The following is a 120232-nucleotide window of genomic DNA, read 5'->3' on the forward strand; positions in this document are numbered from 1 at the left end:
AAAAAAAAAAAAAAAAAAAAAAGGCTCTATTTTATGGTAAAATAAATATTCCTTATTTATGAAGACTATGTACATGTTATTCTCAACTGAGCCACTTAGTACATGTGATTTTACTTTCTTTTTTGAACAACTTTTGTTTTTGTTGAACTTAATTTGCTAAAGTTTTCATTTGCTCAGTTTTTCCATGTACCTATCACATAGTAGCCTTCCAACTCTGGTTATCTCTTTTCAGTATCTTCTAACACATTAGTAAGCTTATGTCTTATTATTTTTTTTAATAGAAGCATCCCCCCGGAGCTCTCCTTTCTCTTGTTTAAAATTTAAACTCGTTGTTCTCCAGACCTGCTATGCAGCTAGCATCCTGAGACAGCCCCTCATCGTCACCCTGGGTGTTCCTTTATTTTCTTTCCTGCACTGGATTCTCTGCTTTCCATCTTTTGCTTCCTCATTTTGGTCAAGCACATTCTCCAGGGCCTTTTTCAGGCATATTGGAGGTAAAAGGGTAATTGTTTACATATCTGATAGTTTAGAAAATTTTGTTTGGGCTTTTAGGCAAACAAAAGCCATTTTAAGGCATATTTATACCAGTTGGATATATGTGGAGGTTTGAATATCTCCATGCATAGTGTTTACCGTTACCTGGCTACAGAGTGCTTAGTAAATATTTGTAAATATGAGAACAAATGTCTAAACAGTTCATTGGTGGAAATCCAACTTGTTCCTCATTAACTCAGTTCCTTGAAAGTCAAACTCAGGACTTTGGTTCTTTGGCAACTAGTACTTTTTCAGAATTATCCTAGGTCAGAAGGTTTAATGAGGAAGTCTTTATAGGCACTGCAATTCCTTCTCCTGATAAGCCTCACTACACTTGCCACACCTTGCTCTGATCTCTTCTACATTCTATCTTAAGGGTGGGGAGAAGTAGGCACTGATTAATGTTGGCAATAATTAGTCAACATCTTATTAATAAGTGGTTAGTTCCTTAGTGTTCATTAAGTACCCACTCTGTTTCCAGCCTTATCTCAGGCAGTATAAGAGATAAAGAAGTAAGTAAAAGAATTTGGACCCTTCCTTGATAGGATTTACAATCTAGCCAGATATGTTAATAATTAAGGAGTTTATAAGTTCTATCCATTTTCCTCCTCCCTCCTCATTTCCAGTTTACTCTGACTCTCCCATTTGCCTCCCTGACTGCTTTCCCTTCCCTGTCACCCATGATTCATCATCTCTTCAGGCTTGCTTAGCAGTGTGGCCCATTCTCAGTGTGGAGGATAGAAAAGGTTTTGCAGATGAAGAATGTTTTTATCACTTGTTAAAATTGTGACCTTGGGGAAAATCATTCAAAGTCTAGAACACTCAGTTTCTTTATCCTTAAAACTGAGATAATTATGCCCACCTTATGTGTTTATTACAAGGATTAGTAATAATTTATACAAGGTATATCAAATGTTGTGTGCATGGTGGATGTTTAATAATTTGAACTAGAGATACAACTGCTGCCAATGTTAAATGCCATTGTTAGTAGAAAACTGCTCAAATTCCAGGAAATACTTTGAAATGTTATTAGGGCAACAGGACATTTGTGTCTGGTCATAAGATTTAAGTTACTTGCATCCATACCAATATTTTTATTTAATTTAAATAGTTAATTTATTTAGAGTCAGGGTCTCACTCTGTTGTCCAGGCTGGAGTGCAGTGGCACAATCATTGTGTACTGCAGCCTCGACCTCCCCAGGCTTAGTTGATCCTTTCACCTCAGCCTCCCAAATAGCTGAGACTACAGGTGTGCACCACCACACCCAGCTAATTTTTAATTTTTATTTTGGTAAAGATGGAGTTTCGTTATGTTTCCCAGGCTGATCTCGAACTCCTAGGCTCAAGCAATTCTCCCATCTCCACCTTCCAAAGTGTTGGGGTTACAGGTGTGAGCCCACCATGCCCTGCGGCCCTATACCATTATATTTATTAACTAAAAATATTACTTGTAGCCATTGCTACCTCCATCTCCCATTTCTTGCACCAAAAGGAGAAGAATTAAAAAATAGCAGGACTCTGCTCAGAAGAAATACCTATCAGTTCTCTCTTAGTAGCCCTGAAAGTATGAATTTATTCATTGATTCAACAAATACTTAGGAGTCCAGTCCTCGAGGCTGAACATGAAAGAGAGCAGGACATGGAGGCATTTAAAGGTGCTTGGTGTGGCAGAATTGGGAGTAGAAGGTGATGAGCAATAAGGTTGAAGAGTTAGGCAGGATCCTAAACATCTGGGGCTTTCTAGGTCATGTTCTGCCTTTGGACTGTATGATAGAAGCAGAATGGGAGAGAAGATTGAACTCTTCTGATTATTCTGGCTGCAAGTGGAAAAAGGATTTGAGAAGGCAAGATTTTGGACAACAGAAGCAGTTGGGGTGCTGCCGCTGCAATCCAGGCAAGAGATACTAGTTGCCTTCTCTAAGGAGATGGATAAAATTGGAAGACCTTGAGAGCTAGTTAGGATATAGGACGTACAAGTCCATAACCTCCAGGACTTGCTGAGATGGAATGTTTTGGGGTTTAGAAATCTTTTTGATATTCCTAGAGAGGCAATATGATGTATATAAAGTATATTATATCACAACCTCAGGGAGGGCTGGGCAGTAATCAAGACATCAATATTTGCACAGTAAAAGTCACATATTCACAATAAGTTAGATCTATCAAGACTGTTAGTAATTGTCAATCACTTCAGAGAGGTTTTGCTGCCAAGCCAGCAGCTTGTTTTGGAATTGTGGGTAACTGTTGATGATTGTAAAAGGCAAACGGAATAAACAAAATGGTGACTTCAGGCTGATACTTGGGTATTTTTTTGGGAGAAAGCTAGCTGGATGATGGCACCATTCCGAGAGAGGGGGACAAAGCAGAAAATGCACATTTGAAGCCATAAAGATGTGTTCAGTTTGGAGTTTGCACTAGCAGTATTTATGGGACATTTATGTAGATATCAAGTAGCAGCATTTCAACAGCAAGGGAATGGTCATCAGTGTCAAAAGCTGGAGACAGAACAAAAAAGATGAGTGCTTATGTGTTCCTTGGATTTAGCAACCAAAGAACTGTTGGTGCCCTTGGAAAGAATGGCAGTGGTGTGGCAGCAAAAGAAAACCCAAATGTAGTAACTTAGGGAGTCCGCAAAAGGTAAGAAAATAGAGTGAGTACATGTAGATATATCTTTTAAGTTTACCACATATTTATTTGTTTTGCTGGCCAAAATAAAGTCCATCTTGCATGTCAATGAGCATAGAGATGCTAAATAGTTATAAAAGTGTAAAAGATAAATAAGCCATATTCCTTGCTTTTAAGAATCTGGTGCAGAAGATAAACCAAGAAAAAAGGTATCATGATTAAGTCAAAAGAAGTGTTTACTGTTGTTGTTTTTTTTGTTTGTTTGTTTTTTTTTTGTTTTTTACAAACAAGGAGTACACATCTAAATTCCTATGGAATTTTTTGAAACACACCCAGGTTCTGTATCCTTGAATATTTTGATTAATTAAGTCTCAGGTGGAGCCAGCCAGCGTTTTGCATATTAAGTAAATTCCAAGGTGATTATGATGAGATGAATTAGGACTAGGAATGTACATTTAGGAAACAGCCTTAAAGAGGTGAGAATTTAAGTTGTCAGAGAGAGTTAGAACTTGGAGATGAGACTGAGAAAAACTGAGAGCAGAACCTATATTTGTCCTATTTTACTTAGAAGGGGAGCTGAGAAGGGGAGATGAAATAAATACAATAAATAAATAAATAAATAAATAGGCTGTGGGAACTGCCCAGTGCCATGCAAATATAAAGGGGTGTTATGGAGAAGGGCTTTAAAAAATGCTGAACTATAGGAAGATAATTTAAAAAAATAACCCTCGATGCATGACAAGAAAGCCCCAAAATTGGGGTTTAGCACAGGAGGGTTCTTGGCTCCACCCAGGAAAGAATTCAAGGGTGAGCCGGTGGCCTAAAACAACTTTTATTGAAGCGTCAGTGCACAGCAGCCACAGAGGTAGTGCTCCTTGTAGAGCAGGGCTACTCCATAGGCAGTGTGCCCAGAGCACAGGTCAGAGGCAGTTCTGCAGTCATATTTACTTCTATACAAATTAAGGGATGGTTTATGCAGAAATTTCTAGGAAAAAGGTGGTAACTTTCAGGTTGTCAGGTCATTGCCATGGAAAGGGACAGTAATTTCTGGGTGTTGCCATGCCATGGCAATGGTAAATTCACATGGCACACCGGTGGGCCTGTGTTATTGAGAGGTACTTCTGCCTGGGGTACTGTTTTAGCTAGTCCTCAATTTGGTCTCGTGTCTGAGCCCTGTCTCTGGAGTCGAGTCCCACCTCCTACCTCACTTCCACTATTTTAGTTTCTAATTACAAAAATGTTACAGAAAAGTACAATGAAGAAAACAAAAATCCTTTGTGGTCTCACATCCAATGATATCCACTGTTTATTTTTTAATGGGTATCTTTCCTGTCTTTTGGCAAACACTTTTAAGAACTTTGATGGAAAGAGTAGCCATTTATGGGAGTTGACATTAGTTTCAGGCCAAAAAGATACTTTGCAAAAAACTTTAAATTGGATTGATTGTTTTTGAATATTAACATGAAGAAAGATGACTTTGTAACATTTTTGGTATAGCTATAGCTACTCTGAGAAGGTTTCGTAGAAAGCATAGACCAAGGGTTAGCACACTAGAGCCCTTGGGCTAAATCCAGCCCACTGCTTGTGTTCTAAGTAAAGTTGTACTGGAATACACAGCTACACCCATTTGTTTATGTAATGTCTATGGCTGTTTTCCTGCCACAACTTCAGATTTGAGTAATTGTGACAGTGATTATCTGGCTCTAAAGCCTAAAATATTCATGATATGCCTCTTTACATAAAAAGTTTGCTTATGCCTTATATAGACTAATGTTTTCCAAATTATGTTCCATGATACACTGGTTTCCTGTGAAGTGTTAATAAACTTTCTTGAACAACAGCCTTGTATTCAAACAAGTTTGGAAAATGCTGAATTGAAGTTAACCAGGGTTTCTTTCCAGTAGGACATCTGATAACATTTACTATGCTAATTGATAACCTACAAGAGCACGATATATTATATATAGCATGCTCCCAAATTATCTGGTCATAGAATTTTTTTTTCCCAGCAACATCTATTAATGTCATATAGTTTGGAAAATCTTAAGTTAATCTGTTTGGAAGGCTGTGCCAGGATCATAAAATGGCATAAACTTGAGGCCGTGGAGTTTTAGTTCTAGGAGATCTGTGTAGAAAGCCTGCTTGGTTCCAGAGATCAGAAAACCATTATCTGCTGGTGAGCTATCATTGTCCCCTGACCTCTGTGAAGGAAATTTTAGTGTGAAGTATAATTCCCAAGAGTTCTATTCAGAAATGGAGATAGGTGGTAGATTTATAAGGCCTCTAAGTTGGTAACTGGAGTAAATGATATGTTCAGCTTTCTGAGACTGTTTCTGAAAATTTAGCTTTCTCAATGTTTTAGGGTAAAATTTTGGAGGTAGATATTTGGAGTATTGTTTTCAGAGCTACAATACGACTTTCATGGGCACCAGGCACTTTTCCCTTTGTGGGACTCCTTTTCCATAAAAAAAAATTAGTGACAGTTATATTTTATGACTGTATTGGTATAAAGACAAATATAATCTAGGCTGAATATATCCATTTTTTTCTTCTGATTTGAAGAGATATTAATATTAAAACCTTTCATAGCCCCTAAAAATATTGTAGGCCTTAGACACTGTTCCTACTGGGTGAGTCGGCCTTGAGAATTGTAAAGGCATAATCTATTTTCTGCAAGACCAAAACCTTCTTGAGAGTTACATACTTTGTACTCTCCTTCTCCCTTACTCGCTTAAAATCAATTGTATATAGTATTGGTTCAGTAATGTCTGTTGAATGAATGAATACATGATTAATTTCAAGATTCTCAAATACCTTGTTCGAGGACAAACATGAATAGCTGCACTAAAAGACATTTAGTTTTCTTCCAAAGATCTAACCAAATTAATACAAATTATTGAAATAAGTCAAAATACCAGAATAGGATAGAAAGAACTCTTTATGTTAGGTCTCTTGCCAGTAAGTAGCAGTGAAGCCAGTCATTTCGTAACTTTGGGCCTCAATTTCTAAATTAGTAAGAAAAATGTTGATTAAAATGATGGGATTCTATACATACTTCTAATCAGAAGCCAGAGAAAATAGCTAAAATGTTTATAATTTTATAAGGTTGTGAAATACTTAACTGGTTTTCAAAACAGTCTCAGTGGTAAGTCTCCCAAGTTCATTTAAAAGTTAAACTCTCTCAAAAATGTTAATCATGGCAGATATGGTTACAGACTACATAATATGCTTTCAAAGGACAGTACATGGGCCCCTTCTAAGAGCAAAACAAATCAGAAAGTTCTTAAAATTCAATAAGAATCCTAATAAGCCACCTAACTCAATTTTCTTCCAACATAATCCTCTTCTTGGATAATATTATTACCTGCTTTTTGTCATATCCTACTTGAAAGCTTTAATACCCTAACCACAATGTTTTCTTTTACCAGGAATTTTGTCTAACCCAATGCACAATTAGTAGAAAAGACATGATGCAATTAATATATCACATGGTCAGTGATATCCACATAAGACTGTATCAGTGTAAATATTTAAAAAATAACTTACAAAACAAATATGCAGGCTACTATCCATTTGCTATTAAATCAGGGATAAGAGCTACTATTTTACCTGGTACTACTTCCAATTGAATAAAAAAACCCCATCACCATAAAAAAGGTAGGTTGGGCCAGTCACTTTTAAATTATACAAATATCTATCATTTTTTTAATGGAATAATACACAACTCAGGAAAAGGCCAGGCAGCACGTTTCTGAAATATAAAACTGGCTCAATATGCTATGATTTTCATCTCAAGAGTGAGTAGATGTGGAAAAACTGAAATTAGTTTGTCCACAAGTCTTTCTCCTTTCTTTGCAGTTTGTGATGTTCTTTCCTGGGAAGAGAAGAGTTGTGTAGGCTGACAATGCTGGTTCCCAGTACCCCTACCCCTCTCTACCATTTCCCTCATCTTGGATAAAAGGAGAAGGCAGATTTATCAGTAGAAACTGAGTGTGGCTGTGGAGAGCATTTTACCATTTGTCCCCTAAATGTCATTTCATAGAGGATTCTTCTCTGGCATGGACATCTTATGTTTTGGATATTCCAGGAAAGTGTGAATTTCACATATTCTATTCCTCTGTCAGGCATGGGTACTGGTTTTGGGTTAGGGATAGAATATCCACTTACTCCTGTCAGGTCTCTAAGCACCATAGTACATTTTTGGGTGCTAACCAAGACCCAGCCATGAAAGATCTGGGGAAGATGTAGCATTCATCAGGGGGCCAGTACGTGTTAAGAAGAAATTTCTCATACATATGACTCTAAACTGCACATTCTTAGAGAGGTTTACCATCTCAATTTTCAATGGACTTTATTGACTTAGTCCATTGCATGAAGGCTCAAAGTGATTTTGCTTTGAAACACTCAAAGAGAGCATTATTGAATTACGTTCTTGATGTTGAAAATGACGCTGGACAAGAATAGCTGTCCTAAATGGATCTTTGACCCCTTAATGTAATCAAGATTATCAGGGACTATTTTCTCCTCTTGAGCCAACAGTTTTGTCATGGAAAAAAATGAGTGAGAACAATTAAAATGTTTTCTAGATTCGATACTAGGTATTGGAATGCAGAAGATGTCTGTTCTGGCAGACTGATTATTTTTCCGATACCAGGTACAGCACAAAGTTTCTGGTTTACAATCCCCGTCTTCCGTGGCACCAGGTTGCTTTGCCTGAAAACTCCCATCCCAGGAACCAGAAACATCATTCAATACAGCTACAGTATACAGGGCAAAGCTCCATTTCAAAGGTCAATGTATAATGAGATAAGAAGAATCAATTCTAGAAGGGTATGAAGTCCATATTTGAATGGTCCTCAAACTTATATTCTGAAGGGAAACCTACTACTTTTGTTTCTTTTCCTGAATTTGGTCTTCCCAGAGGTTAAGGGTCCTGGTGTCAAATTGGAACCCAGCCTACTTGACATTGAAGTCTCCAGAATATAGTTTGGCTTCAGGGAATGTAACCGCCTTGTGGGGTATCTGGAAGAGGCTTCATTGATTGTGACTTTTACTGTGTGCCCAGTTCTGATGGTCTGGTGTATTTTCAGAAGAATGTTGAACGTAAGGCTAATCAGGGAGATTTTAATTCATTGGGCACTGTAGACATGAAACTTTTTAAAAGCTGATGAAATAATTTAAAACCTGGAAAAAATTATAGGCTACAAAATAAGGGAAATACACTGCAAAATGAAAGTTTCAGAAACGAAATTATAAAATCCTTTTGCAGTTTAAAGAAAATGTTGGATTTAGGATGAGATTGGGTATGTATGTATTAACATATTTGATGTGATGTGGGACGGAACTCCAGAGCAGGAAGGGCTCAGCCTATGAACCTCTTACTATGGCCCTGCGGCTGGGCATATTGAGAGACAGCGATGGATACTTGTGGGTTTAAATAAACACTTTTTCTTTCCTGGATAAAAGTTTATTGTTTCTGGTTTGCCTCTTAACAAGAGATGCTAGTAATACCAGCTTCGATCTAAAAACTTCAATTTCCTATGACAGCAACTGAACAATGTCTTGAAATTCCGTCATTGTTAGATTGGGTGGGAAAATTCTAGCTGAACCTACTTCTTTTATTAAGAGGATTGGCCTTTGTGACCTCAGAGAAGAATTTTGGCAGGACAGATATGCTGATTCTAGTCCTGGTAGCAATTGCTGGGCTCTCAGCAACTCTTCATGTGGGCTCTTCCCTTCTCCCTTTCAAAACTTGCAATTAACCCTGGGTAAGAGCCTTTTTTTAATTGAAATTCAGTTGAGGGACCCGTAATTTAACTGTACATTGGGAAACAAGAGAGACAGAAACTAGGAGTTTTGCCAGACACCTGGGAACAGCTTTATATTACCACGGAATCCTCAAGTTGGAAGGGGCTTTCAGAATCTTCCTGCTCAACCCCCACACTCCACAGATGAAGGCAGGCAGGAAGGCCAAGATGAGAAGCTACTTACACCAGGTCTTAGAGGTGATTTGTGATTTGTGGCAGAGAAAGGATTAGCAAAAAGGCCCCTGACCTTCTCTCTTACTCCATGCTGACTGAGAGTGGAAGAAAAAATAAAGTCCACTTTGGTGTGGAAATGCTTTCTAAGATTAGAGGAGAATGAATCACTAGAATTTTTTTTTTTTTTTTTTTTGAGCAAAGATTCAGAGCAAACTGCGTAGAGTATGCAAGATACAGGGAAACACTGAATCCTGGGGCTGACAGTTTACATCCTGGCTATTTACCAAGTGTGTATAGACATGGAGCCTTTTGATTCTGCTTGTTGAATAATTATATTTGATCTTAAAATCTCATCAGCTCTACTGTGATAGGTTGTGTGCCTTACAGTCTATGAAGTCTCCAGTTATTAGTGTGGGTAAAATCTTGTTGTATATAGAGAAGAGATGGTAATTTTTTTGCTCTGAGAATCTCCAAGGTGAAATCTACTCATTTACTAATTGCTAACAGGAATAATGATAGATTCTGCATTTTTCTCATTAAGTGTTGGAATTGATTTGGATGCAGCAGTTCTGCAATTCCCTAAAATACATCTTTGTGTTTCTCTAATGGGGAAAGCTCAGAAATTCTCTACAGAGATATCCTCTCACTTTTAAGCCCCACCTGCTATTTAGGCAAGGCAAATATTTCACTGGTGGAAGATGTAACTTCAGGCTAACAATCTGCTTTTCAGAAATGTTATTTCTAAGATATTGACAGAATGACTTCAAACTCCCGAGCAAAGCACAGGGAGATGGATTTCCTAAGAGGTGGAGTGTTTTCTTTAAAAAGCTCCGCAACAAGCCCAAGTTATCTTTTACAGTCTGGAAGATAGTAGTTTAACCAAGATAAAAAGCTGTAAATGGTTGTTAATCTACAACAGCCATTACTTTTGCACTGGGACATATTTTTCCACTGAGCCCAAGCCTGTTCCAGGTTGGATTTCTGACTTCTTTCCACTGAATGAAAGGACAGGGCTGTTTTTATCAATATAATGACACTTCCTTTTCAACAAACAACAGAGCAAAGGCCCTTGTTTTTGTACTCTTGTCTCTATGTAACTTTGCTTTTGTGCTGCAATGAATGGCACAGTTGTCCTCTTCTTTGTGTTTTTAAAAAATCATACTTTTGCTTAGTTGCTAGGAACTATATACATTTTAGTTTACTTCATAAACAACTGAAATAATAAAATTCCTATTTTTTTCTGTTCTTGAGGGACTAAGGACCCTTTTAAAAAGCACTTGCTATGTGTCTCTCTGTGATTTTAATTTTAATTTTCTCATTCAAAAATGACAATAACAATATTACTTCAAAGTTTATTCGGAGGGGTAAATGAAATCATATGTGTCTGACAGAGTATATGTTAGTTGTCCCTTTTGTACAAATGAATGAAATGATTTACTCATTTGAAATCCATGTTGGCCGAACTTCAACTCTGGATTATACACTAATACTTAACTTTTTTTTTCTTTTTATAGGTCCATCTTGAAAATTTTACTGTGATTTATGAATATAAATATTCAATATCTTTCACTCTATCTATGCCCACTATTGAGCAGGTCTATATTTTCAGTCCTGTTCTATATACTATTTACAATGATCATCAAACACACTTAAGCAATTCCTTTTTATTCCTCATGCAATGGGAAGTAAGCAAACATTCCATGAGGTTCAATTTATGAAGCAATAAAAGAAAGTTAGTCATCAAATAAAATAAAATGGTAAAATAAAGGGACTTCCTTATTCAGACTGTTTACAATCTTTCAAGTAAAATAAAATGATTTTATAGAACACAGATATTGAAGTAATACAACCTTTAAGCTTCCACTTGCATCCCCAGATTGGACCCCACCTAGAAGAAATTTGGAATAGAGTGAATTGAATTTACTCGTTGACTCATAATCTGGGCAAGAGACTTTTAGTCTTTCCCTTCCTGTAGTTTGCTGATTTCCCTAGAACATTTACTGCCCTTCAGAACAAGCAGGCTTCTATGGTAACCAGTGAAGTAAATGGACCCCGTTGCCAGGAAAGGTACATGAAACAAAACCAAAACAAGGCAGACAGGAAGACAGGGGCTTCCCTAGTGGTTGAATTAAGAGTCGTCAGGGGAAACATAAAAATACAATTATGAAACAGCTCAGTGGGATGTGTTAATATTGATTGTGATAATGATAGTAGTAGCATATGGATTAATATGTGGTAAAAGCGGCATCCTTTTTCTTTCCTTTTAGTACATTGCCTTTGATTACATATGCACAGATTTCTATGACACTGTTCAATAACTAACATCTGTTGAGAACCAACTATTTGCCAAAATTTTACATTTATTTTTAAAAATCATTATAGCCACCTTAAAAGTATATTGTGATACTAATTTTACAGATTCCTCCAAACTCAGTTTATCCGCCATCCCTGATAAGCCACTTAGTTCTGTCAGTGAAATGGCCCAGTGGAATCCTGTGGAGCTCTTAGAACATTTGTAATTATGCAATTAATGATCATAATACTTAAAGTTTAATGTTCACATTCTCTGCCAGCTTGTAGACTGAGACAAGCACAATGCCTTGTTCACTGGCCCATCTCTAGAGCCTGGCATGGTAGCTGGCACACAGTGAAAGCTCAATAGACACTTTTGGCTGAGATATAAAAAGACCAAGTCTCAGGGAAGTGACTTTTGCTCAGTTGTACACAAGTATTGAAACCTCAGCCAGGGGCTTTTCACTAAACACTCTACCTGGGATGTTGTTTTGTCATAAGAACTCAGAGTACATAGACATTCTATCCTCTTGGGTATTAATCACATTTCAATAATCTAAAAAAGAGAAAGAATATTTTTCCCTCTACTTTGAAGATGCAAACAAAAGTTCAGTGTCTTGCCTAAAGTCACACATGCTCTATAATAATAAATAGGTTGATGATGGTAACAATGGTAATGACTTACAAAAACATGGCAGGACTGGACTCCTAGCTTCTAGCTGCACACTGTTTAGACAAAGATTTCCCAAACTTTTCCTTACCATATTTGGCTCATTTAAAAAATAGATACATAAACTTCTACCATAATTGTTTTTACATTTGTCAATGTTTATTTCTTTTTTTTCTTCTTTTGCCCTCTCTTTGAGGGCAACAACTTTATTTTTTCTCTATTTTCCCATGTTAGATTCTTTCACTTACATGCCAATTGAGTAAATGTATGCTAAAGGAATCCTGTTGCCGACGTCCTTGTGATTGCACGTGCTGGTTAGTATCTTTCTTCTTTTACTTGTATCAGTGCAGGTTATACTGCGATAACAACTCTAAAATTTCAGGTTATTTCTCATTCATGGTGTCAGGGAGAGCTTTGTTTATCACTGTCACATAGAGAGTAAGGCTGAAGGAGACTCTGTCGTTTTATGACACTGTCATCTATTGACCCCAAGCTTCAAGGTTCTCCCCAGCAGGGGATGAGAAAGAGCTGGCAAGTCAAGCACAAGCCATGGAAGCCTTAGTCCAGAGTGTCGTTCACATGCCTTTGGGCAAATGAGTCACATGACGGCATCTAACTTCAAGGAAACATGGAAATGTAATCTCCTATCTAACCAAAAGTAAATAATTAGAAATTGGTAGACTTTAACAATGCCTACCATACAACCATCATCTATGAAGTCAGGCTTTGTGAAAGAAAGAAGGTAGATGCAGATAGGAAGCCAAAGGGAAACAAAAAAAGGAGAGAAGATCTGGGAGGGTGAAAGATAGCTAGGGAGAAGAGAGATGAATAGCTCAACTGCTATTCTGATAAGATTAGCTCCATTTCCAAGGGAGAACTAAGCCCTTAAATAAACCAGTCTTATCTTACCTGTGCCTCCGGACAGATCATACACATGACTCATTAGTGAGGTGACTATATTTTACCATTGTTGTTCATATTTTGTTGATGTTCTTATACCATTGTGGGTCATAGTTCATTGAGACAGACAATTTTTAAGGTTTCCTGGTATGGAACTATGAAGATTCTTGCCTTCAACTTGAGGTAGGTGTGACAAATAAATAAAACTAAGAAGTAGATTTGTGTTTGCCATTGGAATGCATCATTACTCTCTTCCTCATCTTTCTCTCACTACTTAAAGTCTCTAACTATACTCCTTCATTGCCGGGGTTGAATACCACAAAGGAAAGAGTTGTGAATATCTTAGTTATCGTATTCTGAGTCTACAAGTACCAGGCAAACAGGTAGTGCTCAGTAGATAATTGTTCATTGGTGGCTTGAAAGGGGCAGCTTAGGGGGCCCAGCTATAGCACTTGTAATTAAAGGTTTATTTCCCAAAGTGGGCCTTTTGGGGAACTGCAGAACTACTGAAGTTACCTTTCATCTGATGAGTTGTGCTGTAGGCAAGTTAAGTAGGGAGGCAGTTTTTAATCTTTGAGTTGGCCCTTGGCAAGATTTGCTCAGTTGTTTTCTCTCCAGTTGGTAGTTTGGAAGTCCCAGCAGTACAGCTTATGGCTGACAGTCAATTAGTTGTGAATTTATTTTTCATCTTCAGCAAATGTCCCTTGTGAACAAACAAAGGGTGCATGATAATTACCATCGACTACTATCTCTTCAGCTCTCCTGTGTGCCTGGCAAAAAATACTGTGCAAAACAGACAAAATATAGTTCTAGTATAAGGGATCTGACAGAGCAAATAAGGATCGTTAACTTTGCCATAGTTTTTAAAAATAATTATTTTATGTGGGAGAGTGATTTTCTTATTATCTGATAAAGTGCTTCACGGAGGGCTAGAGATTGAAAGGAGGTTATAAAAGAAAGAGGACCAAAGATAGAGCATATACATATCCAAAGGGGTCCTTTGATTACTGTACAAGTTTAATAATTAGAAAATAGTATGATTACCAGGTGATGATGGTAGTTTATGGAGGAGTTGATAAGAGGAACATTTTTGGTAACATTCTGGTACTTTTGTATGCTCATTTAACTGTCCGACTGCTATAGAATAAATGTCAGAATATATTTGATAGCCAAAGTATAATTCTGCGACTGTTTCATTCATTAAAAAATAAAGAAAAGGAATAACATGATGTTTGTTATGTACAGAAACCCTTCCCTCATCCTTCAATCAGGGACAAACATCTACTCAATTGTAAATAAACCTTTGAAAGTATATCTTTATCTGATTGAAAATAAAATTTTGGTGATAACTTCTATTTGTGAATAGAAACTTTTTCCAATTAAAATGTTCAAAGATATTCATATACTTCAGAACAAATGGGTATTTGGTTTTAATTTCTAATTTTGAATCCAGGATTATTTTGCATTGTTAGGGGCACCTGTTTGATTGCTTTGGGTGTAGGTAACAAATAATTTACCAGCTGATGAGAATGATGAATTCTGGATATTTTTATGATATTATATCTGCATTTAAAGCCTAAAAAATATTTCGGGAACAAAAATATCTTGGAAACATTCATCACCAGTAAAAAGCAAGTTGCTTTAAAAAAAATACCTCACTAACAAGGGACTAAATCATTACCATTTCTTTCCTTTCCCCTTCATCCCACTGAAAATGAGTCCAGTTTTGCCAAATGTATCCTATGAAGGATAGATAATCCTGAGGTTGGCTCCATGGACAATTTGAAATTCCACAAAAGCCGTGAACTTAAAAGAGGACAGGGTTACTACCAAGCCCTAGGAGAAGAAGAAGGAAATGAATAAACTGTTTCTCCCCACTCAAGGGCATAATAAAGAAATATTTAATTTTATTATAATCTTGCATTTATATATTTTAAATAAGAAACTTTGAGGTACACTTTTTAATGTGCAGCTGTGATGAGATTTGATACAGAACACAGTGTTCTGTTATTCCAGAAATGTGACTAAGAGAAAAAAGATCTGTTTAGAACAAAATAAAGAACACAGCCCAAAGCCACACACAGGCAAATGTGTGTGAATGTGAACACATTTTAACATTTTTCTTAAAATTAGACTTTCATGGCAGTTGCTCTGCTTTATGGGACAGTGTCCTTGCTCTGGGATGTGACTGTGAGGTCACCTTATCCAATTCGTAAATGTGGGAATCTTTTTAACAGTCTCCAGTTTTCTTCACCCTTAAGGAGACAGCCTAACACTCTGAGGAAGGGGTCTGGGGCAGTGGAAAGACCAAGAGTTCTGGAATCTGTCAGCCATGATGGGCTGACTCTTTACTGTTTCATTACATGACGTTGGGTCAGTCTCATAGGCCCTCTGAGACCTACTTTCCTTTTCTGTAATATAGAAATAATAATAGTGTCTTCCTTGTAGGAGTTTTCGTGAGGATTAAATTAGACAATAAGTAAACTATTTCTAGTATTATAGAATGACTGAACATCATGTCTTGGTGCAATTCGTATGTGATCAGTTGTGAGCTCTATTTGCTCTTTTTTTATTTAATTATTTACTCATTTGGAAAATATGAATTGAGCCCCTGCTATGTGCTAGATTCTGAGTCTACAAGTCTGTGTTAGGTAGACTTGGTCCCTATCCTTATTGAAGTACAGAATCATGGAGGCAAATGTCAGACATGCAAACATTAATTACAATACAGTGAGATGCACTAGTTTCCAAATAACTTGTAAGCATTATGGTACTAAAGCCTGAGAAAAATTTATTTTTAAATTTAAATAATGTATTGAAGGTAATAGTATAATTTTACTTTCATTTATTTATAGTCCACAATGCTTTTTTCACCTGCAAAGAAGTGGAAGTGGAAACACTGTGGAAGAATATATCTCCCTGGAAACAATATATGTTGGCTTAGCATGTAGTTAGTGCTAAGTGAATAGTAATTAAGATGATAATGATAATGGTGATGATGACAATGATGAGAAAAGTGCCTTGGAATAATGCTACTGGCAATGCAACCCTGGCAGTGTTTTATTGAGATGTTTTGCCATAAAAATCACATACAGAATAAGTCAAATATTCTATGTATTTTTCTGGTCCGTAACTCAAATACAGAAAACACAGAATTTTATTTCCCTTCTAGAATATCATTGAACTGTAAATGAAACTATGGAAACAGAATCAGTATTAAGAAAATATGCCTATAAAAGAGATTTTCCTTGTACAAATGCTTTATATATATGGACACATGTTTTAGAGACCTTTGGGAAGTGTTTCTGGGCCCTCAGCATCTCCCTTGCTGATAGGAGCAGACTAGGTGACTCTGCTGAGCTTCCTGCCTGTGGCTCTCTCTCAGGGCATTTTGCATTACCTTCCCCCAGTTCTTGGCACACAGGCAGCAGGGACACCATGAAGCTTCCTGAGAGTACCCATCTGGCCTGGCACAAACACCACCCACTGCCCTTAAGTTCTTCTCACTCAGATGTCATGGAAACCTTTCTGATGCCAGTTCCATTGTTGAAGCAGTCTCCTCAGTTGCAGAGACTGAATTGCCATAGTTTTCCCAAGGAAGGTTAAGGTCATGGAAGCTCTAGGGTAAAAGGTGCAGAAACATAATCCACATCCTTTAAGAGGATACAGGTGGGAACGGCCCATTATATACATTCTGGAATTATTTGCTAAATTATCTTTCCAGGACAGATTGCCCCCCGAAAAGATGAGGTGAGTTTATCTGGCACAGCTATTGATGTATAAAACCACTTTTTTTTTTTCTCCTGAAGTTCAGAGACTAACTATAGAAACATTGCTTTGTATGGTTCTTTTTCTTTTAAACTGATAATATCACACAATTTGGCAGAGATTTCTGTGTTTTTCGCAAGGGTGAATAATATCGTGATAAATAATTTTATACTGTATTATATTTTCAGGTATTTGTAGGACCTGGAACTTGGAACATGTATACCTAGATAATATATGTCAAGGTGTACCTCATTTTAAAATAAAACCTTTCGTTGTGAAAATTTTAAGTTATGCAAAAGTTGGTAGAATCGTATAATTGATTGCCATTACTTATCACCTGGGGTCAACAATTATCCACGCATAGACAATAAATTTTCATCTAAGTCCCTATCTGCTTCACCTCCCATGTTATTTTGAAACAAGTCCTGGACATGGTATGATTTTATTCATAAAGTATTAAGTATGTATCTTTAAAAGATAAAGGTTTTTTGTTGTTATTATAATCACAATACCATCATCAAAGCCAGAAATTAAAATAATTCCTTAATGTCATAAAATATTCGTATCCAGTAAGTGTTCAAGTTTTCAATTATATTATCAATGCCATAATTATTTTGTGATTCTTTTTTTAAAAATTAAAATCCAAGCCAAAGCCACACAGTGTGATTGGTTGATATGTCTTTTAAATGTTTTCTAAATCGTAGATTCTCTCTTCATCCTTTTTACCCCTTCTGGTTTCTTTGTAGAACAAACTGAATTATTTGTCTTGCAATGTTTCCCACAGTCTTGACTGTGCTGATTGCATGCCTGCAGGGCCTATTAACAAGTTTCTACATCTTTCATATTTCTTGCAAGTTGGTAGTTGTATATATGAGCTTGATTAAATTCAGGTTAGATACTTTTTTTTGATATGACTACTTCATAATGATGCTATGAACTTCCTCTCCTCTCCTCTCTTCCTTCCCTTTCCATTTCCCTTTTCTTTTATTTCTTCTTTCCAAAACACGGTCTCTTTCTTTTGCGTAGACTGGAATGCAATGGTGCAATCATAGCTCACTGTAGCCTTGAACTCCTGAACTCAAGGGATCCTCTTGCCCCTGTCTCCTGAGTAACTGGAACTACAGGTACTCACCACCTCTCTAAGCTAATTTTTAATTTTTTAGTATAAACACGATCTTGCTATGTTGTCCAGGCTGGTCTTGAACTCCTGGCCTCATGTGATCCTCTGCCACTGCCTCCCAAAGTGCTGGGATTACTGGCATGAACCACTGCACCTGGCCTGATTCTGTGCTTTTCTATCATGAGGCATGAGATGTTTAGTTGGCTCTCTTTTGGTGATCTCAGCAGCTACTGATATTCAATTAATGAACCATTAATTCACTACGATTTGCAAAATTGTGATATTCTAATTCTATGATTTCTTCTTCACTTATTACCTGAAACACTTTTATAAGTGAAATTTTCCTTATTGATTATATAGCAATTCAATTCACATATGGAATCCTGGATAAAGGCTTGATTTTTTTTTTTTTTGCCTTTTTTTAAACCAGTGGTCACCAAGTATATGTTTTTGTAAGTATAATTATGCCCCATGAATTCAAACGTATTTTTTATTAAACTTTTGCCTTTTGTAAAATTATTAATGCTCAAATTGTCCCAGTTTTGTGAAATGGAACAGGAGTTTCTTCAAATTGACTCTTGCATCCTGCTGATACAAACCTTGTAGTCTATGATAGTTTCCTTGCTGTCTGGTTTGACAAGATGCTGCAGACTCATCTTGTATATTTTCTATCCCAGTCCTTTTAGTCTTTTGAGAATGGTATTAGAAATTATAATGCCGACCTAGGAATGCTAATGGATATATGTATATCATGTATGTATGTATGTGTGTGCATTTATGTGTATATACATATATACATAATATACATATTTTAAGAAATATGTCTTTTAAAAAGATAAGCTATATTACTGATACTTCCAGTTCAAATTTAGGAACACAAGTTTTTAAAATTTAACTTCTTCTACCTTACACTTACGTCTTTTTTTCTGTGCTGAGAATCCTGGTTCCCAAGGTTGTCAGAAACAATTTAATTAAAGTGTTGCACATATTACACAATTTTCTCTGCTCTGCCTTTTTCACTGAAGAATGTGTCTTTCTCTAGGTGGTTCATTTTATTTGTTTCTTGTATTTTAAAGTACATATTTTGGTATTAATAAAGTCTTGCTCTTTTGTTTTAATTTTTATACTAACTTTAAAAAAATTACCCATTACTGTTCTGACCCTGCCTTTGTTGTCTGTTGAGTCCATTCTATAAGATATATTGATATTAGCTAGTATTCTGCATCAATTTAATCAGTATTAAAATAATTGGATTTAATTTCTTTTAGTAACTGTAAGATAATCATCAAGATTATTCTACTTTTCTGATAGTGTCCCCATTCTGCCATTTTTATAGTTGTAATATAGATATATTGTCACAGCAAATATAATTATATACTATATATATTTTTTTCTTACAGACTTCATTTTGTCATAAGATTGCAAATATATATGATGTTTTGTCTTTTCCTGTTTGGATTGTGGAATTCAGAGGACATCTTGTCATTTGATTTTGTTATATATGTTTTGGTAGCTTAATTGGTTCTTGTTTTGAAGAAAGATTTATTTAGGGGGCTTCAAAAACTATACTATTACCACCACCTTCTCAGAACTCTCAAAATTGCATGAGTGTTGAGTGGTTTTCTGTTAACTCTTTATTTTATATAAGCTGCATTATTTTTAGTGCGTGTTTTGCAGAATGTATTCTGGGGAATGTATATGTGGTATTTTATCAGAAATACCTATTGTGGGAGCATCTTATGAACAGACTTAAACAGAGCATTTTGAAAGAGACATCATTATAAAGCACGTTAAGCACTTATGATTGAATAAGTATTATTTCTGTGTTGTTTCAGTTTGAATCCCCAGAGAATGATATACTCCTTGGGTATATAAACATAAATATGTAATTAGAAATAAGAAGAAAGAGGAGGAAGAAGAGAAGGGGGAGGAGAAAGAGAAAATATAATATTATACCAATAACTTGTGCTTTACTCATAACTTTAAACTTTGTTCTGATAATTTATCAGTTCTTGGTAGAACAATAAAGTACTGGGTTTAGTATCATTAGTAGTAATAATGAGATTTCTTGCTTTAAGCAAATCCCTTATTTTAGAAGAAAAGTAAAACGTTAACTCTTAGGAATTATTATGCAATAACAAAGAGAGCAGTAAAATTTTATAGTGGTTGGACCGACTCCAGTGGCTTTCTGGTTTGTGAAAAGTTCAGTAAAAATTGAATAAATGGCTCACATAATGGGAAGTTTAAGTAATAAAATGGAGGGTAGGGTGGGGAGATGAGGCTTTTCCCCTTCCCTGCTGTGTACCTAGTAGAGTTGCTGGTGATTTTTGCCTTTTATTATAGTACTGTGCTCATTATAGGCATAGACAGATTATCATAATTGTAAGAGTGCACATTTGGTGTAAAAAAAAAAAAACATGATGGTGGAGCCTCTGGGCTTAAAAAAAAAAACCTTGGGAGATCTTATTATATGTATTGTTTTCCAATTAGTCTCATCTTTGCTCCCTTGGTGCTTAGAAAGAAAACTCCAAGTAGAATAATGATAACTACCATGTGTTGGTTCTTATCATAAAGCTAAGAGCTAAACAGTCTACATGTAGGTGTCTCATTTGGTCTTCCCAATAGCACGATGAGAGACACATGCGAGGAAAGTAATGTACAGAGATGTTAGATGACTTGTTTAAGGTTACAGAGATGGTGAATTGTGGAGCCTGGGTTTGAATCTAGGTTAGTCTGACTCCTGAACTGCACTCTTTACCAGTGTATGAAAGCGTCTTCAGAAAACCACATAGTTTAATGTGAGAAAGTGAAGCTTTAAAAGAGATTCTAGTCCTGTCCAAGCTAAGTTTAATTTAGGGAGGCAGGGAGTGTGTACACTGTGCAGAAAATACAGTTCTTGCCTGAGGATATCACAGTCCCCATTCAGTTGACATTCAGCAGAAGATCAACTCAGTTGTTTGGCTATCTCAGTTCAGCAAGCTCTTCTAAGCCAGACGTTGGGACATAAAAATGACTGAGACATCTCTCTGCCCTTGTGTCCAATGGAGGGGCAGGTTACATAAATAGATGTTTGTGAAAATCAAAGTAGAAGCTCAATCCTAGAGAACTCTGAGGATAGCCTGTGAGCTGCAAGTCTGAGGAAGGCGAAAGGAGAATGGTGAGTAATGGGAGTTTCCTTAGGGGTGACCAACTTGTCTGGTTTGCCTGGGACTTTCCCAGTTTGAGTACTGAAAGTCCCACATCCTAGGTGATCCCTTAGTCCCTGGCAAACTGAAATGGTTGACCACATGGGTTTCTGCTGGTTTGGAGAATTGCCAATTTCCCATTAGGGAACTGGGACATTCCTAGTCAGTCCTTGTAGAGAAATTAATATTCATGATCATCACCCTAAAAATGATAACCTAATCTTCTATGAGAAAGATTTTAGTTAGCTTTATTTAGCTAAATCAAGATTTAGTAAGCTTGATTTGCTACCTTTTTCAATTGGGAGTTCAATACATTTGCTTTGTTTGCTTGTATGGTAGGAATCCGTGTTGTCATCAGGGACATTGCAAACTCAAGTGTGAAGACAGAGGCAATCCTACCTGAGTCCCATCAAGATAATGGGCACACAAACTGCTTGTTGAGGGAACAGACTGTTTAATGAATAAGGAATTAGGTTACACAGGCACCATGTTCAAAAGTCAGCTGGCAGGGTTTCAACAACAGCGTCATCAGTAGAACAGTCCTGGGTGTGCAATCCTATACTGCCTAGGCAGGGTGACCAGATTTAATGTACCCTTTTACAGCTCATGGGGTATGGGGCTTATCACATGCTTCAGCAAGAGCACCTTTTATTATTTTGAAACTTACAGTGTCACCTTAGCATTTTATGACAAGTGTTGTCCATCATATTACCACTATAAAAATGCCAATAACTTAGAGAGTTGCTTTTTTAAACATTTTATCACACAATTAAAATTTTATTCTTCTTTTCACCTTTCCTTTTTTCCTCCCTTAAGAGCCCTTCTGTATTTTCTTGTTTTCTTTCTCTTCTCTTCTTTTCCTACCTCTCTGTCCTCCTTTCTCTTTTCTTTCCCTTTCTCCCTCCATCTCTCTTCTCCTCTTTCTTTTATCCCTTTTTCCTTTTTGAAGAAGAGGGGACTTTGCTTTGATTCTCTTCAGATGCAACTCTCCTTTCCTGTCACATGCATCTTATCAAAAACTTAAGCTAGGAGGGTGACTTGCTGAGACTTTACCTAGAGTTTTGTTTTCATTTCTGTACCAAGAAGTCTCCCTGAGTATCTTGCGTCATAGGAGGTAGATGAAAAGGGAGTTATTGGCCAGAAAGAAATGGCATGCATGCCTTCTTGCTCTTCTGAAGAATGTACAGGTCTTTGATGTTCTATGGCCTGGGCTGGGTACATCCTGAGGGGCTCTTAAGTTCTAATATTGGTGACAAGAAATAGCATGATCTCTTTTGTGTTGGAATGAAAGAGAGGAGCTGGATTCTGAGGAGAATTGAAAGTTTTTGTCAATTTTTTGTTGTTGTTATTGAAAGGGGGGTGGGGTTGGGGAGAGAAGGGAAAGAAGGGAAGAGCTCGGGTAGTGGGACACTTCTAATACTTGAGTCCCATCCCTAAGTTAATTCTGATACTGTCAATAGTTTCAGAGGTTCCAGGATCACTGACTCCAGAAGAAGGCTGCATTGTAGGTCCTCTTATGAATGCCTAGAGCAACTTGATTAGAAAATACAACTTTATACCCCTTCTTGGAGACCTATTAGTAGTTCTGGCTGTCCCAACATAAGGGCAGAATCCTACTCTGATCTGTTTCGGGAAGCCCTCTGTGAGCCATCATACCCTGGATGACAAACTCCAGTAGCACCCTGGAGAGAGCACTTAATGACAGGTAGACCCCCGAAGGACTGTAGAAGGTGCTTGGTTATCTGAAATAGGGGTGGGGTGGGGGGAAATGGGGCACTTTTGTGCATCTTGAGAGATCTGTGGCCAGAAGAGACAGGCTACCTCTGTTACACACTAAGAACTCACAAGAATGAGACAATAAAACACACTCTGTTACACACTAAAAACTCACAAGAATGAAACTTTACACATATTGGATTAGCAGTATATGGGAGATTGGAAACTACTAATGGAAAGGAAGAGTGGAAATTCTAGCTCTATTGTCTTCCAGTAGTCATTTACCTGCGCTGTAAAGGTGGCTCTCAACTCAAGACTCAAGAGTCTCTGTTCTTGAGGTTCTTTATGTTTGTTTGTTTTTGTATTTAAATTTGTGATGTGATCTCTTTGAGTCTCTTAGTGTGATTCTTCTGTTTTGTAATTTAGGAAGCTGCTATACTTCTGGGGATGAGAAATATTATTTAAATTAAAAATTACATTCAATTTTAAACCGACTTTTTAGAAAATTTCCATTTAAACCTCCCACCTCATATATAAGGATAGTTCTAACACTTGGGAACTGAACTTCTTCCAATTGAATTCAGATGACTGAATGTATCCTGCAAATAATGCACAGAGCTTATGAGAAAAAGTCCAAACTCTCTCTGCCATGGGTGTGAACTACTGAACCATGATACCTCCTTACCTTCACACTCTGGTTACCGTTGGAAAAATTAGACTGCCTAACCAGTTCAACCAGACAGGCCTCCAGGAAGTGACCCTTTCTCCTCCCCTCTTGCCCACTTAAAACCACAGATTCTTGACTAATTTTAAAGAAAGAAAATCAGTTCCTTGCCAAAGGATTTTATGACTATGTTAACTAGTCAATAAACGAAGTGACTATGAAAAAGAACTGTTCCACCCCTCTACTAGGAGAAAAATGGAATCACCAGTCATTATACAATCATAATTTTACACTCACAATTTCAATTCTGCCAACAGTGGAGAATTTCTCCTTTGCCGTAGGAACGTGATTAAATTTTACCTAATTTCTCTGTAGGATGCCTGAGAAAAATACCACCTCGAATGAAGGACCATTTAAAATAAGCACGTTGAATAAATAAAATGTCTTTTTATAGGATCAAATGTGTCCCATTTTCGAAAATAGCTAGGCACAAAATACTGGGCAGCTCTATCATTGAAATTTTGGTTTAGGAATGGGGGGGAAAAAAAACATAGACAGTAGGGAAAAAGAAAAAAATTCCTCCCCCCATGCTGAAAATTTTACTGTGGGCAAAACTCCCATGATTTTGATGGTAGTAAGAGCCCAGTCTTGGGGCTTGGCTTGAAAAGTATGAAAAATAACAATGATAAAATAAAATATATTAGAATTAGAAATAATGGGAACATAGTGACTATGATTTTAGTCTTAAGTCCAAGTTTTGGGCCAAGAATATTTACTTTTCTGAGCTGTGGTATAAGAAATACTAGCTCCCCCGCTCCCCTGCCAAAAAAAGAAAAAAAAGCATTATATTGATTTCCTTCAACTGATTTCTAGGATGCTCTCTTGAGTATTGTGCATGTACCCAAATTTGTATCAGGTAGTAAAGTAGAAACTAATGCCATCTCACATATGGGAGAGGAAATGAATAAAACATAGAAATTCCTCCCTTTCTTTCTACCTATAGAGACATTTTCTTCTGGGGGTAATGTAATATCCAACTAAAACAGAGGCACAAACCAAAACCTAGGCCTGGGTCTGAGATACTAAGAAAGCAGTGTGGTAACATAAGCTTCTCACTGATAGTCTGAATACAAATATTTTAAAATTGAAGTGGATAGTCAGGTTTTGTATCTATAAGCACAACATATGTTAAACATACAAGCATGCTATTAAAAATCACTGTACAAAAATATCAAATATTCGTTCTTCTTATTTTAAAACACTAATAGCATTATTTATTGACATACTGGTTCTATGTTGCACAAAGGGCAGGGATTATACTAAGGAAGAATAAATAATAATAAAAATTTTATAAATGTTAAAGGATCTGATCAAAATCAGTTTTTACAAGGCTATAAATTTAAAAAAAATTGGCAGAAGGAGTAGGTAAATTACAGTGTTCAGGAATTTTATTCTTCCTCCCTTGTTTTTCAGCACTGAGAAGCACAATGACCCTCAACCCTGCAGGGAGATGGAATGCAATTATTTTCTAGGCTTGAAAACTTTTAAAAATACTTTCAGTGCTATAATTTCTGTTTATAGATATATGCCAAGAATAAAAATTAAATAAATTTAATGGCATCTCATCATATTGCAATGTATACAAACTATCTCGCAAAATATTCAAAGGTGGTTTATGATGGGGAAGAGAAACCTTTATGGTGTTAATATATAGATGAGCAGAAGTAATTCAGAAAAAGCAAGTTAGACCAGACACAAAAAACATCTTGGATTTGCTGACTATAAAAGTCATTATACTATACACTCTTAGAAGAAACTAAAAAGCCAGTAGTGGCTTTAATGAAGGGAATAGGGCATAAAAGTGAGAAAGGTGTAACATGGCTTGTCTTCCTTCTTGTCATTTTTCCTTTATTTATTTATTTATTTATTTATTTATTTACTTAATTTATTTTTTTTGAGACAGAGTCTCTCTCTGTTGCCCAGACTAGAGTGCAGTGGCGCAATCTTGGCTCACTGCAACCTCCGCCTCCTGGTCTCAAGCGATTCTCTTGCCTCAACCTCCCCGGTAACTGGGACTACAAGCACGTGCCACCACGCCTGGCTAATTTTTTATATTTGTAGTAGAGATGGGGTTTCACCATGTTAGTCAGGATGGTCTCGATCTCCTGACCTTGTGATCCACCCACCTCGGCCTCCCAAAGTGCTGGAATTACAGGTGTGAGCCACCGCACCTGGCCTCCTTCATTTATTTTTCAGCAAACATTTCTCAAGCATCTGTGATTGTGTTAGGTCTTCTGTGGATGAGGATGGCTGGACAATAGAATATATCCAAAGGCAGAGGAGAAGCATCTGAAAGATAGTCTTAGTTTAGACTGCCGACAATACTGAATGTCAGACTAAATTATGATAATAACTTATATTCATTCATTTAGTGCTTGGCTTTTCTAAATGATTTTTGTATACTGACTGAATTCTTTCAACTACCTTAGAGGTAAGTGCTATTATTACTTCCATATTATAGGTAAGGAAACGAAGGCACCAAGAGATTCAATAACTTGCCCAGTGTCACACAGAAGTACCTGGCAGAGTTAGAATTTGAATTCCAGGGAATGTGGCTTTACAGTGTATTTTTGACCATGATGCTACACTGTGAAATGATTTCAGCTTTATTCTGTAGGCCATTAGGAGCCATTTGGGCTCAGTTTTTCTTTTCTTTTCTTTGTCAGTTCCCTCACCTGTAAAGTAAGAGTAATGATACAATACCTACCTCACAGAGTTATAGTGAGGATCAGATAAGATAATACATAGGAAATTGTTTTGAAAATTTACTTCAAATTGCTTTGAAATGTGCTACATGGCATTATGAGTATTATGTTCAAGTAGTAAATATGAAACAAGTGTTCAAATAAGGCAAAGCTTGAGTTGTTACTGTTTACCAATGGGCACAGCCTTTGCAACATTAGTAGCTATATGTCAGCCTTGAATGAATTAATGAAGACATATTGGTAAAGGAAGGACACATTTGAGTGAGAGGAGATAATGGCAGTCATAATGGTGATTCTACTGTGGATACTCCTATCTGTGAAACACATATTGTTGAGTGCCTATTCTGTAATAGACATCTGACCAGATTCTATATGTGGTCTCTGTCCTCATGTGCTTGCAGTCCAGGAGCGTTATGATTTGTACCACATTTCATGGCTCATGAAAGGCTCTAAAAACCTTTATCACATGTGGTGCTATCATCCCTTGAGAAACCTGCATGGGAGGTCAAATTATTCTTGTTTTTCAAATTAAGAGTTTGAGGCTCAGAGCTTGAGTGACTTGTCCAATATCACATAGTGTGCAGAAGCATCAGGACTCAAACCCAAATCTCTTGCTCTGCAGAACACCATTCTTTCTGCAACACCCGGCTGCCTCAATCACCATCATTATCATGATAATAATAGCTGAGCACTTCATGCCAGACATTGTTCTGAGTGCTTACATGAATTAGCTCATTCAACCTTTACAACAAACTCCTGCAAGGTATATCCTATATTGCTTCTGTGAAGTACTAGGCTGTGTGTTGAAGTAGAGTGATGTTCTTTGACACACATTGGCAGACTTTTCTTAGCTTGATATTACCTTCTCTGAGGACATTCAATTTTATAATTAATGAATCTATACACTGGAGGTAAGAGGTGGGGGCTTGGAACAGGAAAGTCTTTCCAACCTGGTGTGATATTAACAGTGGGAAGGAACATTCCTTCTTCCGAAGGGAGAAGAAAGATTAGCAGTCTCTATAGTTGAAATCTCCTCCTCAAAAACACAGCTCTGTGTTGCTTCTATAGCAGTAGTGGCCTGGCTAGATCACTGCAGAATGAATCTCACAGCTAAGTCTGCCTCTTTTACATTCAAGACGTGAAAAAACTGAGATGACCCCTTCCTTGACATACTAGCCTGGATCAAGGTAGAACATAAATAGCAGAAAACGGAACAAGTGAGTGACAGCTCTCAGCCAGAAACCTGAAACCTGGCATCCTTTGACCTTATCAGTAAAAGTTCCTTTTAAGAAACAGAAGGATTGTTCAAGGGAACAATGAGAACTGATAATTGATGACAATTAAACAGTTATAGGGAGAATGAAAGTTAAAAAATAAACTCTAGGACATTTATCGAGGCCTTTATGGGGGTGAATGAAGGTCACAGCCTATATTAAACAGCAAATTTCCAAAGACATTTAATAGAAAAGAGAAACTCTTGAGATATTTGATCTCCTCTTCATTCTAACTCCTCAACCCTGTAACCCTGGTACCTCAGCCATGGAATACACATGTGTCAAATCAGGTAACTGAGACTGTCCTGATGTTGCATGCCTCTTCTGCCAAGGAAGAACTGAGAATTGCATACTCATTTGCTCAGTAAAACATTATAAAAGTCTAATTTGGAGAACGAAAACCTTGTTTTTTTCTAATGGTATATTCTCTTCTCAATTCTAGAAGGGTATGTGTGTGTGTGTGTGTGTGTGTGCATATTTGGTGGTGGAGGTAAAGGAGGGTGTGGGTTGGGGTAGGGAAAGGCTAGTTCTCCATGTTATGGGTACATTTTATTGTTTTGATTCTATCATTTAATTCACTTAATTTCTTTAAAAGTATAGTTTTTCTTCTCACTAGTAGTATTCCTGAGAAATCAAAGCAACTGATTAATCATATTTTTTAAATATCAATGTATTGACAATAGAGGAGAGACAGTTCCAAAAAACATGAGACACTTTCTAGTGAACAAAAAACTTCTTTTTGAAGTTTTTGAAAAAGTGCTTCCAATGAATAAGCTGTAACAGCTGGGTTGGACATTGAGACGTTTGTTTAAAAGATTAAGATGGGTGACTTAGGTACTTGACATAATTAATAAAGAGATAACCCTGTAGCCACAGTGATGTTGAACACTCAAAAGTCAATTTTAGTTGTTTTTTTTTTTTTTTTTTTTTTTTTTGAAAGAAACACTTCACACATTCTGTGTCTTAGTATGCTCTGGCTGCTATAACAAAATACCATGGAACTGATCACTTAAGGCCGGGCGTGGTGGCTCCCAGCTGCAATCCCAGCACTTTGGGAGGCCGAGGCAAGTGGATCACAAGGTCAGGAGTTTGAGACCAGCCTGACCAACATGGAGAAACCCCATCTCTACTAAAAATACAAAAATTAGCTAGGCTTGGCGGCACGTACCTGTAGTCCCAGCTACTCGGGAGGCTGAGATAGGAGAGTCGCTTGAACCTGGGAGGCAGAGGTTGTGGTGAGCTGCGATGGAGCCGCTGCACTCCAGCCTGGGCAACAGAGAGAGACTCTGTCTCTCAAAAAAAAAAAAAAAAAATTGATCACTTAAATGACAGGGCGCAGATCCCATCTTGGTCCCCACCCCCATGACCTCATCTAAACCTAATTACCTCCCCAGAACTCTACCTCTGAATATTATCACCTTAGAGGACTAGAGGGCAGAGCTTTAACCTGTAAATTGGTTGGAGGGAAGATACAAACATTCACTCTGCGAATGTATTTTATTGTAAGGAAGAAATACTAAATGAATTAATCAAGTAAAATAACATAAATGCAGTTCATTTTTCTCCATAATAACCATTAATAAACTGTTAAAACACAATAATTTTCCGTGGGTTCTGTGTGTGCTCAAGATTCACCACCCTTTTCTCTTATGACTTAATTACGACAGTGTAGCACGTGGATGTTGCCTTTGACTTCCCAGCATCTTTTCTACCCTCTCCCAGTATGTGACTTTAGTGTAGTTTGACCTCAGCTTCCAGGTGAACTTTGATTTGCTGTATCCAATCATAGAATCCTACTCCCCTTGCTGGCACCCGCTTGAGAACCCAGAACGAAGCCAATTATTTCATGACTTTCCTCTGGAGCCAGTTAATGGCTCAGGGTTGAATACGTGAGCCCTTTTGGCCAAATCAGATTGAGGAAGGACTTTTGTTCCATGGTTGGGGAAGAGGCACACTTTATTTCCCTTTAGATGTGAGAAAGGAGAACGAACATGCAGCCTGGCTTATTACTGGCAATTATCTTGCAATCACAAAACTGGAGAGAAGAAAAGAATATAGGTCCTCAGTCATATTATTGACTTGCTTGAGAAGCTGTTACGTTTGTTCTTCACTGTACATTCATTTATTTGATCCAATAAATTTCCTTATTGGCTTTTTAATTACTTGTTTCAAAAAATGTGATGACATACACAAATAGTACAAGTCTTGGTGATGAACATAGTGGATCTAAAGAGAAACTTAAAATTCATGAAACATTTGCATCACTTTCGTAAAAAACAAGTAAATACAGATTAACATTTTATTTCACTTGAAAATTTAAATTTGTACACAATAGATTCACTCTCAACACCAGAGGGTGGGGACAATGTCTAGGTATACTTTGTGTTCCCAGTACCTGCTATGGAAATTGAATAATTTGTTTCTACAAAATATAGTTTAATTAATATAATATTTGTTATTATGTATTTAGATTGCTTGTATTAACTCGGTTTGAAATATCTTTGGAATTATGACATTCTGTTGCTCAATTTGGATTACTTAGAACTCTTAATGAGCTCACAGCTTAGTTGGGGAGACAGATATAAATAAACATCTGTGATATAAAGTGATAGACACAAAAATAAAATGCTTCCAAGGCCTGGAGGAAGAAGTACCTGGCTCTGACTGCAGTGTGGTCTTGTTGAGGAAATATTTCCTGATAATTGCATTCTTTAAAGTTGTGTAATAGTTTACCTGGCAGGCATAAGGGTTGAGGAGGTGAAGAGAGGGCCTTCTAGGCAAAGGGAATGGCGCATGCAATAACACAAGTTAAGTAGAAAATAAATCATGGCATGATCAAGAAAATCTAAACAGTGTAACGTTTCTGGAGAGGAAGAGAAAGGAACCAACATTTGTTGAACAACTAATTTGTGTTAGGAGCTGAGCTAGATTAATTTAATTATTTAATTCCCCCCAAAAATCATAGATTAAGAATATGAGGTTCAAATGGAATGGAAAATTTGGCTGTTTGGGCACAGCAAGTAAAGAGTGGAGCTAGGATTTGAATCTGGGTTAGTTTGAGCTAATATTCAGGCGTTCTCACTAAAACATAATTCCTATCTGAATCTTCGGTTACATGTAGGCCATGGCAGGAGATAAGGCTTCAAATTTAGGTAGTGCCAGATAGTAGGATCCCTCTGTGCAGTGGACAGTTGGAAACACAAGGCCAATTTAGAGATGGTTTGGCTGGTAATAAACAATTTGATGGTTATCATCCTACTGGTTGTATTCATCACATATTCGTAGTCACAGTCATCCAATGATAACATTCAGGGTGAGAAGGGAGAAGGTTAAAACAAAACTTGAAGAACACCAATAATTAAGGAATATTTATGGAAAAGAAACCAGAGAAAGAGATTGAGGAAGAGTGACCAGAGAGTTAGGAAAGAGTAGGAGATGGAAGCCAAAGAGTTTAGAATTTCAACCTAAAGGTGGCAGTTAAAATGCTTCAGGAGAAGGTAATTAAGCTTCAGTAATGTAAGTTCTCCCATTTCCATTCCAGTAAGTGATGGGTGGATATTATTAAAGGCAATTATTACCACTCAATTAAAAAACAAATTCTTGCAAGTAGACTGGCCACCCAATGGGAACACGATATTTCAGGGAACACTGATTTCAGGAATTCTCCTGGAATCTTGAAGTTGGAAGATATCTTACCAGTCACCTTTATGTGGTGGATTAACTAGTTGTATACTTATGCCCATACTTGCCCATCCAAGTATACAAGAAATCTATTCCTGATATCACTCAGGTTAGAGACCTAGAAGACACCTGTCTTTTCTTGTTTACAGTGACCATTTGCTCTTTAGAATATATTAGTAATAACAAAACAATAAAAATTTCCAAATTTATATCACTTTTGTTGTATCTTGTAGGTTTCAGTGCTCTTTCATACATATTTGTGGTTTGATTCTCTCCTCGAGCTTGTGAATGACACACAGAAATAAACAGCTCCACTTTACCGATGAGCAAACAAAGGTTCATTGAGATTAATATAAATTAACTTCAGGTCTCTTAAAAGTTAATTAATCAGGGCAGAAGGAAAAAATCAGCTCTGATAACTAGCTTTCTCTTAATCACAGTACCATTAGATAGATGATTATATAATCTTGTGTACTGGTCTTTCCCTTTTCCTCACTTTGTTTTATGTAAAGCTGGCTTCTTCAATTCTGCAGTAATCCTCAAAGAATGCATTCAAGATTTATATCTCTTCTGGTGGAATCTGACAGTAAAGATGGGCCATGCCCAAGAGTCCTTCACATGTCAGTTACCTGTAATTTGGACCACATTCCCTGGCTTGCAGTAGAGATTAAGAAATAAGCGTTGCTTATTTAAGTGAGTGAGCTCGCCTTTGAAGCTGGATAAAATGGTGACAGAGTTCTGTTTTTATAGCATTTAGGAGAGAGATTAAAGAGTCTTCTGGGTAATTTAACCACTCTTTTATAGCATTTAGGAGAGAGATTGAAGAGTCTTCTGGGTAATTTAACCACTATGGAAAGTCAGTCAGAATATGTCAGCCTGTTAAGTAGGCTTTCCTTTGGCTTGAATTCTCCATACAATTCTCTGTCCTGGTCAAACTGATGAGCCATCTGCTGAGCTTGCCCTTCACAGCGCTCCAGAGAGAAGGTGCTGCAGAACATGGACATCCCATGCCCTACAAACCAAACAATTCGTAAAGAAAAAAAGCACACCCAAAGATAGACATGACTTTTATTTTCTGACTCTTTTTTTCTTTCTGTAATCTAAGAGCAGTGTTGGAGTTAGATTTTAAGTTTTGACATTTAGATTTTAGAGATACATAGAATTCATAACTTAAAAAAGAAAAGCTGTTCAAAAATGTAACTTCTATGGATAGAAATCTTCAAATGAACCTGTCTCAGGGGCTGTGGGCTTATGATTTACAAATTGGTTTTGACTGTTTTCACTGTGGGTCCTCTGATCTTGCCCCTGGCTATTCTTTTCCTCTTCACAGGCATTTCTCAAAGGAAAGAGGAATATATCTGTGACCAGATTATGATATATCCATCTCATACATAAAGAGACTTGATTTTGCTCTCAAGGTCATGGTACCATGCCCTTATCCAACTGATCCAACACACACACACACACACACACACACACACACACACACACACACACACAAGAGAGAGAGAGAGAGAGAGAGAGAGAGAGAGGGAGACTCATTGTCTTTTCCTTGTCCTTTTATGAATGTACATGGAGAAAATTACAGCCTTTATATAGGAACAAAATGCTTTTCTCCCATTCTGTTTTATCTTGCATTAACTTATTGTCCTTTCCTTGACTCCACCTCCTCCTTCTCAAACGTGATCTGCTTGCCATCCCCATTCAAGCTGGCCTTTTTTTGTGCCTACCCACAATTTGCTGAGTAGGTAATCTGGATGAGGAAATATCTGCAAGGCCACTTGGCAAGACATGAGATTTTCCATTCTTTGTGAAAATGAATGAAAAGACAATTATTGCCACACACTGTTCTGAGTATTCCATAAAGAACCTCTTCTCTACTCCCTGAACAGAATTCTCAGCTACTGCCTTTTATCTTCAGCCACTCCCTGACTTCTTGTCCTGATGTTATCTGACCAACACTGAGGCAAGCATGTCTTTGGGTCTTGGGAAGTGGCTGTGTTTCTTTCTTGGGAATAACCATTGTACAAGGGGGAAAACATTTTTCGAATGCTCAATATGTGCCAGGAACTGAAGGATATAGAAGTAAATGAGATGGTCTCTGCTCTTCGCAAAGATTTCCCTATACAGTAGGTGGGACCATCATGTCAATAAATATTGCAATTTCAGGCTGGGTGTGGTGGCTCATACCTGTAATCCCTGCACTTTGGGAGAATGAGGCAGGTAGATCACTTGAGTTCAGGATTTCAGGATCAGCCTGCCCAACATGATGAAACCTCGTCTTCACTAAAAAAATTAAAATAAACAAATAAAAACAGTGGGTATGGTGGCAGGCACCTGTAATCCCAGCTACTCAGGAGGTGGAGGCAGGAGAATCACTTGAACCCTGGAGGTGGAGGTTGCAGTGAACCAAGATCACGCCTCTGCACTCCAGCCTGGGCAACACGACGAGACTCCGTATCAAAAATAAATAATAAAACCCAAAAAACAAAACAAATATTGCAATTTCAATTTGTGAGACTCTCAAATCAAAAGAAGCTTACACTAAGTTTAGGATAGAGAAAAAGAGTCTGTAACTAGCTTTGTGGGTGGTGGGTAGGGAAGAATTTCTGGAAGAGTTGAGCTCTGTGAGCTAGATCTTGAAAGATGAGCAGGGCGCGGTGGCTCACGCCTGTAATCCCAGCACTTTGGGAGGCCGAGGCGGGTGGATCACAAGGTCGGGAGATTGAGACCGTCCTGACTAACATGGTGAAACTCCGTCTCTACTAAAAATACAAAAAAATAGCTGAATGTGGTGGTGGGCACCTGTTAAGCCTAGCTACTTGGGAGGCTGAGGCAGGAGGCTCACTTGAATCCGGGAGGTGGAGTTTACAGTGAGCTGAGATCACGTCCCTGCACTCCAGCCTGGGCAACAGAGAGAGACTCTGTCTCAAACAAAAACAACAACAACAAAAACCAAAAATACAAAGATGAGTAGGCATTTGTCAGATGGATAACAGGGAAAATGGAGGTGGGATGGTGGGGGAGGGAAAGGAAGGAAATGAGATTTGTAACAAAGGCAAAGGTCAGTTCCTATGGGTCGTTGGGGAACATGATCAGATTTGCACTTAGAAACATCACTTTGACTTAGCCTAGATGATGAATTCGAATGCCAGTGCTGGGACCAATTAGGTATCTATTTAAATTAGGGCTTGATAAGCTACTGCCAGGGCCAAATCTGGTCCACAACTACCTGTTTTTGTAAATAAAATTTTATTGGAACACAGCAACACACATTTGTTTATGTGTTTTCTGTGGCTGCTTTTATACTACCAGGAAAGAATTGAGTACAGTTGGTTCCAAGACCCACAGGAATACCAAAATCTGCAGATGCTCAAGTCTCTTGTATAAAATGGCATAGTATTTGCACATCCTTCTGTATACTTTAAATTATCTCTAGATTACTTATAATATCTAACAGAATGTAAATACTGTGTAAATAATTTTTATGCTGTCATGTATTACTTAACAATACGAATATATTCTGAGACAAGCTATTTTATTCTTGTGTGAACATCACAAATTGTATTCACAAAAACCTAGATGGCACAGCTTACTACACACCTAAGCTATGTGATGTAGCCTGTTGCTCATAGGCTGCAAACCTGCACATACACATGTGACTGTACTGAATACTAGAGCAATTTAACACAATAAGTATTTGTGTATCTAAATATATCTAAACATAGAAAAGGTACAGTAAAAATACAGTATAAAAAGTAAAAAATGTTAAAGTACAAATGGAGTTTGCAGGACTGGAAGTTTCTCTGGGTGAGTCAGTGAGTGAGTGGAGAGAATCTGAAGGCCTAGGACATCACTGTATACTACTGTAGACTTTATAAACACTGTATATCTAGGCTATGTTAAATTTATAAAAAATTTTCTTTCTTCAATAATAATTTAACCTTAGCTTACTATAACTGTTTAACTTTACACATTTAAAATTTTTTTTAAAATTTTTTGACTCTTGTAATAACACTTAGCTTTGGATACACATTGGATAGCTGTACAAAATATTTTTTCCTTTTATCCTTACTCTGTAAGGTTTTCTATTTTATTTATTTATTTTACTTTTGGAAGTTTTTTGATCAAAATACAAACACACATAGTATCATAGGCCGATACAGGGTCAGGATCATCAGTACCACTGTCTTCTACTTTCATGTCTTGTCCCACCAGAAAGTCTTTAGGGGCAGTAACACACATGGAGCTGCCACCTCCTATGATAACAATGCCTTCTTCTGTAATACTTCTGAAGCACCTTCCTGAGACTGTTTTTACAGTTAACTTAAAAAAAAATAAGTAGAAGCTACACACTCTAAAATAAAGATTAAAATTATAGTGAATACATAAACCAGTAACATAGTTGTTTAATATCATTATCAAGTATTATGTACCATACATGAGTGTATGTGCTCTACTTTTATATGGCAGTGCAGGAGGTTTGTTTCCACTAGCATCACCACAAACACCTGAGGAATGTGTTGCACCATGATGTTAGCATGGCTATGATGTTACCAGGTGATAGGAAATTTTCAGTTCCATTATAATCTTATGGAACTACAATTGTATATGCGGTCTATTTTTGACCAAAACATTATGTGGCACATGACTGTACTGTATTTTTTTCTTTGAATAATTTCTTCTTTTTTTATTTTTTATTTTTTAGAATATTTTCTATCCCCGGTTTGTTGGATCCACAAATACAGAACCTGTGGATATGGAGGGCTGACTGTAGTTGTAACACAGGCCTGCAAAGCCAAAAATATTTACCATCTGACCTTTTGCAGTAAAAGTTTCTCTATTTAAATAGTGCATGAGTCGAAGTAATAGAATATAATGGCTTGACCTAATGCTGGGGCAGGAAGTACTGAGGAGGAAGAGAGAATAGAATTTGGTGAATGATTGGGTTGGAGGAAAGGGCAGAGCTGTGGGAGACAAAAGGATCTTGTAGGTTTTCCCAGTTTCTGGATCTCCATTTAAAATAGTTTCAGCATTGTGTCTTGCACAAAGATGTGAAAGAAACTGTCTTTGTCCTCAAGGAGCTTCACATCCAGTAGAACAGATAACATGTGAACATAAAAATATTTAATACTAGTTTGAATACGAGGTCATGAAGTTTCAGGGGAGAGAGAGAGGATGATGTTTTGTTGAAAGTTGAATGAAAGCTTACAGGAAGAGGAATCATTTGAGTTTGAAGGATCAGGAGGACTTGAGCACAAAGGGTTGATGAGAGGGTGCAGAAGCAAAGACAGATATCTGGAGACCAGCTGGAGAGAAGACAGGAAAGCCAACTTTCGGAGCTTAGACAATATATTGAATAGGCATTGGAAACCTGAGGGGTTTGAGCAGGAGCTGTACTTTGGTTACTCTGGCAGTAAGATCAGAGTCAGTTGAATGAGGAAGAGACCAAAAGACAAAAGGAAACTAACATTTGCTTTTCAAAGCTCAGCTTTGCTGACTCAGCAAATATTCATCCTTCCTTCATGCTCCCATCACACCCCAGGACTCCTTGAATTAGAGCACTTATTACCTGTCAATAGAACATGAGAGGTCAGAAACTGTGACATTCTTACAGGAAATATGGTGCAGTGGTTAAGATTTGTCTGGGTTTAATAATCAGTTTGTTTAAAATTTTTAAAAAGTTTTTTTTTCCTTATTTATTTTAATTGACAGAATTTTATAAATTTATCATATACAGCATGATATTTTGCAAGATGTATATATTGTGGAATGGGTAAGTTGAGGCACTTAATGTATGCATTACCTCACATACTTTTGTTTTGTTTTGTTTTGTGGTGAGAACACTTAAAACTGTTAACTCTAGTCATCACCACTGACCCCTTTTTGATCTTACCCTCTTGATGTCTTGGTTTCAAGATGCCTGGGCCTAATAATTGTAACTCCTTCTACAATTAGTAATAATTGTAACCATTTGTTGTGGTTATTAAATGATTTAATGTGTGAAAAGCACTTAGTGGCTGGCAAGTAGTGAAGGCCCATAAATGTTATTATTATTTCTAGTGCCTAGCTAAGTGTGTGGAAACTAATAAGATTTGTGTTGAATGACTGAATTTAAGGGCCGCTAATGAGCCAGGCACTTGGAATTGGCTCTTTGGGGTTATCCTCGTAACTCCCATGTGAGGAAGGTATTATTTCTAATTTTAGTGAATTTGCAGGGACTCTGAGAGTAAATGGCAGAGCAAGATAGAGACTTCCAAGCTCTGTTTCCTGGGGAGCAGGTGGGAGAGGGAGAATGTAAAGAGATGAGGGTAATGAATGGAGTGAAGCCCTGGAGGAGAGGGGAGAGGAACTGGAACAACAGCACAAGGGAAGGTCTTTGACTGCTGTCCTGCAACAACACAGACAACAGAGGGTAAATGTGAGGGGAGAGGAGGGAAACAAAAGCATTAGCTGAGCAGGAGGTAAGCAGGGTTAGGAAATCTGTTAAAGGAGAATTCAAAGAAGACTCCAAGTTCTTGAGCTTAGATGACTTAGAGGAATGATGATGCCATTTATAGAAATAAAAGTGGGCAGATTTGCTTTTTGGGGTGTGAATTTGCAGATTTAGTTTTAAATATAAAGATTCTGATACTCCCCAAACCTTGAGCAATGAGCTGGAAATGTGACCCTGGAGCTCGGGCTAGAGATGGGCACTGGAGATAAACATATGGAAATCATCTGCCTAGAGGTGAAGGTTGAAGTCAAAGGTGTGGCATTTAGGAACCAATACAGGGTTAGTCAGACCCACAGGCTGGTTCTCAACTCAGCTTGAGAAAGGACTGGCCAACGGGAGACTGCAGTCCATGCCTGATATGTATTTGTTGGCTGATTTGTGACACTAGACTTCTTCATTGCTCTGTAAAGTTTTGGCAAGTGACTGGTGTGCAAAGAGTCAACTCTCAGGATCTTTTTGTGTGAATAAAAGTCGGTGGATGGAGACAGATAAATCTCTCTAAAACAGGAAAAAGGGAGATGGAGTCAGAGTGGCCTTAAAGTGTCAGCTCCTTCTTAGTTTGTGGTGCTGGCTGCAGAGCCAAACCTCCTTTGCCTATACTAGGCACAGAGCTTTGGAAATTAATTGAATCTGCTTAAAACTAGTTCCCCCTGCCCTGCCTCAGATAATTCAGTGCAAGCGAACATATTTGCCCAGAGAGGGTCATAAACACATCATAAAATCTGACCTTTCCAAGAGGGGATTATCTATAAATAACTGCGGTTATCCTGTGGGTGCTAGGCATAAGCTTGGCGGAGGGGCGGAGAGGAGACCTATTTCCTCTGCAACCTAGGCATCTCCCCGGAGGTGAGCAGCAGAGGACTTGCAGAGGCTCAAGTATAAGCCCTTGCAGTCATATCCCCAATTTCCACTGACAGGGCCGCTGCTGCTTCCACGGGGCTTCCTTCACTTTGCTGAGCAATGGAATGTGGCTACCGGGAAAAGAATAAGATTTCTGTTTCTAAATATGTCACTGGTGAAGCTCCTTTTTAAAATATTAATTGTGGCAACGTTGGAAACACATAAAAGAACTGACAGTCATGCTTCTTCAGACCACAGAAGGTTTAATTTCAAAATGTGGTTTTGAATTGCTATTTTTTTTCTTCTGCCTGTAAGCAGTGGATTCATCAAAATCTTTTCTTCTGAATTAAAGAAGAGCCCCTAATGGTACCCATTCTGTGTCATTAATGTGGAGGAGGTGAGCGATACAAGAGCAGTCTTTATTATTTATGATGAGCTGAGTCATGAGCCAAATGAATTTCAATAAGGTCTTCTAGCTGATAGTGATGATATAAAAGATACAGAGAGGAGGCAGTGAAAACCCATTGGAGTGGCTGCTAACAGATCCATTCCCTTGGCTTTCCATGATAAGTAAGAATCTACCTTATTTTTAAAGGCTCCAAATTCAGAGGTCACTACATGATTACTCAGTAACTGTGCTGACGAAACCTCTTCTTGTTTACTGAATAGGTAGCTCATTTTCTCTTTGTAATTCATGTTAAGTAATCCTAAATATATCTAGAATTGGAACTATGGGATCCTGTGGCTGGGTGTTTTGTAAGCCTGATGATGTGATTGAGGGTAGAGATAATATCTCACACATTTTTTTTTTTTTTAATTTTACTGCAAAGCTCATAGAGCCTAAAAAATAGTGTCTCTGAAGATGTAAAGGAAATGGTATAGAGCTTGCATCTCAACAGGGGAATAACACATTGAACCAGGTGAAAAAATGAATTTTGGGAGCAGGGTGAAAATACGTTAGATGCCAAAATGGTTTGTGACCCTCCAAAGCTGAAACCTCTGTTACAAAATATAACATTTATTTCATAGGGGTGAATAGGAAAAAATTGTTCAGAAAGGCTTTGTGGGTAAGGGAGACTTTCATTATTATGACAAAATGTTTGGGAAACACTGTTAGCTATGGAAGAAAAAGTCCTGGTTTTTGGAGTCAGAAGGACTTTATTAGGAGTCTCAGCCCACGGATCACCAGTGTAGCTTATCTCTCTGTTTCAAAAGTCTTCCACTTGAAACTGATCATAATACACAGAGGTGAGCAACTTTATTCACTTCACTGTCTTCTACTCCGCACCTAATACAGTGACTAGCACAGAGCTCTTAATGAGGATTTAGTGAATGAATGCATAGAGGAATAAATGATTCTCCCTCAAAGGATTGTTTGTTGGTTAATTGAGGTAATGACTGCAAAATTCCTATCTTAGTACTTGACACATTTGAGGTGTTCAGTAAATGACGGCTGTCTTTCTCCACCCCTGCTTCCTCCACTGTCTAGGACACACAGACTTCACAGGCCAAGACAGGGCAAATGACTCTCCTGGTGTCATATAGCAAGTCTATAACCCTCTTAAAAATTGAAGCAGGTTCTCTCAGCTCCAGCTGAGCCTTATTTGATTGATTATTATTACAAATATTTTCCTAGAATATTCACTGAGTTATCTATATTCTTGGAAAGAAGGTCTTACATCACTGAAGTATAATCAAGCCATATCTAAATTGATTTTGATTGGGTACCATCTGGATGTGCTGAGTACAAATTCACATGCCTGGAGCAATGAGCCAAGTGCTCTGCCCTGACAATAAAAGGGTCTTGAAAGGGCTTTTGGGAAGCATTCTGAGAGGCAAACTGACACACAGTACCTTCTTCAGCGTAACATGCAGATAATTCAGATAGGAGGGCTGGCAGGTACAACATAATGGCCTGGAAAAGCCAGATATCCATATGGCAAGGGACTGGGTAAGTGAGGATGCATCATCAGCACTTCATTAAGGGTCTTGCCAGAGTTGCGTTTATAAACCCACATTGTACACCTACATGTTCATCCAAGTATCAGAAAATCACATTTGAGAAGGTGGAATTGTCTTTAAGAATTTTTAAGCTGTCAACTTAAATAATAATTCATGTAAAATGAAAATGTTCCTTTCTCCTGTTTGAAGATCCTTTCTTCTCATTGCATTTTTGTATTTAGTAGTGCTTTATGCTTCTACATTTTTTAAATAAATTCAACTTTGAGGGCAGAGACTATATGTTGGGCCCTTTGCATAATCACTGTTTCCTTACTTCGCATATAGTAGCTCCTCAAAAATGCATGTTGAACAAATGAGAGTGTTCTACAGCTAAAGGGAAAAGAAGGCAGGCCTAACCTCTGTGGATCATCTTTTATGTTCTAGGCACTGCATGGTGCACATTACAGCTATTATTTCATTTAACATTTATAATCAACTTGTAAGTAATTTGCCCAATGTCACAAAATTATTAAGTGGCTGAAACTGGAATCAATTAAGGTTATTTCTGATTCCAAAGACTATGCTCATTAAGAAAAAAAAAAAAAAATGTTTCAGCAGCCATGACAATGCACCCCAAAGACCTCCTACTGTAAGTAGTATAATTGACCAAAGAGCCCCAGCAGCATTGGCCAAAGATGCGGCTGCTGTGCGCTCCACTTTTAACACAACTGTCTCCACTTTTCACAGAGGCCATGCCTCCCACAGGCAGCTTCCAGCCAGGAACTGAGGGCAGCAGGAATAATAAGCAGTTTGCCTTTGGCTTAGGGGCCAGTCTTCCCTAGGCCTCATGGCAGTCTAGGATGGTTCCACTCAACTTTCCACCCAGTCTGGCTCTTTCACTGGGGTCAGATTGCATCATGATCCAGTGACTCTTCCAGCCTCCTCCAGCTTCCTATTTTCTCTTGTAGGCATTTCCCTTAATAAAATGCTTGCACATTTAATCCACTCTTGGGAGCTGCTTTATAGCAAACCCAATGAACACAGTTCTAAATACTTTTCCCATTCCAAGCTGCGATTCATAGCTTAAGTTAATTTTCAACAGACATTTCCTCAAAACACTTCTGGTGTTAGAAAAGAATAAATATGTACTCTCCACCCATGATGCTCTGGGGCCTGCCACAGCTAAGAGATTTGTTCAAAGTTCATGCTTTGTCCCACAATTACTTGTCCAATGTCTGTCTTCACTGTAAAATAATAAGCTCCATAGAATCAGAGTGTGACTATCTTGTTCAGTGCAGATCTTGTTCAGTGCTATATGCCCATTGCCTAGAATAATTGCTGGTGCATAGTAAGTACTCAATAAATAAATAATGAATGAATAGGAAAAAAAAAACCTAAGAATTATTTTTCTATTCCATAATATAGTCATACTTGGTCTTTTTTTTTTTTTTTTTTTTTTTTCTTTTCTTTTTTTTAGACAAACCTTTTATCATCAGCAGAATTTAAATGACATTTTAAATGCAATATTAAACCTTTACTCTTTAGCACATTAGTACATTCCCTGGGGGTAAAAATATCTTTGTTTAGAAGTTACAAGTTCACCAATTTGACCCATTGTCAACATTAGGAAAAAAACCCAGACTTTCCACTTCCTAGCTGAGGGTGTTTTCCTTCTCATGCACAATATTCTTTTGCATTTACCTCTTACTATTATAATCTACTTTGAGAACTTTTTCTCCCACTCTTCCATTTTAGGCATTCCTAATGTAATTAACTTTACCTACATTGTTATTTTTCTGTTTATACATTATGTTCCCTCTTAGCTTTATTTGAGCTTTGACTGCTTCTCCAATTCATTCTTATAGGATTGTAGTCTAACTTCAGGATTTAGTTCTTACCTTTTAGTTCGGAATCACCTGGAAATGTAGGGAGGGAGGATTGCGTCTAATTCCTGACATCACTGAGCATTTTCTCTCCCTTGGCCCTGAATCAGTGAGCCCCTGATCAGAAACGCAGATCTTTGATTCTGTTTCTTTCTCTGCTGAGGATGGAGTTTTGTTCTTATTAACATTTAGAGAAAAGCCTCTTTGCAGTGCAAGTTGTTATGATAAATAGTGTTGTTCAGTTACCCTTTCTCTTCTGTGCAGACCCTAACACATAGAGATGCTTAAATTTTCTCTCACTCTCATAATTGAGTGGGCTCTTAAAGAGGCAACTCCATTTTTCTAGCTCTGGCTAAAACGCTTGGAGATATACTTTAATCTCTTCTTCTCATAGCCCTCATCCTCTCTATCAAAAATTCCTGTAGGTTTTACCTTCAAAACATACCTAGAAACTGGCCAATTCTCACTGCCTTCTCTGCTGCCTTCCTGAATCAAGACTCATCTCTAGCTTGCATTATTTCAGTAGCCTCCTGATTGGGCCCCTCACTTCCACCCTCACTCCTTGGTAGTCTATTCTCAATACCTTCGGTATGGAAAGCAGATGGAGTCATTCTACTCCAAGCTTCTGCAGGCTTCCTGAAGAATCCAGAGTGAAAGCCTGAGTCCTCAGAGTAAACTCCAAGGTCCTACTCAACTCTCAGCATAAGCCTCATGATATTGTTTCACACTGCCTTAGCCATGCTGGCTCCCTTGCTGTTTCTCAAGAATGAGAGTCATGCCCCAGACTCAGGGATTTTGCACATAATGTTTTCTGCCTTGAAGGCTCTTTTCCTTGATATCTGCCTGAATTGTTCTTTACTTCCTTTGGGATTCTGCTCAGATGTCATTATCTCAGAGGAGGCTTCTTTGGCCACCATATTTAAAATTGCAACCTCTCCTCTCACCCCTGCCTCTCTCTCTCTCTCTCTCTTTTTTTTTTTTTTTTTTTTTTTTTTTTTTTTTTTTGAGACACGGTCTTGCCCTGTCACTCAGACTGGAGTGCAGTGGTCTGATCACAGCTCACTGCAGCCTTAAACGCATGAGTTCCAATGATCTTCCTGCCTCAGCCTCCCAAGTAGCTAGGACTACAGGTATACCACCATGCCTGACTGATTTTTAAATTATTTTTGTAGAGATGGGGGTCTCACTGTGTTGCCTAGGCTGGTCTCATACTCCTGACCTCAAACNTGGAGTGCAGTGGTCTGATCACAGCTCACTGCAGCCTTAAACGCATGAGTTCCAATGATCTTCCTGCCTCAGCCTCCCAAGTAGCTAGGACTACAGGTATACCACCATGCCTGACTGATTTTAAATTATTTTGTAGAGATGGGGTCTCACTGTGTTGCCTAGGCTGGTCTCATACTCCTGACCTCAAACAATTCTCCTGCCTCAGCTTCCAAAAGTGCTGGGATTCTTGGCGTGAGCCACCATGCTTGACCTCTGCCTGACACTCTTGATCCCTTCTCTTCATTTTTAAAAAGCTTCATAAACATGATATTTATAATCATCTGAAAAACCATTTATTTGATCTATTTAGTTATTTTTTTAAATTAGTCTCCTCCTGGTATGATAAAAGTCCCATAAGAGCAGGAATTTTTTTTTTTTTTTTTTCACTGCAGAATCCCTGGTATTTAGAAAAGCTCCTGGAATGTAGTAGACACTGAATAAAAATTTGCTGAATGAAAGAATGAATGTTCTGCTGCCTTATGTATCCTTTAAGTCCCACCTGGAATATGAGGCTGTTACAGCTTCCCAGAAGTGATAGCCAGGTACATATCCCTTCCTTTTAAATGGAGCACTTTGGATTTACATGTTTTATATTATTGATTTGTGGCATACATTTTCATAGATTTCCTTGATATCTTTCTTCTTAAACTATAAGCAACTCAAGGGAAGTATGGTAACTTATTAGTCTCTATACCCCTAACATTTAGAACAATGTCTAGTACACAACAGTGATTCAATAAATGCTTATTGGTTAAATAAATTAGTGAATGAATAACCCAAAAGAAATGAAGCTGTCAACAAATACGATTGCTTCTTCAGAGTGGTAGCTGGTACACAGCTATCATTATTGTTCTTGATAAGAGTGATAATGATAACAGAGTTACCCCTGAGACTGAAATGGAGCATCTTCAAACTATTTTTGTCAAAAGGACAATTAGAATTTAGGGTTGTGGCTTCTATCTCATTATGACAAAGGGTTAGAAGACTGAAAAGCATGTTTTGGTACCACTAAGATAGTGATACCAAATTTCCTGGTAAATTGGTGAGCATGTGCTGTGAGGCAAAACCAGGATCTTGATCAAATAGTCAAGGTAAATCAGTAATTATCAAGGTCGGTCAAACATAAAGGCATTAACCATGTTCCTAAGATCACTTAGGTCTGACAAGGAAGACACTTGGATTATATATGTTCTATGATCTGAGTGGCTGTTTTTCCTGAAATTCATGTATTGAAACCTAAACCCCTAAAATGGTAGTATTAGAAGGTAGGGCCTTTGGGGGTGATTAGATCATAAAGGCAGAGCCTTCAAGATTAAGATTAATGTTCTTATAAAGCAGACCCCAGAGAGCTACTTCATCTCTTTCATCATGTGAAGACACAAGGAGAAGTTGCAGTCTGTGAGGATATGAGCCTTCACCAGACACCAAACTTGCCGTCACCTTGATCTAGGCCTTCCCAGTCTCCAGAACTGTGAGAAATAAATTTCTGTTGTTTACAAGCCACCCAGCTTATGGTACTTTTTATAACACCCAAATGGATTAAGACAGTGTAATTAGATTATTCTACCAAGGTTTGCCTTCATTTATTAAATTATTTGATTTTAAAGAGAGACATTTCTCTAAAGAAATGAGGCATTGGAGATTTTTTTCTGGTGTCTTTCTACTGATAAAGCAAATCTATAGACTGAGAAAACATACACAGTAACATATGTATTTTATGAGTATTCAAAGTCACCACTGCATAATAAAGGCCAGGGAAATGAAGTGTTGAATGTTCTGATACTACTAAATAACCTTAGATAATTTTGCAAAGTCACTACTGCCTTTGTGACAAAGGAAATATTACATGTCTATCTGCCAAAGATTGGCATAAGACTGGTACAGTATTTCAGGATAAGTGAGCAGAGCAGAAGCGTATACCAACAAATACCCATCTTTATTTCTCCCGATTCAACAGCGAGCGCCATATTCTCACTTTGCGCTTCTCTTACAAACCTGCCCGTCCATCCCCTGATCACGCTCTCCTCGCCCACCCCCCCCCACCCCACCCTACAACGAGAAACTAAAATTCATTCCTCTTCAAGCGGACCAGTTCTCACAGCGTGGGGTGAGGAAACTGTTACGAAACAGCAGGCAAAGGAATTCTGTACTTTAAAGGGTCCTACTCTTTCCCTCTTTCTTTATTAAAAATTCAGCCTTCTTTCAAGCACAGAAAGTGAAAACATGCCACCTCCCTGATGTAAGTAATGAAGTGGTCCTTAAAACAAAAAGATACATTGTGATCTGAAAATATTCCATCAAGTTATGAAAGCAAATGGTTTCTTGGGAAAGGAATCAGCTAGAAATGAGAAAACTCTTTTCAGGGCTCAGTGGAGGCATGAAATCTCTGTTTCTGAATGGTAAAATTTGTGATGTGTATGTGTGTTTCTGTATCTATATCTGTATCTATACCATACATGGATCTTCTTATATTTAAAAAAGCAAAAGAACAAAACACCACCACAAAAAAAAAAAAAAGAAAAAAGAAAAAAAATGCTGCCCCAGATGGTGTGCCCATCCATGTGGATAAGTGTCACTGAGAAGACTGAAACACACTCTGCGCTCCGCATCCTCCCTGCTGGACACCCAGCCCTCAAGTGACTCTCTGCTGTCCCTGGTTGTGCCTCCTTCTTGTGTTGCTGCCTGTTCTCCTCACAGTCTGCAAGCTTCATTTGCTCCAAAGATGCTGTTCCTTTTCTGCTTGCTGCAAGCCGGGTGAGACAGCACGGCTGTCGCTTCTTAGCAGTTGTGCTGCACCTCCGGTAGCTGCCCACCCTGGCCATAGTTACTCTGCCCCTTCTGTTGACCATTTGGCCACTGACACTGAGGCTGAAGTTCATCTCTGATTAATAAGGGGTATGGCATGTTGGGATGCTAATGAAGTGGCTCAGTAAGTTGCAAGTGAATTTGGCATATACCCGGTGTCACTGTCACAAGCTACATTAGGGGTTGTCTTCTCTAGGGACACTAAAAACGTATTTTTTTTAAGGCCTCATTCCTGATCTCTCAGTCTCCATACCTCTTTCCCACCATTCCTATGTTTCTGCCAACAATTGCTAATCTTTATAAAAACTCAGCCCAAAGAATACAATACTCTGCTAAAAACAAACAAAGCAAAACAAAAAACTACCAATTACTGATTGAACATAAGCTGACTAACCCCTTCAGTCTGGCATTCAAGGCTCTGTGCTTATTTGAGTCATACAACTGGTTCTAGCAGCTTTCTTTCTGTGTCAATGAATGATTACAGTAGCAATACTATTGTGTGGTTTTATTGGACCTTATTAATTATAAAGAGCATTCATTTTGATTGTTATAACAAGCTTATTATTCCTGTCCCTCACATGAGGAAATCAAGCTGTAAGATATGCTAGCACACATTTGGGAGCCTTGAGCAGGCCTCCGAACCCTTTTCACAAACACTTAGGAATTCCAAAGAGCATCATTTTGATACCCACTTGTAAAATGTAAGGACTTTGAATAGTAACTCAGGGACCTGAATTATATTACGCTAGCCCAAGGTTCTCTATTCTTTTCCCACTGTTGCTAAGTAGATAGAATATTCTAAACTGACTATTTGAGCTTGTCTTACTCCCTTGGTAATGCAGACAGACTCCAGGTGTTCTCTAAGCTTTTTAGACGTGTTAAGAATGTCATATCTATTATATATTTAGACATGTCATGTCATGACATAAAAATATGAGAATGACATGCCATTCTATGTCGTATCATAAGAATGATGTAAGAATGTCATGTCTATGTCTATTTAGACATGTTAAGAATGTCTTATCTATTGAGCATTGAGGCACTCAGAGGCTGAGGCATGGAGCTAATGTTTGGGTATTTGTAGCTAAAAGTAACTGTTTCAAAATAATTCCAACCAGGATGCACCATTATTATTTTATTATTACCTTGCCATAGCATAGGAGAGAGGGATCTGCTTTGATACAGATGCCAGTGTCACCTTTTCTTGAGAAGAATGCATAGCAGTGATGCTGCCTGTAATCCTAGCTACTCGGGAGGCTGAGGTGAGAGGATCCTTTGAGCTCAGGACTTCGAGGCTGCAGTGAGCTGTGATCACACCACTCCCCTCCAGCCTAAGTGACATAGCAAGACCCTGTCTCTTAAAACAAAACAAAACAAAAAATCCTATAGTGCAATGCTGAGTATATAATAAGATAATAAGTTGTCAGTAATTATTTGTGGGATGCTAAAACAAATAGAAGCATGGAAACGTATTCCTTTAATGGTGATGAGCATGCGTTGCTGCTGTCTGGAAAGCCTTTACGATCTGTACTTTATCGTCTTAGGTACAATGCTCTCAGATTTTGAGCTTTCATACATTTCTTGGACCCACGCTGAGGTATAAGTTCAGGCATGCTCATTCTGTTAGTTTCCCTGGATTGCTGAGTATCATGTGAACAAAAAAGAATGAAATAATGTTGGGGATAGCTGAAGTGCTGCTTCTATGGCTTCAGAATTTCTATCCCAGCCACGTGGCAAAGGGAATCATCTTACCAGCAAAAAAGAGGGGCTGCTTTCACTGAACATCCCCTACATGGCAGTCAGACGGTAAGCTCCTTACTTACTTGAACTCTGATTTTCCCCTAAACCTAATTGGGTAGAAATAATTATTCACCATTATAGATAAAATATCAAAGCCCAGAGAGGTTAAGTAAATTGTTCAAATTTGCCAAGCTAGTGAGTGGCAGCACAAAGATTCTATTCAGCAATGCCTGATGACAGTGCCTGTGAGTTCACTAACATGCCATTCAGTTTTGTAGTGTGGGTATGGAGAGACGAAGGAGATAATTGAGTGTCATGTGCGGTACAGAATTTTTTTTTTTTTTTTTTTGAGAGGGAGTCTCACTCTGCTGCCCAAGCTGGAGTGCAGTGGCACAATCTCAGCTCACTGCAACCTCTGACTCTCGGGTTCAAGCGATTCTCCTGCCTCAGCCTCCTGAGTAGCTGGTGGTACAGGCATCCACCACCATGCCTGGCTAATTTTAGTAGAGACAGGGTTTCACCATGTTGGCCAGGCTGGTCTCGAACTCCTGACCTCAGGTGATCCACCTCCTTTGGGCTCCCAAATTGCTGAGATTACAGGCGTGAGCCACCGCGCCTGGCCTCAGAGTTGTTTTTAACTTTTCTCAACAGCTCTAAAAGATGGTGTTACTGTTCCCATTTATAGATGAACAAACTGAGACTTAGAAATTGTGAATAAGTCCTATGCAACTTTCTACACCTAAGATTTTACTTTGTGATAATTCCTAGATAGCTATAGATTACTTCAGCCATGGTATACTACACGAGTTTTCATGACTTGGTTTGTGAACATAAGGATGTTCAATTTTTTGAATCCCAGACAAGGAGAATTTGGAGAGGATGCATAGGAGAAATTGTGAAATAGGGGAATGTATGAAGTTAGAGAATGGTGGACAAGCCCCCTTCTAAAATATTATTTTGGAACTCAAAATTTAAATGTTCATTACTTAATGTAATCAAGGAGTCCTTTATGTTTTTCAAAATTTACTTTTAATACACACTGGGTCTTTGTCATGAGAAAAAAACCGAACAGGACACTAAATGCATGCTTCATTGGAAATGGATTTCCAGCATTTAGGTTTGAGTATGGAACACCCTGGTATCTGAAAGAATGTTTTCCATAGAATAGACTCTGCTCAAATCACTTCTTGAAAATGGTACCTTCTGATTTCAAAGGCTGATGGCACTGCTGTTGCCCAGCTGTTTACAGATGTTTTCACCCTGTAGGAACTTCACCCTGAGTCATGAAGTTAATGGTTTGGCTGTCACCTTGTGATTTATCTGTGAAATTGCTCCTCTGAGTGCAGAGTATATATAAAAGGGTGTTCAGCTTATAACTCATGCTGTTGCATAGCAGCAATAATCATGGATAAGACAAACCCTTTAAAAATCAAAGCTGTTAGTAAAATAATAATGTTTTCTTTGCTGTAGTACATACCATGTTGCAGTCTCATGGATAGTGTGGCATCAACTATTCGGATATAATTTAGCCTTTGTAAACAGAATGTGTTTGTGAAAATCGTGAGAGATTACTTGGCGTGTTGGATTTTGCTTTCTGGCAGCTGATGATCCTTATGCTCTACATGAATTACCAGGTTAGAGGTTTAGTGTGGGCTTTAAAAAGCAGATCACAGATCATACCTTTTCTCTTTGCAATGACATAGGATTATAGACTGACATCTGAATGTGCCTGAATAAAAGCAACTCGGAATTTGGGAGGATGGTTGGATTATGTTAAAGCTTTCAGAATGCTGCAAGCACCTCCACAGCAGCCAAAGGATTTTCAGGGCCACAGGGACACATACTAATCAGCTCTAATTCTTTTCTCTTCTGGCTTATGACCCTGAAGTAGCTTAATAATTAAAGAGGTGCACCATCAGAAAGCTTTACAGACTTCCATGGAACTGCTTGTTGTAGTCCAATCCAAATATGTAACAGATTTCAGAAAGAATCAAAAGGATTCTCGTTAAAACGTTAAAAGGTTTTGAGACTAGAGTGTATATGATAATATCCTGGTTGCCTATTTAGAATGCAGGAATTAGACTTAGTTAGAGCTATAGATGGTCCATTAGCATGTACTTGCTGGTCAAGACTGTGGCACACCCAGCCCTTCATGGAAAGAAACTCACCCATTTTGAGCCACCCACAAATATTTTTCTTGGTTTATTCAGGACTTTTGCCTACGTTTACATGTTTTTCTCTTACAGACCACACAGCATGTCCTGTGGGACAGGAGAAATATGGAGAATGCAGCACGCTTGCTTCCTACCGAAGTAGGTATTTTCTTTCCAGATTTCCTTCAGTTGCGAAGTCTGATGATTTCAGTTTTTTTGGATGAAATAGAAAACGCTCACCTAAAAATGTAAGTCAGATTTGTTAAAATCACTTCCAAAGGATACTGATATGTCAGGTAGCATTTGAATACACAATAATTTCTTTAAAATACATTTTCCAAGTGGATTTATTATTATAGCCATATTGAAAGTAGTTTTCCTTATTGTGGAGAAAGATACAATAGTCTAACTTAGCCCAGTTCTATTAACAGGTAACTCTTTTAACCAACTCCTCTTGTTTTGATTGCATGCTTATGTGTGCTAAGCTGCCTTTCTTAGATGGCCTCCAAATTATTCCCATGTCTTGACATTCATGCTCTGTTTTATCTCGTTCCCTACACTCCTTTGAGTGTAGGCTGGACCTAATAACAATTTGTAATTTGTTAAAAGGCTGGCTTTTAACAAATAGAATATAGCAAAAGTGATGGGATGATCACTTCTGAGATTAGGTTATGAAAGACTGTGACTTCCATCTATGTTGTACTCTCTGACTATCTCACTCTGATAAAGCCAGCTGCCATATCGTGAGTGGCACTGTGGAGTTGTCCATGTGGACAGGATGTGATGGTGAGCAGCCTTTGGTCAACAGCCAACAAGTCACTGAGGCTCATAGTTAAACAAGCTTCAAGGAATTGGATCCTGCCAACAACTACTGAGTGAGCTTGGAAGTGTATCCTGCCCCAGTTGAATCTTGAGACGACATGGCCCTGACCGATAGTTTGCAGTCTTCTGAGAGACTCTTTTGAGCTGGAAAACCTAGTTAAACCACACCTAGATTTGTAACTCATGGAAACTATATAGATGTGTGCTGTTTTAAGTGGCTACATTTTGGGGTAATTTGGCATACAGCAACAAATAGCTAATACACCAAGCCATAAACCAATCCTTCCCCCTCATTCCTCCTTTTCTTCCTTTGTTCCACCTCTTGCTCTTTCAAATGTAGATTAGGCATCTTCTGTGAGCCAGGTACTATGGTTAGGCATTGTGAATGCAGCACTGGGCATGGAAGACTGGCTAGGAAATGTAGTGATGACTATATTCACTGGGCTTACATGCTCATGGTGGGGACAAACATTGAACAAATGAGTGACATAAAATAAATGTAAAGAGTACTTTGGAAACATGACAGTGGGTCTTGAGCTATTTCTGGGAGAGATTGGTTATCAGTGAAAGCCTTCCAAACAATGAAGTGTGAGTGGAATTATTTTAATTTGGTTTCCTATTAAGCATGTCAGCTGGGAGAGAATTCTCTCCCTAGAAGGTATCCTGCCATCTAGACAACTATGTTTCTTACTATAATGTGATACATGGCATTTGAGAATATCCCTAAAAAAGACAAATACATAGACCATCTGCTGATGCTCAAAAGTTTTTCTTTGTTAAGTAAGTAATTCTGGAGTATGTGTCATTTTACCTATCTTGTACTAAATTTGTGTTGAGTGCCAATTTCTCTGTGCTGTTCCTCCCAACCGCCACCTTTAGATGCCATGTCTCTGTAATTCAGCAAGACATTTATATGATTATTTGTTAAATTACACATGTCTAGGAACCTGAGAGTGTCACAAGAGCAAACATAATTGTTGATTTTCCCTGCCGCTCCCCACCCTATTTTAAGAGGAAAACAAACTGTCAGAGGTCAACTATGTAGTAATTGTGAAGGCCACTCCCATCAAAGCATGTAGCTGAGTTATATGAAGATGGCAGTATGTGTGTATTTATTTTCCTGGCATCAAACTCAATCTTCACTGTGCTCTGACCACAATCCACATTATCTCTCCCAACAGTCTGAGATCCTGGAGTTCTACAAAAGCATCCATGTGAAACAGCACCAAGAGTTAACTTAACCTTGAAATCCCTGAGAAAAGTCACAGTAAAAAAGCTTAGAGCCATGGTAGTGGATGGATGCATCCAATGATCACACAGTGAAAGGTGATAAAATGACACTGAAAAGGATGATTAAAAAAATGAAAGTTTATTCAACTGGGAGACAAATAACTTTTTTTTAATAGGGGAAAAGGACATAAAGTAGTTGACAATGTAGAAATTGTTCCTGAGAACGAAGACTGTGAAATTTCCTAGAGATAGATATAATAAAAAAGTTGCGGTGCTGCCTCAAAGCAATGTGGGAAGCAAGTGTGCAGTAGACACTACAGCTGGTCCTCAGCAGTCACCTCTAGGCCCTGGCTATGAAAATAAGAAAAAAACATGAAAAAGAGAGGACCCTATAATTTCAGATTAGGATAGTCTCATTGGCAGAAGTGTATGCAAAGCTGATGTTTCTGAGAGTAGACAAAAAGTATGCAGAACAAGAGAGGAAGAACAAAAATCAGGAAGGTATAGGTGCCAACACAGGCAGTCTTTCTATTTCTGCCCAGAAGCTGATAAGATCTCTACTTAATGCTGGCAGGTTTATAGAAAGCCTTGAAATATGAATATAATTATCCAATAACCAACCACATGAAGATAATAAAAAAGATGATGTTTTTAGAATACAGAAAATTCTAAAATTCTAAACTTCTCTAATAAGCTTCTCGGTATAATTCATTATATTTGCTTATGGAACTCAGGGAAGAGTAAACAAAAAGTTATGACTATAGGAGGAGGTACTAGATGAAGAAAGCGCGCAAAGAAATTATGTAATGCAGCATGGTTTCATGATTACTGTGTAAGTGTGGTCACAGTGGTAGGTGTATTGTGAGGAATCTTCTCGTTGCAAATAACAGGAGATATAACTCACACTGCCAAGGTAACAAAGGTGGTGTGACTCTAAGGCAAATATATTGAATAGATAGCTGGGTTCTATCAATGCAGAATGGCTGTCAATGCTTCTGGAGGCCCTAAGTGTTCACACTTAAAGAATATGTCAATGGAAGAGCAAGGGATCTTCTTTCTAGTGGTCTCCATCTAATTATCTCCTTACTTATTATTGCTCTACATTGAGTACCAGTCCAATGTCTAACTCAATCACTATGGACATTGGAATAGACTCTCTTGTGTCAGGCCTCTGAGACCAAGCCAAGCCATCGCATCCCCTGTGACTTGCACATGTACACCGGATGGCCTGAAGTAACTGAAGAATCACAAAAGAAGTGAAAATGCCCTGCCCCTCCCCTGCCTTACTGATGACATTTCCACCACAAAGAAGTGAAAATTGCCGCTGCCCTGGCCTTAACTGATGACATTCCCACCACAAAAGAAGTGAAAATGACCCGGTCCTTGCCTTAAGTGATGACATTACCTTGTGAAATTCCCTTTCCTGGCTCATCCTGACTCAAAAGCTCCCCACTGAGCACCTTGTGACCCCGACTCCTGCCCGCCAGAGAACAACCCCCCTTTGACTGTAATTTTCCTTTACCTACCCAAATCCTATAAAATGGCCCCACCCTTATCTCCCTTCCTAAACTCTCTTTTCAGACTCAGCCCGTCTGCACCCGGGTGATTAAAAAGTTTTATTGCTCACACAAAGCCTATTTGGTGGTCTCTTCACACAGACGCGCATGACATCTTGTTTAGCTGAAACCATTCAAGGTCCATTGCCAAAGCAGTTTTCTCTTGAAGCACACTGACTGAATGAGGAAGCATCTTATATTTGAAAAAAGAAACCAACAAAAAACCCAGGATGATATTATTAAACAGAAAAGAAACAGATACAGGGCATCAAAACTCAGCAAAATCTTCTGCAATGGGCAGTAAACTCTTTCACATTGGGATAGAAGGTGTCTAGTTTTTTCAACTTCTTATATTAGGTGCAAGTAGAATGAAAGGCATGGCCTCTTAGTTTAGTTTAATAAAGGAAGTAATCGCTTCTCCTGTGGAATAGTCAATAAGTTTAGTACATGAAGGTGAGGAGGCAGCCTGGGGGCATTTGGACTGGTATTTAGGAAAGCTCTGGTTCCCAAAGAAGTGGAACCACAAATTTTACATGTGACTCAAGACCGTTAATTCTTTGGGCCTCTGTGTCAGGTGGCTTCTGACTTCAAACATTTGGCCTTCCTCTGAGATGGGTGGGTGCACATAGCATAGGTGTGGATTATCTGTCAGAAGCCTCTAAATATGCAAGAATTTTAAAAAATTTGCATTTTTACAGTTAATGAATAACCCAGTGGCAGGTAAAAGGAACCATAGCATAGGCTATTATTTTTTCTATAATGATTGGGACAGGGCCATAATTAATCAACAGTCATACAAATGCCGAAAACTGGTAAAGTTGTTTAAATAGGAGGAAAGAAATCCTCCACATCAACCCACAGGTGACCTTCTGCAGAGAAAATGTGTCTTGTGCCATAAATAAACATAAGTATAATGAACAGGAAGTGGCTTATTGTTAGAAAAAAGAGAGATCATCTGATTATCTCTTGCTGATTATATAAACACCAGAGAGTAATTTTAAGTATTCTAAAGATAACTAGAATAATTTACAAATGCCTTTATACAGAGTAGCAAAGGAGCAGTGTGTACATTCAAAAAGCATGTTGACCTTGCCAAAAGATTTTCATAAATTAACTTGAGAGAAAGAGCACAGATTCTGTTATACCATATGGTCATTGGCCATCATGAAGTGTAGCTAATTCTTGATTTCTGAGTAAAAAGATAAAGAATCCTTTATGGGGAACAGATGCAATTAAAATAGAAAAATCTCATTAGAGTGTTAAAACCAGTCTTAGGTACTCCACCATGAGTTCAGACTCTGGAGTTGCGTATTTCTGAGATCAGTCTCAGTTCCAGGACTTTAATATCTTGAGGCTTTGGCAAGTGACACATATCTCTAAGCCTTGGTTTATGCATCTATAAAATGGGAAGTAATAGCAACTACCTGACAGACTTGGGGGAATTGAATAGGAGAATATCCATAAAGCACTGAGTATAATGCTTGTCACATGGTAAGTGCTCAGAACCTGTTATCTCTTGAAGAAAGTATTTTCTCCTTTCTAGCTTGTGTGCAAGAAATTGCAGGTGGAATGTCATACTTCGGGAATCAATGCCATAGGTTACCCAGCTTCTCAAGACTCACCTTCACTTACTCAGTGAACAGAAATACATATCATCAGAGGTGTATTTGACCTGGTTTTGCTCATCAGGATTCCTCAGTACCCCCGCAGAGCCTGACCCATAGTACATACCTAATAAATATTTGTTGTCTAATCAACTGACTGATGAATTGTCTGGGAACTGGGCAGCTGCTTGGTCCTGCTGTGTGGTATCAGTGACACAGCTGGTCCCCACTCTGGCCGATGAGGAAAATGTGCTGTTTTAACTTGTACAGTTTTCTTTATTCTGCCCAGAGTTTTGACCAGACCTGGGTGTTCCTCTCAGTCTTCCCGCTTGAACCAATCCCACCTGCCTCTCTCCCTTACCCATTAACAAACTCGCTTATTACCCTTAACGTGATGTTCCAAATATGGTCGTAGCAAAATTGAGATCAAATGTCCTTCTTCAACCATTGCTGGAAAATATTTTGATAGCTATAGAAAAGAATTCCCGACTTCTCATTGCTTTCCCATCTTTCAAACCAGAGGCCTCTGCTTGCAGGTGACATTTAACAATTTTCTTTCTTTTCCCAGTTTCTGTAGCAAAGGAAAGAAGCTGCCATTTCTGAGTACTGAAAATGAGGCAGTGCTGTGCTAGGTGCTTTTACATAAATTACACAATTTAGGACTCTTCATAACCTGGGGGATGTAGCAAGTATTAATATTTTTATTTTATAACTCAGAAAACTGTGGCTCAGAGAACCTGAATAAATTGCTCTAGGTCACAAAATAGCAAGAGCCCAAACTGGGATTCAAATAGAATTCTACAAGGTCCCAAAGTCATGCTATTTCTACCTGATTCCCTGCCTCTTCTATATTACATGCTTTTGATTATTTTCGTCACATACTCTAGTTATCTTAAAGCACAGGTCAAATGGTGCACATTCTTTTATGCCAATGTTTCTAACTTTGTTAAAAATATTTCCGTTTTTTTGAGTGCAGAGATTTAACCTGTATTCTAGAGGTAAAATAAATCTCACAAGACCTTAGGGAGAAACTGTGGCATGAGTGTAAAAGCATGGAATTTGGAATCAGACAAATGTGATTATCAGCATCTCTGGAAAAGATTTATAGTCATCTTTCCTATGCTTTGTTTATCTGTAAAATGGGGATATTAATACCTAACCAAGAAAGACTTCTGAGGATGATATGAGTGATGCATATAAAGTGCTCAGTGTGAGACCTCAAACTGTGTGCTCCCTTCAAGAGCCACGGCTCTAATCCAAGTAGCATATGGCAGGTTGAGGCATTTTTCAACTTCACATGATCCTCATGTCTCAAATCCAAGAAAAAAGGAAGTAGGCACGGTAGGGCATGAATAGAGGAGAAAAAAAATATTATTTCCCAAGTTTGGGTTCTGGTGCCTACATTTTTTAGTAGCTTCTTCTGGATTGCAGATGTCTTCAAAAACTTGAACTTTGTAGTTGCAAATCCACTGAGATTTAATACAAAAGTGGAAACAAATGTCTCTAAACATTCCAGCCATCTATGCGATCAACCAGTTTACCCAATTCTAGTTTTCTTCATCTGCCAGCTCACCTAGTACTGAATGTAAGCTATAAAAATTGTATAGAAATTGACCTTTAACATCACAAATGCCAGTAAAAAAATTCTCCTTTTTTCCCTTCCATAAAGAACGCAGAATGATTCTAGACCTCTCATTAAGAACCTTGAGAACTGATTTTGAACAAAGATAAAGAAAACAATATGCTTTACTTAGCATTTGTCTATAGCAGGATGAGAGAGAGAAGAGCGAACACATACATTCTTGTTTTTAACAGTTTCTCTGCTTGTCACATGAGTTCCTTTCTCTCAGCCCTGTGCAGGTTACAAAGTTGGAGGCAAAATGGGTAAACAACAAACATTATTTTTACTACAAAAAAATACTCTTTCTCCTATCTGTCTAACTTAGGAAGAATATAAAACCTTTAGCAGGTGATACAGAGACTCAGTAATTGTAGTTTGAGGTTTTAAGAAGGAGCTTACACTTTTTGTACAGATAAATCTGATTTTCTGGAATGTTCCTCTTTCTCAGCCACACATCCTGGCTAGGAAAACTCCTACTCAGATTTTAAAATACGGCTGAAGTGTCACCTCCTCTTCCCTGGACCATGCCCCAGATCAACTTCCAGGAGAGAAAGTTGGGTCCACACCCTCCCACAGCACCGTGTGTGCCTCTGATGCAGCTCCTGTCACACTCCCTGCCAGAGGTTTGTTTATATGAGTGTCACTACCATGGTAGGATGAGCCCTTTGAAAGCAAGCATTCTATTCAGTCCTGTGTTCCCAGCCAGTAGCCCAAGGATTGGGATATAGTGGTTTGATATATTTCACTGACCAAGGAATTGAAATATGTGCTAATTTAGTTATCTACTGATTTAGTTTTTTATTTGTTGTTTTAGGAATGGGGCATTTCCAGTTATTTGCTTGTGATTCTGCTATTTGAGCAGAATTCCATTCTATGTGATTCGGTTGGGGCAGCTCCAATGGGGCTGGAAGATCCAATGTGGCCTCAGCTGGCGTCGACAAAAAGTCTGGGGTTTAGAGGGTCCTCTTATCCTCAAATCCTTAGAGGCCTCTCTGCATGTCGTCTTTCTTGCTAGTAAAATGACTGACTTCTTATGAGGTGACTCAGGATCCAAGAGGGTGAAAGTGAACACTGATAGGCCTCTTAAAGCCAGAACTGCCACTTTTCTCCCATTCTGTTGTTCAGACAAGTCACACATGGCTAATCCAGATTCGTAGGGAGGGGGAAATGGACTGGACAGGAATGGAAGCAGTTGTTGGTGGCCATCTTTGCAGATAGTCAACCACATTATATTATATCTTGCTACCTCAGATCTAAGAGCTTTGCTGAGGACTGGGGCCTACTCTCTTGCCCTAAATTGTTTTCCATATATAAAATCTTCATGTAGAAGATTTTAGAAATATTATTTTTCATTAGCTGTTTTGAGTGTGTGTATGTATTTGTGTGTGTCAGGTGGTATTATTGTGGTTATTTGACTTTTTTCTGAAAATCTCTTGTGACAAGATTTCTAGGTTAATTTCTTTTGAAAAGAAGAAATAATAACTGTCTTTTATGACAATTTCCTTACATGTGTATCCGTGGGCTTTTGAGAACAGTCAAGTTGTGAGAAGTCATATGAAGTATTCTTTAAATTGGGATTCGAAGAGATCTTTTTAATAGTAGATGAAGGGGAGCATCTCTGATATTAATTATAGGTATCTCACCTGTGTTTTATTTTTGCCATTATATGCAGTGGTTTCCCCCCACCAAAGTAATCATTATAGTCTTTTCTTTTAAAGAAAAGCTGTTTTGTAATTTCTTACTTTTTTAAATGAAACAGCTGCATAACATTAAGATAAGAGAAAACAATTACATAATTACTGCACTGTCTACTTAAGCTATTTGTTCTCCAAATCCTTTTAATAACATAATTTCTTTAAAAGTAGAGGAGGCTACAGGATTAATAGAATGTTAGAGTTGGAGAAAGAGGTCCCTATCATCATCTTGTCCAACACCTTCGTTCTGTAGACAAGAGATGGCTCTGGAAGTTATATAATGCAATATATTAAAACTCACAAAAAACTATTACTTAGAGAAGGTGTTAAGCTGAAAAGTCACAGAAATCCGTCTTTGAAATGTTATTTGACTCTATATATTACCAGTACTTCTGGAAAAAAAATTGAAGGAGGTATATATTAAGACATTTAAATACACAGTGGCTAACTAAATACCTTTAGCAAGGGAGCCTCTGACTGCCTTTACTTCTAAATAATAGCCACATAAGGAGTCATTGTTTCAGCTACAAATTATATTTGGAAATGTTCACAATTTGTAAAAGTCATTCCACAGTTTAAACTCAGAATGCCATTTACTGACTTCAAATATGCTGTTCACATAGATAGCAACATGTATGCATGTGTAACTGGCCAATTATTAGCTCCACGCAAACCTTACTTGGTCCTTCATTCATTCACTCGACAAATGCTATTAAGCTCCATCGATGTATCAGGTAACATTTAGCAGTGAACAACATAGACACTCCCTTTGCTTGTAATGAGAATTTATATTCTAATGAAAGGATTTTCTTACTTTAGAATAAAGCTAGAGTGAATGCTTAACTAAATATTTAATAATATACACGTCTCTGTGTGTAGATGCTGTGGAATGGGAAAATACCTCTTAGGCACTCTAATTTTGTCTTATTCTTTTCTTGTCAAATTGTATCACCTCCCACTTACAAGGACACATTTTTTTTTCTTAAACTAAATCAACACCATAACAATGTTTGTTGGACTAATTATAAACATTGTTATTATCATCATTCCAGCTGAATTAACCCTTATTATGAGGATGGTATAGAGAATATTAGCATAATAGCTAAAAGCTTACTTGCCAATTCGTCACGAGCATCCCTTCCTTCTTTTAAATAGTTGATTCATTCTTCAGGATTCTCTTAGCATTTTACATGTACTTTTAATGCAACATTAATTAATTCAGCGATATGGCTTGTTGTCTGTGTATCTGTGTCCATTATTAGACAGTGAACTCCCTGAAAGTAGGACTATGCCTTTTTCATTCCTTCTTCTCCACAGCACCAGCTTAATTCATTCAGCAAAGTTTTACACAATTAATATTTTATTATAATTTTATTTCATCGAATGCCTTGTGAGGCAGGTAGTATACATGTTATTTGTATTTTATAGACAAGAACTTGAAGTCACTAGAGATTATTATACACTCACAGCCATAATGGTTATCAGGATTGGACAAAGAACTTGAATTTGCCTCCCATGACTCCAAGTCCAGTGGTCTTTCTTCTGAAACCACATTACCTCTGTGTGTATATTTACATTTTTTATTGTCATAGGCTCATGGGTGTGTTCACCACTCTCCATACATATTCCCATTCTCTTTGCTTCTATCTCTCCTACTTACTTAACCCTGAATTGACCTTTTAACCTTTATCCTGATTCAATAGCCATAGCAGAAGGGAGGCCAGAACAATTAAATGGTTCTATTACTTTTCTCTACGAAGAAAAAGTTACCACTTTTTCTTCAGCAGACAATTATAAGCTAGTAACAAATAAACACAAGTTGTGATATGCTAGATTGAGTCACATTTAAAAAGTATAGAAAGAAAATAGAGAAGCAAGGGATTGAGAAAAAACAATACGGTGAATTAATGAGATTTTAGTTTTCATGGACTAAGATAAAAAATGTGGTCCCCTGGAGGTTCTGGTTCTCAAAGCAGGGTGGTATCCAAATACTTGACTTACTGGCTCAGAAACTCTTCAGGTGGGGCCCAGTAATCTTCATTATAATAGTGTACTATAGCAGGAGATTAATAGACAAAAGCAATGTTTTCAAATTAAATATAAGTAAATTGCATATAAAGCACCTGGAGACCTTGCTAACATACAGATTCTGATTCAGTAGGTCTGAAGTGGGGCCTGAGAGCGTGTTTCTAACGAGTTCCCAAATAATGCCAATGCTGCTGGTCTGTGAACCACACTTTTGAGTAGCAAGTCACTAGGTACTGAGGTAACTGCTGCGATCTGTGTGCTATGGAAGGTGAGATGGAAAAAGTGAATTTTGAGAAGCTTCACTGATTTACGACAGAATTCTTCTTTATCAGCTCATCAGGAAACTTTGCAAGATATTTCAAATTGCTTTTCAATGTTTTTGTGGGTGGGACTCTAGTTTTGACTGGCCAAGAGGCAGCTTGATTTTATGCAGTCTCAGTAGTAAAATTCTGAGTGGGAGACCAAGAAATACTCCGTCAACATATTTGTGATGGAGCCTCCTGCCCTGCCATTTCTAGTTTCAAACAGTTCAGAAAAAAAAAAATGTAAATTTCTTTTCTAGTTTCAAATAGTTTGGAAAAATGTAAATTCTTTGTGCAGCACATCATCTGGGCTAGTTTCTTAATGCTCATCTGTTTCATTCCTGCCAATTAAGAGCAACAGCTGTCTCGCAGGGATGGTGGTCGTTAGGAAGTGACACAGCTGTGGGATTTAGATGAGATAACAGTTGTACAGCCAAGATAAGGCATCATTGGAATGCAAACTGCCGTAAGCCTGATTTATAGCACACATCCAAGGGGAAGAAACTTAAACCAAAATCAACTAAAATAACAACTCACCCAATAGGGAAAACAAAACAAAATATCAACCAGAGATGTTTAGCCCCAAAGTCAAGTTTTCTCAGACTATTTTAAAAACAAGATTTGGACTAAAAATTGACTTAGAGGGATTCCAATTACCTCAGTTGTCTACAATGCCCAGACTTATGAATTTGTATCTAAGAACTAAATAGTTCTGCAAACTCAGTCCCCTTGTGGCTCAATACAGTTTGAGATGTCCAAATCTCTAGGCCTTACTCTGTTACAGAGGGTAGACTTGCTGAAAACAAAAACAATGGTCAGTGACAAGTATTTGGAAAGTGGTATTATCATAGTAAAAATGTCATTTTACTGATATAACAACCCAATGGACTCTGCATAATTATTTTATAGCATTATATATTTGCATATTTCAAATAGAGTGTTATAGTCATAATGCAATTAATCATTACAAATAAATTCTACCACCTGAAGTTTCTTGTATACATCCCATGATTTTTAAGACTTCTACATTTTTCTTAATGCTATTTCTCTTGGAATACATATTCTCATCCCTGGACACCTAAATCCTACTCATCTTTCATAAACCATGTCAAATACAAATAATTTGTATTTGTATATGAAGCTTTTTGGGATCCTCTCAACTGAAATCAATAGATTCCTACCTTGAGCTCCCATCACAATTTAGCTGTATATTTCTTATGCAGTCTACAAATTTTTCCTTGGAATTACAGCCACATAAACACATGCTTTATTTTCTTTACTAATCCACAAATCAGTTGAAATCAAGATTCATGTCTGACTACTCACTGTGGTATTCTTATAACCTATTTTGTTCCATTCAGTAAGTTCTGAATTAAAAAAAATGTTGGTTGAACAAATTCCCTTGAAAGTTCTAAGAGGAGAGCACCTACTTATTAATTCAAATTTGATTTTTTAAAAAGGGACTGGACTTTAAGAAAGATGCATAAGACAGATCATAGAGGATGGGAAATCTTACTGTCAGGAAGATGAGATATATTATTAATCCTGACATATTCTAGTATAGTTTCTTAGCAGGAATGGAAGTCATCTTGCTAAAATTCATTTGCAGTCATTCTCTACATTTAACATGGGCACAATATACAATATACAATATGCTAAAGGACATAAGAGTTTGCTATATAATTTCAGAGGGGGAAAAAGAAAAGAATACTTTTAGTAGTGATGACTAAAAAAAGGCTTCATTTATTTATTCAATCAGTACCTGTATTTCAGGTCCTTGATCTCATGGAGTTTATGGTCTGATTGAAGAGATATGTATTAATCAATACAGTCATACAAATAACTGTAAAAATCACATCTATCTAAGAGTAAGATAATTGATGCATAGTATAGTGTTTGATGTATTACCCAACACTTACTAAACAGTTGTTGCATAAGCAGCTATTCTAATAATTAGCTTTTAATCTGTAAGATATGGGGTGCTACCAAAAGTGAGCAAGAAAATGAAAATGACCAGAGAGATGTTTTCTGATGCTTAATCCAAGATTAATTTGTCAGAGGAGCTGAAGTGGAAAGTGACAATAATTAGTTGTCTTTCAAATCCATATTACATATATCATAATTTAGGGCATTTTCAATGGGAAGATAGAGATGGAAACATGCATTAGAAATGTTATGGAGGTGGAATTGTTGTAGAATAATTAATTTGAAAGAGGTTAAAGATCTAGCATGGGAGACCTTGGAGAAGGTGATAATATTGAAACAATCTGGGGACACAGCGTTAAGAGCAGGTTCATGAGGGGAATAAGGAATTATCTTTGAACTCTTTCAGGTTGAGATGTTGAGATTGCCAGTGGAGAGTCTCAGAGTGATTACGGCTGGAGATTTATATTTGGGAGTCACCTGCACAGATTTATAGTTAAAACAGTTGGGATGTATAAAATTAGCTTTGACAGACCATAGAAGAAGGACAAAGATTGAGTCCTGGAAATTCCTTAAATTTGGGGTGGGAGGGGAAGAATAGGAACTGAGAAGGAGAAGGGAAAGCAGAAAGTTCTTGGTGTCCTGGAGCCACAGAAGGACAGGAATTCTAGGGGATAGCAATTTCAAATCCTGGGACTGCCTGAGCAGCAGCTAAGGTCTGTTGGATTTGGCTGTAAGGTATCATTGCTAATCACCACAAGGGAAATTTTAGAAAAGTTGTATGGGATACCAAATTATAATACTGAGGAATATTCAGGAACTGAAGGCAGTGAGTATGGACTGCTCTAAAGAGACTGGGGAGAATTAAAGAAACTTAAAAGCAAGGTAATTAAATAATTTAGACTGAGAAGCTGCAAAGGTGAAGAAAAGTTTTCTTAGAATATAGGAAATCTAAAGCCTGGCTTGTATTTGAGATATGAAGGTATTTTGCATGCTGTGGTTATGTTATTTGGCTAGATTAAATATTTTGAAATGGTGAGTTGATGCAGTGAAATTGGAGCAGATGCATCAAAAACTGTATTAGACCTTGTGCTGTTCTGATTTGTTCTAGAAAAATAACATACCTGCATATCTGTTATTCAGACTGACTGTGGAATGGCAGACTAGGCCCTCTAGTTGTGGTCCATTCTACCTGCTAGAGATGATAAACCCTGACCAGACAGCAGACACTCATTCTGGGATCCTGCTAGTGGTAGTGAGAAGGATTACAAAGAATTTATAATATTACATTGTTATTCTAGGTTGGCAGTCTGATCGTATTACTGTAAATGGGCCCACAGTGATGTACATTTCCAAATTTGGTTGAATGACATGAGAATTACTGACTTCTATCTCTGGTTGGAGCTGAAGGCAATATTCTCCAAGGGTAGTAGAATGTGTATTATATATGAATGAATGCATGTGTGTAGTTATATGTGTATACATATACATATAATAACTACTAGTTACCAGGTGATTATTAGGTTGCAGGTATCATGAAAGTTGGATTAAAAATATCATCTGTAATTATGATGCCAGCCTTACAAAGTAGAAAATATTATCCTGTTTTTATAAGTAAGGAAAGTGGAATTGTAGATGTATATTGTCCAAGTTCACACAGCTCTGGGGGATTGCAGATGGGCTCTAAACCCAGCTCTGCCTTGCACTCTCTTTCTCCTTTTGGGATATATAAACAGAGGACAAACATAGCAGTGGTGTATATTTTATAAGGAATAAGAGGAAGCTACTGCTGGAAGTTGTGTCCTGAATTGCATTGAATTCATGAAGTGACCTAGTTTTTCTTCACCTCTTATGGGACTTTTTGCAGAAAGTTGAAGTCAGACCTAGTTTTCCTTCACCTTTTATGGGACTTGTTGCAGAAAGTTGGAGTTGGAAGAGAACTAAAGGAACTTCATTTCTGGAAACTGAGGCTAGAAATTTGCTCAATGTCACCTAGACTGTTCGCTGCTGAGCTACAATCACAACGGAAGCTTTTGTGGCTAAGCCCTCAGTCTATTCTAGGCCTACATTAAAAAGTATGAAGAAAAGAGAGTCTATGGGTTTCTCAGTGATTTGCTTTTAGCATTTAAAAGGCTTCTTAGAATTCTGGGAAGAATTTTCTTGTAAACCTTGGGTGCCTTGAACTCATGTGGATTTTGTTATGCTAAGAAGTTTTTTCAGTAGAGTTCTGCCCATTATGTTTTGACTGATATTTCATTTTCTTTTACAAGCTGAAAGATACAAGGGCTCTAAAGTGTATGGTGTAAAAGCAGTTGTTAAAATAAAGAATGATGGCATGTCAAAATGATTTATATGGGCAATTTAATTGGAAATGTTGCCATTAACATAAAACACTCCACTTGATATGGGCTTTGTGTTCCTATTAAATACGAGAGAGTAAACCTGTATGCATTACATCAGAATCATGCAAAAGACGATCAAGTATTTTTTCTACACAATAATATTTTATTAAAGTAGCACTAGTGGTGATAATCCTTAGGGTAGCTTATGTTTATCTAGAATAAAGTCACAAAGCTTTTCAAAGAAGTTTCACCTTCTTCCCAGAACTGTCATTGGTTTACTATATAAAGCACTCTTGCCCCTTCCACTGAGGCTAACCTTTAGAAATAGATGCTGCAGAGATAAAATACCACCTGGGATATTTCTCCCTTTAAGCAGGACAGTAATTATAAAAGGCTTGGTGCTTTTGTAAGTTTATTTTAAACATTCCTTAAAAAGTAGGGTTTGTAATTTTCCTTCAGATTACAAGCTGACATTTGGAAAAGAAAAAAAAAAAAAAGTTGCAGGGAATGCAGCACTTCTGTGTGGTGGCAGCTGATAATTACCATAGTGTGAGTGGGGCTCGATATAACCCAGGCATTTTAAGAAACATGGCTGATTACAGTGCCTTAAGAGTAACTCAATTCGGGAATTCTGCTTTGTTAGGCAAATTGAACTGTCTTGCTTCACCAATCTAATCTCACTTCCTTCTTTTGCTTCTAAGGAAGAGCCACCTTTATGTCTTCAAATGCAAGGCTGTTCTCAGGAAGAGCTATGTGTAAAACTTAAAAATAAAATGGAGACAATCTAAAGGGAAAAAGCATGAAACTGATTGTTACCATGGGTATGCCTTCGGAAAATTTCACTCTGCAGTAGTATTTTGCATCATTTAAGATGTTTACATGGGTTTTATTTGTTTGCTTGTTTGTTTCAGATAAAGTAGAAGAATCATTTTGTGGCTTAAGTCAAAATAAAAAGAAATCCCACTGGCTGGGCTTATATATGTGAACACCTAGGAAACTCAGAGAGAAGAGTTAATCCTAACTTGTAGGAGAAGAAGTGAGAGAAAGATGGTTTCACATGAAAAGAAACTAGAAAATGCTAAGCAATATTTTCTATTATAGTTATTAAACATACACAATTCACTTTTAAAATAATTATACAGATTAGCAGCCCAGATCTGAATACAAACATACAAATAAATGTGTGTATTATATGTGTGTGTATGTGTGTGTGTGTGTGAGAGAGCATTACACAGAGATGAGTATATGAATAACCTAGACATTTCTGAGTACCTGTGGTTTGAAAATTTGTTGAAGATATACATTCACAGGAATGCAGATTGTAGTAACTGCTCTTTCAGTAAAAAACTGTTTCTCAAGCATTGTATTTAATATAGTATGTGAGCTATTATTTGTTTCAAGTAAATACCCAGTTTTAAGCATTCAGCCCAAGAAATGTCCCAAACCTGTCTTTCTGAAATGGCTGAAAATACTTGCAACCAGGAACAGATTCAGGTTTTGTGGAGCCAAAGCCCTCTTAAATGAAAATAACACAAAACTGTTAAGATTAGATCAACTGCCCTGGAATGAGCCTTGAGGGGCGTGGAAGCTGAACTTCATTTGCTTTGTGGTAAGTGCACCTCTACTTGGGAAATATTCTAGCTTCTACAAGACCAAGATGGAAACCTACCCACATTTGGTCATCTGGTCTTCCTCCAGGGATCATGATGTTTTTAAAGCTGAGATAGCTTTGCCTTTATTGGTCACTTTTCTCCAACACCAATCATTCATCCTACTGTCTACCTTAATGATTTTCTATCCTCTCTTCTACGTAACTCATACAGATATGACTGTACTTTGTACCTCTGTCACTTCTTCAAGCCTACGTCTCCAATAAATACTTTACATTGTCTTGGGTTAATGTAGCATTAAATTAGTGTTGTGGGCTGAAATCTGCCCCCCACAAATTCATATAATGGAGCCCTAAAACCCAGAACCTCAAAATGTGATGTGTTTAGAGATAAAGCCTTTAAAGAGGTAAGTAAATTCAAATGAGACCACTGGGGTAGGCCCTAATTCAATCAGCCTGGTCTCCTTATAAAAAAAGAAAATTTGGTTACACAGAAGAGATCCATGTACACCAAAGGGCCATATGGAGAGGCAGCAAGAAGGCATCTATCTGCAAGCCAAGAACAGAGGAAACCAACCCTGTTAGCACCTTGATCTTAGATTCCTAGTCTCAACGTTTCTGTTGTTTAAGCCATCAAGCCTGTGGTATTTTTATTGTGGCAGCCCTAGCAAACTAATATAGTTAGCTAGAATTTATTAAGTAAACTGTCATTAACCAACATCTTCTTCACATCAGTATGCTTAATAACAGCCCGGAAACTAACCATGTGCCCACAGACGTATCATATATACTAGTTGAAAGAAGGAACAAATACTTGCATGCATGCATGTGTGCAATTAGAGTAGATTTTAACAATAATTTGTGAATAAATACACTCTTCCTTTTATTATTTCCTTGGGAGAAATTGTAGTGATGAAATAAAAGTCATGTTTCAACATATTTTACTGATGATCAAATAAATACATTTATTGAGTCCTTATAATGTGAAAATTTAAAGAAATAAGAAGTACCCAAAGTTCCCTAAATGTATCAGGGCATGGAACTCATGGAAGACATACTTTTCCTGTCAAAAGTAGTATCTATAAGATGCAAAATATACTTTTTACATAGTGTTGTTCAGTGGGCTGGCTGTTTACCACAGGCCTCATATGTTGCCGTCTGAAAATGGGAGTATCCTTGGGTGTAAGAACCTATATGGTCAGATTTTTCTGAAGAAACTCTAGAAAGCTAGTTCCTTCAGCCCACACAGATTATATGACTAATCTTTCAGAAAGCCAACTTCTTAATTTATAATCAGTTACAAATTGTTATCCTGTGAGTGTAACAATTCAGGAAAACTAATTATGGCCTATGTGGCTGCTTGGTGAAAGCATATTAAGAGCAAAGGGAAAGCATTGCTCCTAAAGAGAGTCTCATCTAGCTAGAAATGCCTTCTGATGAATTGGTTTTCGATTTTCTGGGGATATTACGTTTGGTTTGCAAAGACTGTTCATTCATCCATTGTACTATTCACTTCCTTTTTAAGCATTATTTATTGAGCCACTATAATGTGTCAAACATTGTGCTAGGCATTAGAAATGCAATGATGAATAATACAGACATTGTTTTTGTCTGCATGGGACATATACTTTAATTGTCGTAGTTTCGCTAGTGGACTGCGTTTACTATTTCCATGAATTAACAACATTTTTCTTTCCTTTGGTTCAGTAGTGCTGCTTCTTAGTTTCTGTGGTGCTTCTTTCTATAAATATTTACCAAAATGTTGTATGCATCTAATAAAACCTTGTTTGGAAGAATGGCTCAAAGATTTTCCTAACAGCTTAAAGCATTCTGAATTGAAGGCTTTGATGCCGCATACTCTAAAAACTTAGGCATCATAACACAAATCAAAGTGACAGAAAAATGAATCTGAAAACTATCTGCAAAATCAACATGTTTATTTTATAAGGGTCGACGCACAATCAAATATTGAGATCTATGTCTTCTTTTACCGTGTTAGAATGAGTCTATGGGATAATTTTCTAAATGCAGAAAAATATTCCAATTTCTCTGGACCAATATTTGATTTTATACATTTTCCTCCTGTTCACACCAAATCAAGTGAAATTTGGACTTGCCTGAATTCTATGCACTCATGCCAAAGACACCGTGACTTCCTTGCCTACCTAGCTACTTACTCAGATGAAACTGTCTAACTTTGATGAGCACAGTCATAGTTTTTGAGGTTCACACACATATAAAGTAATTCACTGGTTTATATTAGAAGAAAGAAAGGAAGAAAACGTCCAATTCCAAGCCACCTTGTGTTTTCTGGGTTGATTCTATAGATTTTTATCCAAGGAGTAGGCTTGTAAAAGAACTGCCTGAGGTGGAAACATATGAAGGCAAAGAGCTACAGAAGTGGCCCTTTATCTAACCACATCACCTTTCAGAAGCCATGACCCCTGTGAATTTGATAAAAGGAGCTGAATGGCACAATAGCCTGAAGGGTACAAAAATTAGACATCTGAAGAGACTTGCTTGTTTCAAGGATATACCTAACAGACTTTAAAAATATTCCTTTAATGGGGAGTTTAAAGGAAGTTCCTTCCTTTTGTGAGGTCCACGGTTCCTTAGGTAGGTCTTCCCTTTGTCACTTTGGGTGACTTCAATTATAATATTGTGGCATCGTCTCTAAAGAGAGGCTTTTCCTTTGGCTTGCAAATAAATTAGATATTTAAAAAAGACCAAAATTCTCTCCCTTTAAACACTACCTACTTACACTTTCCTATTGGAGGCTGAACTAACATTTAAACATGTTATCATGATGCACATAAATACTGTTGGCAAAGCTTTTATGGCTACCGATGACACTATAAAAATATGCCTTCATTTTAGAACTCTAGAGGATTTGTACATCTGCATAAGCTCCAGAGTTCCCCGCTTTGTGGGGGAAGATCTGATGGGGAAGATGAGATCATTATCTACTTCTATCCTTGTTTAAATTCGTGGGAAGCCTGATTGGAAAGTACTTTTCCTTACTGTAGTTATGCAGTACCCAGTTTTATTACCCTCATAAATCTATTAGACACATATTTGTCCATATAAAGGAATTTTTAGAACAATCATTGTTTAATCATATATGTTTGGTGTAATATACCTTTCTCATATATTTATGTGGATAAATATTTTAATTTGGTTCCAAGTCTTTCCATTCTAGTTAAATATAGATTGAAAACATGCATAAATAGAATCATTTCAAAGGTCTTTGGTCTCTCAGTTTTTAAAGTTTTACTTCCCCATGTGGCCGGAGAGTCCTGGTCCAGGCTGGACCCAGGTAGGAACCTGGCTTCTACGTTTCATGCAGGCCACTTGCTTGCTGTGTAGTGTGACTATGACCAAACCCCTGGACTTCTTGAGACTTTAATTTCCTTGCCTGTGAAGTGAGAGCTCTTCAAGTTCTTCCAACTGTACAAGTCCATGGCTTTCTTTTAGACATTACCAAGATATACAATACACATTATGTGATTTTATTTGTCCTTTAGTACAGTTAAGCACCTCCTGATAGTGACTTTGCTGTATTCCTTCCTGAGGATTTTTAGAGGTTTCATAGAGTATAGCAGATGTTTCAGACATTCATTACATCTATGAAGAAAGAGCTCAGATTCAAGGCAACATAAGTCTTTGACTCACGGTCATTTGGAGGTAGTTTAATGAAATGTAAAAGAAGAGCTTCCATTCAGGTACGGTTTTACGGGAAACTATTTTTGGCGGGATAGAAATTCATTCAACATTTGGTCGGACTTAATCGACCTTTTGAAAATAGGGTAGGAAGCATCACTGTTAGGTTTTAATATATCTATTTCTACTTGTGTTTATAAACAAGATTCTACATGGGAACATTTGAATACTGCATATTCAACTAAGATGATTATTTTCCTCCATTTGTTTATACATTCTGCATTAATTCTAGGTGCTTAGACTATATCAATTAAAAAAAAAAACAAAGATAACTTCCTTGGATCTTTTATTGAAGGAGAAGGGATGCTGACAATTGACAATAGGTATAATAAAAATTAATATAGTATGAAATTATATATACATATAGTGTGTGGTAAATGAAATGGGGAAAAGGTAGAAAGAAGAGGGTTAAGGGGTTTGGGATGTTAGAGGAGAAGTTTTATGATTTTAAATAGGCTTTTCAAGTAGGTTGCATTGAGAAGGTGATATTTGAGCTTGAAGTAAGGAAGTTAGTGTGCTGTGTGGATAGTTAGAGAAAAAGTGTTCTAAGCAGAGAGAACAGCAAATGTAAAGATTCCCAAGTTGTACAGTGCCTGGAGTGTGTCAAGATATATCAAGGCGCTAGGGTGACGGCAGCGGAAGGAACACAGAAGAGGCGAGGGCAGATCACATAGGGCTTTATGCTGAACATTTTTCATTTGCTTCCCCAGATCCATTCATTTCTCTTTGTCATCCATAAAAGCTTCACACTGTTGTTAGCCTCAGAGTAGCACACCATGTATAAATGATTTTTAAAATGCTCACCCTCACCTTTGTAAATGTTCTCTGTTATGGTTTGAATGTTTTTGCCCCCCTAAAGTGCATAGGTTGAAACATAATCCCCAACACAAAAATATTAAGAGGTGGAGACCTCTGGAACTGACTAGGCCATGAGGGTGAAGCTGTCATAAATGGGATTAGTTTGCCCTTATAAAAGACGTCTCAGAAAGCTCGTTTTTCCCTTCACCATGTGAGGATGCCACGAGAAGGCAACATCTCTGAAGCAGAGGGTGAGCCCTCACCAGACACAGAATCTGCTGGCTCCTTGATCTTGGATTTTTCCCGGCCCCCCAGTCTCCAGAACTGTAAGAAATGAGTTTATATTGTTTATAGGAAATCCTGTCTATGGTAATTTGTTACAGCAGCCTGAATGGACTAAGGCTTAAACTTTCCTTGATGACCAGTTTAATTGTGTCACCAGTTTTTTTCTCCAGGGCCCTGAATGATAAAGGCATTGGACACCATTATAAGGATGTTGACTTTATTCTGAATGAGATGGGGAGAGATGCAGCGAAGTGGCTTCTAGTCCAAAAGTATCAGCCTGGCCGCTCTGTTGACAACAGTCAGCAAGAGGGCAAGGTTGAAGCAAGGACGACAGTTAGGAGGTGACTGCTGTAATCCAGGTGAGACACATGTCCTCTGGCTATATAGGCCAGTTGTTCTGGATTGACACCCGATCAATTCTTAATGCATCTCACATCTTTTTTTTTTTTTTTTTTTTTTTTTTTTTTTGAGACTGAGTCTTGCTCTGTTGCCTAGGCTGGTGTGCAGTGATGCCATCCCAGCTAACTGCAACCTCTGCCTCCTGGGTTCAAGTGATTCTCTTGCCTCAGCCTCCCAGGCTGGAATTACAGGTGTGTGCCACCATGCCTCGCTAATCTTTTATATTTTTAGTAGAGATGGGGTTTCACCATGTTGGCCAGGCTGTTCTCAAATTCCTGACCTCAGGTATCCACCCACCTTGGCCTCCCAAAGTGCTAGGATTACAGGTGTAAGCCACTGCATCCGGTCAGAAAACAAACTTTTATTATGGCCTAAAGTTCAAAATGGCTTTTTAGAAGTAATTTCCCCATGCCAGTTTTGGTTCTTTTGAAGTGAATCCTGTGTATTGCTATGAAGATAACTAGTGATTATAAATAGAATGTTAAAAATGGAATTAAGTGCCTATCCTTTATGAAATGTCATTCCATTTTTTCTTCATAGGTCATTTGCTCTCTTTGTGAATAAAATATATTTTAAACACATTTTTCAGTTTTCCAACAAAAAGTGTTGAATGCCTACATGCTTTTTTTCCTAGGCAAACTGTTTCAAAGTTAGGAAGAATGGGATGGCAGGTGAGGAAGGAGCAGATATTAATCAAATATTACTTAACTACATATCAAATTTCAAACTGAAAAGAGCCATGATGGAAAGATACAGGAGTGTTGAAAGGCTCTAATAAGATCTGTCCTAGTCTCAAGGAATTCTGTGCAGACTTATCTTAGAAAGCAATATGAGTTTTACAATTTTATCTATTGTAAAACTTCTACCTATAATAAGCAACAGGCACTTTCTCCAAGAATAGGAGTTCCTTCACACTTGGTATAACCAGAATTCTTTTAGAAATTCTTCAACTTCATTTATTTGAAAGCAAATAGAGGATACTTACTAGTTTGATTAAAGCAATTGAGGTAGATTCTCATCTACTTTCTCATGGCTGTGTTGTAGCCATGTTTGAAGTTTGACTTATGTTAGGGCCACTCTCATAGACCCTGTGCATAGTTATGTGTGTGACTTATTTTCCCCAAGTAAATCATGTTGAGTTTCAAGAGAAAGGGATGGAATTTCCACATGTTGAGTATAAACTCTGTATAGGCACTGTTCCAGGAATTCTAGTGCATTTGCTCGCCTGTCTTTTCCTCACAGCCCACATCTAATCTAGTCTGTCAGCACTACTATGAAAAATAGATCCCCAATCTGACAACCTCTGCATTTTCTCTGTAGTTTAACCCACCATCATCTTAAATTTAGGCTTGTATAATAGACTTCTAATTGGTCTTCCTGTTTCTACTCATGTGCCCCCATAATCGGCTCTCCATATGCCAACCAGAGTGAAGTTAAAAAGTTAATCAGAACATGTCACTACCCCTATTCAAAGTTCTCCAGTGGTTTCCCTTTGCCTTGACAAGAAAATGGAACCCCTTTCATAGCCATCAAGGTCCTGGATGATCTATCCTTTGATTTTCCACCCTTCTTGTATTGCTTTCAACCTCTCTCACTGTACTCTGGCCTCTTACCATTCTTAGTAAACTCTAAACGAATTCCTGCCTTGGAGCTGTTGCACTTGCTGTTGCTTCTGCCTGGCTGTACATATTCTTCACATAGATTATCATATAATAATCAATAATTATTTCTTCTCCTTATTCAAGTATTTCCTCAGATTCTCAGAGGAGCTTTCAATTCAAAATGCCAAGTTCTACCCTCAATCCCTCATCCATGCTTTCTAATCCTTTATTTTTTCTTTAAAGCCCTTACCACCTTCAATGCAATGTGTATTTATTTGCATATTTTTCTAGACTACAAATTCCCTGAGGGCACAGACTTTTTTTTTTAAACCAATTCATAGTCTCAGAATCAAGCATGTTCTGGTCCATAACACTGCACTGTAATATTTATAAATATTTCCAGAATAACTGACTGATGTATCTCCTTCAAACTCTTTGTTTTGGATGATCTTCAAAGGCAAGCACCAGAAGTTCAGGACCACCCCAGTACAGCTGTATCCCTTGCCTTGTATGCCATGAACATACACAATTAGCAAATATTTTTTGAATAATAAGTAAATACAGCCATGAACGTTGAACTTTGCAAATTGCCGTTGAGAGACAATACACTGTTGTAAGCAAGTGACTGGCTTTGTGGTTAGACTGGACTGTTTGACTTTTACGTCTGCCACTTGCTGTGTCAGATTGAGCAAATCACTTAATCTCTCTGAACCGGGTCTCCTTACCTAAAAAATTAGGCTAATAATAGGACTAGCCTCATGGGGAGAATTGTTGTGAGAATTAAGTAAAATGAGAAATGAATGCAGCACTGGGTCTGCATGTGTTATCAATAAAATAATCCTCCAGCCTGAGTTAAGAGCCCTCCTCTGCTTGCTAGTAGCCCCTGGGCTTTCCTGTGGCAGAGCAATTATCCTAGTCAATATTTTCTCTCTATGTGTCTACTCCCCTCCAAGTTTTAAGCATTTGGAGGGCAAGGACTTAACTTTATTAATCTTTAAATTGCCAGAACCAGTACATGGAAGGTCCTCAATACATCTGTTTTGAATTGAATAGGACTGAATTAGAGGGATAGCCTTTATTTCAGAAAAAGGACACTGTGATATTAATCAATGTCAATTTCAGTGAGTCCTTAAGTATTAATAAGAGACAGGCATCTATCTACAGGTATGTTTGCAAGTTATTAGCAAAACCTATTCTAGATAAGCTGTAAATGTAGGGTCTTAGTTGCGTGGTGGTGAAGAATGAATGAGGAGGAAGAGAGCAGCACCTACTGGAGGAGGATGTCCCTTGGTGCCGACCTTGTCTCTTTCCCTGCCACTACTGGCTTTTGCCAAAGCCAGCTTCCTAAAGGCTCTGGTTGGATCTCTTTTATCAGTTACTAGGTAGAGGCAGTTGTGTCAGCTGAAGTAGTGGAAATTTCTATTCAACTTATAAATAGTTGAAGAGTCTGTCTTGGTGAAATGTGAAACGAGCAAATATTCCATTTTCTCCCAGGAGGGTGGACCAGGATTCGGTGTATGATGCCGTCATGTCAGCCGTGTCGTGGCCTCTGTTCATGAGGCTGCACAGCCATAAGTTATTTATGTGAACATAACACACAAAGTCTTAGCCTTACCAAATAATGAGGATTCTTCTCCTGAAGCTTGCTCCCCTGCTGAAGGCCTCAGTCTGCAAGGTCACCCTGTGAGAAGCAGAAATGGACATCATATCCTTTAGGATTGGCGTACTTTGTGAATATGGAAAAAAAAAAAAAAGTGATGCACTGAGCAGCTTAATGAAGCTCCAGGAAACTTTATACTCTCTCCTGTCTATCCTGGCTGGATATCAGATGTTGTTTGTGTGTGTGTGTATTCCCTCTTAATAGCTTTTGCTAATATATTTGGGTTGTTATTCCCTGGTGTCTTTAGTTGAAAGATCTGAGAGAAGAGAAATTTCTTAGAGTGATTTAGTTCTGTCATGCTAGTAATGTCATGTAATTAATAATATTAATTATTAATATTAAAGGAAATATTATTTCATAGGACAAATGAAGATTTGTAAGTAGCTATTGTTTCTCCTTTTTGGTCTTTTACTTGGAGAAGCTCTGGAATCTTTATAGTAGACAATGGAACAAAATATATATATTTGGGTTTTGGAATTGGGTATAGGTTCAAATACCAGGTCTGCCCTGAGACCATAAGCAGGATACCTTAGTTTCTCTGAGCTGTATAACAGGGAAAGCTAAGCCCTGGAAAGTTCTTACTGTATGACATCGCATGCCCAAAGAATCAAGTACCTGTACTCTGTACAGTAGATGCTTAATAAATGTTAGTTCCTTTTCTCCTTCAGCTTTTCTCAGAAACAAGATCCTCTCTTCTTTGTTGACTTATTTGAATATTGATTACCTAAGTTTTTTCTGATTACCTTTCAGTTTATACCCACTGTTCTTAGGACAATGTTCAAAATCCCTTGCATGACCCTTTTTAGATTTCTTGTGTCCTGCTGTACTCCTCATCCACTGTCTGCAGATGCAGTTGTGGTATTTTGGGTGAGAATTCAGACTCAGAACCTTTATTAGTCGGGTTCAAATCCCAGCTTTGCCAGTGACTTCTGTGTGATCTTGGGTTAGTTATTCAATCTCTCTGTGGTGCAGTTTTTCTAACCTGTAAAGTGGGGATAATAATAATTCTTATTTTGGGAATTGTTATAAAAATTAAATGAACATTTCCATGCAATGAGCTTATAACAACTGTAATGAGCTTATAACAGGACGTGGCATATTGTAAACATTAAAAAAATTTAAAAAGAAAGAAGTAGTCTTGCAATTAAGTGTGAAGAACCAGGTATGGACTCAGAATGGGGCAGGGTGCCCACAAACAAGAGGCGTAAGAAGATTGAAAGCACTTTATTACCCTTCAAAAGCTGACAAAACTGCAGAATTCATGTCTCTATATAAAGTAATATCACTGCAACTTCTCGTTTTCCTCCTCCTATGTAGAGTGGGTGAGTTTAGTGACAGACTGTTTTGGAAGGAGCTAGAAATATCAGCTGGAAAAATGCTTGGCAACCACTTTAGCATGATTATCTGACTTTAGGAGGAAGGGAGAATACTGAGGTATTCCTCTTATCCAAATTTAGAAATGTCATGAAGGCACAGTGAATCATCTCTCAGAGGCTCTAAAAACATTTTTCCCATACTAGGTGTTGCCTATTGTCTACCATTGCTGGCAGTTCTGAACCTCAGGATCACTCACCAACCCCCAAAGAAGCTACCCAGTTTGGGCAATTTCAGGATCTGCTTCAGGGTTTTCTTTCCCATACTTTGGTGGACATTGTGTCTGGCTCTCCAACCTCCATCCTACCCTTTGGATCCGTCTAAATCAAGGTTAATCTCACCCATCTTGTCAGAAATGAGCTCAGTGTGGGCCTGTGCAATACAAGAAAAGGGACTTGGGAAAAAGAACTCAGCCTTTCTCTCCTGCTGGATGTGAACAGAGAAGCATGTTGCTCTGATTGCTGCTGGCAGCCATTTCAGGACCAGGTAACCAGCCATAGGATGAACCAGTGCTCTGATGGGCAACTTGGAGAGATGGGAGGAATGGGTCCCTGAGGACATGATTGAGTCCCTGCAGCTGCCCCAACTCTGTAATTCCTCTTTTGCATTTTACTAAATTTCTTTATCATTAAGCTAGTTTAATTTGAGTTTCTGTTATTTGCAGCCAAAAAACATTCTGACCAAACTCATGACACTTCCCTACACTACCTTGTAGGCAGTTATTTATGCCAGCGTGGGTGTCCGTATTAGGTTGTGCATAACTTGAGGGCAGCAGTCATGTTCCATCCATTTTTTTTTTCTTCCTTTTAAAACATTTAACATAGTGTCTTGCAAATAGTCACAATTTTACTCTTTTTGATCAATAATAATGTTGAAAGCAATATACCCTGACAGCTTTTGGCCCCACTTAACAGTAGCGAAGCCCCTATTAAAAAATAGAATTTGCTTTGTTGATCTATAATTATAAAAGCCAATGCTTGGTAGAAATGAATAAAATCTTGGTCTTTCAAGTGTTGTTCATGCAATTGTTGGATATAAAAATCTTATTACAAATTAGATCATTGAATTATGTTTTCATAACATGCAACCAAATACACTCCCCCTAGCTTTCCCTCTATCAGGACTAATTTCAGGCATCAGTTTATAGAGTGAAGATGAATTTTATTGGTGACAAATGCACTCCTGCATTAACAAATTAAGTGCATTCTCAAAGGGGAAAAAACAAACTCAGAGAAAATTGGGTTGTCTGTTCTTGAAGTCTAAAAAAGGACTTCTGTCCTCAGGGGACATTCAGCATTTTTGTAATCACATAGAAAGAAAAACATGTGCTTCTTGGCTATAACATTAAAATAAATTAATTTTGCTGCCTTATTCATAATGACTAACGGCAAATTGGGAGTGTTTATTTCTAGACTCCTCTTGCTCATAAAACCAGGTTTTCTTATGACCTCCTTCTCACTGAAGATGAATAGCTGTGTCAACTTATAGAAAATGAAGAATGTAGTCCCTGTTCCTCCACTTGTGGTTTATTAATGATAGGTGAGTGGTCATGGGGACTAACAGGACCCTAAAGCCTCAGGATCTTGAATTCATATCACTAGAACATCATCCTCTACTTTTTTTCTCAGTTGTTCTTGGGATGCAAAGTGTCTTCCACACCTTGGAGAAATACTGCTTTGTGATCAGACTCTGGAGACAGCTGTTATCATTTCTCTCTTTCCAGCACACGTTGAGGTCATTCTCCCTGCATCCTGGCTGCTTTCTCCTAGTCTGCACCAGGGTTTCCTTCATTTGTTCTTTCCAGATTAGCCTGTCTACACATTCATCTCCTGAAATCCTAGAAAATTTACTTCCCATGAAATATTTCTTTGGTGTTCTCCAAGATGGGGTGTGGAGAGGCACCAATCCATGGTGGGTATAGATTAACATATATATATAGTAACTTCCAGTTAGATAGGGTGGCTATGGATTTCCATTATTTTCCAATACAGTGTGTCATAATGTTAAATACTTGACTTTCACGATGTTGAAAGTATTGGAGAGGTGTGAATGACCTCTGCAATTGACACAAGAATCACTGAGAGATTCTTAAGAATGGCATTTCTTCCCTGAATTTTACCAGCTGGAAATCTTACTTCATAAAGAACTATTGCAATAATTGGTGGAAACCCTAATATTTTCTTACAACAGAAATATGCTTTTGAAAATAAATAGCTGCCATGTGACCACAAGTAGATTTGTACAAGTCTGGAAATATTTTGAGGGCTCATAGATACGATTGTTGCCTTTGATTTTTTTTTCTAAATTCTCTTTGATTTTTTTTTCTAAATTTATTAACAGTGATGACATTTAGCTAAGAAACAATACTATCTAAGCCTGTTTTGTAAATAGCCACATGTCCAATCACCTAGGGTAAATAATTCTATCAGGTTGATTGCAGAATCCAGGTTTGTTTGTTTGTTTAACCTATTTAATTACATTGGACTTGTCTGATGGAATAGTTTTTATTTGCAAGGCAGAGTTATGCCTGGGAGAAATCAGAATAATCATACTTACAGAAGAGATTTGGGACAAAATACTAAACTAAGCTTCTTTTTTGAACTGAATCTCACATCTTGTCAGCTAGAAAATGACTGAGTTGCAGCTGAAACGATGGATTCTCTTGCCTTGTCCTACCATGGGGCAGAAGAAAGGGCTCGAACATGAGAGATGATTCTCACAAGGAAGAGATTCTTATCTGCAGAGATATTTAAGCAAGTGTAGGGTCATGTGTCATCTGATTCAAAAGAATTCTTTATGTTCCAAGGAGAAACTGTTCTTTGGTAAAAATACTAATGTGTCTTGAAACCATTTTTCTGATCTTTAGGTTAAATTTTAAATCAAGATTATGGAAAAAGAGGGTAGTCTTTTCATAGCATATTTCTGCCCCCTAATCTGTTCCTGTTAGTTTTAAACATGATTAACCATTTTATATGACTACCCAAGTGACAGACTGTTTGTATTAAATATGTATTACAATTTATTTTCCCATATATAATTAGGAATAATCATTGCTGCCAGAATGTAAAATGACACGTTAACGATAAGTAGAGATAATAGCAGCTGCACACAAGAAAATGCATACAAAACACCTGAAGCTTGTAATTATATCTCTCTCCCACCCCTTATATTTGTGTCATGATGCATCTTAGATGGCATAGACCTTAGATAGTCATTAAAGTCACATGAATATTCTACTAGTATTTACTGCAGATATAGAGGTATCCCTCGAGCATATGCTTTTCAATATTGAAAATATCAATAACTGAGATAATCGGGAATGTATTTTACCAAAATGAGAGCTCTCATCAGGAATCTTAAGTTATACATCATCTTTGTAATTTGCTGAATTCAATTGAATACTCACTCTGTGCTAAGTACCTTACTAGTCACTTTGGAGGACACACAGAAGAACCACTGCTTCCCTTCAAGAGAGTTACAGTCTCTGTTGGAAGTGGAGACAGGACAAGACAGAAGAGGGGAGAAAAAACAATATCACACCTGTCTAATTTTTCTAGGTTGTATAGTTTCAAGAGTTTCAGTGTTGTAGGAATTTGGAGAGAGGAAGTCAGGAGGGATGTGTAGAAGATGTAAGCTTGAACTGAATTTTGAAGTTTCAGAGAAGTTATATAGGTATAGATAAAGTTAGGTATCAGAGACATTTCTCAATATTTACAAGTGTTTTGAGGCTTAGTCTTAATTAGACTTTCTTTCTATTTTCCGAGCTATTTTACATTCTTTCATTTAACCAACATTATCTAGCCTTCATAGATAACTACATTTTGCTTTTAAGATTCAAAAGAAGTAAGAAGTATGGCTCCCGATGTGATCCAGTTGAACAACAGGTTATAGATTCACCAAGATACTTGGCAACAAATACATGGCAGAGAACTTTGGTTTTGTCTGTATTTTAACTCCATTAGTACATGGACCATATGACACTAACCTTCCTAGCATTTTCTCCACTCACAACTCAGGAAGTATTACACAGTAGGTTGAATACTACTACTTTTTGAACAATCTGAAAACTTTTACTGCCTTAACTTTTGGGCAAAGTGTGGCAGGCAAGTTTGTCAGAGTTTGTTTTTGTTTGACGTGTTGAAAGTGATACTTAAAATATAACTGAAGTGGATTAAAAGATTTTATAAAACCATAGATTAACTCTTTAAGTGTGAAACACAACATTCTTCAGGGTGAGTTATTATTTATGTAAAGCCATAGAGTTTTGCAAGCATTTTTGAACATGATATTTTATATTTGATAGTAAATGTTATTTTGTTCTTATTGGCTAATTATATGCTTTTATCTGCAAAACAAAAATTGGATATTTTAAGCCAATGACTTTATTAGAGTTATTTATGCAAAATATCTTAATCCAGTCTTGTCTAACACTATAGCTAAAGGCAAAGTATAATTTTAATGACTTAAAATGCTTTATGACTTTGACTTGTGTTGACTTATGTAAGGATAGTACATTCCTATAACAGGTGTTATGATTAGAAACTAGTGGCCGTGATCTTATCTTTAAGCTAACCATAGTCCTTGAGGTCTTTTGGGGCTATTCTTCTTGAGAATAGTACCTCCAAGGTCCCTGCTCATTCAGATATCATAGGGCAGTGAGGCCTAAAAAGAGTAGACCCTAAAATTCAGGGTAGACAAAACCGTTTTTGTGAGAGCAGCAGATTAGGGCGTATGCACTCTTCCAACCTGGTAGAGCTATATATAGGTAGAGCTGCAATTCCTGTGCTTCTGCAAGGGGACAATCTCTAAGGAGTACTAGGAATATAAACTCTTTTGGAGAGGCCCATCATGGGATCATCTTTGTGAATAGGAACAAGTGTTTTCATGGTTCCCATGACTTCAGAACCACAGCTTATGTTGTCCAGATGTTCCATGAGAATAAAAACAAAACAAAACAAAAAACTATGGTTTTATTGAAGGCTCCTGTATAATCACATCACTTAGACCTATCAGGGTGGCTTGATATCAGCCTCAATCGTATAAATACTGTTATAGGAAGTAAAATAATATGGAGCTAATTAATTAAATGATCATTGATTCAAGTCAACAAGTAACATAATACTGTTAAGATACTATGTATTATGAGCAATATGTGGATAATAAAAGAAAAAATTTATCCTCAGAAAGAGCTTAAAATCTAGTAGGAGACATTGGGACAAGTATTTACCCACTGCTACCAAAAAAGAAAGAGAGAGAGCTATGTGCTTTGAAGTTATGATAAGGTCCTTGAAGAAGGTAGAGCTACAGAAGAGAGGTGTGGGGGTGGAGGGGGAGAGATCTCACTTCTGACTTGGGAACATCAGAAAAGGCTTCACAAAGGAGGCAGAACCCGAAATGAAACAAAAAGGGTGAGGAAAGCAAATGATGTGATCTTATGATTTTGCAATCAACTTTTAATTTAATTTAATTTTTGTCTTCAGAGTTCCATTCCTAGGTTTTGTTAAAAAAATTTCCTTTCCCTAGCAAGCAGACTTAGACAGAAAGAAAAAAATATTCCTAGAGGGCCATAAAGTAATGATTGGGCCAGGTAGTAATGCCATCCAATAATTTGCTGGTCACTAAGTATAAAAACATGATACAGATTTTTATGCTGTGAATATTTAGCTACACCTGCCACTGATCATACTTTAAGAGAGGGGTAAAAGGACGTCTGGGTATACTGCTCATTTGGTTAACTGTGAAGAAGTTTGCATTATAATTATGTGTTACATTGGTTATTGTCATTGAATCCTTTCATGCTGGAGTAGTGCTGCTGCTGCTGCCCTTTCTATGGAATGATAATATTACAAGGCTTGGAAAGATCTTGCACAGCCCTTTCCCTCATGTTGTAGATGTCCAAACTGAAGTGCAGAGAGAGGAAAGTTCTCATCCTTGGTAGTAGAACTCAGATGTTTTCTTGAGCTCAGTTTCCTAGAATTCATTCCACTGGGCATAAAATTCCTCCTTCATATTGTTTAGTATATCTACATGTCTCTTAGCTACTGAAATGGGTAGTATCTATAGTAGTTGTAGCAATTTAATAACTTGCTAGTTTGATCTGCTTTGTTCTTCTTAGACTACTAGGAACCAATAAATATATTTCTGAAATAACCGTATTAATGACGTTGTGACATTGGTCTTTACTTCTTTTCACCAGATTCAGATATACATGAAAATGGTTTTACATAATGAAGTTAAGCTTAAAAACATTCTTAAAGTTCTAGGAAAGCCTTGATATAAAGGGCTAGGTTTGAAATGTCTAGGAAGTCTTTCTATTTGAATTCTCTCTCTCCCTCTCTCTCATCAGTGCTTTCCTTGGTTGTTCAGGTCTAATATTAACCATAATGCTACAAGCACAATATAATAAATTATAAAAGCAACCTCATTTTATAATTTGCTACCTATTTTAAGGTGTACTTATTTTCATACTAATGCCTTATCTGCATGTGAAACCACATGTGCAACATGTCTCATATTGCACTTTGACTGTTATTATGTGCCAATAAGTTCCCCTGAACCCTGAAACAATCAAAAAAAAAATGATTGCAGATAACATTATAGGTTACTGAGTTTAGATCTATTGAACTTCTGAGGTTGTTTTATGATATGTTGTGTAACATAAAAAGGTCACTTTACCATGAAAAAAGTAAGACTTTTATAAAAACTTGTTTTATTGCAGTAATCTTAGCTTCATAAAAAACTCATAGGTAGCCTTAAAGGGCACTGAGTTTAGCAAGGAAAGGCATTGAGGTAACCTTTGTGCTTTGTGAAGACATTGATTAGTGCCAACTCTACCCTTTGACTCAGTAATTGAAATCTTGGCATTTGATCTCAAGTAAGTAATAAAGAAAATTCATGCATGCAAAGTTATTTATTGCATCCTCATCCAAAACTATGTATAATTGAAAAAATAAAGTTAATATCCAATAAGATGAAATTAGTTTAGTAATTTGTAGCATATCCTCTTAGCCTCATAGGATGATAGAGCCAAGAGTAACTCTAAAGTTTCATTCTCAAGTATTGTTATTATAACATTTCAACCATAAAATGTGACAAAATGTAAAAATAATAGAGTAATCTGCAAAATACACATGCTTTTTGTGAGCAGTGTTACTAGTACTGATATTCCATATCACATCAGACGTTAAATGTGTGAACTACTTTAAATTGTTCAATTTTGAAATAAAAATGAGGAAATAAATGTGCTGTTTTGATTTCAAAACTAAACAAAGTAAGCACTGTTTTTCAAAGATATTGCCAAATTGCACCATTACAATACTAATATATAAAATTGTAAACCATATTATAAACCTAGATTATGGTGTTTATATAATGTTGCAAAATAGTGCCTGTAAAAAACTCAATGATGCATCTTTCATTGTTAGTAATTTCCAATTATATGCCAAGTTCCTCCACGCACTGGGAGCAATACATTTACTGCTTTTGAAGAATTGCAGATACAACCACGTGGACAAAGTCGTTCTCATTTGGCCTCAAGTTTTGTCTCCTTTTAAGAAGTCCACCACCACAGACACAGAATACTCTAAAAGCCAATATACTTTCAGGAGGCACTTGGAAGAAAAAATGTTTCACTAAAATTTTAAAACTTCATGTGATAAACCAAGAGCAAAGTCAAGTAGGTGGAGGTGCTGAGTTTCTACCCTGAACCAGAGAATATGGAGGATTCACTATGCCTTTGGGGCAGCTTTCCTTCCCTTATGGAGAGGACTTTTGAATTCTTGCTAGGCTTAATTAAGGGAGGAACTCTGGGAGGATTTTCAATGAAAAGTGTGGATGCTAGAGAGGGTCCTCCTCCTTGTCCCCCTGCAATTAAAGCCTGGAGTGGGAGACTAAGTCCCCCAGAGGGGTGAAGGGTTGTGAAAAAAGGAGGGACTGGCATACTGTTCTGCTTCTTGTCTGGAATTCCAGAAGGAGACACCTCCCAGACTCTATATCCATGTGGGGCTGCCTTAGTAGATGGAGATGGTGATGTGCTGCTTCACACAGAAGGAAGGGTCTGAGTCACCTGTTCCTCTGCCTCACCCTCAAACCCTTTCCTCCCTGGATGCATCTAGGAAGTCTGAAACATTGTGCCTGAAGGGATTTAAAATATAATTGAAAACTGTGAGATATCTGTCTGCCAGGGGTTAGCGGGGTGATTGGGAGGTGAGGCCTTGATGGTCAAGGTCCAGGCTAGAGGGTCTCAGAGGATCAGCAGTTTTAGCAAGGGCTGAAGGGGAGCAGAGCAGCAAGACAACTGAGCTTCTTGAGCAAAGCTTAATGGATGCTTGAGTCTGGACACAGAGCCCTTTACCATCTGTCTCCTGGGCTAAAACCTAAGACCTGGAGGCTGAACTACACAGGCCAGGCCAGAAGAGGACTCTCAGACCAGAAGCTCTTGCCCCTAAGCTAGGATGGTACATAAGCCCTGAGAATTTAGATTTCTCTTAGCAGAAAGGAGAAAGGCATCAGGGTGAGGATGGAGAGGAGCAGTATTCCTTTCCCACCATTAGGAGAAATAGGGGTTTGTGTCCGAGGTTATTCTAACTATATAGAAATTAATGTTTTTATTTCTGTACAACTGTCTTTTTGTGCCTCAAGAAATAAATACCTGTTAAAGTCATGGTGTGTGTATATATATACATGTATAAGTCACAGAGAATGAGATTTTGTTAGTGATTTCTTGACCTGGGAAAACACATTGAGGCCTAAATTATAGTGGATCAGGGGTGGATGGACCAGTAGAAAGGATACAGGGGAGTAGATGAGACTGGGAGAAAGAGAGAGCTTAGCAGGATGGATAAGATCTTGTTGGTAATCTCAAATTCAGTTTTTATCCAAACAAGGTTGTAGCCCTGGAAACCAGGAAATTGCTGGAAATGTGTCTAACTGGGGTAAATTGGGGTTAGTGTGGTGCAGAGGAGCAAGCAACCTGTCTAGATAGCATAGGGCCTGGATATAGGAATTCAAGAGATTCAAAAAAAGATTACAAGCCATGGTATTTGAGGCATATTGCCTAATGGTTTATTTTTATGATTTGTGTTTCCTACAAATGCCAGGAATGCAATTGGTTGGCTCCTGGGCGTGTGGAAGGAAATACTTGCAGCTGGTTAAGAGTACAGTAAACAGTTGCAAGTATGCTCTGCAATTGGATGGAGAGAGGGCTGACAGGGACAGAAAGGGGAGGCTAAAAAGAGAAGTATGGATGCAGCAGAGTGTTGCTGGAACAGTGGAAAGTTTAGAGTCAAATGCATCTGGGTTGAATCTGGGGAATTCTGTTTACTTACTGCATGTGGCCTTGGGCCAGTTAATTTCTCTCATCTGCAAAATGGGGATAATCACATTTACAATGCTGGGTTTTGGTAAGCATTAGGATTATGTGTGTAAAACATGTAAATCCTCCTCTGGCACCTATCCAGCAGGTGCTTGGTAAATGATAGGCATCTATAGAAGAAGATATATATATATTTTTCTGGAGGAGGACTGTTTTATTTATTTATTATTATTATGTCTTTTTGCTTCCTTTGTTTCCTGTGTTTTTACCCATTGTATTAGTTTTCTGTGGCTGCTGTAACAAATTACCATAAATCGAGTGGTTTAAAGAATAATTTTACTCTCTCACAGTTCTAGAGGCCAGAAGTCTAAAATTGAGGTGTTATCTCCCTCCAGAGTGGGGAGGGGAAGAATCCTCTACTTCTCCCTCTGGTGGTGGTTGGCATTTGTTTGTGGCTGCACCGCTCTCTGCTCTATCTCATAGTCTTCTCCTCTGAGTGGCTGTGTCTAATCTCTCTGTGCTTCTCTCTCTCTCTCTCTCTTTTTTTTTTTTTTTTTGAGACAAAGTCTTGCTCTGTCGCCCAGGCTGGAGTGCAGTGGCGAGATCTCGGCTCACTGCAAGCTCCACTTCCTGGGTTCACTCCATTCTCTTGCCTCAGCCTCCCGTGTAACTGGGACTACAGGCACCCGCCACCACGCCCGGCTAACTTTTTTTTGTATTTTTAGTAGAGACGGGGTTTCACCATGTTAGCCAGGATGGTTTTTTTTTTTGTTGTTGTTGTTTTTTTTTTTGGAGACTGAGTCTCGCTCTGTCGCCCAGGCTGGAGTGCAGTGGCCGGATCTCAGCTCACTGCAAGCTCCGCCTCCCGGGTTTACACCATTCTCCTGCCTCAGCCTGCCGAGTAGCTGGGACTACAGGCGCCCACCACCTTGCCCGGCTAGTTTTTTGTATTTTTTAGTAGAGACGGGGTTTCACCGTGTTAGCCAGGATGGTCTCGATCTCCTGACCTCATGATCCGCCCGTCTCGACCTCCCAAAGTGCTGGGATTACAGGCTTGAGCCACCGCGCCCGGCCGCCAGGATGGTCTTGATCTCCTGACCTCGTGATCTGCCCATCTCGGCCTCCCAAAGTGCTGGGATTACAGGTGTGAGCCACCGCTCCCTGCCTGCTTCTCTATTATAAGGGTCCATGTGATTGCATTTAGGACCAACCCAGATAATACAGGATAATGCTCCCGTTCAACATTCCTAATCTGGTCTTCTGCTATATAATGTAATTTGCACTTTTTTTTTCATATAAAGTGATAGTCACAGGTTCTGCGGATTAGAAACAGAATATATATTTGAGGGGCTATTTTTTTTCTGTCTACCATGCCTTTATAAATATTTTAAGAAAATTTTATCAAAAATCAAGCCTAACAAGTAAGATTTTAGAAAACAGTTTAACTTTGCTTTAAAGTGGGCTGAGGGAATGGTGCGCATGGAAATGGGGAACTTAGTTGTCAGATTTAAGAAAGGAACCCAAAAGATGAGCACCTGAAATGAAATACCACCGTTTGGAAAAATGAGAAGAAGATTGGAAATAATGACGATATCTTTTAAAAACACAGTATCATTTACTTTCCAAATTGTTCCAACACAGTTAGCTCTAAAGTGAATCCCTAGAAATCAAATCTTATTTTGCTACTGATTTTGACTATATCCTTGGAATTAGCCATCTGTGGAAAAATCTTCTCTGTGATCTTAATTGAAACTGTGTTTTCAAAGAGCCGGCACCCTTCTCATAGCATTGTGTCTGTTCAGACACTGACATTCTGAATGTTACAGTGCTTTCCTTGTGCCCTTCTAAAAACTTCCCCAAATTATGGAAGTGCCCCCTTGACTGGGGAATCATTGAACTGTGTATTTGTAGTGTTTCTCAATGGACCTTGTAATTTCCAATAAAGTTAGATTTCCTTGATGATTACCAGTATTAATATTTAAATATGACCTTTGGACTTCAGTGACATAAAACATATTTTCTCCCTGTTTATTATTGTTTTATAATTCTGTATTTTAAAATGATGTATATACAACTAGGAAAATGATGTTTTATTTTGTGTATAGTCAAATTTTTGCCTATAAGGAAATCTGTGTGTGTATGTGTGTGTGTGTGTATATATATATATATAGATAGATATATATTTTTTGAGACCAAGTCTCACTGTCACTCAGGCTGCAGTACAGTGGTGCGATCCTGGCTCACTGCAATCTCCACCTCCCAGGTTCAAGAGATTCTTGTGCTTCAGCCTCCTGAGTAGCTGGGATTATAGCGTGCCACTAGCTTGCCTAATTTTTGTAATTTTAGTAGACACGGGGTTTTGGCATGTTGGCCAGGCTAGTTTCGAACTCCTGACCTCAGGCGATCACCTGTCTGGGCTCCCCAAAAGTGTTGGGATTACAGGTGTGAACCACCATGCCTAGTCATTATGCATAGCCTTAAATTTGAGATTTATTAGTCTCTGATCTTAGTATTAGAAACTTATGTAGCACTTGATATATTTTAAAATTCACAGACACTCTGAATTGTGTACATGATCTGATTTCCCTTTTTATGTTGATTGTTAAATTTATTGCCCACCTACAAAATATAGACAATTTTGTCATGTATTTTTACAATAATTTTCTTTTGGTTGCATTATTTATGGCTGCTGTCATTTTTTTTTTTCTTTTATGTGTATCTGTTGTGGGTTGACTTGTGTCCCCCTAAGAGATATAGTAAAGTCCTAACCCCTGATACCTGTGACTATTACCTTATCTAGTCTTTGTAGATCTATTAAGTTAAGATGAGGTCATACTGGGTTAGGATGGACTCTAATCTAATTACTGTGTACTTATAAGAGGAGTGAAGACACACAGACACAGACACACACAAGGAAGAGCACAGTGTGAAGATGAAGGCAGAGATTGTAGTGATGCATCTGCCAGCGAGGGAATGCTGAGGGTGGTCCATCAGCCACCAGAAAGTAAGAAGAGGCAAAGACAGAGGAGTTCTTAGAAACTTGAGAGGGATTGTGACCCTGCAAACAACCCGATTTCAGATTTCTAGCCTCTGTAACTGGGAGAGAAGAAGAATACATTTCTGTTGTTTTAAGCTGCCCAGTTTATGGCACTTTGTTACTACAGCCCTGGGAAACTAATAGTGTCCACACATTTGAGTGTGTGTGTGTGTGTATTAATATTAATACATGTGTACGTATGTGGTTATATGTGTGAGAGAAGTTACCACCTACCTCAAATTTATGCCAGCTACTTCATATTGTTTTAAATAATGAAATTATTTAATAAATATTTAACAATAATTATAATATTATAATTATAATAGTAGTACATTCCTCTCATAAACTCCTTAGAATATATCTCCTTGTTCAAAGTAGTTATTGGAATATATACTCTTTGCATATATATATATATATATATATTTATTTATTTATTTTTTGAGATGGAGTCTTGCTCTGTGGCCCAGGCTGCAGTGCAGTGGTGCGATCTCAGCTCACTATAACCTGGACTTCCAGGGTTCAAGCGATTCTCCTGACTCAGCCTCCCAAGTAGCTGGGACTACAGGGGCGTGCCACCATGCCTGGCTTTATTTTGTATTTTTAGTAGAGATGGGGTTTCAGCATGTTGGCCAGGCTGGTCTCAGACTCCTGATCGGAAGTGATTCACCCTTCTCAGCCTCTCAAGGTTCCGGGATTACAGGCATGAGCCACTGTGCCCAGCCTTCATAAAAATTTAATTAGTTATGTATTGCTTCTAGGACAATGATCAAGATCTTAACCTAGGCATTTTCCTGACTCTTCCAGTAGTAAACTTGATGGCATTTAGCAGGAAGTTGCCTCAAAATTCCAAATAACACACAACATGATTAGGGAGCAAGTGACTTCTGAGCTTGAAGATCCATGTGGGTGTTTCATTAAGATGAAATGCATCTGGGATTTGCTACAAGATAGGTCAAGCCAGCATGCATCCAGTTCTGTCCCTCTGTGGCATCTGTGCTATGTAATGTGGTCACATAAAACCTCTTCGTGAGACAGTAAGCAGATAAACTGGAGACATTTCCTAAGACAGAAACAGATGAGTGGCAAAGGCAGTTTTCCTCCTCATTTCCATTTTATGCATTTCAGAGTTTGGCAGGGTAAGCTCTGCTTTAATGTAGATGATAATGCAATGCTGTAAAGGAATCAAATCAAGCAAGATTCCCTCTAAGCTGTAGACCGGTTTCCTGTTGTATTTTCTTGAATGTTTTCTTTTACTTTTGAAAACAGACAGTGAACCTTAAAAGCAGGGAGGCAGCTTTTAAGCTTGCTATCATCATTCAGATCAATTTGGAACCAAGTCTCACCTCCCATCTCTTCTAATTTTGATGTACATTCTGTGTTGGCCACTGGCCAGAGCAGAAATCAGGAAATGATAAATACTCATTTATTCTCAGTCACAGCAGTTTGTGCTGAGATGGGAGACAGCATTTACAGTCATTAAACCTATTGCATTTTTAGTGTGTGTATTAATAGGAACTAAAGTTAATGTTGATGTCATCTGCACTAGTGATAGTCAACTTTCAGGTTTGTTATTCTTAGTGGATTTCCTGCCCAATGATCCATGCTTGTTTTGTTCAACCTTCCACAATGATTTATAACGTGACTGTCAAATCAGGTTTAGCTAGTTTAACACCAGCTAGGCATAACCAGATATCATATAGCTGAAAAAACTGCTTTAGTGGGTATGTCAAATATCAGAGAAACCCAACAAATCTTAAAGAAAATACCTTCGGAAGAGAACATCTTCTTTATTCTAATGCTTGAGAAAAGTAGCTCTGAATTTTATAATTCTGAACGTCTCTTGATAAATAGGCAGATTAATCAGTATGGTGCTTTCATTTCTTCTTAAAAAATACGTCACTGCTACTCAGGTTTTTTTCTTATCCTGTCAACCAGGCAACGGAGTTAGTTGATCTTCAGGTTAAAGTTGGTGGAAGAAATAAAAACCTCAGAGTTGTCAATATCTTGCTATGTTTTGGTGCATCTGATATTCTGAATTGGCTTCGACTAGATATCATGTAAAATATCTTATGTCCTGGTATTTGACAAGCATTGAAAGCATCCGAGGCAACGAGCTGGCATGGATTCAGCTTGCCTTGGCAAAAGCATGGCCAGAACTGATATGGTGTCCTACACAGACAGCACCTGCTCCTGAAATCAGGCCCATTGCTCATCAAAGGACAGCCCTTCCCCCAACAAATATGCCATTCAATTTATTCATTTTTAAAATTAAGATCGACTGAATAAAAAAGAAAGCACAATTGCTTTGGTTTGGACAAATATGCAGCCATACAATTAGCTTGAAATTGCACAGGTAAAAAGCACACTGACTAAATTATCATTTAATGGTTTGTAATAAAGAGAGATGCTTACTTACTTTTAAAACAGAATCTAAAAAAGGGAATGCAAGGTATGTGAATGTGACATGAAAGCATAGAGTGATATTTTACTGGATTAAGCAAGACATGAAAAATTAGAGAGGTGATTCTAAGCAATGGATAAAAATACAACTTATATATTAAAACCAGTCACTGGACCTGGAAACATACGAAGTCTTTAATGTAGCAAATTTACATTTGCTAAAAGGAAGATTGGATCTTATTTCTCCCACACATTTTTTTCCCTTTTGAAGATTTTACAGATTGTTTATTTATTCTTTCTTATACTTTAAGTTCAGTGGCACCATTAACAAGAGAGGGTACTCATCTAAACCAAAAGAATGGAAGAGTTCCAACTTTAGGGGCAATGAAGGAAACTGAAGAAAAGGAGGGACTTCAAGGTCAAATTATTGTGAACTGCAAAATTTTGTTTTTTTAGACAGTTGCTCATTGCAGTATTTCCAATAACAGATAATTGCTAAGATTCAAGGAAGTCCTAAAAACAATTCAGGGTATTGCTTCTATGACATTCTCAATGCTGTCAGATACCTAAACCCAAACATGGTGCTGAGAAGTAGAAACTAATCATAAAACATTGTATGTTTGCAGCTTTGCGGTCAGACAAATTGCAGTTGAAACATGCTGCTTGCTACTCAGTAGCCATGTGATCTAGGGCATTTGCTTAACCTTACACATTTTCAGTTTTTTCATCTATAAAATTCAGATAATAGTAAACCTAACACATGAAATTGTTGGGAAGACTAAGTGGTGTAATGTAAGCAAAGCCTAAAACAATACCTAGCACATTATAATGGCTTAATCAATGTTAACTTGAATTAGCATTGTTGTGCCTGCTTAAACAGTGATTTTCAAATGACCCATATAGAGCTTGAATATCCTTTGGAAATTGATCCATAAAGCAGATGAAATCACCAAGGATTTGTTTGGTTTGTTTTTATTTGCAGGAGAAGGGAACATGGCATTTAATATCAGTCTGTATGTTATGTGATCTGGACATCAGCTGTGTTGGCTCTTGGCACACTTGACACCTCCTTCTTTGCTCCACTCTGCATTGTGGGGGCTGGAAATCTGAGAGCTATATGTTTCCCAGTCTCCTTTGCCAGCAGGCTTCTGAATTGGCATTAGGTTCCATCAGTGAGATACATTTGTGAAATATTTGGAAGGCAGAAGAGTGTCAGAAACAGTGATGTGTTGAGTTGGCTCATACAGGTTCAAAGGAACTGATCATGGACATCATTTTCCAACTATGCATTCAGTAGCTTTAAATCAGCCATAGTGGGAATTTTATATCACAGAAATTGGAAAATGCTACAAATAAGCACTTTTTTCATGCCCAATGAATCAGTTAGATATTTCTTGCATACCAGTGGATAGAAATAATATTATTCCTCTACCTGTATCGGCAGGCAGATAATCAGGCATTGAAAAGTGAGGTTTTGCAGTGGACTTTGGATGTTCCCCTGATTATTGTCACTTGTCTCAATTGGGGGCATTTAAGAAGAATTCCTGCTCTGGGTTACAGTAGCCATTTTCTGATTGCCTGAATCCAATGGCAAGCCTGTGCTCGTGGTAGCTTTCTCTGGCTTTTGCCCTTCCAGCAGTTTTGTAAGCACCAAATTCTCTTTGTTAAATTTCTTCCTGCCCCAAATGCCTAGAGCACTCTCTGTTTTTCTGAGGAAACTCTGATAATACATTATGTCATAAATACGTGAATATAGTTATCTGGGCAGGACTCCTGTCAAGGTGAAAAAAAATAGGGGTTTTAAAAAATCAGTGATAACAAGCTTTCAGTATATTTGTGAGGATGCTACCAGTGAATTTACCTGAATTTGAAGATAAGCTCAGTGAACCAAAGAAATGAACCTACAAAACTACTTGTAGAGCATTTAGCTGTTGGAGCTAATGCTCCAACTTGGAGACTTTGGCATTTATAGGTTTTAGTATACTTTAAATCAAAGACCAGAAAAATCTGTTAAGCACTCTGAGTGAGGGAATTTCCTTTTTTGCTTTTCCAAAGCTAGTCTATCATCTATTACCTTTGAACATCTGGCTAATTTTTGTATTTTTAGTAGAGACAGGGTTTCACCATGTTGGCCAGGCTGGTCTCGAACTCCAGGCCTCAAGTGATCTGCCCACCTCAGCCTCCCAAAGTGCTGAGATTACAAGCATGAGCCATTGTGCCTAGCTTCATCTTTTACAAGATACGTTGTTTGCAAATATTTCCTTCCAGTCTGTGGCTTCTGTTTTTATTCTCTTGATAATGTCTTTTACAAATTATAAATTTTTAATTTTAATGAAGTTCAGCTTATCAGTTCTCTCTCACGGATTGTGCCTTAGGTGCTGTGTCTGAAAGGTCATCTCATACTATAGGTCAACTAGATTTTCTCCTATCTTCTAGGAGATTTATAGTTTCACATTTTACATTTAAGACCGAGGCAGGCGGATCACGAGGTCAGGAGATCAAGACCATCCTGGCTAACACGGTGAAACCCCGTCTCTACTAAAAAATAAAAAAAAAAAAAAAAAAAAACTAGCCGGGCGACGTGGCGGGCGCCTGTAGTCCCAGCTACTCGGGAGGCTGAGGCAGGAGAATGGTGTAAAACCCGGGAGGCGGAGCTTGCAGTGAGCTGAGATCCGGCCACTGCACTCCAGCCTGGGTGGCAGAGCAAGACTCCACTCCGTCTCAAACAAAAAAAAAGAAAAAAAAAAAAAAAAAGAAAAAAAAAAAAAAGACTGGGGAGCCATTGAGTTTTACTTTTGGGAAGGGTGTAAGGTCTGTGTTTAAATTCATATTTTTTTATGTGTGCATGTTCAGTTGTTCCAACATGATTTGTTGAAAAGCTTATCTTTTCTCTAGAATGTTGTATTTGCTTCTTTGTCAAATTTATGTGGGTCTATTTCTGGGCTCTCTATTCTCTTCCATTAATCAATTTGTCTATTCTTTTACCAATACCACACTGTCTATAACTTTATAGTAATTCTTGAAACTGAGTAATGTCAGTCTCCAACTTTGTTCTCCTTCAGTATTGTATTGGCTATTCTGTGTCAATATCCACAAAGTACTTGTAGGAATTTTATGGAGATTTCACTGGATTCATAGATCAAATTAGGAAAACCGACATCTTTATAATACTGAGTCTTCGTACTAATGAACATGGAATGTATCTTTGTTTATTTAGTTCTTCTTTTTTTCTTTCATCAGAGTTGTATAGCTTTCCTCATATAAATCTTGTACATATTTCAATGTCATTCTTATTTTATTTGGGGGTCTCTAATGAAAATTGCAATTTTTTTAAATTTCAAATTCCATTTGTCCATTGCTGGCATATAGAAAAATAGTTTACTTTTATATATGAACATTGTATCTTGCAACCATGCTCTAATTGTTTATTAGTTTTAAAAGTTCCTTTTTTGCTGATTTAAAAAAAATTTTCACATAATTATGTCATCTCGAAACAGAGACATTTTTATTTACTCCTTCCCAATCTGTATACTTTCAATTTCCTTTCCTTGTCTTGTTGCATTAGCTAGGTTTTCCAGCATAATGTTCAAAAGCAGTGGTGAGAGGAGACATCCTTACCTTGTTCCTGATCTTAGTGGGAAAACACTGATTTTCTCACCATGGTAGTCTGAGAGCAGACATTATATGATTTCTGTTCTTTCAAATTTGTTAAGATGTGTGTTTATGGCTCACAATGTAGTCTGTCTTGGTGATGTTGTGTGTGAGCTTGAGAAGCATGGGTATTCTGCTGCTATTGATGAAATTATCTACAGATGTCCATTATATCCAGTTGATTGATACTGTTGTTAAGTTTGACTATGTTCTTATTTTCTGCATGCTGGGTTTGTTCATTTCCTGTAGAGGGGCTTACTTAGTTTTCAGGCTGAGACATGACTCGATTTTAATGGACAAAGTGGAGGTGATCATTGAGGTTGCTGGATATGATGATAATATGGTAGAAAGGCTGGAAAAATACTGAGAGGAAATAATGTATTCATTCCACAGTTACTTTTTAAATGTAGACTCTGTGTCAAGCTGACTTTCAGTAATGGCCAGCATGGATATAGTCTCTGCCCTTGTACAGAATATAGTCTAGTGAATATGATTGACAAGTATAATGGATTAAATAGTGTCTCCTCAAAATTTATGTATACCAGGAATCTTAGAATGTGACCTTATTTGGAAATAGGGTCTTTGCAGTTATACTTAAGGATGTTGCAATGAAATCTTAGAATGAAGGTGTTCTATAAGAAAAGAAAAGGCAGAAAAGAAAGCCAAGTGAAGACTGTGCTGCCACAAACCAAGGAGTATCAGAAACCACCAGAAGCTAGAAGAGGCAAGGAAGGATTCTCTCCTAAAGCTTTTGGAGGGAGCGAGGCTCTGCTAAAACCTTGATTTTGGTCTTCTGGCTTCCTGAACTGTGATAGAATAAATCTATGTTTTTGTAAGCCATCAAGTTCATGGGACTTCGTTAGAGCAGGCCTATAAAACTAATAACATCAAATAAATAAATGGGTAGGATGTGTTTGGTAAGTACTATGACTGTGACAGAAGATTAGGTTGCTCTCTAAGTGGATAGGTAGGTTGCCAATCTAGAGTAGTGGGAGCAAAGGTTTGCTAAAGCTTTCTTGAAAAAGATGGTATATGAACTGAAATCTGAAATATTATTAGGAACTAACAAGTCCAATTGATTACACAGAGTGTTCCAGATAGAAAAACTCATATGTGAAGGTCTTGTTGTGGGAGAGGCCTGAAGAGTTTAAGGGATATTTTAAAAATTTCATTTTGGTTCAATGAGGAAGAGTGAGAGGAGAAAACAAAAGATGAGTTTGGAAAGGTAAAGAAGAGCTAGATGATATAGAAAGCTTTTAAACCATTCCAAGAAATTAGGACTTTAACCTCGCAGCAAGTAGAAGAAGCCATTGTCTTTGTAGAAAGAAAGAACATGAAGAGTTTAGCGTATCACTTATGGATGCAATGTGATGAGTAGATTGGAAGGGCATGCCTGAGGCCAAGGAGATTGGTTAGAAGCTTCTGAGTGAGACAGAGGAGGGACCTGGGCTGGGCTTGTTGCTGAAGACATGTAGAGAAGTGGACTTCGTTTTGACATATCTACTGATTATGATAATATTCCTAATGATCATAGCATTTATAGTGACAGATGAAAATTGCAGAATGCTTATCATATGCTGGATGTCATGGTTGCATTATTTTGTTTAATTCTCAATAGTTACTATTAGAGTCTCTATTTTATAGAAAGGTAACACTGAAACTTAGAAATCTTAAGCAATTTCTTCAAGATAATGCAGCAACTGAGGTTCAGGGCCAGGACCAATGTTGTTTTCTGAACTGCTGTGCCAAACATTTTCTAGTATACTTTGTGATTGGGAGTTAAAGATAATTACTAACTGGGATGATGGCACCCTTTTATGGAGCAAGGAACAAAGCGGAAGGACTAGGTTTGTAAGGGCAGATGGTGCATTTGGTTTTAGACACGTTGACTTTGAGGTGTCTCTGGGGCCTCCCTGGGACCTCCCACTAATAAGTGGGAATGTCTGAAGATCCAGAGAGAGTGAGAGTGAGGGAGAGTGGGGAGGGTGGAGAGCAGGTTTGGGGATATAGATTTGGGAATTAGCAGCATAAAAATATGAAGTTACAAACCATGGGATTAGATGAGATGGTTCAGGAAATGGATGCATAAAGTAAATTATCCAGGACAGATTCCTGGGAACATGGAGATTTAAGGGTATGGCAAAGGAAGACAAATGAAAAGAGAAGCTTATTAGGAGCTGCTGGACAAAGGAAGATGCTTGAATATGTTTACAGAATTGTGGAAAGAAGACAGTGGAGGCAGCAGTGGTGAAAATTAAGGAACGAAGGAATACCACAGAACAAGTGTCTTGGGAATGCTACAGGGGATGTGATCCAAAGCATGATCACAGGGATTAGCCTTAAATACAAAACAACCACATTCATTTTAGTAAGAAACACCTCCAAAAAGGTATTATTAAAATGTTCATAACACACATACAAAATAAATGCTTGAGGTGATGGATACCCCATTCATCCTGATGTGACAATTACACATTGTATGCTTGTATCAAAATATCTCACTTACCCCGAAAATATATATACCTACTATATCTCCATCGAAGTTAAAAATTAAAAAAAAATTAAAAAATAAAAGAGGGCCAAGAGAAGGTTGTAGGTTAGATGGCAAAAAGTTGGATTACTTGTATTTTCTCTGGGAAGTAAGATACAAGGTACCCTGCAGGTCAGAGTTTGAGAGAAGTGGAGAAAGTTTGGAATCACTGCTGTGCAGAACGTGAGTGCTGACTATGGAAAGTCATTCCTCATGGAAACATGGAACTACAGAATCACATCTAGGCATTAATATACCAGATGAGGGGGAGGTCCTGACATGAAACTAGTAGCAAATTGCCCAGTTGGGTAATTTTCTGTAATAATACTCAGCACGTTGGGCATTGGTAAGCACAACTGCTGTTTCGATAGGTGGATATGATGAAAGTACAAGGCAATAGACAAGAGACCTGAGAATACTGGCAAGAGAGTGAGCAACTGCAAAGCCAGAGCAATGAGATAATGAAGTGAGGGAAAAGAATAGTAGTAGAGTAGAAGTCTAGAATCTTGGGTACCTATTCCTGGTCTACCATTAGCTAGTTGGGTCATGTTAGGAGCATCTCTTAATGCTGTGGGCTTCAGCTTTCCTTTTCTATAAAGTGAAGAACTGGACTGAATGGTCAGTCTCTAAGGTCTAGTTCAGCCTGAAATTATGTGAGTCTGTGACTATTTCAGGAGGTAGTAAAGGAAGGAAAGAATGGAAGTGAAGGGTCAAGGTGGGCTGTGAATTCACATCAGGCATTTGAGACTCACAACTGAATGTATTGATTTCAGCTGAGATGTCTACATAAAATGCATTGCTAAGTTTCAAGAAGACTCAGTAGTTTAATCAAAATTGTATTAGCAAATAAACTTAGGCAACTTTGATTGTTCTCTGTATTATGATTAATCTTCATCTACAGAAGTCTGTAGTGAGATTTATACGGACAATGGGATATGGACATGTCCATGAAAGGGAAAGGTTATTAAATAGAGGGTAAAACTGAAGCTGTGGAACCCCTCCCTAACCCATCTCCACCCACACAGGAAATGACTCCACCTCACTTTATGAGAGGATACTGAATAATTTGGCAGGATGCTAGTAACCCCTTACTAAGCTATATAATTTGTAATTCATTTTTTCAGCTGCTCATATCCTAATTCAAACTCGTTAAAATGAAGAAAACGTCATTTGGGATAAAAAGCAGAAGGCTTTTAAAAGCTAATTTTGGAGACGTAGACATTGGGAAAAGAAATTGAGACCACTTTTTTTCTGTCCACCACCTATCATTATCAAATTAAGTGAATACTTACAAAGGAGAGGAGATAGGTACCAAAGCCTAACGCTATAAGAAATCTTTCCATCTCCTTTTGTATGTGAATAGCAGTTTGAAGAAGACTCTGAGCCTAGTCATACATCAGTTGGGATCTTTAGCACAAATGGCCCCATGTCAAGTCTCATACACATGTCAGTGGATCTCGTGGTAAATTTTAGGAATAAAACATCTCCTGTGTAACAGATATGCAACTGACATGACCTCAATATGTTATGAATCAGACCAGGAAGATTCCATAAGGAAATAAAATAAAAAAGAAATTCTCAAATGCAAAGTTAAAGAAAGATTTTTTCTGTGTGCAAGACAGATGATGGTGTTATTAATGGTGAAGGGTAAAAGCTGAAACATTTGAATGTTCAACTAAACATCACCAAATTTCTCATTTCAGTGTGGATAGAAATAACTGCTCTGGAGGTATTTCCATAATCTCAGTTTTAACTCCAGCCAGGAACCAAGAAAAAAAAAAAAAAAAAAAAAAAAAGCCCTTCTTAAGCAGTTTTTAAAAAAAAAAAAAAAGAAAAAAAAGTCAGATTTAGATTAAATTGGAAAAGCTGGTTTTCAGAGCAGTAATTTTATCTCCCTAAGACAGAAATATATAGGCTACAGTAAGAGAAACATTAAGTATTTACTGATATATACAGAGAAAAATAGTGCCCAGCTTTAGCCAGTACATATGGACACATGATCAATTAAACTTTGGCAATCACCACATTATTAATGAATCCAAAATGGTCACATTTTCTGATGACTGAGTGCTGGAACCTAAAGGAAATGATGTATGCCACTTGTTATACAATCTCTTTTTGAACATCTTCCAGGGCTTTGGTGAGCTAAGACAGCAAAATATAGCTCCAGTTCTGCTGAGTTGTTCCTAAGGACTATAATTACATTTTATAGTATTTAGCTCAATGAAATCATTTTTCCTTTTAAGTATAATGAAACAACAAAAGCTGAGGCTTTTGAATTTTGCCCCCAATATTACCATTTCATCACATACATCCTAACCTAAAGCCCCACCTGCACCAAAAAAGAACCCCAATAATATGCTCTTTCTGTCACTTAACTCTGAAAAGAGGATTTGTCTATAAAAGGAAGGCAACATGTTGGACTAGAAGAAACACTGAGTCCTTAGGATATCTGGCTTTCAGTTGTGGCTTTATCTATATCTGCCATGTGACCTTGGGAAACTCATAAACTTATCTGGGCTTCATTGGCTTCCATGGAAGATGAAGGGTAGATTTAGATTCTTTGTGCAAGTCCAACAATAATTTCCTATAATTCCATAAATATGGAGGTAATTTACAAATGTATATGCTTTCTGTCATAATAGACCACACTGTCCTTTACAACAGCTCCATGAGAAGTGGTAGAAGTCAGAAGCTTCTGCTTTTGATTAAAAATATATATATATATCTGATAGAGTTTTGAGTGACTCATTTCAGGAAAGCATAGAGAAAATAAAGATAAAACAAATTAATTTCAAGTGGATGAATAGAGAAATTAAATAGTCATTTAAAACAAAATTTAGACTTGCAGAAGGGTATTTTGTGATCTAAATAAGGCATAAAATTTTTCAAAAAAATTATAAAGGAGAAAACATATAAGGCTCACAAATGTGGTGAAAGGAGCAGGAAGATTAAGAATGCCAACTAACAGGATTTTATTTTTTACTCGGGGAGTGTATATATACATGTATTATGTAAAAATATCTGTGTGTTTATATCTATGTGTGTATACATACATATAAATGTATACAATATATGTACCTATGCAGAGATATATAAATGCAGTCTCTTTAGCACATATATGTACTGTAACCATAAAAAAAGACAGAAAGAAAGAATCAAAAGGTCATCTATCCCCTGTCACAGAGGAATGAATTACCTATGGTAAAAGATAACTGGCTTCCCCAGTCTGATTTATAGATGATATTGGAGACAGGGCTTGGGGTTGTGTGCTAAGGTATGGTCATGTTAGTTTGCTAATTATATTATTTACTTTCCACTTTCCTGAACCTACTGAGAAGGTATGTCACCTTACATGGCAAGGACCAAGTCGTATTGGTGGATCTCTGTGACTGAGGTGGGTATGGCCTATCTACTAGAAGAGAGTTGTGAATTGGAGATCCCTGTGGTTAGCAATTGAGGAGAGTTTGTGATGAATTATTATCTTTCTGGATCAAAACAGGAGAGTAGTCAAACCAAGTAGCCTTAGGGTCCGGTGACTGCCAGTCACAGTAGCAGCAATATGATGAATGTCTTAAAAGGGTAGAATACTTTACATTTTACAAACTCTGTTCAATATTTGAAGCTTCACAATAGCAATATTAAAAGAACTTGAGATGAATTAGTGACACTGGAAGGATGGTGGTAGCAGATGGCAGTATGGCGGGCTAAGGGGACATGGTTGACCAGGCATCTAGGTTAAGACTGACTCAAAACCATAAATGCCTTTAATCAGTTTGGTTATAAGTGAGACCCAGGGTTTCTAGACAACTGTGTCTTATACTGCCCAGATGAGAATTATAGATTCCCCTGGGGACTTTGATGATGATGTTTGCAACCAGTGGTACAAAAGCATTTTAGTTAATTCATTTATCCATTGACTTATTCATTCACTTATTTATTAATTAATTTATCTACCTTTGCACCTCATATGGTACTAAGACACTTAATGGCCTAAAAATATGGTTCCTATCTTTTAGGAGTTTATCATTTAATAAGAGATTAGGAGTATAATCTAATAATTTCAATGGAATGAGATAAATGCTAACATATATATGTATTATGTATTATATCATAGAATACATGTATACATGTGTATTATATGTATATATTACATACAGATACACACACACACACAAAGTCATTTGTGTACTAACTGAGGGTACTCTAACTGTACCTGAACGTAAAGGCCTTCAGTTAGGAAAGGTGTGCTTGAGGGTAGCAGGGAGGTCGGTGCAGTTGCAGCTGAGTCTCCAAGCAAAGGGGAGTTCAGGAGGAGATAAAGCTGGAGGAGTGTTAGCATGAGGGAGTTCTACGGGCCTTTGTAAGGATTTGGCTTTTAACCCGAATAAAATAGGCAACCACTACAAGATTTCAAGTAAAGGCAAAATAAACCACTTGATGGGAAATTTCTCCAGCAGAGTTTAAAATCACAAGTCTTGGGCTCTAAACCACTGGCTTATTATTGATGATGTCCTACAAGGATAAACCAAGACATTTTTCTCCATGTATATTCTCTTTCTCTCAGGTACCACTGACTTTCTAAGGTTCTAGGTTCTGGGGTGATATTTTTGCCTGTTATAATGCTCTACAGGCTGGGAATTAACATACTGATAATGTTGTGGGTGTGGGAACAGCACTATAGAAATCTCAATTCTGGCTGCTTCTGGAAAGAAGGCCTGAACCTGCAGTTTGTAACCATTTGGCCAGATTTAGGCTATATCCTCCAATACAGCTTACCAGGAATAAAGGTGGTGTTTTGTTCTCTGCTTGACTGGCTTCAGTATGTATCTCTCAGCTGGTTCCAAAATAAAGAGAGGGGTATTGTATTTAATACTCCTACATCCAATAAATGCTCCATTTGTTTATGTGTCAAGACCTTGGTGCTGAAGCTGGAGACTAAAAGAAAGAGGGAAAGAGGAGAGAGAATGAGGGTCTGGGAGAGGAACAATAGCATTTTGAAAGAACACAATTATAATAATTAATTATATTCAAGATTACTTTAAGAAAATACTCAAGAATGCACTCTCTCTGTTTCTCAGTCTCCCCTTTCTCAGACTCCAGAAAATTAGGGTAGCGATCAATTAAACATTCTTTAAAGTGCTCTCTTATGAAGGCAAAATGAAATCCAGTCAACTAAAATGACATTGTTAAAGAAAATAAGTATATGAGGCGAATTGGTGTTGAGTAAATTGGTTTTCAGTAAAATGGCCATTCAGGTGGATTGATTATTTGGCAAACTGGCTTACAAAAAAATTAGTCTTTGGCAGTTTAGACCAGAGCGAAATGATTAATGGATCCTCTGTGCAAGAACCATGAAAAATGTCATCCAGCCTCAGCTTGAACACCCAGTAATGAGAAATATGTTGCAATGCAAGGCAATTCAAAACAATTTTAAAATTTGTTTTTAAATACTTGCATTATACATGTCTCCATTGGTTCGTATCCAGCCCCAAGAACAACATGTAATTTTAAAATCTGTTCTTTACATGCAAGATTATAAATAAAATTAAGAGCTATTGTTTTTTACCTGATGTTTCTTTAACCTAAGCACCTTGAGTTCCTTGAGTCGTCTCTTCTGTGGTTTGGCTTTTCCATCCCTTCACCATCTTGGTTGCTCTGTCAATATGGCTTTTGAGGAAAATCACATAGAAAAGAACATTACACTGCTCTGAGTTCTGCTAAGAACATGAGCATAGCCTTCTTTATTTTGAAACTTATTATCCTTAGAATTTTGAACGACCAAATCTTATGGGATACAATCAAAATGCAAGTTTGTTTATTTATGTGTTTGTTTATTTGTTTAAAAAGTCATCCAAATCTCTTTTAAAAATGTTTCAGTGGTAGAAGTTCTTCTCTCCTTTGGATGAAAAATCTGTCAGGTTCTTGAATTTTCTACTCACTCTTAGGCAATATAGAATACTCTGTTCACATTAATTCACCAAATACCTTCTTAATTTGATAAAATATCAACCCCTATATCCTAATTCAAAGATAAAACTCCTTTCTCTTCCTTCCCCAAGCCAGGGCTTGACTGTCAGCAAGCAGCCTATCTTCTGGGAAGTGGCCTGGTGGACTTACTGTTTCTAGCTCGCTTCCTTCTCCATTAACCCTACTAGCTGCTGTCTCTGACCTCTTTTGGTTCTAGTGATGGGACAGGTAGGTGTGAGGAGATAAAGAAGTAAAAAGGTTGGCTGTTTGTCATTCGACTGCTATTCCACTCAGACACTCGATAGAGGTCTATTATTCTCTAAGTGAAGCCCTCTTGAGCAGGATTCCATTTAAAATGTCCCCAGCCAGTCAGTGTCTCTCTCTCTCTCTCTCTCTCTCGGCATGTGCACACACATGGCTCACATCTGATTGCTGGGAAACTTACTTACTTTTTATCTTCACAAAACTCAGTACAGGTGAATCCTAATGCAACAGCATCTCTCTCCTGGCTCGGCTCTCAGACATCTCACCTGTAGAGTGTTAGGTTCCTCTGGCATCAGCACAGTGTGCCTCCCAACTCCAGTGGACAGAAATGAAGCTCTCTGCAAGTTCCGCAGAAGCCCTGATCTCTAGGCTTGAAGCTAAGGGGGAAGTACCCATCTCCTGCTGTAAGGATGGGGAAGGGAGACTCAGTACTGAAGCAGTTCTCTCCAAAGCATCTTCACAAACCTAGTCTTAGTTACTACTCCTATGCCTTCTCATATCTTTCTTATGGGGTTCAGAGCCTTGAAACAGCTCTAGGTAACTTAATTAAAAACTTTTCCTCAGTGGTCCAATAGCTCTCTTTGGAATTTAACATCTTTCATATGAATTTGCCACAGTTAGAACCCCCAGTTTTACCTCCTATCTAGGCTTCCTTTAAAAGCAGCCCAAGATCAAATTAAATTTTGTTAACACCGTTATGGCCCTCTGTACGTCCTTGACTGAACTGCTTCACCCTTTATTCTTGTTGTAATTAAGGGTGTTCAGAAGAAACAATTTAAAAATGGGAAATAATAATACAAATTAAGCACGTGCTATATATTTATTAACTCATATTAAAACCTCCTTTTAAAGAGCTTGAATGCTCACATATTATATATAGTCTTAAAAATCATGGCTTTTGGTATAATTTTCCAGCTCTGAGGAGGTGGAAAAAACGAAAGACAGGGAACTAAAGGCAAGGAAGGGGCTGATCGCTGCACCCTTTGCACCAAGAGAATAAGCAACCTGGGAAGGCATCAACCCCAATTCTGAAAGCACAATGTCAAGGGCTTTGTTAATATCCCTAGGATACCAATTATTTTCCAAATGAGGCTTTGCTGGTGTGTGCATGTACACACACACACACACACACACACATATTTCCCACCCTTGTCTTGTGTATTTACAGTTCAGGCTATGCACAGTGCAGAATAGGGTGACTTAGTTCTTAAGAAGTTCATTCCAATGGAAAATGAATTCTTGGATTTAATCCCATATAAATTATCTTTCTAATCACATGAAGGTATATTCCCATATCCACACACAATAAAAAATCTTGAACTGAAATAAAACTCATACTCAGAAGAGAATAAATCCCCAGGAGCCATTTTCCACTGATCTGTTTTTATCTCCTGGAATTCATTCTCCCTCCTTTACTAAGAGATTTCTGTGAAAGTATGACTCAGTTCCTCCAGCAGGTCTTGACTACTATCTCTGAGACAAATTTAAAAACCAATCTGATGCATTTGAAGACCACTGTTCATACAGCATTTTCTGACATACTTTTCAGTGTTCTGGAAAGTCGACTGAGGTTTCTTCTCATTCCCCACTCCTCCAGTCCTTTTCCTTTATTTTTAGTCCTTCATTATAAAAGCAATACATATTCATTAAAAAATAAAATGTAGACAAGCAGAATAACATAAGGTGCACTCATGATTCAGTCAGAGATATTCATTATGAATGTTTCTCTGAATATTTTTAATATCCTTTTTACATGCATGTGTTCTTAATCTGAATGTAGGAACCACATTTAAATGCTATTATAACCAACCATATTAAACCAACCCGATAGTTTTTGACCACTTGCGTTGGTTCGGATTTTCTTACCATAAGTAGGGAAGAGAAGAAATTACTGACTTTAAATGAATTACGTATAAATAGCAAATGCATGTGAAAAAACTTTAAATACTAATTTCTAACAAATTTTAATTTTCACCAAATTATTGTGTTCTCTCTCTTACCTCTAGTTCCTAAGCTCAGCTAGGTTTGTATCTTTCCATGCTTATGTGTATTCTTTTATACATATGTACACACTTTTTTTTTTTCTAAATAAACCTATGCATGTAATATTTTGGAAATTGCTTATTTCACTTAACAGTATCTCTTAGACCTAACCAATCTATTGAATAGTGGATTGCAGGCTTTGATTTTATTCTATAAAAAATGAAGAACTTATTTACTTGCCAAGCTGGAATATCAGATGGAAAAACAGGTTCCTAGATCGTTTATGGTAAGTAGCCTCACGGGAAGTAACACCTTATCTGTAGATAGAGGCATTGCAAAATAACTCACTGTGGCTGAAAATCATTCAGTGGCAAGTTGTACAGTATCATCTCCTTCAAAGTCAAATACTCAAGACCTAAAAATGGCAAATATTGTAAATAACTTTTCTATAAGTTTTAGAAAGCATATTAAGAAATAGTTTTTGAAAAGATATATATTATTGCATTACATGTTTTTGGAATGATATAAGTTAAAAAAATTTTAAAGTCTCTTAAAATTAAAAAAAAAAATTTAATTTATATAATTAAATTAAATGTATATAATTAAATATAAAATTATTATTATTGACTTTTACAGATAGAGTCTCTCTGTTGCCCAGGCTGGAGTGAAGTGATGGAATCATAGCTCACTGCAGCCTCGAACTCTTGGGCTCAAGCAGTCCTCCCACCTCAGTCTTCTGAGTAGGTAGTACTACAGTTGCTTGCCACCATGCCCAGCTAACTTTTAATATTTTTTGTAGAGATGAGGTCTTGCCATTTTGCCCAGGCTGGTCTTGAACCCCTGGCCTCAGGTGCTCCTCCTGCTTTGTCCTCTCAAAGTGCTGAGATTACAGGTATGAGCCACTGTGCCAAGTCCCAAATTACATTAAATTAATCCGTATTTAAATAACTCTAAATTCAAAAGTATTTTATTTTATTTTATTCCATTTTATTTTATTTTATTTTACTTAAAGTTCTGGGATACATGTGCAGAGCAGGCAGGTTTGTTATATAGGTATACATGTGCCACGGTGGTTTGCTACACGTATCAACCCATCATCTAGGTTTTAAGCCCTGCATGCATTAGGTATTTGTCCTAATGCTTTCCCTCCCATTGCCTCTCACTCCTCCAACAGGCCACGGTGTGTGGTGTGTGATGTTCCCCTCCCTGTGTTCTCATTGTTCAACTCCCACTTATGAGTGTGAACATGCGGTGTTTGCTAAACTCAAAAGTTTTTGAGCTTGGATCTTGTGTGTGTGATTTGTAATTTTGTGTGTGTGTCAAAAGACAACATTTCTGTGGTAATATACCATAGATGGTGTGTGTGCGTGTGTGTTTTGAATGTGTGTGTTTTGACAAATGAAATAGTGAAACCTAAATAATTATTTAGTAGACTTAGACTTTTCGTTTCTTGTGGCTTCCTCCAAAAATTTCTGATAATAAAAGTATTGTAATTTATTCAAGCAAGACAGCAAAATGTTTTATAAGTTAGCAGGTAGCATAGAAAAAGAATACCAAGAAACTTTTGGGCAACATGGGCCCTTTTTTAAAATAGTCACAACCAGCACTTTGCCTAAATCAATGGTCTCTAACATGGGTTGATTTTGATCCCCAGAAAACATTTAACAATGTCTGGAGACATTTTTTGTTGTCACAACTGGAAGGAGTTGCTACTGGCATCTAGTGAGTTGAGACCAGGGATGTTGCAAATTATCTTATAATGCACAGACCAGCGCCTTACAACAAAGAATTCCCCAGCCCAAAATGTCAACAGACATGCCAGCCAATTTGAGGGGAAATGCCTTTGTTTGGATGTTAGTTTTGAAGACATCTGTCACTGCTCAAAATAAGCCAGAAGTCTCTCTTGAATATATGACTGAAATTCTTTCCATCCCTGAACTTCTTTGGAACACACCAAGTTGGTGGTTTGCACACCAAGTCTGTGTTGGAGAGAATATGTTTGAAACCTAATCTGCTGACTCTTGAACCCAGGAACCATATATATATAGACTTATTATTTTTACATTAGAAGTCAGTAACTAGATCTGACATTTGGCTTAATCTTGGGAAAAATTATCTGAAAGCTTTTTTTTTTTTTTTTTGATGGAGTCTCGTTCTGTCGCCCAGGCTGGAGTGCAGTGGCACGATCTCGGCTCACTACAAGCTCCGTCTCCTGGGTTCAAGCCATTCTCCTGCCTCAGCCTCCCGAGTAGCTGGGACTACAGGCACCTGCTACCACGCCTGGCTAAGTCTGTGTATTTTTAGTAGAGATGGGATTTCACCGTGTTAGCCAGGATGGTCTAGATCTCCTGACCTCATGATCCGCCTCCTTGGCCTCCCGAAGTGCTGGGATTGATTACAGGTGTGAGCCACCGCACCCAGCCATCTTAAAGTTTTTATCACAATTTTGTCTTATGTCATATTTCCAAAAATATAACTATGTATTTTGGTGATGATGGAGGACTACATTGATTATTATATATATATTTTTGTGAATAGTTATCATATCCATCTGTTGATGACATTTGATTGCTTCCTTGGTAAATTTGTACCTGGGTGGTATTTTATACTTTTCTCATTAGAATAACCTTTGCGTAAGTCAGGTTCTCATTTGGTCTTTCAGTAACTTTAAACGCTTAACAAGACTGTGTAAAGAGGGTTTGGGTGACAGTCTCTGAATTCATTAGGCATTAATAGATGGGCCTACTTAATGGTGCTCAAAAGAGGGGGACATGTTAAACATGTGGGGGCTTCCTCAAACCATAAATGTTGGAAGATTCCACTACTATGTTTCTTTGGAGCTTAGTGGTAAATACTCAGTATTTGCTTTCTTATCACAGGCTCCTATTATTTTTAAATTTGTAGTGGTTAATTTTATGTGTCAATTTGACTGGGCTATGGGATACTCTGATATTTAGGTGTTTCTGTGAGGGTGTTTTGGATGAGATTAACATGTACATTGGTGGACGGAGTAAAGCAAATTGCCCTCCCGCTGGGTGGTTTATAATGTTTGTTAATGCGGTTATTAATGTGGGTGGGCTTCATCCATTTAGCTGGATAGAACAGCCTGAATAAAACAAAAAGACTGACCCTCCTACTAATAAGAGAGGATGCCTCTGTCTGCCTTTGAACTGAGACATTGGTATTTTCCTGCCTTTGAATTCAAACTAAGACATTGGTTCTTCCTGGTTGAGTCCACCAGCCTTCAGACTGGTGCTCCACCATTGGATTTCCTAGGTCTCTAGCTTGCCATTTCACCCAGTGGATCTTGGGACTTTTCAATCCTCCATAATCACATGACCCAATTCCTTATGATAAATCTCTTTCTATAGATATTTATATATAGATCCCATTGGTTCTACTGCTTATTTATGTAAGTAATAATGGCAATGATAACAATATTAATAATGATAAAAGTCATGGCTAACATTTGTTGCTCATTGAATTGAATATTTGTTATTTTTGTTTGTTTAGCACCTTTTTCCCCTTTTGGCTTTGAATACCTCTTCCTTATGAGGAGTTCATTTATTGCAAATATGATGAGACAGACCTAGCTTTTTCCCAAAGATCAAAGAGTGGGCATGAGTCCAGCAGTATGCCATTCTTTTCTGTAGCCATAGTGATTGGCTCAGAAATGGGCACATGATCCAAACAAAACCAGTCAGAATCTTTCTTTGGGCTTCCCTGCAGGATAATTTGAGAAAACCCTCTTTTTCCATAGGGTAGGATGGAAGCCAGTTAGAGAATGAAGCCAGGCAGAAACAAGCAAAGCCAAAATACAGCAAGACAGAAACTTGACTTTGAGCTCTTGGAGCCATCTGTGCCTAAAGGCATAATTGCTTTTTTAAATTTCCCAATTACAATTCCCTTTTGCTCTTAAGCTACTTTTAGTTGAGTTTTTGGACACTTACAACTGAATGGTAATAAGGACTTACTATGTTCTGGGCACTTTTTAAAGTACTTTATATGTATATACTCACTTGACTTTCGTTAAAGTTATGTTAAGTAAATAACGTTATTTCTAGATTTCATAGACAAGGGAATTAAAGTTAAAAGGAGTGACATATCCATGGTCATAGCTGATGATTGGTAAAAGGTAGGTTTGAATCAAACAGGCACATCAGAGTCTTCACTTAGACCCACTATACTCAAATGCTTATGCTGTGGAGAGCATAAATCATCTCATTTAGTTCTAAAAGTATTCTAAGAAGCATTATTTTCTCTATTTTATAGATTGGGAAACTAAGGCTTAATAAAGTTAAGTCATTTGCCTAAGATAATATAGTAGTAGTAGATATAGCAGTATGTGTTTGTATATCTCTTTTTAATTTTAAAACTGAATGGACAATTTTAAAACTAAATGGTATTTCTTTTCTATTTATAAGTAGGAAGAAAGGGGTAAAAAATAGGGATAAAAATATTGTGCTGTAACTGAAAAGTAAAGTTTTATCTTCAAAGTGCTACAAATAATTAAAAGTCTTGGATTTGGTTGGGGGGAGTCTTTCAGATTCTTATGAGAGTAATCTGTTAATATCTATTTGTTAAATACGTAAGGGATAAATGTGACACCTTCTGAAGCTCAATAGTCACTCATGGCACTTAGCAGTCAAAGATGAAGACAGTATGTGCCTTCAGAGTCCATCCTGGTCCCCCTCCTTCCTCTGAGGTGGTAAGTAAGGTTTTACTCCCTTGTCTAGAAGTACAGATTTGTTCAGTCATAATTTCACCCATGCTATAGGGTGAATCAATTAGGCAAAATCAGGGGTGGAAGTTGCCTGGATTTAATTTAACATTGGTATCACATTCCTCTTCTTGTATTCCCAAAATTTATTCTTAAATAAAAGTATACTCAAATCAATAGTTCTATATATACTGGAAAAAAAAACCACTACATTTACATCATACCATCTTTTTTTTTTTGTTTTTTTTTTTTTTTTTTTGAGGGCAGAGTCTCACTCTGCCCGCGGGCTGGGATTGGCCAGTGGCCGGATCTCAGCCTCACGGCAAGCTCGCCTCCCAGTTTTTTTACGCCATCTCGCGCCTCAGCCTTCTTCCGTAGCTGGGACTACAGGCGCCGCCACTTCGCCCAGGCTTTTTAGTTTTTTTGGTATTTTTAGTAGAGGACGGGGTTGTCACCGTGTTAGCCAGGGATGGGTCTTGATCTCCGTGACCTCGGTGATCCCGGCCATCATCGGCCCTCCCAAAAGTGCTGGATTACAGGCTTGAGCCACCGCGCCCGGCCCATACCATCTTATATATACCTCTGTGAGAAAGACTTGTAACACAGATAGATTATTAAAGCATTATAAAAGCTCTTAGAAATCACTGCTTCATGATTTATTTATTTCATATGTGGCAACTTTGTATGTCTCTATTTAGCAGATTTATGCCATTCTCTTGGGACATGTCAGGTGACTTCCTGACTTTATGGCTACCAAAATTGACAGTTAACAGGCTCAACCTTTTGCCACCAACATAATAAGAAATAGTTTCATGAGAATAGGAGAGTAATATTAAAAATACTGTATTTTATTTGTGGATTATACAGTAATAAAAAGAATATTTATGTGTTAAAAAAGTATCAGTTTTGACATTTTAGGTATTCATTCTCCATGGCTAATGACACTGAGTTCCTAGGCTGCTCCAGATGATGGATTAATGATTGGTCTTCACTGGCTGGGGAACATGTAGAATTGTTTTCTCCCATGTAAGTGACCACAAAATATAAACCTTACATGTCTCTACTATGATTTGGATATGACCCTTTCAGACCTCAGGTTAATTTTTTTTTTTTTTTTTTTGATCTGAGACAGGGTCTCACTCTGTCACCCAGACTAGAATGCAGTGGCATGATCACAGCTCACTGCAGCCTTGACCTCCTGGGCTCAAGCAATCCTCTCGCCTCAGCCTTCTGAGTAGCTGGGACCACAGGTACATGCCACCATGCCTGGCTAATTTTTTTTTTTTTTATTTGTTGTAGAGAAGGGTTTTACTGTATTGCCCAGGCTGGTCTCGAACTCCTGGGTTCAAGCAATCTTCTGGCCTCAGCCTACCAAGTAGCATGAGCTACTGTGCCTGGGCTCATGTTGAAACATGATTACTAATATTGGAGGTGCAGCCAAATGGGAGGCATTTGGGTCATGGAGTCAGATCCTTTCCTTTCCTTTTCTATGTCTTTCTTTAATGCCTTTCCTGGGGGTGGTGGGGAGTGAGTGAGTTCTTCATTAGTTCCTGCAAGAGCTGGTTGTTAAAAAGGGCCTGACACTTCCTCTCTTCTCTCTTGCTTTCTCTTCTGTCATGTGATCTCTACTTGCCTGTGGCTATCCCTTGCTTCCCACCATGCATGAAAGGAGCTTAAGGCTCTCCTGGAAGCTGCTGCTGGCACCATGCTTCTTGTACAGCCTACAAAACTATAAGCCAAATAAACCTCTTTTCTTCATAAATTGCCCAGCCTCAAGTATTCCTTTAAAGCAGTATAAATGGACTAAGACAGTGTGGTTTCATAATTCTTATGGTTTGAGTCAAAATGTTCACCAACTTTCTGGCTTTGGTTGATCTGATCATGGGATATCATATCTCTAACTTCCAAGAGGCAAGTCAGGCCATGGAAAGAAATAGGCACTATTGACTAGTCTTTTGTCATCATCATAAAATGAACAAAATCTGGGGTTGGCTACTGCCTGGTGTTGGCAGAAACAGAAATGAAAAATGTGTCAAAGAGGCAGGTGTTACTGGAAACTGCACTAAATTAAAAGTTTTTCTTCATATAGCTTTTTTTGACTCACTTCACCAAGTTAGGCTTCAAGTAAGGCCACTTCCTTTTTGTTTCCCCAGTTAACTTCTTGAGCATTGGTAAGGAAAATTTGGAGAAAATTCTCCCATGTAGGCTTGACCCACTTGATGTCCTGCTAAAACAAAAATTTAGTTAATTGTGGTGATAGAAAATATTAAAAATAACACTTTCCAAAACCAGGTAAGCCAAAGATCATTGTTTTCTTCCTATAGGATGTTGCACATCCACACTGAAAGGGAGAATTTTTTTGTTTGTTTGAGACGGAGTCTTGCTCTGTCGCCAGACTGGAGTGCAGTGGTTGGCTTACTGCAACCTCTGCCTCCCAGGTTCAAGCGATTCTCCTCCCTCAGCCTCCTAACTAGCTGGGACTACAGGGGTGTGCCACCACACCCAGCTAATTTTTGTATTTTTTTTTTTTTTTCAGTAGAGACAGGGTTTCACCATGTTGACCAGTATGGTCTCCATCTCTTGACCTCATGATCCACCCGCCTCAGTTTCCCAAAGTGCTGGGATTACAGGCATGACCCCCTGCTCCCAGCCAAGGGAGAATTTTTTTTTTTAAACAATCTCATTATCTCTCTGCACCCTACTTCTTTACTTAGTTTGGGATATCTATGTCTTTCTGTAAGGGTTTTCCTGAAATTTGCTCCTCTGAAAAGTCTAGTGGATTAAGTTTTTAGGGAAATTTCAATAAATACCCACATCTCTGTTTCTTTTATCTTTGCTAGAGGAAAAAAAAACAAAAACCCAACCCAACCAACCAGGACACCCCTTTCAGTTGCCTCCATTATTGATAACTCAGAATTCCTGCTAAGGGTTAGCAAGCTGCTGTGTTAGGCAGAATTAATGGCCCCACCCATGTCTCGCAGATATCTATACCCAAATCCCTGGAATCTGTGAGTGTTTTTCATGGCAAAATACTTTGCAGATTTAATTAAGTCAAAAATCTTGAAATGGAGACTTTATCCTGGATTATTCTAGTGGGCTCAATGTATTCAGAAGTTTATTTAACAAGGGCAAGAAGAAAGCCGGCAAGTGACAGAAGAGGTGACATCAAACGTAGAGGTCAGAGTGATGAAATTGCTTGAAGGAGATTATGAGCCAAGGAATGCAGGCAGCCTCTAGAAACTAGAAAAGGCAATAAAATGGCTTATCCTCTAGAGCCTCCAGAAGGAAGACAGCTCTGCTGACATCTTGATTTGAACCCAGTGAGATTCATTTAATAATTCTCATTTGCGGAACTATAAGATGCTAAATTGCATTGTTTTAAGCCAAGAAGTTTATGTTAGTTTGTTACAGCAACAATAGGAAATTATTACAACTGCAAACACTCTCCCCTGTTCATCAGCCCCAGTAAGCAAGAAACACTGACCTGGGATTCAGGACTTCTAGAGCACTTAAAATTGTCTGATTTTAGGCACAGGTCTCAAAGCAGTGTGGGTAATATTAAGTATGGTTGATGGTATTGAATTAATAAGAAAATAAAATTTGTGTGAAAGCCTTTCACTGATATTTGTTTTTCTAGTCCTGTAGTTTCCACTTCTTTGTGATTAAGAATTAAAGTTTATGTTGATTAGAGAGGGAAGGCTCCTATAACGTTTGGCAGATAAGCACTCACCTGTCTTTAAGCACAATATCTCCCCTTTGATCACCAGCCTCCAAATGATCATCACCCACTCCAATTATCTAGGAATTCTAAAGATCAGTCAGTACAAAGTAGGACAGGCAGTCAGACATATAACTGAAGATGGCCTTTGCTGCTGTCTGCCACATGGTGTCCTGCTGAAGACTGTTCTGCAAAGATGAACTGATCTCCATTATGCTTTTCTCAGCCCATGTCCTGCAGGTATGCCACACTTGGATGCCAAGGAAGTTCCTCTTGTGTTCATTAATTACACTTCAAACACAACATCCAGCACACTTAACTGGGGAGTTCCCCTGGGTGATTCTATAGCCCAAGGGGCTTTCTCCCTAAGCCATATATTATGCTGCCACTGGACCTTCCCCATAAACACATACTTCCACTTAGGACCTTAAAACAATAAATGTTTGTCCCTTGTCCTCCTGACGAATTCTCCCGTTGAGGTAAAGTCACTTCAAACCTCACTTCTAGGTTCCCCTAATTTCAACCCTTGGGATCCACAGGCCAGGATCCAAGTTCTTTCCCAGAGAACCTTGGACTTCTTGTGACAGTAGTTTCACTTCCTTCCACAGGGATTGTTTAATGGGTTTGCTGGGGAACCCATTAGGGCATTGGATACTAACTCTACCTGCATTTACACACAGAGCCCACTTACTTGATTCCTTTCAGGACTGAAGTGGCTCTGATTTCCTTTACGAGGGAAGCATCATCTTCCTACAACATTTAATCACTCCTTTACCTGGCACTTCATTTAATCTTTGCCTTAACAGAGACATTTTATATTTTTATTGTGCTGAATTCTGACTTACGGTAACTTCTTTCCATTAATTCTTATTTTTGTCTTTTAAAACTCTCTGGATAATAGGAGAAATATGCAATGAATTATCCTACACCTGCCAGGTAGACGCAGACATAGGGGTGATTGTTCTCTGATCTACCCTATGATGTTTTGATTTTTCATCATCATAATCAGTCTTCTCTGGGCAAGCACCAATCTGTTAATTTAGTCCACACAGGGTTAAAAAAAAGGATATCTATCTCCCTTCTGCTGAACTTCAGACTGCTATTCACACAGCCTGGGGATGAATTCACTCTTTTAGCAGCAACTTCTCATGTGAATTTCGGGAACTCACAGCCAAGTAAAATTCTTCTTAAGTTACTTGTGTTATGTGTATCCTGTGTCTGAATATTCTTTTTATCTCTACTTCATTTCTTCTTATTTTGTTCAGCTTAGTTTTCAATTGTTTCAATAACATATTAGATATTATATAAAATTTTAATTATTTTCAGATTTCATTGTAATAATTTCTCTATTGTCAATCAACTTTTTGAAAGAGGCCAAAGATACTTCATACCTTTCTTCAACTTGACATTCCTCTTTTGGTTAGCATTCTTTGGGTAAAAGTGCACAAAGATACCCTTTGTTGACAAGGAATATTAAAGAATCAGAAAATCCTAGGTTAAAATCCTTGTTTTTCTGTTATTACCTGTGTGACATTGAACAAATTATCTCACTTTAATTTTATAAATAATTTTAAATATCATGGGGATATTTATTGGCCACATTAGATTATTGTTCTGGTGTATGTGTGTACATATATGTATGTGCATGTGTGTGCATGTGTGTATATGTTTCTATGTATATCCCAGTGTTTATGCATTGTGTGTATATACATGTGTTTATGTGTATGTCTGTGTGTATTATGTGTGTAGGTATGTGCATGTATGTGTATACATGTGTTGATATGTGTTATGCTGTATTTATATGTGTGAATATGTATGTGCTTGTGTTTGTGTGTAAATGTGTGTATGTTGCTGCATACTAGGTGTGTGTATGTATGTGTGTATTGATTATGTGTGCATGTAGCTGTATGTGTATTCTGGACCATATTAGATTGTCAATAAACAGTAAATATTAAAATTAACAAGGCAGACTATGACTACAACCACCAAATGATGCTCAACTATAGCGGAACAATGTCTTGCATCGTGCCTGGTATAATAAATATTTCCCTCAACCACTCGGGTAAATATAGATATAAAGGAAATGATATGATCCTGGCATGATTTGAACTTCATGAACCTGTTGATCCTTAGTGATCATCTTTTCACTTTATAAGTGTTTACCAGGCTTTTATACTCTGATATTTTGCTAGGGATCTATCCAATGCGTTGGCATATTGTTTAATAAATTGAACTGCTTTCACCTCTTTGAAAATGGAAACATGTATTTGCCCTTTTTCCACCTGCCAGCAAGACTTCTCTTCTCCATAGTTCTTCAAAGATGACTATTTGCAGTTCCCTGATGTCAGGATGTCATCTGAGCCATCTTTTGGTCTTGTGGAATGGAGCCTTCTTTGGTCATCAAAGTCCTTTGAAGTGTGCATTTTTTCAACCTTCTTACCTAGCTTAAACTTTAATTTCCTCCCCCCAGTGTTTGCTTTCTCCTTTGTAAACTGACAATTAACCTTCTTAACCAATATATTAGTAGAGTATCTCTTAATTAAAAATGCAAGAAATCCAACTTAAACTCTCTTAGGACAAAAAGGGATACCTTGGCTCACATAGCTGGGGATTCAGGGGTAAGGCTTATTTCAATCATGGCTAGATACAGGGATTCAGAGGATGTCCCCAGGAGCCCAGTTTTCTTGCCATATTTGAGCTCTTATTCTTTCTGTGAATGAGCTTTCGACTTGGTAGGGAAGATAACTACTGAATTTGATTCAAATCCAAAATGATGAGAAACTCTTTCTCTCTCAGTATCCATGAATCAAATATCCTGGGGAGAATCTGACTGGTATGTTTGTTTATATGCTTATGGCCATAGCCAGGCAGGCTGGGCACTGTGGCTCATTTAGACCTCATGAGATTGAGGAGGGATCCAGGACTGTGAAACAGAGGTCTGCTACAACAGAGAAAGATCATGAAAAGTTTTGCTTTCTGCCTGTCTTCTGCAGACTTTACACTATTGTCCCCAAATCTTTCTGTTGCTTTTTGTGTACTTTCAAAAAACCGATTTTCATCTTTCTTGGTAATTTTACAATATTTCCTTTATTCTCTTGGTATTAGTTTTCACTTGTTTTATTATGTTTTCATTCTTCCATTCTTTAAAAATGGCATCTTTAATATTGTTCTGTTTATCTAAGAGCTGATTGAGCTGTCGAAGTGGTTTCTTTACTGCCTCCCCCTCATCTTCCATGATTAGACTCTCAGATCCGTGTATTTAATAAAGCCTAGTCTTTTTCTTCTCCGGTCTTTGCTTCTCTGGCTATGAGATCATATCTTCTTTCTGAACCTCTGGAAAGTCATCTTATTCTACTTTGGAGCATATATATAACTTTGCTCAGGGTTCAGAGCTTCCAGACTGTGAGATTCTATTACTGGTAACCCCTCTCCTGGCAAAGGATTCTGCCATTTTCATTTTGCCAATGACTACTTTCTCTGTTGGCCAGAATTATGTCCTAAGCTGTTCCCTTCATTACTTTTTCTGTCTTCTAAAAGATGAAGTTATTAGTATGATGTATCCCATGCTTTGCTCTTAGCTGATTGTGACTTCCTGGAGATGTTTAGATAAGCAGAATCTTCGTCACTTCTGTATCTTGCCTCTGTGTCTGTGCCAGCTTTGTGATCAATGCTAGGACATGATTGCCCATTCTTTCTTCCCAGAATGGCTGTTTTACCAACCATCCCCAACCTTACCACCAACAATAATACCATTTTGGCAATCTTTCCTTTCATCTCTACCCAGATGCTCTTTATCATGATGCCATCCCTGATTTTGGGGTTTTTGCAAAAGTATATATCTTCTTGACACAGAGTGCTACTCCCTTTGCACAATGTAGTACATTCCATGAAAGATGCTTCTTGTGAATTCTATTTCACCAAGATGCAATGACGTTTATGTGGGGGTGTTCATTTCCTTGTGCAAACATCAAATTGTATTTTTGGCCTATTGGTGTTCAAACAGCTAGGAACCTAAGTGCTATGTCCTTCTGCCTCTTAAATTATTTTCTGCTGTAAATCACTAGGTATATTATACACTGGTTTCATACTTTGGAATTTTACCTGGGCTTTTCCCTCTTTCTTTTCCTCCACTATTTCAATTTTAAATCCTCTAAAACAAGACACGTACCCCAGTGAACACACTCTTCTCTTTAGGAAAATAGATCAAATCTTATTACAACCAGTGCAAAAGAAACAATTCTCATTTTTCTTTTTCTTTTTTTGTATTGGGAATGTGTATTTTCAAATGACATTTAGAACAACAGTGCCTATAGATTGGGTTTGCAAAATTCTTTTACAATGATTCTTGTCATGGAGACCTATAATATATTTGACTTGTGATTAGTTTTCAGTTTGACTAAATATACCATACCATGCTCCAAGTTATTCACATCTACAGAACATGTTCCATGTGGGGCTTTTAAGGACTCTTCTATCCCTAAGGGCCGAAGAACTGTAGCTGGAGAAGTGGAAAATGGCTCACAGTAGTAAGTAATGGCTCACATAGCATAACCAGGACCTGATAGGTCTGAGGGCTCAGATAGAGAAGGTGCAGAAACCCAGAAGTGGTGGTGGGGGTTGTTCTGTTTCATGCCTTCTCTTGCCTCTGTCTCTGACATATACTCCTGCCTTTGCCCTGCCCTCACGCTTGCTTCTGCCCAGGTATTTCTCCCGCTCTTACTGCATCTCTGCTCCTTTGTTGTGAACCTTGGTCCAACTGTGGCGTATGCCTGACTTTGGCTCTGCCCCCACTTCTTTGCCTGTCTTAGGGCCTGCGCTTTTCCAGTGGCCAAGGGTCCTGGGGACAAAGGCATTATGAACATGATATAAGAGTTTCGGAGCAGCATGCCTGAAGACAGCGTTAAGTGTTTACCAGTTTCCTTTGCTCCTCCTGGGGTGGAGGTAAAGAAGGAGAGGAGAGGAAGAACTGGCATCAAACATTTAGAAGATAACTAAGAGGACCTGAAGTTGCCTTAGTTGAGTGCACCTCCTGAAGTGCAGATAAAATCAATATCAAGGATCAGACCGACCATGGGGATGAAAGTCCCATGGGAGAGGAACTAGAAATTTCATTGAGTAGGACCCAGCACAAGAGCTGTCCCAGCAACCTCATCCTGGGTAAGCCACTTACCATCTTTGAGCCTTTGTTTTATTATCTGTAAGTTGAGGACAATAATGCCTGTGGTGCCAGGTTGGGTCTCTGGCAAGCAGAACGTTAATTTGCTAAATTACTAGAGAAGGCTCTTGGTATCAACACCCATGAAATCTAAGGAGGCAAAATCAGAATGGCATAGGGAAAAGTCAAAGTTGGGTTTGTCCTTCATTGATCTGAAATGCCTGGACCTTCATACTCCTGCCTCCATCAGTCACTGGATGAGGGAATGGATGTGGGGGGTGTGATCCTTGAAGGGCTGTCAGTTGAAGGATGCTTACTGATGGCTCTCCCAGTAGGGTAGGAACAAAAAGTCATTTCTTGAGGGGATCTAGGTAACATTTTCTATGTGTTTCTTACCTATTAAATCTGGTTTTGTGAGAGAAACTAACTGTAAAACTTACTATAAATGTTTATTTTATAATTCATACCATGATCAAACATTTATTAAGAGTCTACTCTGTAATCGCTACTTGATATAAATAAAATATTAAACCTTACTTTTTTCTTTTCCTTTTCTTCTTTTTTTTTTTTTTTTGAGATGGAGACTCACTCTGTCCCCCAGCCTGGAGTGCAGTGGCATGATCT

General features: G+C 37.8%; 1 long non-coding RNA gene across 1 annotated transcript; it reads left to right on the forward strand.

Annotated features, from left to right (window-relative positions):
• Positions 1 to 16604: 16604 nt before the first annotated feature.
• Positions 16605 to 52452, forward strand: LOC108527197 (uncharacterized). The gene is made up of 3 exons (XR_001884729.1): positions 16605 to 16752; positions 50393 to 50547; positions 52303 to 52452. It is a non-coding gene; the product is annotated as an uncharacterized LOC108527197 (long non-coding RNA).
• Positions 52453 to 120232: the final 67780 nt, after the last annotated feature.

This window comes from Rhinopithecus bieti, unplaced genomic scaffold (assembly GCF_001698545.2).
Source record: "Rhinopithecus bieti isolate Rb0 unplaced genomic scaffold, ASM169854v2 scaffold_2453, whole genome shotgun sequence".
NCBI classification, from domain to species: Eukaryota; Metazoa; Chordata; class Mammalia; order Primates; family Cercopithecidae; genus Rhinopithecus; species Rhinopithecus bieti.